A 144,179-nucleotide genomic window follows, 5' to 3' on the forward strand; every position below is an offset into this window, starting at 1 on the left:
CATCACCCTCGAACCTCAAACCTCGACTCACCTCAGAACCTCAGAGTGCCCGCAGTAGAACATCTGCATTCTTCCATTACCCGAGCCTTCAAAAAGGCAACCACGCATTTACAACAAGCCAAGAGAAAATAGGAGAATGCTGACCTACATCGGAGTGAAGCACCTCCGTATCAGATTGGGGATCAAGTGTGGTTAGCTACCAGACATTTACCGCTCAAAGGGCCCCGAACTTTTAACCCAAAATATCTGGGACCTTATTGTATTACGGCACTAATTAACCCAGTAGCGGTTAAACTTGGTTTACCAGCTAATATGCAAATTCACCCTGTTTTTCATGTGTCACTTCTGAAACCAGTGGTACCCGGACTACTCAAACCTCCAGAACCTATTCAAATAGATGGGGAACCCGAATTCGAAGTGAGGAACATTTTAGATTCAAAAATGTTTAGGTCAAAGCTTTTCTACCTAATTGATTGGAAGGGGTACAGACCTCAGGAGAGGTCGTGGGAACCCAGCGACCATGTGCATGCACCTCGATTAGTCAGGAAATTCCACCGACTCTTCCCAGACAAACCAAAACCCCCGGAGGGAACAACCTTGGGAGGGGCCTTGGGGGGGAGTGCTGTCACGATGCCCGCTCCCGGGGACCCGGCTCAGGCCCTGCGTCCCCGAAAGCAGACATCAAGTCCCCGGGGAAGGTCCCAGCAACCCCTTATAGGGGCCCTTTGGACAGCGTCCTGGCGCCTTTGGCGCCAGGCTCATAGAAAACGTCAGTCCTGGCGCCATAGGCGCCAGGCTCATTATGAAAGTGTTTGGGTGCACTTACCTGATGCAGACCATGCTGCAGAACCCCGGCCTCCTTGAGGCCTGAAAGGAACTACTTTACCTGTGGGACTCATTTACCACCCGGGCGTGGTCGGGGAAGGATACATATCTGATTGGAGGAAGGACACATTCTAGGAACTTCTTCCAAGGCTATTTAAACCACACCCGAACAGCCACACGTGCTTCGCGTTGTTCTGCATCTAGCAGCTGGACGCCCACCGTGTCTGCTCCTGCATCCTGACTTCTGCCACGCCTGCCAGCATCCTGAATCACCTGCAAAGGAAGGGAACAAGAGAACAGAAGAAGGAAAAGGCCTTACCTGCTAAATCTGCATCCCAGAGACATTTCGCCGACGATCCTGAAAAGGAAGACATTATTTTTAAAAGCACATTGCATCGATCGCTGCAGCGCCTCATTCTACTCACCTTACAGGGCGCTTCCATGTTCTGCAGCGACCATCCGGATCCGCAGTCGCGCCCCAGCGCCTAGGAGAAAAAGACAATAACAAAGGTGAGAGAAAGAAGGGAAAAGGGAAGCTAAATCTCCATGTTAAGACTTACCTGCTGGGTCATTCCCTTTTCATTTCGGGTCCGCGCCGCATCCAGGCATTTTCGGACCCCGGCCCCTAAGGGGAAAAAGACATCAGCGTTAATGAGCGAATGAAAAGACATTACCAAGACGCTCATTAAAGACTTACTTGATTTCCACAAGGATTTCACTTCTCATCTCGGGTCGGTGCCTGTTCCCCGGCATTCCGTACCCCGGCCCCTATGGGGTAAAAGACACTAGCATTAGAACATTAATGCATGGACACAAGGGGAACCACTTATCAAAAACTTACCTGGAAGCCAAGCAAGTTTGGTTCTCACCAATCCGAAAATCCAGTGAAGTAACTGGATACCAACGCGCCCCCGCATCAGAAACCACCAATCTGAAAATCCAGTGAAGTAACTGGATACCAACGCGCCCCTGCATCAGAAGCAGGATGGAGAGCTCGTCCTTCCAGACCCTAAGGTGAGATGCTACGGGTAAGCACGGAAGGGTTTTGAGGAGGGTGAGAGGGGTAAGTGGGAGGCCGATTGCATTACCCCGCAGACAGTTAACCCCCTATTTTCACCTACAGAAGGATACTTCTGCGAGTCAGACAAGCCAGATTTGGGGCCCGGTCCAGTCCGTCTTCCGACCCCTGCGCATCATCTTAGACGAGGTCACAACAGCGCGAACCAGGCCAGCGCCTCCGTGGGAGTCAGGTGAGCGTTACATTAGGCTCCAATAATGTGCCCACTTCATTGACTTTTGTACCTATGTGTCGCAGCCACCCTGCAACATGGGGTTAGGCTCCATGAATGTGCCCACTTGATTGACCTTTGCACTTCTGTGTCGCAGCCGTCCTGCAACATGGGGTTAGGCTCCAAGAATGCGCCTACTTGATTGAATTTTGTACCCCTGTGTCGCAGCCACCCTGCAACACAGGGTTAGGCTCCATGAATGTGCCCACTTAATTGACTTTTGTACCTTTGTGTCACAGCTGCCCTGCAACGTGGGGTTAGGCTCCATGAATGTGCCCACTTGATAGACTTTTGCACCACTGTGTTGCAGCCGCCCTGCAACATGAGGTTAGGCTCCATGAATGCACCTACTTGATTGACTTTTGCACCTATGTGACACAGCTGCCCTGCAACACGCGGTTAGGCTGCATGAAGGTGCCCACTTGATGACTTTTGCAACTCTTTGTCACAGCTGTCCTGCAACATGGGGTTAGGCGCCATTAATGTGCTCACTCGGATCTCTCTCTGCACTTTGCCTGTGATGTAATTACATCTGTATGTTTCTTTATGATGTATTCACTTCCTGCATTTCCTCTTTGTAACCGAAACACTGTAACCAATCTCTTAAGCATAAGCGCCTAGATACCACTGGGTTTTGTGCGTTATATAAATACATTTTAAAAAAAATAGGTAATTGGCCTAAAACTAGCCGGCTTTAGGTGTCCAATCCCTGCTGCTGCAATCAGTGGAGTTTGCCTTCTGACATCAATCCCAAAGTGCTTTGTGCTACAGGAATTGGAGGGTACAGAAAGTAGAATAGTGTTAGAGAGAAACAAGATGGTACAACCTTCCTGGAGTTGTCAAGTGCTCCCTCTGCCTGCTCTAAATCCACCCCTCCCTTCTCAATTGAATGGTATGCAGCACCCTGTTTGTGAGGCGAATCCTGTGTGAATGGGTGTGGTCATTTGATCCCTCTTCCAATGCCACCTTCCTTTGGAGTGGCTCTCTCTCTCTCGAGGGCTACAGTCTTTTCTGCTGGTGTAGAGACAGCCCTGTCTGGAGACAATAAACATAGTCCTTCACAGATGAGCTAAGTTTGCAGGGCCGACCCATGTGTGATATCAGATTTCTGTGTTTTGTAATAATCATATAGCTAGCATCTACCATACCATAACTCATGTATGGCTTACATTTAAATAATTCTCTGACACTGGGAGGGTAGACTCATAATTACAGGGTTTTGTTACAGGGAAGGATAACTTAATTGCCCATAGTCGTGGCTGTCACCTCAACTGTCAAATGGGCTAATGTGACTTCTGAACCTGCTCTGTGCCACTCGTAGAGCAGGCGCTACAGATCATGATACTGATGCAACAGTGCACCGGTACACACAATGCTTTTGGCATGGATCATATGAAGGGGAATCTGACTAGCATTGCCCTTTCAGAGATGGAATTATAAGCATCATCTTAATAATTAATAAAAAGCAAAAAAAGCCAGGGCTTCTATGCCCTTCCCAGATGATAATTCCTTGTAATGGCTGTCTAATCCATTTTCAAAGTTTACCCCCTTGATTAAGTAAAGTCACTTTCTGCTACTTTAGTCAGACACCAAGTAATTTACTATGCAAGTTGCCTTCTCTATGGCAGAGCTAGACGATGTGAAGGTCAGATTATTTGAGAGGGGACCAATTCTGTATATTTTTAAGGCATTTGGGTAGGCTCAACGATGAATGGGGTTGTATAATGAATACCATTTGTTTATCTCTGGAAGACCTGCTCCTAGGAGAAAAGGTCCGGAAGAGTCACAGATTTTCTAGTTGAGTTTCAAAGCCATTCTTTACACCTTTCTCATGGGAATGGATCTATCATGTAGCTTGTTGAGGGATGTTTGCAATTGCACCTTCTAGGCCCACAGCTGCTGTTTGATTTAGAAATGCAGTCGTCCATTCCTTTCGACACTGCACTTGTCAGCTTAAATAGAATAACATTATAACATCTATGCACTCACTCCTATCAACATTTATGTATTTAATATTGTTGTATGTTTGTTCATATAAAGATAATTCTCAGTCTTGTAAAGGATAACATACACAATACAGTGTAAAATAGGGTTCAGTGGGTGGGATACAGAGGGTGGGATACAGAGGGTGGGATTCAGAGGGTGGGATACAGAGGGTGGGATTCAGAGGGTGGGATTCATCTGATGTAATACATGGAATTCTCCTCCACCTGGATACCCGAGAAACAGTCCACATGGATTTGTTCACCTTGGGTTACCCTCGCCTCAAACCTGCCTTTGTCCCTCACTTCCTCTGCTTCCACTCTTGCACTTCACCTATCATGGCCACATCCTGAGCACAGTTGGCCATACCACCTAACTGCACTTACAAAATGTCCAATGTTCATTGTCCTTTATCTATGTATATCCACATATGTATTGTCCCGGTGACTGTTCCATTTACTCCCCTCCAGGACCTGGTCAGAATTTCCTCAAACTCATCCTATTGTAAGAAGCTCACTGCTTCCCGTCAAATCTGATTTCTTATCTATCGTATGTTCTTTTGAGATCAAAAGAGCATTGTTGCTCCTGTATATAAATAAATAAAAACAAATACAAAATAAATTAAAAAAGAATACAAGGTAGCGTGCTTTGGATGAACCACATAGATCTGCTCAAATGGGTAAGGCCAATGTATACCAGAGCATTTGTTGGAATGTTGTGAGCACATTGGCAATTGATCACTGTCTTTTGCAGTGACATAGGTATATGTGCATTTGATGGAAATACCTAGGAAATCAGGTGGGCATCAAGGACCTTTACAGCAAACCCTGACAATGGCATAATGTTATGAGTACCAGGCTGTTTAAAGGCAGTCCCTGGCAAGTGTATAATCACCCAGGATATGACAGCAGTAGATAGTAAATGATAGCAATGACTATATTTACCATTGCACATTATGTTGATATCTGGATAAAGATGGTTATACCTGGTCATCTGGTAACAAAAGCCAGCAGATGATGAATACCTGGAAAATTGTAATAAACAGCACACCCATGGACCACACCTATTGGTTAAGTCAATGATAGCTACCAGTGTGCTCCTTCTCTCTTAATCAGCCTTCTGCCAACGCTCCTGACACTATATTAGGTATGTTTCAGTGTGTATGACACTGCTGCCAAGTGCTGCTTCCCTCAGCAGTCACCCTACCTTGCTTCCCTTTGCTGAATACATGTGTTCCTGTTTCTTTGTTTTTTTGCCCTGCACTCTGTTGATACCATCTGTCCACCTGAATGCTTACCAGCACTGCATCAATGAGTCAACTCAAGGCTCTTGCCTTTTCATTCATTTCACACAGACACATTTTGCAAGTTCAGACTCTCATTCACCCTCCATACAAATGTTTAACTACTTCTGGTTAAAATCTGTACCTGCTTCAATTTTAGACTGTATGCCTGTTTAATTACGTCGTAAATGAAGATATAATCACAATACAAAAAAATAGGTTTCATCTGAATGATCACATTAATGTGTTTTCAGGAGGAGAAATTAGAATGAACAAAATGTTAACAGACAAGTTGATACATCTAGGCCATGTTCATAAATTCAAGAGCACATTGAGTGGCAGAGGATGTGGGATGTTTTTACCCATGCATCCGAGCCCTACCTCAAAACTGTGCAGTACTGACATGGAAAACATCATGATGGCCAGAGCTTCCCAGAAAATGCACAGGGAAATGCATGAAGAATAGGCTGCCACTCATTTTTGCCGATGTTATGGGCACAGAAGGACACTGCCTAAAACCACCATTGGACTACCCACACAGTAGTCTGAAACCATTGGGAATGGCAATGCTGATTGCCAAAAGCAAACCCATAACTGTTGGGAATTCATTTTTTTTTTCTTAAATCCCAAAAAGGGGTGCAGTACCAGTACTCACCACTATCAGAAAGCCGGCGTTTTAAAACAACACCAGATTTTACTTTTTTGTAGAAAACTGAATAAATGAACCCAAAGCAAGCCAAAGAAAGACTTACTGAGAGGTGGATCCAATGTAAAGTTATATTCTGAAGTGACTTGAAGGTTTATAACAAGACTGGCTGAGCTGTGGATTTCAGCAGTTTAAGTAAATTTGGACTGAAAGACACTAAAAATCTAAATGTTTAAAAGAAATGAGTGACCTACTTTGAGTGTCACATAGGTTGCAATTGTTTAAATGTCATAGTTTTAAACTTAGAATCAGCATTCTAGCTGCATATGTAAACATTGTCTTGACTTAAACTGGGTAACAAAAAGTGACATTTTATCTGAAACCTGGCTTAAGGAACTGAATTCTGCCCACCAACTACCCCCATCAGGAGTGAGACTTGAGTCACAGCTGTGTTCCCAGGCCTATCTGCCTTTTGCTGGCCACACTAAGGATATGCCATCTCTCTGATAATTGAATTAAGGGGAGCCCCCACGCAGAATACAGGAGCTCTGAACAAAGCCCTGTCCTGACTCAGGCAAATGTTTTATTGGCGGGAGTCGTAAATGGAGCTTCCTCCTGGAAGGACAGGGGAGGAGCACTGCCTGTGAGAGCAAGCTGGCTTGGCAGAACTGGAAAAACCAGAAATTCAACCTTGTGCTGGGGGGAAACCACACCCCTTTGGGGCCAGAACATAACTCTAAAAAGATGGATCATTCATAGAGCGGACATGTGAAATTTATTTAAATGATACCATAATTCTTGTGATTTTTCTGCCCACATTTTAAGACGTGTTAGGACCCGGTGGTATGTTCAGGGGGGTTTTAGCGGAAAAGAGGATATTACTCAAAATGTATGCATGTGAAAAATCTGACACTTCATCAATTAATGTCCATACTCCTTGCGCACACGCGTGTAAATTTGGGTTAATGTCCGACATTGCAAAATCAGTTAAAAAGTGAAATATGTGCCATTTCTGAATGCAAGCCCCCAGGAAGAGCAGAGTTTGAACAGGGGATACCTCCTGTGATATGTGAGGGGTGCATGTAATTTTAAACAAATGTGTACCTGTGCAAATATGTTTTTTGAGCAAATATAGATTGTGTGTAAAGTTGACAGGGGTGGGTTCTCTGTATCATAAACAGACCTCATCATGATGACACTTCATTTCATTCCCCCAATCAGGGGAGAAATGAAAGCTTGGCCAATGACAAGTGGAGAGGGGTAGAGTCTAGTGATGCTGCACACACACCCATTTTAAAAACAGATAAAAGCAGACAGACAGGACAGATAGGGACATTCATTTCCATCTGCTGCGGGACGCGCTGCCGGAAAATCCATACTTTACCTCCATCAACCTCCAGAGAGCTAACATAGAGACTTCAATCTATCCACCTTCAGAGACCCAGACCAGACCAGCAGAGTAGAGCTGACCCAGACCGCTGTTAGCAGAATCAGAGGGCTGAACCGGAGTCCAGTCCAAAACCTGACCAGATCTGTGGCGAGGCCCATTTAATTCAAGAATATAGTGTGAGTACCTAGCAAGACTGTGCAGAACCAATCTCTTAGTTAAAATAATATAATTCAATCTATTTTAATCTAAGTAGAACTGCCTCCTAACTGTCACCTGTCATTTTCTAGTTGCAAGCTGCACTTGTCTTTTTGAACTTTAAAATTTCAAATCTGAAAAACGACCTTTACCAAATCGCTCATATCTCCGCGACCGTTTGTCTTAGAGACTTGCAGTAACTTTCATCTGGAAGCTGAGATCCTAGGCTTTCCTAGGACCCCAAAACGATATTGCTAGCCCTTGTAGTTCCTCTGTAATCGCCGCGATTTGACATTTTACCGCGATTGGCAAATTTCTCCACGTGTGAAAACAGCAGTTTCATTGCTAAAAATTCGTTTGCCTCTTAAGAACCATCCCTGAATCATTGCTAGTGTGAGCCTGGACTAATATTAACTAGATACCACTCACCCTGAACCTCTAGAGGGAATTAAAAGCATTTTAGCATATGTTTCACTTCATTGCCAGCACATATAAAAGCATTTTGGGGCCTGTGTTTTCAACTTCTGTAGTCTAAGCTGCTGGGGTGAACTGAATCACATTTGATTGCATTTCTGAGAACTGTGTGCCTTCCTTCCATTTCCTTGCATTGCATAAAAGGGGGGGGTGAATTGTCCAAGAAAGTGATTACATTGTCTTTTGCTGAAATCCTATCAAGTTATTTTTTGTACTGCATTTCATTCCACATTGCATCCATTTGAAACCATAAAGTATTGTTGCTATCTTATCCATCCTATAACCACTCATCATTGATTATAAAGAAGTGTGCTAGTGCCAGACTATCCATTATTGATTACTGATCAGATTAAGTGTGATATTCAATTATTAATTTATTATAAAGTGTGATATATATATCTATATTGTTTAAATTCTCAAATAAACCTTTTAACTTGCAAAACAGAACTACTTCTTGGCTCAGTGGGGTCAGGGGGATTCCAAGGGATTCCAAGGGAGGGGTGTTATATAGGGGTAGTCATCCAGAATGCATGAACTGGACATAAAGATATATCAATAAGGGTTTCTATTCAGTATCCCAGACTAGGCATTGACTTAGCTGTAGTGTTGAATTGAATCCTCTTACAAATTGGGGGCTCGTGCCGGACGTTTGGGTTAGATCTACCATTTGTGCAGATTAATACAGCGTGCCAGCTGACCAGATACACATATCCGGTCGGATCACCACGCTGTGTTACGCTGTAAAGCACTCCTCAAAGGAACGCTCTAAGAAAAAGGTCTGTTTTGCAAAAATAAAATACTAATTTCTGTAAGTCAGGACAGAGACCAATCTCTAGAATGACGACCTTAGTAGACATGAAAATAGCCAGAGAGCACTTCTTACATAAGTTATTTGTGAGAGGTGAGTGGACTCACCAGGACCGCATGGTCTGGTTGCAGGCCATCACGCAACAGGTCACGGAAACAGGGTCAGATACATGGAGAGATCAGGGTCCCTTACATGTGGCCCTGAGTGAACTATACATGGCTCCTAAAGCTAAGGATGAACAAGACAAGATGGTTAGGATAGCGGCATACCTGTACCTATATATGGGAGACATGCAGGATAAATGTACTGAAAGCCAAGATCTGGCGAATAAGCGACAGATGGCGTTAGAGAAGGTCTAATCTGACCTGGTCTCTTCTGAGCAGAGGCTGCAGGGGAGCCAGGAGTCAGAAAATGAGAGTAGACAGCACATCATTAAAATAAAGAAGGATATGGACATCCTGCAACAGGAAAAGGCTGACCAGGATACCAGAATTCTGGCTTTGCAGAAGGAACACCAAGACAGTTTGGACTCCCTACTGCAGAGCCAGAAAAAGCTGGAGCAACAGATCAATTTCAACAGGGCATGCACAGAGCAGGTAGCCACCCTGCAAATCCAACTAGACAGAGAGAAAGAGGAGAGCAATAAACTGATCCTGAAAGACCTGGATACCCAGGCAGAGTTTGATCAGGAGCGCCAGAAAGCTGGTGCCTTCCAAAGGCAAAGGGACGACCTGGCGTCACAAATTCAAGCTCTTGGTCAGGAAAGGGACACCTTAGGCCAGGAAGTCTGCCACTTCAGAAGAAAAATGGAAGAAAATCACCTGGCCCACCAGGGACTAGGTGACCTCCAAAAAGAACACCAGGACTTGCTAGAACACACCAGGAGGGTGGAGGAGGCTCTGGCAAGAAAGGAGCAGGCCAATAGGGACACAGCTCAGGAGGTAACCCACCTGCAGCAAAGACTGGCCCAGTGCTCCAGGACCAATCAGGAGGCACAGAGAGAGAATGAGGCTCTCTGCCAGCACAATGAAAGGCTCCAGCAACAGGTAGCGATGCAGGAGAGACTGATAGAGTCGAGTAAGGCCTTAACTGAGGAACTGAAAGCGCAGGCTCTTGCATTGCAACAGGGAGCAGGGGCGGATAGAGACCAGGTTCGCTGGGAGAGGGAGACTCATGAGCATAACCTCAGGAGCCCTAGTACCAGAGGCCCTCATACCTCTCAGTCCCTGGACTCTGCCACCCCCATGTTCCCTGGCGCACATGAGCACCGGGCCACAGGGATGGCAGACTACTATCCAGACAAAAGTATGGGGCTCATAGGCCAGTACCACCCAGGTATGGAGGGGCGGGCATCCGGGTATGGGCACCCAAGCACAGTGCAATTTAGTGGGGAACCCCAGGAGAGTAGGCCCATTAAGGGCATTCTGAAAACCTCTGCCCAGTTAGGTCAGTGGGGGGGGGTAGCCAGCAAATCCTGGCCGCAAGGAGGGATCTGAAGACTCCTCCGAGCACCACAGGAAACAGGAGACCAGGTCCCCACATTCTGCCAGCCATTCCCAGGCTCGCAGAATCCGGGAAAACCTGGAAGATCTGACGGGAACCTCTGGGAGCAGTGCCTCTGAGTCAGAAGATGAATGGACCAGGGTTACCCGAACCAAAAGGGCCAGTAAGGCAAAAAGGGCCTTGCTTAAGGACCCCTTAAAGCAGATTAAGGCGATCAGGAGCGTCATCACGCCTTACCATAAGAACGCTAAGTATTCTGTTTGGGAGCACTTAGAGTTGTTTGAGCAAATGATGGAGACTTTCCATTTGAAGGACAGCCAAAGCTGTATTCAATATGTAAAGTGGACCTTCTCCCCGGAATACTCCAGTTTCTTTGCGGGGCTGGAGGACCAAAATTATTTAAGATGGTCCACCTATAAGGCGGCCATCTTGAAACATTTTTCTGTTCACAGAAATCCTCAAGAGGCTCGCAAGGCAGCCTACAATTTGCAATGTGGGGAGGATCAGGCCCCACAAGAATTTGTGCAAGAACTAAAACGTGCTTTTGCGCAGACCACCAGAAGGGTGCGCACGGATAGCAGAGAATTTATTAATACGTTTTTCCATGCCTTGCCCAAATACATAATGACCCAGCTCGTGAGGGATTTTCACGAGAAAAGATCTTTAGACTGGGTCATTGAACAGGCTACCCAGATCTATGAGGTGCAGAAACCGGTAGATAGCAAAAGTAATGCCCAGAAAAACCCCAAAGCCAACAGCACCCCTGCTGCTGCCAACGTGGCAGAGGTAAAGGTCACCCCCGTTTTGGATTTGGAGATGGGGGGGCCTAAAAACCTACCTGCACCTAATAATCCTAAGCCCAGAAATCCCTCGGGACAGTCACAGGCAGGGAGTGAAAGAGGTAGTCCCCCCAATGGGGTCCCTCGCTCTCCTGACTATGTAAGTCCTCGCTACAAAGGTAACAGTCCAATCCTGGGTTATGTGTGGACTCCCCCAGCCCAAGGGGGGGGATCCAACCGAGCACCGAACCCAGGGAACTTCCCTCCAAACTTCCCACAGGAGGGCAGAAATTTACCAAACCCTGGGCAGAACTTTTTCCCCAGATATCCACCCGACTTCCAACCCCAAAATCATCGTTCCTTCTTTCCCCAATTCCCTGAGCCCAGACAACCTAATCCGGGAGAGGGGAGGCCAAGGGTGGAGGGGTACCCAAATCTTCCCAACCAGGGGTACTACCAAAGAAGGGATAGCTACCCTTCCCGGGATCAGCCCAGGGGAGAAAACAGGGCCCCGTATCAGCCTGAGCGGGTCTCCCAGTTAGAGCGCCAGGTTCAAAACATGGCGCGGGATCTGGGTCACGTACTGAGGGCTCAGCAGAACCCTCAGATCGGCATGCCGGCGCAGAACGCACCCAACTCTGGACCTGGTGCTCCAGAACAATGACGGGGGCAGCACCCCGATAACTCACCGGTTCCCAGGGAGGAGGCACAAGGGGAAGGGGGGTGTAAAGCCTTGGAGGAAGCTTCCTTCCTCACTTGTAAACAGCCCCTGGAAACCCAGGAACCGGAAACAAAATCTCTTGCCCCTGAAAGTCTGCCTCCTAAGGAGCAGAGGGGGGGTAGGAGAAACAAAAGACCCAAACAGACTCAGTTTGAGGAGGAGGTACAGATCTTCCAATTTGAGGGAGAGGGATCCTCAGAGGATCCTGGGAAAAGGACCTTCTCCTTCAGAGAGGGGGGAACTCCTCCCAAAGAAAAATGGGTCCCTAGGGATGCAAATCCAGACTGGGGAGATGTGGAGACTGAGCTACCGCCGCCCACCATCTCATCCCAGAACCAACAGCAAGAAATCTCCCGGTTCAAACCCATCCTGGTGACTGCCTCCAAAAAGGGGGGGGCGGCCCAGAACCGGAACCAGGGGAACCCACAATGGCTCTGATCTCCAGTTGCCAACTTTTTCTTTCAGATTCCCAAGGCTCTCCACAGAATTCTGCCCAAATCTCTTCGCTAGCGATGTCCAAAACCAGAAAGTTAGCCCACCAGTTGTCCAAAAATGTGCATTATCTGTGCCCCCTTGAGGAGAAGGAGGGAAGATATTATGCCCTGGTACAAGTACAGGGGCAGGGTACAATTTTGGCACTGGTGGACACTGGATCTCAAGCTACCCTTCTGTCCAGAAGGGCCTTTGACAAACTGAATGCAGGAAGGGGAGAGAATTACCAAATTCCTCTCACCTCTCTTCCTGGACAACTGCAGAACTTTGACGGGAAGGAAATTTCCATTGAGGGGACTGCAGATTTGGACATAAAAATTGGGCGACATAAGTTGAAACACCCGGTCATAGTTGTGACCCCAGAGGGCACCCCATGTTTACTAGGGAATGACCTCCTGAGAAGGTTGTCACCCCTAATAGATTGCGTAAACAAGGTCCTCTGGACCCAGACTAGCCGACCAATAAAATTAAAAAAGAGTGTCAACCATGTTAGTTTAAACGGCACCTGCCACATGGTTGAACAAAAATCTAACCAAGTAGAATTTCACTTCCAGAACAACCAAATTCCAGACGTGACAGTAATAGCAGTAGGACAACAGACTGGTGATGGAGGGTCCTCTCTATTTCTGAAAATCAACCTTCCTTCCAGTCTAAAGTGGTACTCCACGCTGGAAGGAAACACTCTGAGATTCTAAACTAATCCACAATCAGAAACTCCCACTCCTATAGTCCAGAAAGATGTGAAATCAGCTCAGAGCCTGGCTGATATTCAGCAAATTGGAGAGCAGTTGTTCATCCCTGTCCAACTAAATGATGGGAAGGACTCTGTTCTCGCTCGAGTGTGTGTGAACAACGGTAAGAGCTTCATCAGCGAAGCCATGTTTCGCCAACTCCCAAAAGATCCAGCCATTCCCAGCTTCAAACTGATAGACAAATGGGAAATGGACCTGGAAGCACCTAATTCCAAACATCTCCTGCCAAGCAGGTGTATGCTCAAAATCTCCATTGGCAACAAGAGCATAGTCCACAATTGTTGGGTCGTGCGAGACGTCCCTGCCGCCTTTTACTTAGGCAGTGACATTCTCAATCGCTTTGCCATTAGTTTGGACCTAATAAACTTCAAAGCTTGGTCCCGATTAGCGGATAATCCCATGGGCTTTGATGATCCAGAAAAAGCATTTAGGTCGGCTCAATTGCTACCTTATGCAGTTGAAATTCAGATCAAAGAGGAGGTCACCATCCCAGAAAGGACCCGACAATTCTCCCTGGAAGTGAAAGCTAAAAGAGGACAACATTTGAAAAACCCTGATGCTTACATACATCTAAATGCTTCTCTCCAACAGCAAGGGTTAGGGGTAAACCCAACACCATTAGTCAACATAGAACATGACACCATTCTAATAGAGGTGGATAACAGCGACTTAAAGAGTATTACTCTAGCCGCAGGCACCATTATTGGAATGGCCGTTGATGACCGACATTTTTCCGTAGATTTAGGTAATGAACTGTTAGGGCCAATCCCCAAGGACTGCTTTGACAGTGACAGTGATAACACTACAGCACCAGACAGGATTTTTACCCGGCATGGGGGGAACTTCCTGGTGTACACTTCTTGTCCTTATGGTAAGGAAGATTTGACTTTTGACTTCAGGAGGGATGAGGTGATTTTCCAGGTCCATGAGGGCTGCCTTTCCCACCTGAAGCCTCCAGTCCAAATCAGCACTCTGACCAGGGACTTCTCCACCCAGCTGGAGGAGGCCGCGGAGATAGCCAAACCAGAAGTCTTTCCAGGCTTCAGGCAGATGGTGGAAGAGAGAGTCAACCTAGCTGATGCCTGTGTGACTCTGGAACAAAAGCAAGAGTTGAAACAAGTTTTCTTGGATTTCCAAGATCTCTTTGCGGTAGACTCATATGACTGTGGTCGCACCGACATCCACACAACAACAATCCCCACGGACCCTTGCATGACTCCAGTGTTTGTGAAGCAATATCGCTTGCCTCTCGCATCAATGGAGTCCCTTACTGAAATAATTAAGAACCTTGAGTCCAGGGGAATAATCCGTCCCGTCCACAGCACCTTCAATAATCCGGTGCTAGGAATATTAAAGCCAAACGGCCAGTGGAGACTCTGCGCCGACCTCAGGGAGCTCAACAAATGGGTCCATACTTCCCGATGGCCTCTTCCCTACATTGACCAAGGGCTGGCCCAGATTCAGGGGTCACAGGTATTCACTGCAATAGACCTGACCAACGGATACTGGACCATGCCGGTCAGTAGGGAGGACCAATACAAGCTGGCTTTTACCTTTGGGGGCCAGCAGTATACATGGACCCGGACTCCCTTCGGATACCTTAACTCCGGTAATGAGTTCAACATTTTCCTACATAAGGCCATGCCCGACCTGGGTGCGAGGGGTAACCTGGCTTATGTAGATGATGTCCTCATCAAAAGTTCATCTGTGGAGGAACACATAGCGGAGATCCGTTATGTTCTGACGCAGTTGAGGGCCGCCGGAGCAAAACTTTCCTTTCAGAAAGCACACTGGTGTAGAACCCGTGTTAATTTCTTGGGGCATGAGATTACTACTCAGGGTCTCTGTCCCCAGGAAAAGAAAGTGGAAGCACTTCAAAAACTGAAAGACCCCACAACTCTGCGGGAACTAAGGAGCCTCCTTGGACTGACTAATTACAGCAGAAAGTTCATTGAGGGCTACGCAGAGATCACCAGACCCCTGATTCATCTCTTGAAGGGGGGGGTCAAGTGGGAATGGGGTCCAGAACAATCCGAGGCAGTAAGAAAACTCAAAAGAAGCCTCTCACAAGCGCCCTGCCTAGCTTACCCTGTCAGAAACAAGGAGTTCTTCCTGGAGACGGGGTTCTCTAATACATGCTTGACGGCAGTATTATACCAAAAGTATGACAAGGTCAATAAAGTAATCTCCTATGCGAGCAAAACTTTATCCTCTGTGGAGGAAAAATTCAACGATTGTGAGAAGGCACTCCTGGCAACGGTGTGGGCATTGAAGAATTACCGCCCGTTTATCCAGGGGGAACACATCATAGTGGAGACTCCACACCAGCCTCTGCAATATCTCCAAAGTGACAGAATCCGGGCCGGAAATGTGAGTAATTCCCGAATTACTTCCTGGATTCTGTCAATGCAAGGCTTTCCTGTGGAGGTCCGATATGGCCAAAACAAGAAGAGTCCCCTCGCGCAAGGTCTGGCTGACTTGCATGATTGTGCCAGAGAAAACTGTCTCGAGGACGAAAGTCTGAAAATCAAGGACAACATGGAGGCATACCTTAATTCCCCACACAAGAAGACAAGTGTGAGGGAATGCCCACTGTGTATGTGGATGGATGCTCTTACCATGTTGACAACAACGGGGAGAAAGAACTGGTGGCCGGCGTAGGGAATGCATGGGTGAATGAGTCCCCAGAACCCTCCGCTGGATACAAAATTGGTCCCCGAAGTAGTCAGGTGGCAGAATTAATGGCTGTGCATCAGGCCATCCTCACTGCTGTCCAGCATCAACTCCACGAACTGGTCATAATCACAGATTCGGATTATGTACGGAACGGGTTCGTGGAGCACCTGGTTAATTGGAAAACCAGAGGCATGTCATGTGCTAACAACAAACCCTTGAAACATGGGAAGTTGATCCAAAACATTGATGATCTGGTCGCCTCGAATGAGATGACTATCTATTGGAAAAAGATCAAGGGTCATTCCAAAGTAGAGGGACCAGACAAAACTGGAAACGACTTAGCTGATCAGCTGGCCAAAACTGGGGCCATCCAAGGGGATCTAATTGAGATTGAGTCCCTGTTGGGGGAAATCCAGGTCACTGCTATCAGTAGGTCCCAGACAAATGCTCACAATGATCTTTCAATTGCACAATGGAGTAAGGAGACCCCTGATGCTGATTTGATTACCGCTCAGAAGGGGGATCCATTTATTGGTAAATTTTACCAGCACATTGAGGACCCTGAGAACTTTCCCCTGACGGATACCGATTACACTGGGAAAGAGGACCTAAGAGTGTTGATGAAATGTCCAAAAATGTTCCGGATCCAAGACGGTTTGCTGATGTTAAGTCACGCCCATGATGCGGCCACCGCCGGTCATAGGGGGTTTCACACAACATTGGAAATCTTAAGAGAGGTTGCATACTGGCCACACATGGGGCAGGACCTCGACCAATACTTGAAGGGGTGTCTTGTGTGTGCACAATTTCAGCCATCATCCCTCACACACCGTGCGCCTCTCCAAAAGAGGGGGATGACACTGCCATGGTCAGATTTGCAAATCGACTTTGTAGGCCCCGTGATTCGCTCTGCTAGGGGGAATAAGTACATGTTGACTGTGACATGCTTGTTTACCAAGTGGGTGGAATGTCTCCCAGCCCCAAATTGCAAAGCAGAAACCGCAGCCGCCTTGATGATTAACCACATCTTTTCCCGTTTTGGTCTACCTCAAAGGATTGAGTCAGACAGAGGTAGCCACTTCACCAGTGAAGTGATGACAAAGATGTGGGAGATACTGGGGGTCAAAAGGAAGTTGCATATTGCTTACAGGCCAGCTTCTTCTGGGGCAGTAGAGAGATATAACCGAACCATTGTGAGCATATTAAAGAAGTTTGTGGCAGATTCTGGGCTAAGTTGGGATATCCGATTACCTCTGGTCCTAATGGCCATCAGATCTACCCCTTCATCTGCAACCAAAATGTCACCATTCGAGTTGATGACTGGACGCAAGATGGTGCTTCCTCAGCATTTGCTCTACAGGACCCAAGAGCAGACACTGATAAATGCCTCCACAACTCATGAGTATGTGGAGAATTTAAGGAAACACCTTCAACATGCTTTTGCTTATGCTCAGCGGAATCTAGAAAGATCAGCTGATAGCATGAAGACCCACTATGACCTGAAAACTTCCAGGAAGGAATATCAGGTGGGGGACCGGGTCTATCTATACAACTTCCAAAGAAACCAGGCAAAACAGCGTAAATTCTTGCCTACATGGAAGGGACCCTTTGAGATCATCGACAAGATCTCCCCTGTGGCCTACAAAATCCACATCCCCAAAGGCGGTTTGGCAGAGGGGGAAGACAAGTGGGTCCACATTAACCAGTTGAAATGTTGCCATCCCAGGCACACTCTGCAACAACTGGAGGAATCCTCTGGAATCCTAGCGGGTACTGTCTCAGACTAATTCAGTTCCAACCATAAAACATACCACATCTAGTCTCTAAAATATTGTGATTTGCATGAAACTGTCTCTTAGTTATACTGTTTTTTTTTCAAAATAAGAATGTAATGTTTCGTTATGATGAAATTTATATGCCACCCCACTATATCAATGGTGGGGAAGAAATGTCCATGAATAGGTATTGCCGCTCTTCCTTTGTCGTCCTAGGAGAAAGAAAACCGGGAGACGGGCCAAGGAGGACGATCCGGAGACCGGGAGCAGAGACGCAACGGGCCCGGTGTACCGCCCAATATTCCCATCAGGACCGGCGAGGAGAACCGATCGATCAGTACCGGATGGAGGAAAAGATGCTGAACTGTGCCATCTATTGGAAGAAGATGAGGAAACATCCCAGGTCTTGCGAGTCCCATCAGGAAACAGAATGGCCATCGCAAGAGGGGGGCTTGTGGGATGTTTTTACCCATGCATCCGAGCCCTACCTCAAAACTGTGCAGTACTGACATGGAAGACATCATGATGGCCAGAGCTTCCCAGAAAATGCACAGGGAAATGCATGAAGAATAGGCTGCCACTCATTTTTGCCGATGTTATGGGCACAGAAGGACACTGCCTAAAACCACCATTGGACTACCCACACAGTAGTCTGAAACCATTGGGAATGGCAATGCTGATTGCCAAAAGCAAACCCATAACTGTTGGGAATTCATTTTTTTTTCTTAAATCCCAAAAAGGGGTGCAGTACCAGTACTCACCACTATCAGAAAGCCGGCGTTTTAAAACAACACCAGATTTTACTTTTTTGTAGAAAACTGAATAAATGAACCCAAAGCAAGCCAAAGAAAGACTTACTGAGAGGTGGATCCAATGTAAAGTTATATTCTGAAGTGACTTGAAGGTTTATAACAAGACTGGCTGAGCTGTGGATTTCAGCAGTTTAAGTAAATTTGGACTGAAAGACACTAAAAATCTAAATGTTTAAAAGAAATGAGTGACCTACTTTGAGTGTCACATAGGTTGCAATTGTTTAAATGTCATAGTTTTAAACTTAGAATCAGCATTCTAGCTGCTTATGTAAACATTGTCTTGACTTAAACTGGGTAACAAAAAGTGACATTTTATCTGAAACCTGGCTTAAGGAACTGAATTCTGCCCACCAACTACCCCCATCAGGAGTGAGACTTGAGTCACAGCTGTGTTCCCAGGCCTATCTGCCTTTTGCTGGCCACACTAAGGATATGCCATCTCTCTGATAATTGAATTAAGGGGAGCCCCCACAGAATACAGGAGCTCTGAACAAAGCCCTGTCCTGACTCAGGCAAATGTTTTATTGGCGGGAGTCGTAAATGGAGCTTCCTCCTGGAAGGACAGGGGAGGAGCACTGCCTGTGAGAGCAAGCTGGCTTGGCAGAACTGGAAAAAACAGAAATTCAACCTTGTGCTGGGGGGAAACCACACCCCTTTGGGGCCAGAACATAACTCTAAAAAGATGGATCATTCATAGAGCGGACATGTGAAATTTATTTAAATGATACCATAATTCTTGTGATTTTTCTGCCCACATTTTAAGACGTGTTAGGACCTGGTGGTATGTTCAGGGGGGTTTTAGCGGAAAAGAGGATATTACTCAAAATGTATGCATGTGAAAAATCTGACACTTCATCAATTAATGTCCATACTCCTTGCGCACACGCGTGTAAATTTGGGTTAATGTCCGACATTGCAAAATCAGTTAAAAAGTGAAATATGTGCCATTTCTGAATGCAAGCCCCCAGGAAGAGCAGAGTTTGAACAGGGGATACCTCCTGTGATATGTGAGGGGTGCATGTAATTTTAAACAAATGTGTACCTGTGCAAATATGTTTTTTGAGCAAATATAGATTGTGTGTAAAGTTGACAGGGGTGGGTTCTCTGTATCATAAACAGACCTCATCATGATGACACTTCATTTCATTCCCCCAATCAGGGGAGAAATGAAAGCTTGGCCAATGACAAGTGGAGAGGGGTAGAGTCTAGTGATGCTGCACACACACCCATTTTAAAAACAGATAAAAGCAGACAGACAGGACAGATAGGGACATTCATTTCCATCTGCTGCGGGACGCTCTGCCGGAAAATCCATACTTTACCTCCATCAACCTCCAGAGAGCTAACATAGAGACTTCAATCTATCCACCTTCAGAGACCCAGACCAGACCAGCAGAGTAGAGCTGACCCAGACCGCTGTTAGCAGAATCAGAGGGCTGAACCGGAGTCCAGTCCAAAACCTGACCAGATCTGTGGCGAGGCCCATTTAATTCAAGAATATAGTGTGAGTACCTAGCAAGACTGTGCAGAACCAATCTCTTAGTTAAAATAATATAATTCAATCTATTTTAATCTAAGTAGAACTGCCTCCTAACTGTCACCTGTCATTTTCTAGTTGCAAGCTGCACTTGTCTTTTTGAACTTTAAAATTTCAAATCTGAAAAACGACCTTTACCAAATCGCTCATATCTCCGCGACCGTTTGTCTTAGAGACTTGCAGTAACTTTCATCTGGAAGCTGAGATCCTAGGCTTTCCTAGGACCCCAAAACGATATTGCTAGCCCTTGTAGTTCCTCTGTAATCGCCACGATTTGACATTTTACCGCGATTTGCAAATTTCTCCACGTGTGAAAACAGCAGTTTCATTGCTAAAAATTCGTTTGCCTCTTAAGAACCATCCCTGAATCATTGCTAGTGTGAGCCTGGACTAATATTAACTAGATACCACTAGATAATTCTAGAGGGAATTAAAAGCATTTTAGCATATTTTTCACTTCATTGCCAGCACATATAAAAGCTTTTTGGGGCCTGTGTTTTCAACTTCTGTAGTCTAAGCTGCTGGGGTGAACTGAATCACATTTGATTGCATTTCTGAGAACTGTGTGCCTCCCTTCCATTTCCTTGCATTGCATAAAAGGAGGGGGTGAATTGTCCAAGAAAGTGATTAGATTGTCTTTTGCTGAAATCCTATCAAGTTATTTTCTGTACTGCATTTCATTCCACATTGCATCCATTTGAAACCATAAAGTATTGTTGCTATCTTATCCATCCTATAACCACTCATCATTGATTGTAAAGAAGTGTGCTAGTGCCAGACTATCCATTATTGATTACTGATCAGATTAAGTGTGATATTCAATTATTAATTTATTATAAAGTGTGATATATATATCTATATTGTTTAAATTCTCAAATAAACCTTTTAACTTGCAAAACAGAACTACTTCTTGGCTCAGTGGGGTCAGGGGGATTCCAAGGGAGGGGTGTTATATAGGAGTAGTCATCCAGAAAGCATGAACTGGACATAAAGATATATCAATAAGGGTTTCTATTCAGTATCCCAGACTAGGCATTGACTTAGCTGTAGTGTTGAATTGAATCCTCTTACAAGGAAGATACAGTTTAATCGCAGCACAGTATTCTTACAGCTGGCAAAGAATGGGCAACACAAGTCATAGCCAAATGGTACCCTGAGGACGCTAACATTGATGTACCTTGACCTGGCCCCTTTCGGGCTAGTTGTGGGGTCAGAATACTGGACACACCCTACTCCAGTGCTGAACCAGGGTGACGGAATGGTTAAAGTGGTGCACTGTGTTGGGTAACTCCGCTCCTGTGCAGGGGTCATCTTCCAACCCTCTCCAGGAGGACAGTAGCCCAGCAGAGCATTGCCCTGAATGCAAGCCTCTGTCTTCAAGGCCATGAGGAGGGGAGGTAGAACACAGGGAACTGGAGCCTGGAGAATGCTGACGCTTCTAGGTAAGTGTGGATTCATGTGAGTCTGTGTGAAAGGGCGTGGGGAAACTGTGTGTGAGAAAGAGAGCAAATGGGTATCTGTGTATGTTTATGTATGGGTGCATGCAGCCCTCCAGATAAGGTGCATACTAAGTCTTTTTACACATGAAAATCTTGTAAATACGAAAACATTATTATTTTCCTGCGTACATTTACACACAAGTTTAGAACAGAGGGCAGTGCAAAAGTCAGGTTAGTTGAAAGAAACCAGAAGTGTAACGCTCACCTGATTCCCGTAGAGGCGCCGGTCTTGACTGGGCGTATACCGTATCTTCAAAGGTGATGTGTAACACACGGCTGGCTCTTTGGGCTGGACCTCTGTGCACTGTATGTTTAACTCGAAGGGTAAGATGTCTGCAGATAGAAAATATGGGATTAAGGAACTGGGTTATTGAATGTCTCTCTCTTCTTCCCTTTCTCTTCTCCTGTAGAACCCCAAAGGTTAACGCTCTCACCTTAGGTAAGTGAACGCCGTGCTCTCCATCTGCCTCGGGGCAGGGTGCTGTAACCAGTTTCTTCACTGGATAAGGGAGCAGGCCTCTTGACTTCAGAGGACTGCTGTCCGTCGTTTACTGCACGAATGTTAAGTTTCGAGTAATTCTAATGTCTTTAAAGTCTTTAGTAATGATGTTTCTTGTTTTGCAGGGTTCCGGCGGATGACGGGCTGAAGTGAGTTGAAGATGGAACCCGTGTGATGAATAAAAGCGCCTGGAAGCACGTAAGTAAGCGCTTGTTGCCTGCTTCACGATGCGCTCTAACTGTCTTTTTATTTTGCAGGTACAAGTTCGGAGCGGCTGCAGGGTGCCGGAATACCCACTGGGTTAGATGTGGAAAGGAGTAATGGCACGTGAGTATTAAAGTTCCCCAATGTCTTTAGACGCACCTTGTTTTGTCTTTCAGGTGCGGGATGCAGCGCCGAAGGCCTCCGGAGCGTGCGAAGAGTTGGTAAGCTTTTGTCTTTCAGATGCCGGAATGCAGTGTGAAGACCTCCGGAGCACACGAAGAGTAGGTAAGCCTTTGTCTTTCAGATGCCGGAATGCAGCGCGAGGCGTTGGTGACAGCCGATGGACCAGGTAAGTGAAGAGCTGTCACTGAAGACCGTAATGCTAACCTGTTCTTTCTTGTCTTTATAGGTGTTGCTGAAGACTGGATTCAGGATGGTAAGCCTTTTTCCTTAGGCCCAGGATCAGATGCAGAAGACACGATGAGCGTTCTGCTGCAGAGGATGCAGAATAACGCAAAGCAAGATTCATCCATCGGGTGTGGTTTAAATAGTCTCCTGTAGTGCTTAGGTGTCTCCTTCCACAGCCACGCCTAGGTAAGAAAAGAGTTCCTGCTTTCCAGAAGAGTTCCAGTGTTCTGAATCTAGGGAGTGGCTCCTGCCCCACCCAACAGGAAAAGTAGTTCCAAACAGAAGAGGATCAGAGGCTCAACTGGCAGGCAAGTAAGCAGCATGGTCTGCTGCAGGTAAGTCCACCCAAGCATTATGAGCCCGGCGCTTCCAGCGCTGGGACTGGGCATATTTATGAGCCTGGTGCCACTGGCGCCAGGACTGGGTCCAAAAGGTCCCAATTGGGACTGTTTGGCACTCGGAACCTGGGTTATGGATCTGCTTCCAAGGAAGTTGGGAAAACCCTGACCTTTTGGAAGCAGAAGGCTACTTTTGATTTTTATCTGCATGGATGCAATTGCAAGCCAGGGATAAATGCCTCTGAAACAGAATGTATTTCTCTGAAGCTAGAGAAATAATGAAAGGTGTTTTCAGCCACAATGCAGAAAGCTGCCGCATCGTAATGATTTCCATACAGCCTTTGCACACGTTGGCTGTTGGCTGGATGTCACATTATTTTACTCTCTTGAAAAGAAGAAATGCCTTTTTTACTCTCTTAAAATTACATTTAGTCTCAAAGTTTAAAAATAGGGAGTAAAATACTCCCACCTCAAAATCTTATCTGGAGCACTGGGTGCGTGTGTGTAGAATATCACTTATGTCTAATGTGCTAATGCATGCATTCTTGAAAGCATGCCTGCAGACTGCATGGAGTGCAAATGAAAAGGTGCTGATCCAAAATATATGGATGTGGGAAAAATATGTATCTGCAAACTCTTTTTGTGCTCTGGCCAGTCCATGTGTGTATGGAACAAAATGCATGCAATACTGTACATCACATGAATGGACCAACATATACACTGCATAGTGGCTGTCTGGTTTTGGTGTCACGAATAGTGACCTTGAGAAAATTGTGAGCCTTATGGAAATAATAGCACAGAACATGTCAACCGCACTGGACCTCAGAGTGTGTCATTGGTGCAAAACTTGCGCACTAAGAGCAACACTGCGGAATAACTGTATCCTGAGGCTGGCATAGATGCAAAACTAGCCACTGGGCATAACGTGGGGCATAATCAACTGGACTGGTTGCAACTGGTGAATGAGAGTGAATTTGGGTAAGAACTAGTCTGAGAGCAATATTGAAGCAGGACTGAAAACTGGGAGTGATTTAGGAGTGAAATCAGGCATTGAGCGCCAGATAGTACAGAATGTGTTCACATTGAATGTGACAATGAGCCATTTGTGGACTCTAATAATGACTTTGGGGTAGACATGGGCACAAAGTACCAGGTCGGGCAGGATTTAGGCACTAAGACTTTAATGTTGGGGCAGATGTAGGCAATGAAAGTGGCATTGGGTGACAACAGGCCACTGAGAGCCACATGGTGCAGAATGTGGTAACAAGTGGCACTTGGCATAACTGAGCTCTGAGAGTGTGAGGCAGGCGTGGCATTGCAAGACAAACGAGCAAGGGTTTGAGCACTGCCGTCTACAATGTGGCAGAACTTGTGACTGTTAGGGGTTTTGTCTGAAGGCTATTACACAATTTGGATGGTATTTAGACTCCTGGTAAAATGGTGGTAAAATGGCAGTAACGTAGTAGCTTAATGTATTTAGAGTAATGCCCTATATGGTGTGACAAATCTTCCCTTTCTTCATATTTGTATTCTGTTTAGGGTTGGCTGTAATTGCAGACTATTGGACCTCACACTTACAGGGACAGAACAACACCAGCTGTTTCTCTGGTCACTTATTTATGAAACTTGACTACCGTCTTGGACGGGTCTGCTCAGCTGTCAGCATGCACAGCTGAGACACACACACACACACATGCATCATGGGTTTCCTAGCTTGTTAGCTGGTTCCCAACCTTTACCTCCCACTTTAACACATGTGGTAAATATTTTACTGCTTTTGGGTGCACTATGACACATTCTTATTATTTCTCCTCTTTTAAAAATAATCCACATAGACACATAAATGCAATCCCACTGATACAGTTTTCTTTACAAATAATTTTCTTTATACATCTTATAATGTAAAAATAGGGTTTGCAATACGCATGTTAAACAAGTGAACACTTCAACAATAGAATGAAAACATTCATTTTTTTTCTTACCAAGACCTTGAAACCTGATGTGTTTACAGAGAAAAGACATAAGGTACATAACACAAAATAAGTCAAACATTTAACCCTGACTGACAGGAAATGCACACCATCATCTGTATGCTCCTCAAAGTTTCACTATACTCACTTCTGTGTATGATTTCTGCATTGTTTATAATGAAGGAGCCCCTTCTCTGAAGCGTCTTATCTGCAAGTGGAGTGTTGCAAATTTTAAAGCTATTGGCAGCCCAGTGAAAAGCCAGCGACCTCACTTCGACCCTTCCGACTGCTACCTGGTATCATGCCCTCTCTGCACACTATGGATCCGCTCTCCATGCGCAACCCAGCTGCCGGCTGCACTTCTGATCTCTTCTCTCTGCAAAATGAGGACTGAATCTCCACCCCGTTTTATAGCTAGATTTATACCATAACCCTGTCAATCTTATTAACCCTGCCTCTTTTCCTGACATCTCCTGTCTCCCCAGCTCCCTTCTAGAATCATGGCATTTCTCTCTCTAAACCCCAGCCCTCAAGCACATTTGTATCAACCTGTTTCCTACAAGGAACAATTGCGCTTTCAAAATGAACAAGAAAGCCATTGCATTTTCTTGCACGTTTAAATTTCCACTGAAAAACAAACAGAATCTGCCATCTGAATCACCTTGCACTGCAATGTTCAAGGGTACATTAATTAATTACTGGGGAAATGTTATTTAGCAGGAAATTGTTAGTAGATTACTCTGGGTTAGCTTATTCAATGCAAACTATACAGATGGCAAATTGACTATAACATGGAACCTTTTTACACATGCTCAGTGCAGTTCAATTTTGCTTTCTTTGCATTAATTTCACTGCCTCCATTGAAAGTCCAGTTTACTTCCCCCATGAAACCAATGCATTATTTTTCCCTACATATTTCTACGTACTCCCTCCTTTTACTCCTGCAGAGATCACTTGCAACATCACTGCAGCAGGAACAACAATTAATTTTACAAGAATGCGTGCACCAAAGGGCATCTCTCTTACCCCATTGTCGTCATCTTCATGACTAACATCCTCATCTTAATGGTAAGAACAACTAGCCATCCCTCCATTAACACAATTGGGACTTCCAGAATCATCATACTCTTTCTACCGAGGCCCCCCAGTTGAATGTGTTTCCTTCCATCGAGCCCAGTGATATTGTCTTTCTTAAAATTCATTCTGACAGTATGCATCTTTTTGTGGCTCAAGAAGTCTACATCTGGATCAATAGAGAATGAATTTCTCCAGAAAAATTCAATATTCTCCACTTTCCCCTCCCACAAATCATCAGCAGCATGAAATAGAATCAATCCCCTATTGACACAATTGTATCATTTGGGACATATACGTAAAACACACTCAGGCCGATTCATGGAATAAATGTGCGCTGAAAATCCCGGCGCAGAGGGGCCAATACGTGCGCTGCGCCGAAAATTAGCGAAAAGCGCAGGGAAACCAGCGCACGTCGATTCATGGAAGTCCGTGCGCAAGAAAAGCAGAGGACGTGCGCCGAAAAAGCGCGCGGCGCAGGCCGGCGCACAGGTCAACCAACGTCGTGCGCCACGGCCACTGCGCTATCACTCCGAGCGCAGCGCACAGCTCTAAAGAAGGCGGAACACAGGGCGGGACACTCGGAATGGGGAATAAAATGGGGCACAACACTCGGAATGGGGAAGAATGTGGGCAGCACGGGGAAAGTATAGGAGGCAAGTGCGCGGAACGCCCACACGCTCGCATACAACACGTATTCATGGAATAGAATAGGGCAAAAAAGCGCACGCTCAAAGCAGCGCACAGGCACAAACAGGCACAAACACGACCGCCACAAGAAAGCAGGCGGTAGCGTCTCTGCGCCTGCAAGAAATGTGCGCTAAAAGGTGCGCCAACAAATAGCACCTATATACAGACATGATCAATGTCCAATACTGTGGCCCTCCAGGACAAATGACGTACAAAGGGGTACCCACAAACACAGACACGCGCTGAGAGAAAAAATAAACGTGTGCGTGCATACCGGGGTGCGCGGGAAGTTGCACACGCGATATGGCCGGGTACGTGGATTACAGGGGTGCGCGGGAAGTTCCACACGCGATTAGTCAGGGTACGTGGATTGCAGGGGTGCGCGGGAAGTTCCACACGCGATATGGCTGGGTACGTGGATTTCAGGGGTGCGCGGGAAGTTCCACACGCGATATGGCCGGGTACGTGGATTTCAGGGGTGCGCGGGAAGTTCCACACGCGATATGGCCGGGTACGTGGATTGCAGGGGTGCGCGGGAAGTTCCACACGCGATATGGCAGGGTACGTGGATTTCAGGGGTGCGCGGGAAGTTCCACACGCGATATGGCCGTGTACGTGGATTTCAGGGGTGCGCGGGAAGTTCCACACGCGATATGGCCGGGTACGTGGATTGCAGGGGTGCGCGGGAAGTTCCACACGCGATTAGTCAGGGTACGTGGATTTCAGGGGTGCGCGGGAAGTACCACACGCGATATGGCCGGGTACGTGGATTTCAGGGGTGCGCGGGAAGTTCCACACGCGAAATGGCCGTGTACGTGGATTTCAGGGGTGCGCGGGAAGTCCCACACGCGATATGGCCGGGTACGTGGATTTCAGGGGTGCGCGGGAAGTTCCACACGCGATATGGCCGTGTACGTGGATTTCAGGGGTGCGCGGGAAGTTCCACACGCGATATGGCCGGGTACGTGGATTGCAGGGGTGCGCGGGAAGTTCCACACGCGATATGGCAGGGTACGTGGATTTCAGGGGTGCGCGGGAAGTTCCACACGCGATATGGCCGTGTACGTGGATTTCAGGGGTGCGCGGGAAGTTCCACACGCGATATGGCCGGGTACGTGGATTGCAGGGGTGCGCGGGAAGTTCCACACGCGATATGGCAGGGTACGTGGATTTCAGGGGTGCGCGGGAAGTACCACACGCAATATGGCAGGGTACGTGGATTTCAGGGGTGCACGGGAAGTCCCACACGCGATATGGCCGGGTACGTTGATTTCAGGGGTGCGCGGAAAGTTCCACACGCGATATGGCCGGGTACGTGGATTTCAGGGGTGCGCGGGAAGTTCCACACGCGATATGGCCGTGTACGTGGATTTCAGGGGTGCGCGGGAAGTCCCACACGCGATATGGCCGGGTACATGGATTTCAGGGGTGCGCGGGAAGTTCCACACGCGATATGGCAGGGTACGTGGATTTCAGGGGTGCGCGGGAAGTTCCACACGCGATATGGCCGTGTACGTGGATTTCAGGGGTGCGCGGGAAGTTCCACACGCGATATGGCCGTGTACGTGGATTTCAGGGGTGCGCGGGAAGTTCCACACGCGATATGGCCGGGTACGTGGATTGCAGGGGTGCGCGGGAAGTTCCACACGCGATATGGCAGGGTACGTGGATTTCAGGGGTGCGCGGGAAGTTCCACACGCGATATGGCTGTGTGCTCCCAGGCATTACCTGTACACCCTCCACGGCCCCTGCAGGCAGCACACACCACAGGGAACTACCCTGCACACCTGCTCATGTCTCCCACCACCCCCACCCCCATCCACCAGGGACACCCTCCACCAGGCCCCCACCCATGTCTCCCACCACCCCCACCCCCCATCCACCAGGGACACCCTCCACCAGGCCCCCACCCATGTCTCCCACCACCCCCAGCACTGTGGGGAACCTGCCAGCAGGCCCCCACCCATGTCCAACCCATGTCTCCCACCACCCCCACCCCCAGCACTGTGGGGAACCTGCCAGCAGGCCCCCACCCATGTCCAACCCATGTCTCCCACCACCCCCACCCCCCATCCACCAGGGACACCCTCCACCAGGCCCCCACCCATGTCTCCCACCACCCCCAGCACTGTGGGGAACCTGCCAGCAGGCCCCCACCCATGTCCAACCCATGTCTCCCACCACCCCCACCCCCCATCCACCAGGGACACCCTCCACCAGGCCCCCACCCATGTCTCCCACCACCCCCAGCACTGTGGGGAACCTGCCAGCAGGCCCCCACCCATGTCCAACCCATGTCTCCCACCACCCCCACCCCCCATCCACCAGGGACACCCTCCACCAGGCCCCCACCCATGTCTCCCACCACCCCCAGCACTGTGGGGAACCTGCCAGCAGGCCCCCACCCATGTCCCCCTGGCCCCAGGTCCTGACGATACACAATCATGGCAGTAATGGCCAGCATACCCAGCACAAACACCCAGGCAAGGATTGCATGCACCCACATAGTGAATGCAATCACATGACACAACCCCAAAGGCAAGTATGCAAAAGAACACATGTCTGTCACACACACATACACAATGGGTGCAAGTGAATGTCAAAACCCATATCATGACATGTAAGAAACCAAAGAGAAAATAACACAAGTGTAAGATAATATAAAAATGTATTAAAAACACAAATCAAGTAAACCAATAAAACATACAACTATGTGGCAAAGTAAATAAAAGGTCCATGTCCGAGAACAAAAATGATAAACCAAAAAACAAAGGATTAAAAAATCAATATAATTTGTCCAAAGCAAAACCATGTAGTAGGAAATCAAAGAAAAACCATTACGTCATGGTGTAAACAATAAAAAAATTAAAAAATGTATCTCCCAAAATATAACAATATATACAGGAATGTTCCAGGGTCCATGAGCCCAACAGCACAAATGAAACCTAATACTAACTAATAAAATAAATATGTACAAAAAAGTGGCCATTGTCCGAGCGGTCCAAAATAATAAAAATAAATAAAGGAAACCTAGCACTAACTAACTAAAAAACTATATACAAAGGCAGCGGGCTAGTCCTGCGGCTCACTTGGTGATGCTGGCCAGGGCATCCTCGAACTCCATGTCAATGTCCTGGAGGCGGGACTCTGTCCTGGCCCCGAGGTCTCGCAGGGACAACCCCATGTGCTCACCAAAATCCCTGCGAGCCTCCTCGAGGCACTCAGCCCGCCTCAATGCCCGATGCATGGAGATCTCCGCCCTGGCCATGGCGAGCCGCTCCTCTTCCGCCCGCTGCCGCTCCGCACCTATCCGCTGGCCAAACTCCTCCCACACGGAACACACCGCCATGCCAGGGTTGCCCTGCCCTCCGGCCGATGCCTGCCCCTCTGATCTTGATGGCCCTGAGCCATGATGCCTCCCACGTCGAGCCCGCTGCTGCCTCCGACGCCACTGCCTCTGCCAGCACGACGGCATCCAGGCTGATGGTAACCACCGACGCCGTCGTGCACGTGCCCTGCCCGATGATGCCGGCACATCTTCCATCTGCTGGGGTCCACTTGCTGTGTCGTCCACCCCTGCTGGACCTCCGACTCCCAACTGTGGCAGGGATGGGATCCCCACCGAGCTGGCTGCATTGGTCGGGGCAGGTCCACAGGGGGCCATGGTGGCATCTGGGCCGGAAGACGGCAAGGAGAACGACCGTTGGATAGCCTGCACAGAGGAGGAGAGGGCCGTCAGATTGGCCAACACATGCAGGAACCCCCCGAACATGGCCGATCCCAATTGGGCCACGTCGGCACGGTGCACTTCGTGATGACGTGCGTGCTCCTCCCGGGAAGCACGCACGTCATCACGAATCACAGCCGTGCGCATCGCGACCCCAATCAGGACCTGCTCCACGCGGCCAGGGGTTCCCACGGCCGCAGGTGGAGGGGAGTCAGTTGACATGGACATCCCCACTACCTGCGGACGGGCCTGGGACGGGGCATCCCTGCTGGTGCATGGTGGTGCACTCACAGGGTCAGGGACAGCGACATGCACAGGCACCTCCACGGTGACCTGTGCTGCCTCCTGCCCCTGGCCCTGGACTGCACCACTTGCACCAGCAGGGATGCTCCCACCAGGCCCCATGTGTGCACCAGTGTCGGCCTCCTCCTCCTCTGTGCAAACCACCAACCTGGATGGCTCCTCACCGTCTCCCGCTGTAGCAGGCCCCTGTGGGGGCTCACCCACCCCTTCCGCTGCAGCCGTGGGGGCATCCCCGCCGCCTTGCTCCACAGCGCCGTCTCCGCCCTCTTCTTCACTAGCCGCTGCGTAGAGGGAGACAAAGGACACAAGCATCAGGCTACTGTAAAATGGTCCCCTAGACAGGAAGCAATAGCAGATGAGCACCCCTGTCAAAGTAGACTTCCATCATGTCCCTCCACAACACATGGGTCAGTCCAGGCAAAACACACACAGTAACAGGCATGGTGCATGCCATGCACATTTCCATGCATGTCCAATTGACTCTTGAAACATTCAATGATATGTGACTCACATGCATCATGGCTCATGCATATCACATGCACACACTTCACCTCAGTCACATCCATCTGGCCCCAAACACAACGAACACAGGCGAAACAAGGGTTAGTTGGGTGCGTCACAGAATCTGTGCATTGTCACACACATGTGTCATGCATCCATGGCATGCACAAGTCACAGACACGCAGGTCAGGCACACAGACATGGCTACCATATATGTACCTGGCATCAGCACCCATCCTTCACCCCCATCCATGTCCAGGTACAGAGACTGGCATGCTCTCATGTCCTAAATCTGCATAGGGCTCCCCATGCCACATTTCAACACATGTAACAACCATGTGGGTCACACATCACTGGTCGCACATGCATTACCATGATGTCCCTGCACACATACATGCATACATGGCCCATGGCACACATACAGGCAAGTATCATAGAACCAGCACACCGCAACATGCCCTGTCTCACACAGTAATGCTTGCACACTTACCGCTCAACTCCAGACGGGCCTCCCTCTCAAGGACCTGGGCGTGGAGCGCTGGGCGTACGCGTTCCAGGACCCTCTTCTGGATGGAACTCATGCGGCCCCGGCCCCCCTCCACGAGGCGCCGGGCCTTCACAAGGGTCCTGGACCTCAAGTCCTCCCAGCGCTTCTTGATCTTCTGGACGTTGCGGGTTGCCACCCCCTCCGCGTTGATGGCAACCACACAGTCGGCCCAGATCCTCTCCCGTCCTTCCTTGCTGGCGCGGGACGATCCAAAGAGGGCATCATACTGCCCCAGGACATGCTCCACCAGGACACCAACTTCGGTGGCAGTGAAGCTGGTGCCCCTCTGCCCCTCTGGCCTGGGGTTGCCACTGGTGCCAGATGTCGAAGTGCCCGACATGGCAACCCCAGAGGCAGGTGTGGGTGGGCAACTGGGTCTTGGGGCTGGGCTGTGGAGCGATGTAATCCCAGTTGGGAGTCTTCAGTTCCAGCAGGGGTGGACACAGCAACTGGACCCCTGCAGATGGCTGATGTGCAGGCACCAAATGGCAGGGCACGGTGGCAGCAGGCAGGCAGGCAGGCAGGCAGCAGCAGATAGCACGTGGGAGGCTGCTCAGGGCACTGGGGGGGCAGTAACTCGGCCTTCTGGGCAGGAGCGTGGTGTTCCGTGTGTTTTCGGGTGGCCAGCTTGATACGGAGTGATTTGGCACATGAAATTCCTGCACGTCAGCGTGAAATCCGAGGAAAGGGCCTTAGCGCGTAAGTGCATCAGCACGCATACGCGATTCTATTGGACCAGAGTCCCTCACCGCGTAAGCGCGTCTGACGTGATCCGCACGGGCGTTCCCCACTCAGCACGTGATGACGGAGCACACGTGGAAATACTGCACGTCAGAGTGTCATCGCGTGTAATTGGCCAAAAGTGCGCGTACACGCGATTGGCCAATGTACGTGTATTACATCGCGTGTAATTGGCCAAAAGTGCGCGTACACGCGATTGGCCAATGTACGTGTATTACATCGCGTGTAATTGGCCAAAAGTGCGCGTACACGCCATTGGCCTATGTACGTGTATTACAGGGGTGCGCGGGCACTTACACACGCAAGTACGTCAGCGCACCTGTATGCCTGCTGCGTGGGAATTTCCACACGCTATTGGAGTGGGAACTAGATTCCAGGGGTGCGAGGGTCACACGCTCGCCTAGAACACGCGCAAGGCATTAATTTGCGCACTTATCAATAAACAAGCCAGATGCCAGGATGAACATACCGTTCCTAGCAGCAGTGGCAGTGGGCTACCAAAGGAGGAGGAGGAGGAGAGTCAGGGCCAGAATATTCACACCCAGAACCAGCCTATTCGGGATGCCTGATGACCAGGTGTATGGGAGGTACAGGTTTCCAGCACACATCATACTGGACCTGGTCAGTGAGTGGGAGGATGACCTCACATCACCCACCCTGTGCTCCCAAGCACTCAGCCCCCTGCAGAAGGTCCTGAATGTACTGCACTTCTTGGCCACTGGATCCTTTCAGCGGACAAGTGCCATAGTGGGTGGTGTGTCACAGGCCACGCAGTCACGCTGCCTACACCAGGTCTTGAACATCATCACTGCACGGCCATCAGTCCGCAGGCACATATATCTCCCCAGGACTCATGCAGAAAGGCGGACGTGCATCCAGGAATTCTATGGTGTGGCTCAATTCCCCAAAGTGCTTGATGCAATTGACTGCACACATGTGGCTCTACGTCCACCCAGGGCAACAGAGCACATCTATAGAAACCGCAAGCACTGGCATTCCATCAACGTGCAAGTTGTATGCAATGCCAAGGGAATAATCACATCAGTATATGCCAACTATCCCGGGTCCACCCACGACAGCTTCATCTACAGAATGTCTACACTATGCCGGGACCTGGAGGCTGGCCAGCATGGAGATACATGGCTGCTTGGTGAGCATGAATGCCACTGCACATGCATGCATGTCAGATACTGGGTCATGACACAACACCACTAATGATACCCATCACCACCTCCGCAGGGGACAGTGCCTACCCTATCAGCCCCCACATGATGACCCCAATCCGGAACCCCACCACGCCACCCGAGGTAAGGTACAACACAGCCCACATTGCAACACGGGGCATAGTGGAGCGCACATTCGGAGTGCTGAAGTCACGCTTTCGCTCCCTTGACCGTTCTGGCGGGCAGCTGTTATATGCTCCCCGAATAGTGTGCAGGATCATAGTGGCAGCATGTGTCCTGCACAACGTTGCAACACGCCGGGGCCTGCCCGTGGACATGGTGGTGCCCCCACATCCACAACCACATGCACGCCCGCTGCGCATGGGAGGGGAAAGGGCACGGGGGGTGGCAGCCCGTACGCAACTGGTGGCCAACTTCTTCACCTAGGAATCACAGTGCTGGCTAGTGCACACTGCTCTGGCACATACCATCTGACAATCAATGATGACACTACCTGACAATGTCACAAAATTACTTGACAATAAACTGTCAGATACACATCGGCCTGAGATTGTTAACATGGAAGTGTCACTATGTGTGCACCCCTACCTACACATACACCAGCAATGCATCACAACGAGAAGACACAACTCCATCAATCAAATATGCATTGCCACAGGCGATTCACTACATGACAACATTGCCATGTCACCCATTCCCTTCACAGTCCCGCCACTGAGGACACCATGTCATGGTATGTGAGAGCAAACAAACTGGCCATCACAACATGACACCGGTGTCACAAATAGCAGTGCCCCAAATGGAACATAGCCGCACTTGAACAGCTAACCGCGCTGGAGCCACTACTACACACCTGTGTAAGAGTAATTTCAATCAAATTACACACCAACCCACCCTGAAGCCCACCCAAACAAGACACAATGCATGTAATCAATGGTAGTCTCATTACCTGATTCTGCTGGTATGTCCTCACCGTCCAGATGTACAGTGATGGCGCCACGCAAAAGTGTCAGTGCACATCTACCGACATGTAGTCTGACTCCAGAGAGTATGCCCGTGTGAAGAACTGTGTGAAATACCTGCAAAACATGAGCAACATATGTAAGTAGAGGCACATATCAAACCATCATGCATAGTTAGGTGCAACAACAATGTACACTATGAATGTCTACACAGTATTGACTATGGACTGACCAACAGCTCATGGGAGTCCAATGTCACCGTGTAATTTGCTGTCACTTGGGCACACCCTTTGCAAGCCCATGGAAACGGAAGCAGGAGGGGTGTGGATGTCTGCTACCCAAGCATCTAAACCAAACTCAGGACAAGCCTGCATGTGCCCAGCCACAATACAGTGTATGCCCAGGTACCCACACAAGGCAACACTCTTGGAAAAGAAAAAAGAAAATTGAGAAAAAATGGCCATGAAAGGGCCGGCGGGGGGGGGGGCACCTATGAGGTCCGAGGACAGGATGCACGCCACAATCCACCTGTGTGGATCATGGGAAACTAAAACACCCCATAGGCTCGTGGCCCACACGGCTACTCTGTTGTGGGAGATGAGTCGCTATCGCTCTGGCCAGACCCTGCAGCTGACTCAGGAGGTGGGGGAGCTGCCTCAGAAGATGGTGTGACAATGGGAGGCAGCCCACGCAAAGCACGAGTTTGCTCCTCCATGGCTGCAAGCAGGCGGGTCTGGTAGTTCTGGTTCTGGGTTATAATCATGCGGAGGTCCCCATGCAGTAACTCCCGGGATGACCTGACCTCCTCACGAGTTGCCTGCATCTCGGCCGAGAGCGTCCGTGTCAGACGCTCCAGCTGCTCCTCTGTCCTTCTATGGGATGAAGCCTCAAGCTCTAACAGGGTCGACCTGAGGTGATGGAATTCTTCCCTCAGGCCTTCCCTGTGGCGCTGGGACTCCATGGAAAGTGATTCCCGCAGAGTCGCCAGTGCCGCCCGCCTGTCCTTGTTGGACGCCAACATATCCTCCCTGTGTGCCTGGCAGATGGACTCTGTAGCCTGCTCCAGTCGCTCCATCAGCCTTTCTGGGGGGACAATGGAAGTGGCCACCCTATCCATGGCCTGTGCAATCATCTCGGATGATGCTGCCTGTTGGTTGGCCATACCGTAGATGGATTGCTCCCAAGCGGTATTGCCAGGTGGCATACGGCCACCACGTTGATGGGCACCACACCTGCCTGGGGCAAGGCGGACTGCGCCTTGCTGTGCCGGCAAGGCCTCAGGCTGCAGGACTGCATTCCCTCTCTGATCTGCAGCCCCAGGAACAGGATCAGAGATTGTGTGGTGTGGCCCTGCATCCGTAACCACCGGAGGCTGAGCTGCCGACACTGACATCCCCATTGAGGGCAATGGCCCGGCTGCAGGTGGGTCGGACAGAGGAGATTCTCTCCCAAGAACACTCACCTGCGACTGCACATAGGTGTCATCCTCCGAGTCTACACCTGAATACTGCTCGGGGGAGGAACCCCCAGAGACACCCCTCGACAGCACGACCTGCAGCACTTGTGGGTTTTCACCCACAAACACACCACGTCCCTCACATGTGGAAGGTCGGCCCGGGTTGCCCTCCTGGGACGGCTCAACCACCACATCCCCAGCATCAACAAGTGCTTCGTCCCCTGCAAAGACATGAAAGAGAAAAATGGAAACAGGCATTAGCACCATGGCATGCAACAAGGGCTGATGAACAACAGAGGCAGTAGTTCTACGACACATGTCCCACATGACTGGGAGACCTCCTATGCATTCACCATCACTGGGTCTGTAGGGGAGGCTCAGGGCATACAATGTACAGATTGGAGAGCAACGCCTGCTCACCATGCTGCCTAGCACTGCCATCACACATTGGCCGGTGATTGCCATGTCAAAGGCACATGCCATCACACACATGGCATGTGACATAGCCACCAAGTGAAGAGGGAGAGGAGGGCAACTTTTTTGGATTTCTACCACTCTGGTCCTGACATTGCATCATCACATCAATAAGTTGACATGTTGTACATGGATCTGCTAGTCCAAATTGGCCACGATGCACAGTGCCTTGTCTACATCAACAAAATGCAGTAAACAATGAGATTCCACCTCCCCATCACCTGTAAAGGAATCATATAGCATTCGTGAAGCACCGGTCCAGAAATGTATGAAGGTACAGCGGAGCACTGAGGGGTGGTGGGGCAGTAGGGGATGCCAGTCAACAATCCTACTGGTGCTGGTGTCATTCATGTCACGCAAGTGCAGGGGTGGGTGGCACAATGAAGTGCAAGGGGAAGTGGCGGCTGGAAGTGCTGTACAAGGTAAGTAGGACTTAACGTCAAGGGCAGATGGTGTTAGGCGCAGACAAGTGCTGGGGGGGGGTGGCCTATAGGGGTACAGAGACAATCATGCAGTGCTGTGGGCTCGGAGGGGACAGGGGAGGTACACACTGCATCTGGCTCGGCAAGGTCCTTGCAGATTTCTATGTGTCCTGCAGAGTTGTCACATGCCGCAGATATGTGCCCTTGGATTGGGGATCTCATCTTGGTGAAAAGGGTGAGGCGCTATTGCCTTTGGAGCATGTGGCAGGCCAGTTTGCCAGAGGATGAGCATGATGCAGGACATTCCCTCTCTGCCACCCGGCACCTGTGGTCTGGGTTCACAAGATCCGAGTCATGCCAGGACTCTGCATTGGCATGGGGCTTCAGACAGGTGGTCATGACCGTGGCAAAGACATCCAGTGTACCTGACATAGAGTGGAGCATGGAGTGGGCCCTGTCAGGATGGGAGTGAGCCTAAGGGGGAGCTGGATGGGGGGGAGATTTTGGCAGCATGAGCCTCGACTGACACACACTTCATGGGTTGGAATACCAAGAAGGTGTGTGACAGTGGTGAGGGTGGCTTTGCCTGTGGTGTGGTGAGGGTGAGCTGGGAGGAGAGGAGAATGTGATCACTCCAGGAGAGAGGAGTGCAGAGATGGACGGAGAGTGGAAAGTCAGATGAGATCAGAGCATCAAGAGTGTGCCCTGCAGAATGAGTAGGGACAGACGGGAGTCTAGAGGGTGAGAGGGATTTGCTGAGGTCACAGAAAGGTCACGTGGGGGGGTCAACAAGCATGCAGGTGGATGCGTACCGCAACAAGGAAGAGGATTTCTGTGTCTGGGGACATGAGTGAGGAGGAGAGGTGAGGACACTCAGAAAGGAAGTAGTACATTTGACCAGTTTTCCCAGACACAGTACGCACAGTTTGTGAATGTCAAGGTGTGGTAGAGAGAGACGTCACACAAGCCATTCCAGAGTGGAGTAGGTCTAAGTAGGAGTGACAGTGGCAGGAATACCCTCAGGGAAGCCAAGGGCACACCCCCCTGCACAGTAGTGGCGGGCAAAGGAGAGGGTCTCCTGAACATCAGGTAGGAGTGTGTGAAGGATGCAGACAGAGCTGGCCGTCAGACATGTTTCCATGAGACCAAGGATGTCAAGGTGCATAACCTCATGTAAGTGACAGATATCGGAGGAATGCCTGATGCAGCCGCAGTGAAAGGAGTGTAATTGTGGAGGAGGTTGACAGCCTTGGAGGACTTACGGGGAGTGCTAGAGATCAGAGGTGCAGCATGTGTAGGAGTTGGAGTGGGAGGCGGAGAAGGATCATGGGAGGGTGCAGGGAGGCAGTGCAGGATTGATGAGGAGAGAGGAGGGGGGACAGCAGGAGAAGTAAGGAAGTTGATGAGATGTGGCTAGCATTTCTCAAGGAGAATGAGGTTGGCCTAAGGGCCTTGGACTGAGATGCTCCCATTACCATGCACATCAATTGTGGCCTCTGAGGATTGGAAGGAGGCCAGGAGTACACCCCAACGGGTCCCACCATTGATGGTGGAAGAGGAGCAAGGAGAGAGGACAGGGACCATGTGAAGGGTCTATGGGACAGGCAAAGGCATGTATGAGCAGATGTCAGTGAGAGTTGGCTTTGAGTAGGCTCAGATGCACTTGTCAGCAATAGGGTGGGTCGCATTGGAGGGCAGGGTGCCCTCATTTGACTGTTAGCAAGCAGGTGTCGTGAGTAGGGCACGATGGTCTGAACTGTAGAAGTCAGGGAAGATAGACCATGAAGAGCAGCATGGAGTGTGAGGGAATGGGGCTCGAAACCAGACGGTACCAAAGCACACAGGTAGGAGGTGGATGTCAAGGCAACATCCACAGTATGACAGCATGTTGGTTGGCATTTATATACAGAGGACGCATTAGCATGTGGTATCATTGCATGTCAGGCATGTGAAGATGAAACTTGATTGGCTGGGGGAAAGTATAGGAATGGTATGTAAGACATCAGATGAATAGACAGGGGAGTATGAGCAACAATGTAGTGACAAAATGACAATTCAAGGGCAACTTCCATGGTGTAGGGCCATATGTGCACTGTTGCCAGTTGGGATAGTGCTGTGGGCAGATGGTGTTGCACTGAACATACTGGATGAGGCACATGGGTGCCACTATCTACTCTGCCACACACCCCCTTGACAGGCACCCAACATGAATGCTTCACACACACACCATGCACATGGATAATACACACATGCATTTGCACTCACCGGATGATGCCTCGTAATCAGGGAGATCTCCCACACCTTGGAGTTGTCCCTCGGTGACGTAGGATCCAGCTACGGACTCGTGTGGTGTGAGTTCTATTTCCTGTGCTGGGGACCCACCTCCAGTCACCAAGGTTGCGGCATGACTTGAGGCCAGCTTATCCTTTGCCCTGCGCTTAAGGTCATTCCAGCGCTTCTGGCAATCACTAGCTGTGCGCCTCACTACTCCAAGGGCACTTATTCTGTCAGCAATGGTCTGCCAGTGTGCCTGGCGTCTGGCATGTGTGGTCTTGGACCCTGCAACGATGACCATTTCCCTATCATGATCTGACACATACTGAACAAGTGCATTCAGTTCGGCGTCTGTGAAGCTTGGCTTCCTTGATGGGCCGGACTGTGCAGCCGTGCCTGGGGAATCAGCCTGTGCCGGACGTGCACTCTTCCTCTTGCGCTTGGAAGGGGGTGGGGATCCAGAGTGTCCTACGCCGCTGTGGACACTAGGGGCAGGAGCCGTGGTGGACTCAGTACTGGGTGTGTGGGATTGCACACTCAGCATGGGAGTAGGTGCAGGCATTGGGGGTAGTGGGATGGGGTCAGGCCTGATCTGAGGTGCATGAACTAGGACCGACACAGTCTTGGCAGGGTGTATGAGAGGTGGGGTGGATGGAGCCACACCCTGGATACGGGGGCCAGCAGATGACCTATCTGGCATAGATGCGCGTGCCCTGATGACACCAATGTGCACCGGTGCACGTGCAGTGGACCTGCTGACCTGGATGTCAGCGATGGGATCACCCTCGGACAGGTCTGCTGCCACAATGGGCTGGTCCAACAAGGGCTGATCAGGGTTGGTATCAGCCACATGACCCTCAACTGGGGGGGGGGGCATGGGTGTCCCTGACTGGTCCTCCAGACTGGGGGGGACAGGGGCACCCTGCAAGTCACAACCACGTCCCCTAGTGGATCCTCCACGGCCACCACGTGTGGCTCGGCCACCTTTGCCACCCTTACGGCTTGCACGCCTCCCAACCATGGCACTGATGTTATTGTGCGTATGGGAGTCGGTGTGCACAATTGTCCTGGGCAATTGGGTGTCAAAGGGGTTGGGTACCAGATGGTATTCGTACCCTAGTGCAGTGGCAAGGCTATATGACACCCCTGGGGAAAGATGACGGGTCACGCAACGCACAGGCACCCCAGAAAAGTTAAGGAACGTGCACAATACCCCTCCTAGACCACGTGTGCTGATGGAAAACCCTGCACTACGCTGTGGCATCCAGTAACACAATGAACGTATGCGTGTCACACGCAGCCTAGAATGACCTCTGAAGGGGTAGGCTACACACGGGGCAAGCACAGAAGTTAGATACGTGCGTGACTCACCGTCTGCCAGGTAAAAGAGCGTGAAAAATGAGCGCGTTTGGTTGGCAACACCCCCGCCAAAAGAAGATGTGTACGCTGTCTGAGGAGACAGGACAACAGTAGAAGGGGACACTGTTTGAGGGAACAGGCCCAGGTAAACCAGTACAAGAGGAAAAAGAGAAAAAGCTGTCAGCGGTAACAGGGAGTACGAACTGGAAACGCCGTGAAGTAAATCGCGTGTGAAATGACAAGAAGTACAGAATTCACCCACTCGCTCTCCACGAAAAGCACGTACAAGGAAATGGTGTTCAACACTAACTTATATACAGGCCCACACGTACAGCGTCACTTACGGCGTGTACGTGCTTGGCCCATGTTCACCAATCACACGCTTTGTCACTTCTGCGTGTGGATCCTTTTTCACCAATCACACGCTTTGACACTCCTGCGTGTAGCTCACTTTTCACCAATCACACGCTTTGTCACTCCTGCGTGTAGATCAATTTTCACCAATCACACGCTTTGTCACTCCTGCGTGTAGATCCATTTTCACCAATCACACGCTTTGACACTGCACGTGCAGGTAACTATAGACGCACATATGCTGGTGACGGGTTTTCGCGCGATTCGCTGAGTGTGGGGTTTTCACGTGCAAAATCACTCCCTATCAGGCTGTCCACGCGTCCAAACACGAAAGACCACGCTCCTGGCCAGGAGGCCAAATTACAGTCCCCCAGAGCCCTGAGCACGCTCCCACCTGCCATCTGCTGCTGCCTGACTGCCTGCTGGCCACGTGCCCCACAGTGCTGGTGGGTGGGGGTGGTGGGAGACATGGGTGGGGGCCTGGTGGAGGGTGCCCCTGGTGGATGGGGGGTGGGGGTGGTGGGAGACATGGGTGGGGGCCTGATGGCAGGTGCCCCTGCACTGCTGGGGGGTGGGGGTGGTGGGAGACATGGGTGGGGGCCTGGTGGAGGGTGCCCCTGGTGGATGGGGGTGCAGGGGGACATGATCAGGTGTGCAGGGTAGTCCCCTGTTTTGTGGGCTGCCTGCAGGGGCCGTGGAGGGTGTACAGGGTACACCTGTGAGGGCCCACCCAGCCTATTCGCGTGTGATAATTCCCACGCACCCCTGTGATACACGTACCCTGGCCAATCGCGTGTTGAACTTCCCGCTACCCCTGTAATACACGCACCCTGGCTGTTCGCGTGTGATAATTCCCGCGTACCCCTGTGATACACGTTCCCTGGCCTATCGCGTGTTCTACTTCACGCGTACCCCTGTAATACACGTTCCCTGGCCAATCGCGTGTTGAACTTCCCGCTACCCCTGTAATACACGCACCCTGGCTGTTCGCGTGTGATAATTCCCGCGTACCCCTGTAATACACGTTCCCTGGCCTATCGCGTGTTCTACTTCACGCGTACCCCTGTAATACACGTACCCTGGCCAATCGCGTGTTGAACTTCCCGCTACCCCTGTAATACACGCACCCTGGCTGTTCGCGTGTGATGATTCCCGCGTACCCCTGTAATACACGTTCCCTGGCCTATCGCGTGTTCTACTTCATGCGTACCCCTGTAATACACGTTCCCTGGCCTATCGCGTGTTCTACTTCACGCGTACCCCTGTAATACGCGTTCCCTGGCTGTTCGCATGTGATAATTCCCGCGTACCCCTGTAATTCACGTTCCCTGCCTAGTCGCGTGTAGTACTTCCCGCGTACTCCTGATTTGAAGATTGCCCGCTTTGCTTTCCTTGTTTGCCTGCCCTGTGAAGTGGTCCAGGGTTAGCGCAGCCATTAGCAATGATTTAGCGATTTTGATGGCTTTTCCTTGCGCGAGGGCGTTCTTGGGGGCGTTACTGGCGCTGCTGCAGGCTCGCTGCGATTCTCTGCGCCACGGCTGGTTTGGGAGCATGAAATCCATGAATACGCTGTGCGCGGAAATCAGTTTTAGCGCACGTGCCTGGCGCAGACTATCGCAGGCGCACGCTGTGCGCCAGCCGCGTGCGCTACTTGTGCGCTGGATTCTATGAATTACCCTGACTATGTTTCAATTGTTTCCCAATGAAAGACCCATGATTCAGATGAGTGATTGTATAGTTTTCCAAAGAAGTACTCACCAACCACCTATTTTTAATCAACCTGGCCTGGGATAGTTCCTCAATTCCAGGATTACTAATGACCACTTCATATCCCCCAAATACTCCTGGATCTGATTTCAACCCACAAATAGCATTTGCCTCATCAGGAACAAATGGGTTGCCTGGGCACGTGTAACTCTGCTCCTTAAATTCTATAAATGTATCCAAATTTGGGATCAAATAAACATCAGGTTCCCAGAATTGAAATGCCACTACCTCTGGGGTTTTAATATTGACACATTTATCATTCTGCCAAAATCCCACATTGTGCACCAATTTGGTCTGATATATCAACTCGGGAGCAACATAGGGGATGCATAATAAGAACCCAGCATAACACTCCCTATTTCAAATGCATTTTTAGCTTACACCATTTCCACTTCTCTTTGTGTGATCCTTGATATCATTTGATGGATATCAGATGACACAAAATACAACAGTATATACCCCTGAATTAATTGTGATATTGCACTTTGAACTTCTCGCAGGTATTTCATCAGTAATCTTTTAATGAGATTGATCACATTGATAATATCATCTATTAACTTATCATGATTAACCACAACATGTGTGCTTTGCTGCAATATTTCAGCCTGTTCATTTAAAACAATGACTGTTTTATTTACGTATTTTACTTGCTCATTCAGTCCGCCTCTAATTCCATCTAATGTTCAATGTATTATATCTAAATCATAGGTTAACTGCTGTGCCTTGGCACTTAGTGTTCCCACAGATATAGCATTGGCTGTAGACATTGTTGTACCCTCCACAGCTCCAATAATAATCATCACTACAGAGGCCACAAGCAAAGGTCTTCTATTTCCCAGTATGAATCCAGGTGCCTCCTCCACTGCAAATCCAGATGCCAGTCTGGGTTCTATGACGACCTGTGCTCGTGTGATTTTAACCCCCGATACGGCCAATATGAGTAGCACGATGAGCATCCAGTTCTCAGGTCGGGTCATCATCACCCTTTTCTCTGCAGACTTTGTCTTCAACCCCATTCTTCGGTCCGGGGGTCTTTCCCGGGGCCTCTGGTCCCGTGGCATCCTCCAATGGCCCAGCGCTCCAAGGATCGGGCCCTGGCAGGGCAAGGAACTAGTAACCTAAAGTTCATAGAAAAAAAACAGATTAAGTACCTAGCATAAAACAATTGTCTATCCCTCTTCTGCTGCAAGGCCTGAAAATATAAATTGAATAGTCATTCCACAAACACCAGTCTGTCACACTGGAACACCTGAAAATAAATTCATAATTACACAAAACAAAACAACATTCTACATCAGGCAGCCATAATAATTCCACAAATACACACCCCCCATAATATGTTCATATCAAAAACCCCTTACCATTTCCCATCAACTGCTTGAAACCCATGTAAAAAGACACCCCGCAACAAAATGTTAGGGGAGTCCAGTTTGGTTCAGAGCCATATTATGAAGAGAAAAGACAACTTTTAAGTGGCATGTGCGACTCTATTCGCCTTTGCTTGCCCAACAGGCTGTGTGTTTGTTTACTCATGGAATGACAATCCCTTGTATGCTCCATCATACTTGCCCTTGTATCACTGTGTTACACGTATTACAAATCATTCTCTGTTTAATGTGCATACTATCAAGAACACTATTATTATGTGTTTTCATGGTCCCATTATGTCTCCTGAAAAACAGGCGTGATCACCTTGATTTCTCTATTATCTTTATTGTTACTGCATTCATTTCCTGAGACTACGTTTGAACCTTCTACTGACTAGAGAACAACTGACAATAACCAAACAACTGCCAGTAGACCTCTTTTTCTGTCGATTTTTCCAAAACAGAAATCAGAGACCTTATACCATGTCATCATGGAGTGCCCCTTGTTGGGAAATAAAAGACAACTCCTCCTAAACATGTGGCCGAGACAATCAATCTCATTAGAACCAAAAGAGTGCTGGTCAAGCATCCTGTTAGGAACTCCTAAGGAACTGATCTATACAATCATCCTATTCTGGGAACTTATAACAACAAGTAGCACCATAGAATAAAAATGTATCGAACCTCACATTTACAGAACAGATAAACAGTGAAAACACTTTCTAATGATATGAGAACGAGTTAACTATATGTTTAATTATTCATGATCATGTTATAAAATGTTAATATGAGTGGAAAAGTTTCTAAACTGAAGCATTCAATAAAAAAATTAAAACAAATGTAAGTGTTTCCTCAATATTTCCACATATTTGTGAATTGTTGAGGCATTCAAAAGTGTTTGCTCATGCGTCCTGTATAGTAAATGTTGTAGCAACACCATCTTTCTCCCTGTCAGTATTTCGTGAGGGCTGATACCTGTTTCCTTAGCAGGAGTTGATCTAATGGCCATCAATACCAATGGCAGCCTAAGATCCAACTAGAGCCTGCCTCAGCTGCAAATTTATTTAGTATGTCTACCATAGATCTATTGTTTCTCTCAACCCCACCTGAGGAAGATGGTTGATACGAGATGTGAATCTTCCTTTTCACACGTAGTATCTGCCAAACTTTACACATCAATGAGCTAGTGAAATGACTTCCCCGGTCTGATTGTATTCTTTGAGGTAATCCAAACCCTGAAAATACATGATTTACTAGTAACGTGGCTGATGTTTGTGTACTTCAATCTGGTGCAGGAATGCACTCTACCCACTTAGACATCATACACACCACAGTCAATACATATTTATTGCCCCTAGCTAATTTTTTTTACAGGCCCAACTTAGTTGATTTGCAAATCTGACCATGGAAGGGTTAAAATTATTTTCATTAAATGGAGCCCTATGTATAGGTGAAGAAGGTTGAAATTGTGCACATACCAAACACCATCTGGTATATAGTTCAACATCTTGGGACATATGTGGCCAGTAAGCATACTCTTTTAAGATTTCCAAAGGATTTTTTGATGCAGTTATCGCGTCATGCAGATGATGTAGCATCAGTCCCTGAAATGACAGAGGCACCACCCATTAGATTTGACCTGTTACAGACTCCCTAATCATGAAACCGTCTTGTAACCTAATCCTCTTTTTGTTTTTTTAACATTACCCTCACCTCTTCTTTTCCTTTGCAATCATTTTCAGAAAGCGGATTTTGATCTGCATCTACCAAATTATTATAAAACAGGCCTAAAATTGGGTCTTCTTTTTGAGCCTTGATCAAGTCCTCATCTGGGGTATCATAACTTCATTGCACTACAGGCTGCTAAGTTTCTTTTGGAGATTTAGAGCGTGTGATCTCATATACCTCTATTTCGCCCAATAGGTGTTCAATGGGAAACAACTCTTCCATTACTGCACCAATTTTGGCCAACTGATCTGCTTTGTCAGTCCCCTATTTTTCCTCTTCTGGCACCTTTAAACGGCCACAGATTTTTCTCCAGGTTACTATTAAATCATTTTCTGTTATTTGTGAGCATACCTTTTGCCTTCCAGCTACTCTACAAAACGGTTTTGCACATAATCAGAATCCGTCACTAAAACTATCTCTTTGAGTTTATTTTCAACTGCAGTAGCAATTGCCTTATAGATGGCAGCCAGCTCTGCGACTTGGCTACTCCTAGCTCCAATTCTCATGCTCGCTCTTGGAATGTTGTCACATTTGAACCAGATATTTCCTATTCCTGCCACAAGCTGTTTTTCTTCATCATTTCCACATGATATGCGCACCCATCAACATATACTGTTGGCAAACATCTACACACCTCTTCATTGAAAGCTTTGTATGGTGATTGCTCAAATTCATTCAAATTGGGCTCTATTTCTGTTTCATCAGGCATGCATTTAGCTGTGCAATCATGAAGATCTGCAGCCCTTGAGCAACTGGGCTCTTTTAGTTTGATCATATTTTACTTCTATGTCAACGCCCAGGAGGTAATCTTGGACTGTGCCAAATTACCTTACCTAATTCTTTTACTTTGCAAAAATTGTAGGGGTTGGTGATTTGTTTCAATAATTATTTTTTCTCCTTGAATGATGGGGCGGAAGTGCTGCAATGCTCAAACAGTGGTTAGCAGTGATTTTTCACATTCACTGAATTTAGTTTCAACCTGAGATAATGCCTTGCTTGCATAGGCAATAGTTTGTGATTTAAATCATGCCTCTGAGATAACGCAGCTGACATGCATTGATCAGTGAATCCTATTTCTACAAATAATTCCTGATTATTTATAGGATAGGCCAAACATGGCACCTTCATGAGACATTCTTTCAGTTTATCCACCGCTTCACAGTGCTCTTTTTTCCCATTTCCAGGGTACACTCTGCTTCAGCATTTTGGTTAAGGGCTGTGTGATCTCTCCGTAATTCTCAATAAACATCCTGTTATATCCTGTCATACCTAATAAGCTCTTCAATCCTTTCAAGTTAGTAGGATCTTTCAACTTCTGTATTGCCTCCACCTTTTTCTTTTGTGGATTCAACCCATGCTCAGTCACCTCATGACCCAAGAAGTTCACTCTCTTTTTGCACTATTGCACTGTCTACAAAGATACTTTGTCTCCCACCTTCTGTAATTGGCCAAGCACATGTCTAATCTCATTAAAATGACACTTCAAGTTTTCATTTTTAATCAGGCCATCATCTACATAAACTATTGTCCCCCTTTCTGCTGCATCGGGGAGCACCTTCCTCAAAAATATCCCAAATTCACTCCCACTATTGAAATACCCAAAGGTTGTTTGGGAGCAGGCATATTGGGCTTTATCGAATGAAAATGCGAATACATTTTGTATATCTTCAGCCAGTGGCACACACCAGTATCCAGCTGTAAGATCCAATGTGGTGAACACCTTTGACCTGGGAACTTGTGTGAGACCAAGTGGCCACCTGGAAACAGGCACCATTTTATTTAATTCTCTTAAGTCTGCACACAAACACCATTGAGCATGTGGTTTCAACACGCCCAAAATCGGAGTGTTTGGGTGCCATGAATGGGCCTAATAATTCCTCTGGATTCTAAATGTTTAATTATCTCAGCTAATGATTCCAAACATGCTAGTGGCAACCGATATTGACACACAAACACTGGTTCCCTACCATGTCCCTCTGGTAATGTGGCAATATGTAAATCAGTTAGGCCGCAATTGTATGCATTTTTGGCAAAAACCTCTTTTAACTTCATGAATATTTTTCTCAACTCATTCCCTTTCTCTTCATTCATGCATGCCTCTGCAGCCTGAACCCGTTCCTCTACCATTTTTGAAAATTCAGGAAAAATCCTCCAATGGCGGAACCTCTGTGCTCTCCTCTAACCGTGTGGCTGTATCTCTTTGTAGAGTTGCCACCATTAAATCTTTTGGAATATCAGCTTCCATTTCAATACACTGTTTCTCTGTTTCATTTTCATTTAAATTGAATAATATGCAATTCTCTTGGTTGCAACACACCGTCTCTCTTGAATAATAAGGATACACAGACTGAATTTTGAATATTCCTTTAGGTTAGGAGTCCAGAGACTCTGGCAGCTCCCCCTGAGCATTCACATATCGCTCAGGAATGTTCCCAATCACTGCATTACTGAAATCCACAGTATAATGAGATTTTTGTATTGCCATTCCTAATGCTGAATTCTCTTCTAAATGAATATCCTGGCATCCTTTGTTATCCACCAGTACCTCAATGTGTCCATCCCCAATCGCAACCAGTGGCGCATATTCACATTCTAACCCTTGCTGCCTCATGGATTCATTTAGAAACAAAAAATTAATCAAACTTTTCATCTGCTGTCCCTTTCAGTGTTTTAATGTTATGGTAACTTGTCTGGTTAATGCAGGAATAGTAACTTCCTTCTTCACCTGTAGCTCAATTGCATATGGCACACATTGGGCACAATGATAAGCCTGTCTCTTGTCTTCAAACTCAGGTGCAGGTCCCCCTAACCTGAACCACACTTTTTGATTAAGGAAGTGCAACACCATACACATTTGCATAATGTCATTTCTCAAATAAAAGTTATTCTTTGTCCCACTCACTATCCACATATTGTGACAGATAGTTTTCGGGCCAATGGTACATTTTAGCATTCATCTTCCTACAACTCTGTTCCCTGAGTTCGAATCATCCAACCCAATATTATGTTGGATTTTTATTCTGAATTTTGGGATCTCCTCCCTGCCAATTATTCGCTGGAGTATTTTCTCATTAATGAAACTTCTTTCCTGTTCAAGTGCTAAAGTGGCCTTTATCATTTCAGAATGACCATTCACATGGATAGGGATCCATGGCTGCCGATCTCCTATTTGCATTTCATAAATGGTCGAAATGTGTTTCTCTATGTTCACCTCTGGAGTGACACATTGTTTGCACTTTTCCTTTTTTAAATAAAAGCGCAATGTGTTTTCATCTATTTCTGTTTGCCATTTTTTCTTGGTTTCCAAATAATTCTCTAGCGTCTGTTCATCACCTCGCATTTCACCCCGACACATTAGAATGACAGTGACACTAGGCACACAGCCATTCTGAAGATACACTTCCACAGCATCATCTGATTTAGCCACAGTATGGCATTCTTGTATAGTTATTTTGTGACTTCACTTTTTTAGTCCTCAATCGCTTTTTGGCTAGTGACCACAAGACCCCATTTACCCCATCAATGAGGGGCGACAATCTCTTTAGACAATCTGTCCCCATCAGAAACAGAATTTCACTAATATATGTGATCAACACTTCCTGTCTCATCCTATGTTTTCCTATCTTTATGTCAACCTCAGTAACACTTTCGATAGGTATTTCCTCACCATTAAAATTGTGCAACGGGCCTTCACTTTGTCTCACTTTGATATGACTTTGTAGGGATCTCCCTTCATTGATACTTTTCACCAACTCTTTGGACATGATCGGGGCCTGTGCACCTGTGTCAATTGTTTCATATGCATTGCACTTCTCTTCCACAATGATAGGAGCATAATATCTGTCCTCAACTTCTTGCAGCACACACAAAAAGTGTGAATTTTTACTGATTCCAGGACTCACCTCTCTCAGGCCCTTTTCACTTTTTTGCCAAACACAGGGGCAAGTGAAATGATACCTTTCCCTCCTTTTCGCCATTTCATTATGGGAATCTCTGTCTATTTTTCCATTTTCAGAACCCATTTGGAGTGTAGCCACTGTTCGCCCCTCTGTTCGCGGACCAGCAGCGTTCACACTGCATATTTTTGACTGAACACATTCACAAAAATCATGTCGTAGCTTTTCATTTTCTGGCTCAAGACACATATTTGCATCTTGTATGGTTCATGTTCTCTCGGTCTCTTGGAATATGTGTGGCTCAAAGAACTCTTCAGGTGACTGGCCTGCACCCTCCTTTTGAGCACTATTTTTTCCTGTCTGCATTTCATTAGCATTTTGACTATCAAGGGAATATATTTTAATCACTAATCCTACCTCTTTATCAGGTGTTTTGTCATGGCATATGATGTCCTTCTTAAATCTGTCTCTCTGTTCTTACTGACGTTCTTGTTCATTTTCTCTTTTCTGTCTTTCATCTGAACACACCTCAATGGCTTGATTCAACTCTAAATTGAACCACACTCCCTTTTTGTATGGGTGTGTACCACTTACTTCATTCTCATTGGTGGGTATCTTCATGTTTGAATCAGCAAGAAATTCAGGACCGTTACTCAAAACTGCTTTATGGGATTCTGTACTTATATCATTGCAGGGGCTATTAGATAGTCACTTGTTGTCAGAGCTCACAAGATCACTCCTCTGACATTCTGCACCCTCACTTTGTGGCTGTTTTTGAACTGCACCGAGTTTTCCTATTTGCTCAGACAACATTTTAACTTGGGCCTCCAGGCATTGAAATCTGTCCATTTCCCTGGATTCCTCTCTTTGTGGCCTAGGCCGGTACTGGTTAAATTCACTCTGGTTGGATATGTTCTGGTATCTCTCAGGAGATTGGTTCCTATTTGAGTTATTTCTGAATTCTTGGTTCATAGGAGGTAGAGAGCATGGTGTGACGATTCTTTGGCTGTGGTTGACTGGTGGTGGTGACTGATTATAATGGTGCGGGACATAGTTCATGTTTTGTCTTTCATTTTTGGGGAACTGTATCACATGCTGATTTCCATTTTCAATTAACCAATCCACATATCAAGGCCTGTCTTGATTTCCATACACCATAGTACTGGGGTCAAATCTGCTCTGTGCCCACAGAGTCTGGTATGGGCCATTGTGTCTTTGACCTTGATTTTGATTGTTATTCATGCTTGACATATCTGGCCGGTATCCCACCCTAGGTCGGTCGCGCAAATATCTGGGACTAATGTAATTTTCTCTATTGCTCGGGTCATGTGATTGGAACATAGGTGTTTGGGGTGACGTCCTCTGTGGTGGCGCAACCTTTTGATCATGTGTCATATTGTTCCTTGTCTCATTTTGGGCTGATTCAAGTGACAATTTGGCAGATTTTATTTCTATTACCGTTGGGGTGGAATCTTTAGATTTTTATTTTGTCTCTCTATTACTATAGATTACGTCATATAATTTAGTCCCCTTTTCAACAATCCACTCTAGCGATTTCTCCCCTTCGAATTTGCGAATTAACTGTGATATAATCTTTTTTTGCAGACCATAAAAGTATGCGGTCTTGAATTCTGCATAATTAGGATCAAAAGACACATCAAAACGGGAAAATGATCTTTTTAAATCTTGGAGAAACTGGCGTGGGTACATATCTGGCCTTGCTGACATGGTATACGCTGCTTTCTTGGCATCTTGCATTGACTGATATGGGGAGAAGTAATGTCTAACCTCCTTTTCAAAGTCTGCCCATGACAAGTTTTCTTGTTCATTAAGACGCCTGATGATGCTAGCTGTAGCCGAATCAAGAGTGATGCGAAAGTACTGTCTATACAGTTCCCTAGGTATTTGGAGGACTGTAAATCATGCACTGACTCTAAGTAATATTTTATAGAACAATTACCTCCCTTTTTAAATGGTTTAATCAAAGCTTTGATGGATTTCATTATTTTGATGGGGTTACTTGTCACAATATTCAGGGATGCATTATTCTGTCGCTCATTACTTTTCTCAGGAGGACAGGGATGATGGTAACCACCGGCGGGTGAATCAAACCCCCCAAATGAGCTATAAACAGGCCTACCCACCGGTATAGCCATCAGTACATTGTTCCCTCATGCAAAATTGGGGCTAATCTCAATCCCATTAAATGTAGTGCCTTGTGGCTTTTCTTGAGATTTAGAACTAGCTATTTGCTGCTCCAAATCTGTACATCTTTTATAAAGTCGGTCTATCTCCTGACAAAGGTTAGAGTTTGCACTATTAATCTTATTAATCACGGCTTGCATTTCATGTATTTGCACTTGGCACTGATTAAACTGCCTATCATTCTGGTTATATTTAGCCAACATTTTGGCCATTTCTTGTTCAATCGCGTGAAATCCGTTTTCTCTCTCCATGTTGTTCTTTTGGAGTGTTTGCATCTCCAAAACGGTGTCCTCTTCATCCTGTCTGATCACGTCTATGACTCCTTTTAGTTGTTTCAGTTCCTGTTCACTCTCCTCAAACTGCCTCCTTCTCTGAGACAACTGTTTATCTAATTTGCTGCATTTGGACTGCACCTCTGTGTTACGTGACTCTAATTCCAATTTTAAACTTTTTGCTTGCTCACTTGCCTCATCCAAACAAATCTGTAATTTATTTATTACTTCAACATCATTATCCTGTAGTCTTAAAGACTGATTTAAGAGGAACCAAATCTTTACGCATGGCCTTGTTAAGCAATCTTTTTAAGCATTTTTGTCTGAAGCTGTAAAAAGTCTCAAAAGGCAGACTTGGATAATGCTGCCTCATTCAAAAATGTCATTTAATGCCTCTTTTTGCACCTCCCCACTGATGCGATCTCGCCAAAGGACAGCGTTTTCAGATGACCACACCACATGGGCAAATAGATTTGCTTCCAGGTATTTCACCAGTTCATAAAGATTTGCCTCAATTTGGGACATACTGACACTGGGTGCAGCGCCACACTATCACCTCACAGAATTAGTTCCCTTTTAAATGCACCAAATGGCCATGCTGAATACACATGCCATGCCCAGTAACTGCCTTATAGTCTGTTCCCACAAGGCCAACACACCAACATATGTTAGGGGTGTTGTCTGAAGGCTTTTACATAACTTGGGTGGTATTTAGACTCATGGTAAAATGGCGGTAAAATGGTGGTAACGTGGTAGCGTAGTGTATTTAGAGTAATGACCTATATGGTGAGACAAGTCTTCCCTTTCTTTATATTTGTATTCTGTTCAGGGTTGACTGTAATTGCAGACTATTGGACTTCGCACTTACAGGCAAAGAACAGCACCAGCTGTTTCTCTTGTCACTTATTTATGAAACCGGACTACTATTTTGGACATACACATGCATCATAGGTTTCCTAGCTTGCTAGCTGGTTCCCAACCTTTACCTCTCACTTTACCACATCTGGTAAATATTTTACCACTTTTGGGGTCATGACACTTTCTTATTATTTCTCCTCTTTTAAAAATATCCACATAGACACAAAAATGCAATCCTGCTGATTCGGTTTTCTTTACAAATGAGGTAGGGAGAGTGCCATGTGTCGGTAATTGGGCAAAAGAAGCATGGAACAGTGCTAAACAGTGGTGGTGCTGGCATCTATTGTTAAGACAGACTTCATGGATTCCTCTGGGCACTTGAACACGTATTTTGCACTGCCAATGCTGGTATGCACTGTGTGTGTTGTGAACACAAATCATGGAAGTGCTTGCTTGTATTGTTGATACGAGCCTCATGATCTTATTTTGGCACAAGAAGCAGGAAAGAGGGAAGTGCTGACCTGTATACCTCAGATAGACCTCCTGGCTTTGGCCCAAACAGTAGGACAATAATAATGTATTTCTTTTATAGCGCTACACACCCAGAGTTCTCAGAGGGCCGCAATAAAAGAAGACATTATCCCACAGAGTTGTACTTAATGTATTGACCTCGTAAGGATGAGTTGACACTGCCGGGATTCGAACCTGCCACAATAGGTAGGCCCAGATCTCAGGGGTGAGTGCTCCGCTCACTGTGCTCTAACGTGTCAATTCGATCATTGCGGAGACAGAGCCACAGGATTATCTTTTGGCACAGCCAACATGAATATGTGTTGCAAAATGCCTATATGTAATGTTGGCAACCTTGTAACAATTTTCATGAATTTAGAACTGACTATAAACTCTGTCGTCTCACCGTATTTTTCTGAAATGTGTTATCTGAAATGTACCATGAAACATTATTTATAAAAAAAAATGTCTGCGTGAGGAAGACCCCACACACGTCATATGTTGGTTCAAGCCAGCTTGCTGCACTTTCATTGATTAGGCCAATTCGACACACAATTAATACATTCATTGCAATTTGGATATAATTAGAATACTCAGTGTTTGGGGGTCTACATTAGTTGGCATGGCGACATCCATCAGCGGTGTACTCGAGGGGATGATACATGTGTGCACTGTTTTCTCTCACTTGCCTTGTTGTGCACTGTGCTGCGTTTTGTGTTTGCAGAGACGAGCAGCAGAATTTCATTTGGCTGTCAGCCTTGCTCCCTGAGCTCAGGGAAGGAGATCCAGGAGTCCTAATAAAAGGCTGTTTAATGCTAGCTCCAAGATATGCCTTATATTTTTGCTGCATTCCCTTTAGGAAAGCACCGTTTTCTAACTAATTGGAGTGCACACGTTCAGACATTTTGCCATAATCAGATTGTGTTACTTTCTGAGCAAAACCTTCTGGCTGTGTCCGATGCCTGCAGGGACACAAGCTACTTACTACTTTTTTTTATTTCAGAGGTTAAAAGGAGGCCGATGGGAGTTATGCTATTATGCCATTTACGAGATGGACAACCCAGCAGAAATAATGGTTTCTGCTGCCTGCACTTTAAAAACCGATAGCAACATTATTCCAATTGGATTTACTCCCCAGAATAAATGGGTTGACGGCTATTTTGGGTCAATGCAGGGCACAGAAACCGAGCAATGGCCGCGGTCAGTCTTCAATGTGGCTTTCTGCACAACACCCTTGCCCAAAATATAGCATCGAGATTAAAGTTCCAGAGCAAAGGAATGAATTAAAACAAAGGTTGAGACACCGTTGTTTTCAATCATCTGAATACTGATTAGACAATAAAAACCCGCACTATGGGCTGCCACTGTTGGTAACAGCCCACATGCCTGAGTCGTGGTCGCTCTCAAAAACGGCCACGCAGCAACTTTACCAAAAGGGATGCACTGCCTCGCGTGTTTTTATTACGATTATAACCCACGAGTAAACAGCACACGTGCTAATGCAGTTCCTTTAAAAACATTTTTTTTAAAACGTGAACATGAGGCCACAAGGCATTCTTGCCCACTCCATCTATATATGTAAATAGTCAATTTCTAGTGCTCACTGCGAAGCAATAACGAACGCTAAACATCATAGGACAAAGTGGCAAGCAAGTTCAATGTTGTAAAACATGTTTTGGGACTCATGTATGATCGTCGCAGGTGATCATTGATATTAGCACATGGAAATCGTCATTGACCTCCTCTCAGCTAATCAGAATGTTTAGAGTACAGTTAGTAACTACTGATATTGGGCCTCATTACGACCCAGGCGGTAAGTTACCGCCTGGGCCGTGACTTTACCACCATGGCGTAAACTACGTTTACGCCATGGTGGTTGGCGGACTTACCGCCCCATTCCGACCTAGGCGGGGCGGTAAGTCCCCAATCCCCATTTACCCTTCCCCATTCCCATTTTTGCCCCATAGGGCATAATGGGAGTGGGGAAGGCGTTAATTACGCCACCGTAAATTACGGTGGCGTAATTAACTCCATGGTCCCTTAGCGCCATGGATTTTAACACCTGCTAAAAGCAGGTGTTAAAAGCACCATGGCGCTAGGGGACCTCGTAATCAGGCGGTAAGGGTCGGCGCTGTTAACGCTGCCGTAAACCCCTTACCGCCTGAGTTGTAATGAGGCCCATTGACTGCATTCTCAACATTCTGTTTTCAGTTTTCATAAGCATGCCGGGAAACAACAGTGCAATTACCAGACACTCTTTTGTTTCAAGGCACTTTCCCTGTGAGAGGACCTTTTTTATGCTGCAACATGCTAATTGCTCTCTAACAATAGGGTGTACCCAGTTTACTAATGAGGTGTAGTAATGGAACTCCAGCATACTATCTGGGAAAACAATAGAACTTGAGAAAAAACAAGAAAGGAAGGTTTACAATAGAGGGTCTAATATCACAACTATTTGTTTTGACACAAAAAAAAAATATTTATTTGTTAAGTATCCCACAAAAAATTCTCAGTATACAATATCGATAAACATACACAGATGCTGAAAAAGCACATCATCATTAATTATTTAACCTGAAAAACATAGTTTACACAAACTGAAATAATTCACAATACTTGGACCTGGTAAATTTAACAGACTATGGGCCTCATTACAACTCACCCTGTAAGGAAACAACCACCGCCACCGTTGTCTCCATAGCACGTGATCACGACTCCTGCAGGCGGAGGTGTCAATCGCGCCAGGTCTGACCATCACGAGATGGTGCCAGTGTTTCCATGATCCCCATTCCCATTGAGTCCTATGTGACTCAATGGGAATGGGGATTTACACCATTACGCCTCCGGAATTCCCGAGTCACCGGTCTTGTAATGTCCCGGTAATTCCAGGAATCATGGAGGCGGAATGGTAATACGAGTCCGGCAGTAACCAGTCGGTTTTACCACCTCGGTTACCACCGGACTCGTAATGAGGCCCTATGTGTTCCTTATTTCATACATGTTAAAAACAATCCTCATGCAAAAACATTAGCAATGCAGTGGTTTCTAACAAAACTAACCACCCCACAGCATGTATATTTACAACGAGACTTAACACACAATTCATGAATATCACCATCCAGTTCCCCCCACCCTAATATAATTACTATGATGGAGAATAGCAAACATGCCACCAATTACGCTCCATTCCCGAATGCTCAACCTTACATGTTTCTGTCATTCATCCTCTCAATGTTGGACATTCCTCAGGGGTCTGCTTAAATTCCTTTCATACTGTGGTGTGGCCCTTGGATAATTCAAGATTACGCTAGTGTATGAGCTTGGGAGTCCCATCAAAAAAGACACTGCATTTTCTTACTGCTTGTTCACTATTCTTGATGTGCTGATTTTTATGTACTGTTTAGCTGGAGGGTATGTACTTCCGCCAAAAATACATTTCTTTTTACTGTGGTAGTAATCCATTCAAAATGTGATTTCTTTAACAAACATATGGCCCTTAATAGGTATCTTGTGTACCTTCGACAGGCATAGTCTTCCTGGGATTTTCTATGTTGTGTTGGCTGTGAATTTGTCTTCTGCTTTCAGTCTCTCTTGTACTAAACGTAATTAAAATGGACATTGCTTGCCATGAGTTGTGTCGCTATCGCACAGTGACACTGCATAGCTGTTACGAGATCACCGCCGTGCTCGGGCCTGGCAAATACATGTATCTATGTCTCTATGGAGATGGTACACGTGACGTCGGCCCATTCCGAGATGGCACCCATGTCCCATGCATTGCCATGCACGGAAAGTGGCGTGTTGCAATCCTGGCTCTTTTCTGATTGCTATGGCACTCGTTTTCTCTCTCCATTCCTGGTTCTGGTTTCCTAGCTCCTCCCTGGCTCAAACCCCTTTCCTGTTTTTCTTCTACCCTGCCCTTCAGTCCAGTTTCAGTGCTTTCATGTTGGACTGTCTTACTGAATCCCTGGTTGACTACATTGCTGAAGTTCCTGCCAGAATACTCGCTCTCTGGAGGTTTTTTCCTCACAATGGGGTTTTTCCTCCACATTTGAGATTGCAACCCCTTTGGGTAGCCACTGAGCTGTGCTGTATTTTAATAACAAGCAGCGGTGTGTCTAGCAGGGGAGACAGACCTTATCTTTTCGACCAAAAGCCGCGCAAATCAACTAAGTTAAGCCTGTCGCTGACAAATTGCGATGTCAAAAAACTAAAAAATAAATGGATCAGTTACAGGAATTGGTGACTGCCATTTAGGGTCTTACTCTGGAGGTACAGCTTTTAAAAGGGAAACACGCTGTCCTAAGACAGGCGATAGCTCAAAGGGACTTTTCCCTAGATGCCTCTCGACACAGGGGTACTTCAGTGGAGACGTACCATGGGGACCCAAAAAAATGATTGAGTTTTTGGCTGCCTGTACGGTGGTTTTTGCTTTCTGTCAGAATTCATTCCTGACGGACAAAGTCGGGGTAGGTTTTGTGATTTCCCACCTGGCTGTCACTGCTCTATCTTGGGGTACTCCATTGGTGGTTGCCAATAATTTCATCCTCGATGATTACAGAGGATGTTGGTCAGCATTTAAAAGAATGTTTGACAGACCAGAACTGTTCTATATGAAGCAAGACATGGGGCCTCATTACACGGTAGGAGGTAACCATGGCGCTATTAGCGCCATAGCTACCCCTTACCGCCTTCTGGGTCCGGGTAGGCGGTATGGAGACTTACCGGGTCATTCCGACCCTGGAGGACCCGGTAAGTCCCAATGCCAATTACCATTCCCCATTCCCATTCGAGCCCCCATAGGGCTCAATGGTAATGGGGAAAGAGCTAATAACGGTACCGCTATTAGCGGTACTGTTATTTGCTCTGAAGTCCCTCAGCGGGTCCCTTTCGCTGAGGGAACTCGTAGTAGGGCGGTAGGGGATTACCGGCACTGGTGCCCTTACCGGTGCCGGTAATCCCCTACCGCCTACCGTGTAATGAGGCCCATGATCTTGGACAGTTCTTCTAGCCTATGTCCCTAAATGTAAATATTTGGCTCAGTAGACTGCCTGGCTTGTGGAAGCCTGTTTTGGCCTATCAGATGAATTGAATGAAGAATTAGCCTGAGTTCCAAGGCCTCCTTCATTTGATGAATTCGTTAAAATGGTGGTACAAATTGACTGTCACATGCAGGAACACAAGTCAGAATGCCGGCGTAATAAGCCTAGTTCCTCCAGACAATTGATGCTTATGCCGACTGTTCCCTAACATGATAATGAAGCAGGGGAACCCATGCCAATTTGGGCTCCCCAAGGACCACTGTCAGAAGAAGAAAGACAATGCCACCAAAACAAAGGTCTCTGAATGAATTGCAGCTCCTCAAATCATTTATTTAAAGCCTGTCCCTTTTCCACCCCCAACAAGGTGGGAAACGCCAGCTCCCAGTCATAGAAGGCACCCTTTCCCGGGAGACCAGCATTGGTCCTTGTATTTCTGGTAACATGAAGACGCCTGATGAGAGTTCATCTTCCTTTTTGGTGATCAAGATACATTTGGTGATGCATAATGGGGGGTTGATTGCTCTCCTCTGCAGTGGCCTCCCTCTGGAATGGCCTCACTGCCCCTCTCAAACTTGAGCAGGAGTACCAGAATTACCAGAAGTAGCTCAAGACCGTACTTCTATCCTCTTATGCTTTCTCTCTCCCCTGCTGACCTACCTGTCTGCTGCGCTGTCTGGTTATTTGGCTATCCTCATATTCTCTGTGATCAGTCGCCCCTGAACTATCTCACGCATTTAGGGGCTGAAACTGTAACCCTACAATCCCCTGCCCCTTTGCGCTTACCCCTTCTCCCTTCCCCCTAAACTTTGCATTGTGGCACTTGCCCAATCTGAGTGACACAAGGCCTAGTAAGATTGTTTGTCTTGTCCTCCCTCTACTTTCCCTCCCTTGTCTTGTCGCGCCTAGAAACACTTGTGTACAGGCGCTTCATAAATGACATATATCATATAATTTCTGGGGTCTGAAAAATATGTAGCCTCTTGTTTGACAGAAAACTCGGAAAACTCAGAAGCAGTCACTGCCCCAGTGTCAATGTCACTCTTCAGATGTAATTTGTTTCCGTTGTCCAATTTGGTACCATCCAGATAGCATGCATTAATGGATGTTTTATCTGAGGATGGGGAGAAGCAATTACTACTGCATCAGGCAGATGACTGTGCCATAGACCTAATACCTCGCTAAACCGTTCCATTCAGCAGCATGTTTATATTATCACAAACTGAAAAAACAACATTACAGGAATATTTAGATGTACATCTGAAGAACGGATTGATTATGGACTCCAAATCATCAGGAGGAGAATCCTTGTTTTTTGTTCCAAAGAAGGATACCACTGAATTAAGGCCCTGCATTGACTATAGGGGCCTGAACTTATCTTATTTATTCCACTTACCATGTACTGCACTTTCCCCTCTCCCTTCCCCCCGTGCACTTTTCCTTTCCCCCCTTCCCATGCACTTGCGCGATCTGAATGACACCTGGCTTAGTAGGATCGTTGTCTGTCCTCCCCTTGTTCTCCCCCCTTGCCTCGTTGCGCCTTGAAACACTTGTGTATAGGCGCGTTATAAATGCCATATCATATCATAGCATATCATATCATAACAGAGTCACTGTACCAGAAAAATATCCTCTTCCATCCATCCCTGATATTCTGGAGGTGGTACATTCAGCCCAGAGCCGGGGATGAGTGGAAAACTGCATTCAGAACCACTTTTGGTTACTACCAATACAGGGTTATGACATTCGGATTAGCCAATGCTCCAGCTGTATTCCAGCATTTCATGGATCACGTATTTGCAGACCTCCTTTTGCACAGTGTTGGTCGTACATCTAGATGACATTCTTGTATACCCGAAAACACCAGTAGAACATTACAAGCATGTAAGTCAAGTTCTACAACATTTACAATGTCATCAACTTAAGGCTAAACCTGAGAAGTGCATAGTTGATGCAGAAACAGTTACATATTTGGGATATATAATATCAAACCACCGAATCACCCTGGATCCCCGGAATGTGAAGGCTATTGTTCAAATTAATCCAACCCGTAATGTCAAAGAATTACAAAGGTTTCTCTGGATGACTAATTTTTATCGCAAAATTAATATGTGGATTTTGAAAGATTGTATTGCCCCCGACAAAACTTCTAAAGAAGAATGTAAACTATTTTTGGAATTCCAGCACAGAAACGGCCTTTAATACACGTAATTTACCACCACCCCACTATTACTACAACCTCTCTACAACAGAGTGTTCCTTCAGGAGACTGATGCCTCTGATTTTGCAGTAGGAGCAGTGCTAAACAACAACCACAACCGGGGCAAGACAAACACACTGTGACTTATTTCTCTAAGACATTAACACCAGATAAAAGGAAGCATTTTGTCTTAGAGATAGAATTATTGGCCATAAAACCGGCTTGCCAAGAATGGAGGCACCTCCTATTGGATTCAGCTCAGCGAATGGAAATCAGAACGGACCATCAGAAGCTACAGTTATTATGAAATTAAGACTGTCAGAATAGCAGACAAGCTTGATTGTCCCATTTCTTTTCACATTACTGCTTTCAAATTACATATATACGTGGTACTAAGAATCTAATAGTGGATAATCTATCAAACAATGTTTTGTCCATAGCAAAAAATGTCCTGTACATTGAGAGATGTTGCCTCAAGCAACAACAGCTTAAAAGAGACACAGAAGAAAATACTCCTAAAGTGTCTTTACATGATAAAATGGAACATAAGGATGGATTGTATGTGGTCAAGAAGAACATCTATATTTCTATTTATTTTTTTTTTAATTAATTTAGCTTATATGAATTAACTTTACAATATGTTATTTTTAAAAGACAAGAAAGAAAAAAGAAAAAACAAAAGAAGAATTTCTTCAAGTAAGCAGCTACATGGAAAAATGTCATAAAATAAGTTCATACATTATAAAAAAAGCAAGGTTAGAACAAAAGCAATACAACCTAACAGCTATGAAACAATGACACATGATCGTAAATAGCACATAGACAGACAAAATGCCTAAAAGCACAAGCATTCATTGTCTTCATTCATTCTAGACCGCTTGTGTTTTGCATATGCCAGAGGCCATAGATTCTACTGTGTAATATTTGCATTGCTCATGTTAAGTTAAAGTTGATACAAAAAAGCAATTTCTCTTATTCTCACTTGTGTAAAAAAACTCAGCATGAATTATTTTCCATAATGTTTCTGGAGTGAGGAGCCTATAAAGCTCCACAAGGTACATAAAATGTCTACCATGCTGGTCATTCAGAGCGACACACTCTGTCAAGAGGTGGCTAAGTATTTCTTCTTGAACATTGCTTTGACAGAAATGGCAGAAGTTGTCTGAATTTTTTATTATTTTGTGTTGGGCCTCCACTTGTCTGGTAGGCCAGCAGTTCAGTCTTAGGTGCATAAAGTCTTTTCTATGTTTTTTAGATGGTGCTTTAAACAAATAAGACTCTGGTTCGCTGTACTTTTGGATGGCAAATAATTCAGTATCAAAGTCTCGATATTGGTTGCATTTTTCTCTTGTCTCGATCCAGTCTCTCTGAAAGAGTTTGGTCTTTAGCCATCCTGGGTTTTGTATCAGGAACAATAGAGAAGCATCCGCAAGAGCGAGCGCATAAACAACCAACTTGCACCACTTGGTAATACATTTATCAGTTGACGAAAAAACATAATCAGACAGTATAACCAACAAAGTACAGGTTTTGATGGCTAATAAACATTTCCTGAACAGAGCAACTATCTGCCACATGTATCGTGCATTCAAGGGAATTAGACCCAATTTGTTCAATATCAACACTACTGGGGTAGATTGAGGAAGCTGCAAGTTGGCACGCCAGTATTTCCGCTCAAGCCAAGACCAAAGCTTCTTCAGCAGTATGAATTTCATCTCAGCGGCGTATAGAAGAATTGGAGTTACCTTCTGTAAGTAATATGCTATTGCTAGAGCAATAGTAAACTTTCCATTCTTAGCTTGAATGATTTTTGCTTGGTGAATTGAGGTCATTACCTTATCTTGAAGTATCTGTTGATACAGTTGGGTGCCCCCTCGGCTAGCAATTGTAGTGCCTAAATAGGTGTAATATTTCACAGTTTGCAATTGAGTACCCCCCAAGAGTCCAAGTGAAGGGTTTCCTAATGTGCTTTTTGGCTGGATGAAATTGTATAATCTTGGTCCACTCTAGATTTATTGACAACAGATTCTCTTCAGTATAAGTTGCTAAAGCATCCAATGCTTTTTGAAGGCCTTTTGGCGTCTTTGTGAGTAGTACTAAGATGTCAGCATATATTAGGAACAACACAGGCTTGTCGGCCAATTTGGGAGGGTCAGTAATTAGGTTCAAAAATACTCTACCCACGTCAGAAATAAAGAACTTAAAGAGAGCTGAGGCCAGGGTACACCCCTGCCTCAGCCCTCTAAATGTCTCTGTTGGTTCAGACAGTTTACCATCAGATGTTAGTCTCATTTGGATACTGTTATTAGTGTGAAGATGTTTGATAATGGCCATGATGTACAAAGGACACCCATGTTCAAGCAATTTCTGAAGTAATAATTCTCTAGAAATTGAATCGAATGCTGCTCTTAAGTCGACGAAAGTCAGATATAATGATTGGTTGAGGAAGCGATGATGTTCTATGATTGCGGTGATGGGGAATAAGTTTACACTGGTGCCCAGACGTGGAAAAAATTCAGTCTGAAATGGCTCTCTCGTGTAATGGTGTAGATTCGATTTGTTGAAGTCCCTCAAAATAAACTTGGAGAACATCTTACCAGGCACGTCCAAAAGCGCAATTGGTCTATAATTGCCTGGACATGCCCAATCACCTTTCTTAAAGATGGGTACTATCACAGACGAGCGCCATGACTGAGGCAGTACATTAGTTGTTATTATTTGATTGAATACACTATACAGAATCTTCGACCAGAGGATTGGGTTCTGTTTTAACATTAGATTACATAGCCCATCCGAGCCAGGAGCCCAAGAGTTATTTAATCTTTTAATAAAAAATGTAATATCTTTCTCTAGGATCTGTAAAACCTAGTAGTTAGATGCCTCAGTGAGAATTTCGTCTTTATAACATGGTGCTCTCATGTATAGATTTGTAAAATAATTCACCCAATATTTCTCATTCACCTCATTCAAGTGGACCGGTTTATGAGCTTCACCATTTGCAATAATAATGAGAGACCATATTTGAGCAGTGTTTTTTTGAGAAACACTGTGCAGCATGGACTCCCCATCAGATTGCATCATGATCATTTGATGTGAGCGAAGCCAATTTTTATATTGGCATTGGAGTGATTTTATCATTTCGCTCTTATTCGGGCTATTTCAGGTGGCAACAAGCTGCTTCTGCTTACGCAGAATAGATTTCTTACTCTGAACCAGTGGATCAAATTCATGTCTTGGTTTGTGATATATAATAGATTTCATTTGAACTTACGTGTGATACAAATGAAGATAAGATGTATAGTCTCTCTTTTTAGCAATGCCATTGCGATAACTGCTCTCTACATTGTTGTTGAAAGAGGTTAAAGCGTGAATATTACATGTAAACAGTCATTGTTCGTGGAAAGGTTTTAGAGACTAAATCTGCCAACACATGCTTTTCATTCCAAATTAAATTCAACATATCATGGTCACTTTGAAGCTTTTAAGCGAATCAAATGTACATGGATCAACATATACATAATCAATCAAAGATTTGCTGCTCCATCGTTGCCAAGTGACCTGGGCATGGCTATCCCCATGTAACGGCCTATTACAGATTAACAACCCTCTATCTTGTAATAGTTATGTCCATCTCAGACAAGGGAGGTTGAATTTGGGATTGTCAGGAGGCAGCAATTGCAAGTTAAAATCATCAGTCAGGATAATGCAGGTTATTTCTGATGACTCAACGATGATGTTCACCACATTTTCTAAATCTGCGAAAAATGCATCATCAGTAATCCCCCTCGGCTTCCGATACATATTAACAATGGCAATCTCGCCCCTAGGATAAGACATTTTTGCCATAGGTAAATAAGGGTTGGGAGATGCCCAATAAGATAAGTGCCAATTCTTGTGATTTTTTATAGCAATTACCAATCCAGAGGAGGTTCGACCATGAGCAGACGACTTGGCTGCATGAAGAATAATAGTATCCTCCCATAAAGGTTTTTTAAGTAGCCAAGTCTCTTGCAAAACTATGATATCATAGGCTACAAGAAGATATGCATTTGTCCCCAACAAATGGGAGAAACCACGGGTGTTCCAACTAATTAAAGAAATTGCATGTATACCATTCTTTGCTATTGGTCATAGGTTGGAACCATGCGCCCTCCCAAAACGGCTCAGTGCATGTGCCTTGGTTCATGTTACTTGATTTCACTTGAGATGTATATACGTTTAGTTTTTCAGATGTAGTTGAGTTGTGCATACTTCCTAATCTTTGTACACCATTATTATCCATCATAACAGGATCTTGTGCCAGCACGAACCCAATGGTGAAGATTTCCATGCGTGCCTGCCAAAGAGCAATCCTGACTAGATTAGAATGTAACCATATTCTTACAATTGATACGTCATTTTCATTGATGAATGCAACCCGTTCTATGTCCGATGATGTAATCTCCTGTAAAGAGCTCACATCTTCACATATAGCCAAAATGCTAGTCCTATTCATAACATATGATGGAAGAGGACCTGGACGGCATTTTGAAATGAGACAATCAAATTTGTCCCAGTGCCTTTTCTTAATATTAGGTTGAGTCAATCCTTCTGCCCACCCACTGCTGTTGTGTGCACTCTCAACATTGCCCCCGTGCCAATTTTTCATGGATGTGGCTTCCAGGCCACTTGGGATCCCCTTCACATATTTGCAGGAGTCAGGAATGCTAGCATCTTTAAGACTAGGCTTGGTGACACCGTTCATTTTTAAGTAGTTCTCCACAGCCTTGGCAATCTGTGCTTCGCCAACAAGTCTACACGGTAACAGTGTATTTTAGTATTTCTCATAGAGTCTTCTCAAACATTAATACAATGTAGCTAAACAAGTGTTCTTAGTTCATTGTTTGGATACATTGTTCTTAACATATGCTCGCGGATTAGCTTCATTGCCGACTCTCAGAGTCGGCAGCTAAAAACAGGTCATCAACGTACTGAAGCAGTGTACAAGTAGAGGGCAATTCAAGAGTATCAAGCTGTTCTTTCAAAGCCCTACTATAAATGCTAGGACTCTCCGTGTAACCTTGCGGTGCACGGGTGAATGTGAACGAGCGTCCCCCTAAGGTAAACGAGAACAAATATCTACTAATCTTGTGTATAGGAATACTAAAGAAAGCATTCTTCAGATCCACAACACTAAAGTAAGTAGCTGTAGCTGGAATCATAGTTAACATTGTCGTCACATCAGGCACAATTGGAAATTGCAGCACGACGGCTTTATTAATGGCACGCAAATCAATTATGAAATGGAATGGAATTGCATTATCGCCTTTTTTGTACACAGGTAAAATCGGACTATTGCACAAACTACCTGCTAATTTCCTCAATCACCCAGCGATTCACAAAACGGAAACAATGCATTTGAAAGCTTGCTCGCCTTCAACTGAAATCTTATACTGTGGAATGCGTGGCAGCTTTATCCCATGTTTCAAGCCTATTTTAACAGGCTCGATCTGTAAAACACAGACATCACTTTGTCAATTGCCCATAAACACTCTGGTACATCACTGAATTCCAGCGGCAAAGGTCTGGTTAGGAATTAAGAGACAGAAAGTTGCTGTGGTGAAATCGTCAAACGCACTCCATCAGAAGAACAATGAATTACCGCATTCAGGGGATGATTCATGGAATTATTTGTGCCAAAAAACGGGGATTTGTGCGCCAAACTGCCCGCAAATCCCTGTTTAACAAATGGGGAGTTGCGGGCAGGATGGCGCACAAATCCCTGTTTTTCAGCGCAAATGCTTCCATGAATCAGCCCCTTAATTCCTTCAACAGAATCAACCCCAGCAAATTCTCTCCACAATTCGAAGTTAACAGGAATGGACAGTGGTCCGTAAAGGGACCCAAACAGATAGGTACTGGTGAAGAAACTGGACAGAAAACTGGTGTACCAGAAAACACTACGGAAACATTGGTTTGCCCTGACAGTGGAATGTTTGGAATCCGAGAATGATCAATGGAACACTTCTGTGCTGCAGTGTCTATCAAGAACAGATGTTTCCCATTTCCCACTACCATTTCAACACAGGGACCTTTCTGGTTAACGGGAATAGGTGTAGGTTCCAAACCCTGCTTCGGGCAATCCTAACGAAACAGAATATCATCAAAAGGAAGTTCTTCAGATAAATATGCACCACTAGGATGATCAAATATGTTTCTAATATCCACAGTCGAAGTCTGATTATCCTGCGAAAAAGGTTGCTGGGGATCCTGTGCAAACTGACCTCTACCAGGGCCCCCTTCACCCGGGCGCCCTCTGGATCATCTGCCCATATTACCAAATGTGTTATTCGACCTTTGTTGAAGGACGGGGCATTGTGCACGCCAATGACCCTCTTGTCGACAATAGGCACACTGGTTAATGTTCACAGGACCCAAAGGCACATTCCCTTGTGGAACATACTGACCTCTAATCTGTGAACTACCCCCTCTGGGGCCTCTAACAATTTGCAGTAATAATACTTTAGTCATTAAATCACCTTTTCTCTTCTCGACTCTATCTTTTTCATTATTGACATGATTCTCGTAGTACTGAGACATGTGCAGTACTTCTGATTGAGACTTCGCTTGCCAACCGCTCTCAGAGGACATAATTTGTGACTGGATGTCAGGCAGCAATCCACGCACAAATTTGTCCACAAATAATCTTTTCCCAGACTCTGTGCCTAAGTCTTGTCCGCTGAAATCCGAGAAAACCTGTTCGAACCGATTAAAGAACTCGGTAGCGCCCTCAGATTTTCCTTGGACACAGGCCATAAGCTTGTCCCAGAAAATTCTTTTTTCGGGAACTATGGTTTTCAATTTTGCAATGATTCTATCAGGCAAAGTTAGTATCACCTGAGGCAGTCTCTCACCAGCTGGCCTTTCTCCGTCGAGTCTGATTATGTTAGCCCATGTATCTCCCAACCCTGGCATGTCATCTATAGTCCTAACTTGTTTCCATAAATCTACGGGCAGGAGTACAGGAAATACCAGATCAATATCACTTAAGGTGAATACTGAGGACTGTAGGACAGACTCTATTTCTTTATAGAACCCTGTCGGATGTTTCCATATGTCAGGAATAGATTGTCTAACGCTGTTCACCTCCTGTCTGGAAAACGGGACGTGAACAAACTGCGATACATAATGTGCAGGAATATCCACAGCAGGTGCACCCATTGCAACATTAGCCGGAATCTCAACTTTTGGGACAAATGTCGGAGGAACCTCTCTCATAGGCAACTGAGAGATAGGAAACTCCGAGCGCTTACTAAGCAACAGAGCCAAATCGAGCGCTAAAGCAGCCGAGGAAGTGTCAAATGAAAAAGCTCTCTTGTAAATACCCAATAACTCTGTGGGACAACAAATCTTTCTTTTTACGCACTCATGCTGCAGGTACTCTATCATTACCTGTATCACTTTCCTCTGCATTTCTGGCGTATACTGACTGTATGTGTCATATACCTCAACTGGAGTTATCGACATATCTGAGATCCATCTAAGCGCGTCTTTCGTACACATTCGTACTTCCTGAGATGTCGATTTTCGACACGGAAGGAACCGTTTCTGTTCATACATACTTTCCTTATCATCATCCTCATTATGTAACCTTTCCAACTCCTTTCGTTACTCGAATACCCTCTCAACATGCTCTTGTACTTTATCCACAGAGTCTCTAGAGAATGCTAAGGTGTTCAGATCCCTCAATCCTTGTGGGAGATCTGTATTATTTAATCTGTTCCACATTACACATAAATGAATTCCTAGTGCTTCAATAAAAACATTTTTCTCAGGAAAATTGTCCATATTAGAAAGTGTGGCAAAAACATTAGCTCGATCATCCCCCTCCATACAATGCTTAGCCCATGCGATCAAGTCACGTTTCTTCTCTGGAGGTACAGTATTGCGAGTGACAACCCTTGACCCTGCACCCTGATCGGCAAGCGGTGCAGGACTACTTGGGAGAGGGGGAGCATGTGGAGGAAGAACAACTGGAGGAAAAGGAACAGCAGGAGGAATAGGAACAACAGGCGGGCAGGAATAGCAGGAATAACAACAGGAAGATGCAAAACAGCAGAAAGAGGAACATACAGAGGTGGCGCAGTGGCACCAGGCCTTCGCTCATTTAACAATTTGTCAATAAATTAATCGGAAACATGAAGGTTTTTAGAAGGATAGATTTTCTGAATACCAAGTGAGAAAGCCCTATCCATATTCCTAACTGACTCAGACTGTTTATCTTGGTCATATAACAACACTCTTTCGGTGTTCGTTTTATGACGGCGCGCAAGTTTTTCTCTACTCTTAAATTGCTGCAACGCTTCTTTTTTCCAATTCTGCAAAACATCGAATGCTGCAGGTCTAGCCCTTTTCTTTAACAAAATTGACTCTAAATACTCAATACGAGGAATTTCAAAACTACCATTGATTGGCCACTGAAGTTCTGAAGCATGTCTGGTTTGTCTGTGCCAAATTTCATTAAACACTATACTACCAATGCCCTGCATACAGTACATAGTACATGCCGGCGACCCCTCCGGTGGTGCCGGATGGCTAAATTCCAAAGATTGTCTAACGCTGCGGAATGATGCCCTAAAGCAGGTAGACAATTTCCCAGGCATATAAAAATATTGGTGTTACCTGGTCAATAATTGAGTCTGCAGATACAATACGACCAAAATCAAATTATCAGGATACTTAAGAATCGGATCACGAGTCACCTGATCAATCCTAAGGAGGTCCGATCGGATTTCAAATTATTTTTCTAACAAATACTACCTTGCGTTTGGAGATTTTGGCAAAACTGCCAGCTCGATAAGTGGACCCTCGTCAAGATGCCGTCTCGGACTACAGGCTAATCGTCCAGGGATCGGGTCGTGCAGCGCTGCTGAGGTGTCGTGTCTCGTTCAGATGGGGCCCCTTTACACCGTCCGATCCCTGTCCGATAGCGTGTGTCAACCTTCGATAATCCGGCATCAATCTTGAGGGTCCCTATTCGGGTGCCAACTGTGAAAACAAAGAGAAAATATCGAGGCTGAGTACCCCAAAAGGAAATACACCGAACACAGGTTACAAAGGAACATACAAAGATCTTTATTTTATACTGAACAGTTTCAAAGGACAAAGCAACGGATAGCTATCGGCCCTCAGTACAAAACAGCGAACTCCAGCATGGTTCGGTGTGCTCAGTGAGTGGGGCTGTACATTAGAATTAGTCTCATTTGCGAACATGATGTCCAACCCTACTGTGGGTTAATATTCCACTAATACATTACTGATCTAGGGTTCATGCCGAGTTCACACATCTATATGCTTAGGGTTTTTCCTTTAATACATTCGTTAACAAGTCTACACGGTAACAGTGAATTTTCGGATTTCTCATAGAGTCTTCTAAAACATGAAAACAATGTAGTTAAACAAGTGTTCTTAGTTCAGTATTTGGATACATTGTTCTTAACATATGCTCGTGGATTAGCATCATTGGCATGAGTAATCCTTTACACACAGGTCAACGAAGGACAAGGTCTCAGTTCATGACCCTAACAAGTGGCCTGCAGGCAAGTTACATATTACTCGTACACAGAGGTCAAGACGGCCATGTTGTATTTCGGAATGACATCGTCCACCTTTTTAACACACAGGGTGACTTTGCAGAGAGAACCTAAAATGGCGGATTGACCTAAAATGTCGGTTTACATTGATTCTAAGGTCGGGACCTTGCAACACAGATTTCTTCGCAAGTGGCTTACAAGCAGCTTGGCATAGACCAATATACATGTATTCATCACAATAGGAGGCACAATATAATTTCCCGTTCGACAACTTCTGTGTCCAAGTTGTCATGCCCATCAGCTTTTTGTATTTCAACCCGGCCCTGGGAAGATGAACCTGTGTAGCAAATTGGAGATTTTGTGCCAGTATCAATGTTTTGTGACTGCAATTTATACTGAGGTATTGGAGAATCTGGGCTAGATCGCTGAAAGGCAGCATATTGTTTTATCGATCTTTCGATTTGCACATGAATATCATCCAAAGCAGACAATTTGCTCTTATCCTGTTCATCACATGCAAAAGTCACCTGTCGAGCCAAATTGCCTGGCAGGAGAATTCCTACAGCACATGCTGGCGAGAGAACAATGACCTCCTTTGGCTCTTTGGCTAGAGAAATAGAGGTAATGAGGTAATTCATAGGAGGATAATCCTCCACCTTAGTTGTCTTAAAACTGCTATCATGACTTACTTTTTTCCTTTTGGCCGTGGCCAGCCGTCCTCCAACAGCCGGTTTTTCTGTCGGCGCTAGTCTCTTAATTATCTGTTTGATGTTGGTGCGAACTCTCTCTGACAAACCCTTTAGATTTTTAGGTTTTTTTGTCAGTCGAGAAACAACTACATTTTTTTTTCCTTTCTAACTTTGAAATTGAACAAGTTGTACGCAGCCTTGTGTTCAATGTGATCATCTATCACAATCTAGGCATGGTCTGAACTGATGGAAGGTCTAGCTGAGAGCACTCCTATATTCAGTATTTGCTCCGCCTCTCTAATTGGTGGTGGAGAAAGGAGAATACCAGCTCTTTTAGAACAATCATTCTCACAGCTAGATATAACCGACTGATTCAGTTCACCCAAATGATCCTTCACAACCGCATCAATTATATGACCAATTTCAGGCACAATGGTTTTAATAGATTCTAGAGGCCTTGGCCAATTTGTTTTATTATTAAAAGATGCTGCCAAATCAAACCCATTCATCTGGTTGCTTAATGCCACACCACCCATCTTTTCACTCATCAAATCCCAAATCCAGGCGACAAGTTGATCAATTTGTCTTGCTTGTTCTGTTATTTTGAAATCCAATGTTTCAAACAATTTAGTGAAGGTTACTATAGTCATTATCATCGCATTAAGTGTTATTTCAAGTGAAACAGATTTAGGTTGTGCTGTTGGTAGAAGGTTCACAAAACTAACTTCACAATATTTGGAAGAACTTGGAGAAGGTGAGTGACTAGACTGAACAGAGTTAACAAACAAACTCGGTGACTGATAGAGACTATTCGCCTCAGAGGATATTAACGAGGATGAGGCAATAAAAGATATATTTCCAACAGTATTGGTACTGTCGTTGATTCGCTGTATAGAATGAACTGATGTCATATGTGGATTTGAACAGTGTGACTCCCCCTGAGAAGTAGACAAAGAGGGGACAGAAAATGATGGTCCATAGGATACTATAGTATCTGATGGTATTTCAGTGGCCGGGATTATTTTTTGGCAACAGCAACGTCTCAGCTGACAACAATTGAGTATCAGTAAGAGAAACATTATGGGGCTTTGTATTTGTTCTCCAGTTAATAATGCACAATTCAGCAATTGAGTAGTTCCATCCCCAATGATAGTACAGCTAGTCATTGGGGGTATACAGTGCTCACGAATATCACCAGCACACATTTTTTTTCATAATTAAAAAGTGTTGGATTACACATTTTGCGTTTCAACACAATTGCTGAGGATGGTCTAGCCATCATAGACTTTAAGACTAAGGAGGTACTCCATGTTTTAAGATTATTAGGCATGCCTGATTTCAACAAATAACTTGAGAAGAACATGGGATCTCAGCACACATTATGGGCCACCAACATGAACAATGTCAACACTTAAAGCAGCAATGAATTAATAGAGACCTCAGCATTAATGGAAGTCACTGTATTGCAAGGTAAAACAAATGACAGTTCAAAAGGTTTTACTCCACAGTTGAAATCGCATCATGGCGTTTCAAATTAACACAGCCAATGTCAGTGAGGGAGGATAGCTCAGCGGCAGCGTGCGCGTCTTGGAAGCAAGACGACACGAAGGAACAACGGGTTCGATCCCCGGGTCCGCGCTTAGAAACCTCTGGGTGTTTAAGCGCGTTATAAATACGTAACTAAGACAAAAAAAACACAATTACGCAACTAAGAAAAACAAACAATTCCTGTAACAGCGCCTCGATGCCTGCGGGCTGTGTGAGCGCTTTATAAATGTTAAATAAATAAAATATAAATAAATAAATAAATGGACGGCTGCTCAAAGGGTCAAGCCCCGCAGTTGCAGTCGCTCCAAGTATGAACTGTTCAATTGGAACACATGTGAGCTTAAGTTATTACCCAAAAATAGGTAGTTAGTCAACGGCTGCTCAAAGGGTCATAACCTGCTGTTGCATTGCATTCGCTCGTGGGGAAAGACTTCAAATAGAGCACACCCAAGGCAATTACAAATCCAAGAACAATTGCACAAAAAGGATAGATGCGGCAGCTGCTCAAAGTGTAGACTCTTCAATTGAACGCACCAAGAACCGGTGCAAGTACACAGCAATTGCTCAAAGTGTCGTGCTCAGCATTTTGTTAATTGCAAATGGGCAAATCCATTGACCTCGGTGCGTCGAAGCAAGTAATATCACTAAGGCATGTCACGTTTAATGCCGTGAGTGCAAGTAAGTTCTAAACAATCAATTCCAAATCCAACTTTCTGACATTTAATGCAGATGCCTGGTTGGTAACAGTAAAGGATATACAAATGGAATGTTCCTGAGACATATGCAGCAGTGCACACAATCTGAGGTTAGGGCGAGTGATCAAAGCTTACCCGCTTGTAAAGAATCGCCCATACGCCACTCACAGGTTACAGGACACAAGACACACTGCGAGCACACCGCGCAGCGCTCCGCGCATGCACAGTGTATATGAAGACCCTCTTGATGTTTCCAGGTGAAGTAAAAAGAGGACTGTGCGGTGACCAATGAAAGAATACTGAGGTCGACGTATTAACAAAGCAAAATCAAGCAGAACTTCTCCAAAACTCACCACAAGACACACTGCGAGCACACCGCACAGAACTCCGCGCATGCGCGCTGTATATGAAGGCGGTCTTGATGTTTCCAGTGACGTAAAAAGAGGACTGTGTGGATCCAATGAAAGAATATTGAGGTCCACATATTCACACAGCAAAATGAAGCAGGACTTCTCCCCAACTCGCCACAAGACACACTGCGAGCACACCGCACAGGGCTCTGTGCATGGGTGGTGTATATGAAGGCAGTCTTATTGTTTCCAGTGAAGTAAAAATAGGATGGTGCAGATCCAATGAAAGAATATTGAGGTCCGCATATTCATGGAGCAAAATGAAGCCGGACTTCTTCCCAACTCGCCACAAGACACACTGCAAGCACACCACTGCCGAACATCTATATACCAACAAGGGAGCTGTACCAAAAGGTTCACATCTGTCTGATGACTCTGTAGTAGCTGGACACCATGAAGTTCACAACACAGTGGAATTATTCATGAGGTATTTCTAGGATAAGGATGTGAAAAGACATGTGGATGAGTGTACTATTTGTGCACAGAGCCCCTGTATGAAAACTCACCCAAGCATCACTTCCTAGCAAACTGTGACAGAAAATCTTGACAGATCTCATCACCGATCTACTAGAATCACAAGGCTTCAATACCATTATGGTCACCATTGACTCATTTACCAAACTGCCACATTTTACACTGTTACCCACAATACCTACATCCTTCGAGATGAGCCACTTATTTGTTAGAGACATTTTTTGGTTGCATGGTCTTCCTGAGATCATGATTTCAGACAGAGCGAGTTAATATACTTCCTATTTCTGGTCAGCTCTGTGCAAGCATCTAGGTATTGAAAAGGCATTGTCCTCTGGTTACCACCCAAAGACCAATGGACAGACAGAGAGATTGAACCAGACCTTAGAACAATATATTCACTGCTATAGCAATATTGCAAAAAACAACTGGTCCTCTCTCTTGGCTCCAGCTTAGTTCTCCTACAAGAATGCTCAGCATTCTGCGACAGGAAAGGGTCCTTTTTACTGTTCTTATGGTTAACACCTTGACTGGCAAACAAATATACCTGCAGTCGTGTCTAAGGTTCCTGTAGTAGAGGAACTAATCTAAGAAATAAAACAGGTGCATCAACAAACTAGCCAAGCCCTTTTTACATTCTCAAAGGACCAGTACATTCTATGCAGACAAGAAGAGGTGCAACACCCCTCTTTACAAGAAAGGAGATTTCATATGGCTATCTGCTAAGATTCTACCATGAAGACTTACACCTGGGCAATGTGCAGCAAGATATGTTGGACCTTTTCTGATATTGAAGGAGATTAATCCACTTACCTTTAACATTAAATGATCTCCAACTTGGCTTTGTATTCATCCGGTATTCAATGCCTCTCTGTTGAAACCTTTATGGACACTACCCGCAAAGGCATTCACCCTCTAATTCAGAGCACAGATTCACAGGAATACGAGGTGGCTCATACTTGTGATTCCCGATTTTACTGAGGTGTACTCCAATACTTAATTCATTGGAAAGGATATACTACTGCAGGACATTCTTGAGACTCATATTCCAATGTGAACACCCCCCTCCTTCAAAGGCGTTTGCATCTACGATACCCTTGGAAACCGGATGGTACAAGTCCTGGAAGGGGGCATGATGTTACGAGAAATCACTGCCACACCCGGCCCAGGCAAATATAAGCAACTACGTCTCTATGGATACGGTACATGAGACGTCAGCCCCTTCCAAGATGGTGCCCCCGTCGCGTGATGTCACAGTGTCAGGATGGCTTTCCACTTCGGAGCCTCTACAAACAGAACAAAGACACAGTAAGCAGCACGTCACAATCCTGCCTCTTTTCTGATTGCTAGGGTGCTCATTTTCCCTCTGCATTCCTGGTTCTTTCTTCCTAGCTATTCGCTGGCTCAAGCCCTTTTCCTGTTATTCTTCTACTCTGCTTTCAGTCCTGTTTCAGTGCTTTAATTTTGGATGATCTTTGGATTCCTGGTGGACTACATTGCTGAAGTTACTGCCAGAATACTCCCTCTCCAGGGTTTTTTTCCCCACAAAGGGGTTTTTCCTCCGAATTTGAGACTGCCACCCCTATGGGTAGCCTCTGGGCTGTGCTGTATTTTAATATCAAGCAGCGGTGTGGCTACCAGGGGAGACAGGCCTTACCTATTTGACCCAAAGCCATGAAAACCCACTAAGGAAAGGCCTGTCGCTGATAATAGTGAGCAGTAACAAAAGATGCCACCTCAGACATAGGTGTAGTGTAAATAGATTTCTTGATTACTATGGATTTTGATAACCTTCCTATGATATGTTGTGGCTTGCCGATGAAGAGGATGTGTCTGTGTTGATTTTGGTTCTCATCTGTCTGCAGACTTCAACATTATGGCGCATTTCATATAACTTTCTAATTATTGTTCACTGGCCATGGTTCCAAGCCATCCCCAGAGAGTTTCTAACCCTTTATTAAGTTTTCTAAGCAGTTCATTAGCTGAGGTGTCCTCTAGTTCAATCCCACCTCGTCCTCCATTTTGTGGAAAATGTATTTTAAACCCTTTCCCTGCCTCACCTGCATGCATATGTTTATTTTAGTGGCATAGGAGCTACTAACCAGTACATCATAGGCAATGACTGACCTAGACACTTGAGTGTGCTTTGTTTAATGGGTATAGCTGGTCTGATTCCGAGCAATTTGTGCATCTAAAATACATTATTTAGGCCCCTTTCTGTCTGTTTTTCACTTTCCTGTTCAATGAAATGTGAAAGCTTTGGGTCTGGCGTATAAATCTAACCTCATCTTTGAGGACCAGATTTGCTCAGTTATTAATGTTTCAAACTTCAAGCCGATATCACCCAAGACACCGTTTTTTACACGCACACAGAGTACAGCTTGATGGATATTTGTACCCATATTAATGTGTTGTTTGGTTGTGTCACGTCACTTTTGATGAGAAAAGTAAAATATTTCACTGAAAAGAAACAAACAAAAAAGCAAAAGTCATTCAATTCATAAAATAATGATGTGTTATTTATATAGTGCCTTAATCCAAAGCGCTTTACATAGCACCTATTTACATAGAACAGCACCCAACCAAATTGGTGCTCATTTATCGACCTCAAAAGAATGAAGCACTGAGTTGGCCTTGCCAAGATTCGAACCTGAGACCTGCAGATCACAAGAGCGCGCAATAAACCTGCTGAGCTATCTTACCAGCCTAACTTCTTAAACCTCACACTCACCTATTACATGGACCCTAAGGGAACAATAACGTTACTTTGTTGGAGATAAAACATCATTTATTTTTAGATACCTCAGCAACATTAATGAGCATTTGTGATGATCATTGACATTGCATTAAAATCTAGTTCAGATGGCAGGATTGAGTCATCAGCAAACTTTGTATTCAAAAGGGCCCCACTGCAGGACCATATTTGAGATAATACCAAAGACAAGGTGTGAGGTGCACCACAGTGTGTAAAGTTGAATATTCAATATGTATACACATTCTTAAATACTTATGTGAATTTCAGGTGCAGCTCGGTGCCATTCTCCGGCCAAGGACAACGCAAAAATAACATCAAAAAAAGAATAACCTACTGTCGCCAGTCAGTAACCACAAATGCACTCCAATGGAGATAACTCTCCCACGTTTGTATAACTTGCAAAATAAAAGTCAAAATAGATGCGTATCATTACGTTCAACATATGATATTTATCTTTTACTAAGCAAAATACCTTAAAACAGAACGTTTTTGAGTAAATACATACAGAATACTCCAGAAAACAAATTACAAAATTCAGTGAACTTAATGTCCTCAAGTGTTTCGCAATACCCCGATTGGGCTTTTATTCTGTTGCCGAACAGAAAACAATTCATTGATAGGAGTGAGTCTTTAGGTGTAATTAGTATCTCCCAGCAGCATCTTGCCAAAGCCTTTCTGATTATTCGAAATCCATCCCCAGGGCTAGTTTGCTGTTCTGACAATAATTCCTCAATTTTACCTACAAAACATTCATCGGGTTACTTATGTTTGTCCCTCCACTTTATTTCACTGTAATCAAAATAAGAAATAAATTAGCACTAACCTTTAGCAGAAGTACAATGCTCTTATAATTGTGCACCTATGAACAAAACAGAATGTACGTATGGATATTTGCTTTATGTATATAACAGCAGTTATTACATTTCTTGTTATTTTCTTTTGTATTTTTCTCCACATCACTGCACACTGAAAATGTGGTATGTACCATTTTGTCTTGTTTATTTCACATGGCATCCATTGCATATATTCATACTTTACATGTATATAATTGTGTTGAATTTGCATATGATTATTCGATGATTGATTGCAATTACATGTAGGGCTCAGCCCTGACGAAGGAGTGTGTACTCCGAAATGCATTGGCACATAAGCCCTTGACACGCAGAGGTGACAGCTGGCCTTCCTTTCTGTTAAAAATAACAATTGCTTATTTGATTGCGTATAATCAATATTTTGGTTTGGAATCCTGATTTCACCTCATGCATGGAGCTTGTCATAAACTATTTGGAATTATTGCCTACAACTTTGAACTTTTCTGCAAGCTTGTGGTAACCCCCTATGGGGTACAGTTTGTGAGCGACTGACTAGCTGGTTTCCATTCAGTTTTACCTGCTGCAGTTTCTGGGACCAGGTGTCTCTGGACCTTTTCTCAGTGAGCCCCTTTGAATTTGAATTATTTTGGTAGTAGAGACGCACAACATTTCTACTATTCAGTTTATCTAGTAGTGCCCACCTTTCTGTTTTGAGACCTCACTGGGTTTGCGCACGCCATATCCATTGAGAGGAATTTCCATCTGGCAAGTGTGTGAAATCCCTTGCTATTTGATTTGTATTCATTAGTACAATAATGTGGGTAATTCCCTGTCTAAAAGGGTCATCTACTGATCAAATGCCCCTTTCTTAATCTACATGCCAAACGCATAGTGTGTATCTGTTCAGTGCTGCATTCATGCCTCATATGCAGCATCTGTTTTTCGAGAGGTACAGAGAAGGATCAAAGGCCACATTTGCCCATTTGACAACTGCTGTGACAGACAATTCTCTGCAATGCAGGGGCTACATTTAAGATATGGCACCTGTACCGAAACTATGATGATGCTAAGTACTCCAGACTGGTGGCATTGTAAACTCCAAAGATAAGCTATGCCTGAGTTAAGGCATGGTGCATCACACTATTTATGATCATTGCAGAGACATCCAATTTGATATCACACATGTGTCAGCCCATGTGGAAGGTGATGTGTATTCTGGCCAGACAGGCTGAGCATGGCAAGTGACAGGACAGAACCTGAATGGCCAAGCCTGTTTTTTTATCTCTTTGTGAGGATAAGTAAAGTCCTCTTCCAGAGACAGCTGCCCCACAGGCAGCTATTCTAGTCCCAGGCATCAAAGAAGAATACCCATTCAAATAGAGTAGCCTCACACTAGACTGTTGCATTTCTGAAGGGCTTTGATCATAGTGGGAAGACAAGGGGGTGGGGTTAGGGTAGACAGGCGGGCTCTGTACAGTTGAGGAAGATTTCCACCATCTTGTTTATCTCTGCATCTCTCTCATTCCTATTCCCTCTACTTCCTCAATGGGTGTAATGCCAGAATATCAAGAACACGCATGGAATCACTAAAGCAGGCTAGCTCTAATCCAATCACCTGTGAATTGTTACCTTTGAAATAAGGGGTTTCCTACCACTTCTTGTGTTCACTCTGGAGCAACACCTGAGATGGATTCATTGGAACTCTTTGGGAGAGTTGCACTTTCCAAAGCCTGCAGCCACTGAGGAAAAGAAGGAGCAGTGCATGCCAGAGGAAAGGTCTGTTTATTACCCACTCCCAGGGCACTTTGGGCTCACACTTGTTAACCAGAACCTGACATTCTGAACCAGAATCTCCCAGGGCTGGGAGAGCAGACCCTTAAAGAACTCACACTGGCCTTGGGCCCTGGATTTGGGTCTCCCAGCATCGAGAGGGCCAGTTTTGCTAAGGATCCCTGTTCTGCCACCTTGAAACTGGTCAGACTGCCAATGGAGTCAAATGTATACCATTGACACAGAGGAATCCTGCTGGTGCTACTTTCTGGTGCACCACCGATCCTTCAATCAATTGCTTTATTTTAAGCCTGCTCGATGCTGCATTGTGCCCTTTTTGAGCCCTTCACCTGCTAGGCTTCAATTGACCGCTCCCACTAGAACCTGATATGAACAGCTGGAGAGTCATTTGCTGACTCAGATTAGGGGTTATGCCATGACTCGATCTGACGCCCCCCTCGAAACTGCTGCTCTGCCGAACTGCATACCGAAGCAACAGGATCTCCATTTTGACCACAACCACCCACTGGCTCACACTGCTGAAGCGTCACACATCGACCCTTCCTTGCAGTTACAGCCTGACTCAACCTCGAAGAGATTATGATGAGATGCGCAGAGCTACCGCATTTGAACCTGCTTGACACCTGCTTGCTGCTTGGGCCCACACTCTCCACCATTTCCAAACTTAGTTCAATCCGTAAGCATCACTGTTTGGAGCCGGGTTTGCTGCCCTCAACCTGCCAAAGACTCAAAACGTGATACTATCAATCATGTACTGCCCCATTTGTCCATTTGGCCCTAGAGACTGGATAGGTCATTTTTGTAACTTTTCACCCAAACACATATCTTATTGTGGTTAATAATTGTCTTCTCACCGCTGTATTTATACTCGGAGTGCTACATTCTTCCATCTATTGTATCTTCTCTCTTCCTTGCACAGGTGTGGGTTTTGTACAGTTTGTCCTAGTTAGTTTTCTTGCAGATGGTGTGTTTGATTAAAGTGTATATGTTTTTATAGAACATTGATAAAATCATTCTCTTTGTTTTGGATTATGTTACTTTTTGGGACACTACTGGATCACATTCACACCCCTCTTAAGAGCATAGCTTAACCTCAGCCCACATTACCACAAAAGACAAAGGAGGTATATTTCTTAACTGTGCATGTTTAACCTTTATGATTGTGTTGTCTCTTGGTTTGTTTTAGTGTGAGGGCGGAGTGGGCATTTTCACCCCTAATCATCATCAGAGCAGAATCCAATTTGTTACACCCGCCTCTTAAGAATAACCTCTGTCTGTGCACCACACTTTCTCACATGGAGATGCTGTGCTACAATTTACTCATGCAGTACTTTCAAGTTTCTCTTTTTTCTCCTGTCACTAACATTGTGGAAAATGTCTGTAGAATAAATTGAACTGTAACTTTAGATTTGTCATTTGCTTCTAGAATTACTACTTGCTGAAAAATGATTTTACTAAGAGTCTTACAGCGTCAAAAAATATTTGCCATTTTCGATTATCATTCATTTTCTCTCCAAACCTCAATTGCCATGGTCACAGTGATCTGGGTGTTCCTTAGACAGCCCTTTAAGATGAGTAGCAATACCTTGGAGATGGGTGGGGATTCAGATTTTATTCATACATTAATAATCAAGATGACACAAATAGCTTGTCAAAGTTTGTTTGTTTTAATGTCAAGTATCTAAAACAGGGAGTACAATGAACATCAGCAATCACTCGATACTCTGACTCTATTTACTTCATAAAAAAATTGGGCTTTTGTACCCAAAATTGGTCATCACTGATGGTTTGACCTGCGTCATTACCAACGTCATCCTACGTGGCAAACTACAAAAACCTAACGGGAGGTGGGATTGGTTCTAAGTCAATAACTAAGCATAGTTTTCATATCTGTATATGGTAATGGAGAGAGGTAATTGGATCGTTATCATGTGGAGTAACTAAACCCTCCCCTCAAAATGGCCACTATGAACGTCACTAAAAGTACAACGTCCCATTGGCTTTTTTTTTTTTAATTAACTAAGGGGTGCCTGGTCAGAATCCCTAGTAACTATGAGAACAAACAAAAATGGACCAGTAGGATAGGGAATGGCGCATCTTATACATTTATCTTTTTAAATATAATCAATAAATATCACTCTGTAAATTCAAAATAGTTTTATTTTCATGCACAAATATAAAATATCAAATAGTAAAACATATATCAAAATATTTCTCAAAATTCAACTTACATACATTCAATCCTACCATCCATTCAGTATCACTTTCTTAAAAAATATACATGTCACACTTTTCTACTTGACCACTTGGTCACTGTGAAATGCCCTCCACCTGACTCTCAGATGGTTCTATCTGTGTATAATCACTTGCACAGATGTAAATGTCTACATATGTTTCGGTTGTCTGTTTGGACTTACACGCATTCGTCCACTTGGTAGTGCAACCTTCATCAGGACCACAATAGGGAATTCAATCATTCCCGTTTAACCGAGTAGGGTGAGTTACACCACTCAAAAACAAAGCAAAACAACAGACTCGATATCCAGAGAGACAGAAGACTGAGAATACAGTCTTTGCCCAACTAAAGGGAGACCATAGCGGCGTAGTGATACGGAAGAAACGTCCTGAAAGTACACATCCTATCTGGCACACTTCTAAATAGATGGACCCATGAGGAGGAATGTGGATGATACTAACGAGGACAGGATGAGATGATGTACCCATAGATCGGTGCTAAGATTGCTGATAGTTAATTGAATTGTGAAGAACCCTTCTCAACGAATTAAGGATACGTCCTAATTACCAGACATTGATATCAGAAACATTGTACTTCACGTTTTTGAGTGGTGTAACTCACCCTACTCGGTTAAACAATAATCTACTGCGCCGTACACTATTCCTCTGTTATGGAGAGGACTCTCCATCCTCTTTAAAAAGAGGGTCTATATTCAAGCCCGCATTTTCACGGTCTGTAACAACACAGCCAAACTATTCAGAATCTGCAAGGAACTGGCCAATCCTATTGCAGTATCTTCCTCTTCTACTCCCACCCAGGCCTTCTGCTTGGCCCTAGTCTCCCATTTCACCACAAAAACCCAGGATATCCTGTACTTACTCTCATCTGCTCCCCTCACACCCTCTCCCTCTATCAAGCCTTCCTTGGCCGCACCCTCTACTCTCCTTCTTTCCTCCCTCTTTCCTGTCACACCTGATGAGGTTTCCAGACAAGTCTGGTCTATTTTGCCCTTCCAGAACCGTTAAGGACACCATTGATTCTCTCGCTCTAGCCTTGGCCAATCTCTGCAACCACGTTTTTGCGTTTCCCCTCAAGCACTCCCTTGTGCACCTCCTTATAAAAAAGCCTTCAGTCGACTCCCCATTTTGGCAAACTATCACCCGATATCTATCAATCCTTTCCTAGGCAAACTCCTGGCGAAGATGGCTGTCTCCCAGCTAACGCTCCACACCAAAGCTATTAGTTATCTCCATGACCATCAGTTTGGCTTCAGAGCAGCCAGAGGCACAGAAACTGCTCTCCTGAAAACTTGTGAAGATCTGCTCTTAAACCTTGACTGTAACTCTCCCTCTGTCCTCATTCTCCTTGACCTTTCCTCTGCTTTTGACATGTGAACCACAACATCCTCATCACTCGTCTCTGAGATACCTTAGGCATCACAGATCAGGATCTTGCGTGGCTGTCCTCTTTCCTCCTGGACCAATCTTCCCAGGTTGAACTTGGGTCCTTCCTTTCCTCCACCACCCTCTCCATATGTGGTATCCCCCAGGGCTCTATCTTCTCCCCCTGATTTTTCAATGTCTGTCTGGCCCCGCTGGCCCTCCTGATGTCTACCTTCTCCTCTAACTTTCAGTGTTATGCGGAGGACACACAGCTTTCCTTCAGGCTACCCTCAGCTTCCTCAGCCTCCTTGCTCATCCCTGGCTGTCCATCTTCTATTCAGGCATGGTGCACCTCTAATGATCTCTGTCTTAATGCAAATAAGACAGAGATCTTTCTCATTGGGACCCCTGCTCCTGTTTTTCCCCTCTCACTCTGGATGGCCTCCATTGCCCCTGCGCCCTCACCCACTTGTTAGGCAAAAAACCTTGGGGTCATCTTCGACTCCACTCTCTCCTTCTCTCCACACATAATGGGCATTGGCAGAAAGTTCGATTTCCAACTGCACCTACATAGAGGTATTCTTCCTTTTCTCACCTTCCTCCTGGAGCTCACTGTCTCCAGAGCCCTGGTTCGCTCTAGGCTGGGCTACTGCAACCACTGCTTTCTCAATCTACCTAATTCTACCCTTTGCCCTATTCAGCTCATCCAGAACAGGAGTGCAAGACTTATCCTTGGCCTCAAGCCCAGGGACCACATCTCTCCAGCTCGGAAATCCCTTCACTGGTGGCTGCAAGTATCAAGTTCAAGACCCTCTGCATCCTCCACAAGGCTTTCTGGGGCCATGGCCCGTACTATCTACAACACTCTCCCCCTAAGAACCTTCTTACTAGAGCCCCCTGCTTGTCTACTTCCAATTCTCTACAAGTGAGACACTTCACCAAGCAGAGACTGGCAGGAAGATCTCTCTCCTCTGCAGGTGCCTCCCTCTGGAACGGTGGACCTGCCGCTCTCCGCCTTGAGCCGGAATTCCTTAAGTTCTGGAAGCTCCTCAAGACCTTGCTTTCTCCTCTTCCTTCCTTCTTCCTCTCCTCTGCTAACCTCTCCCATCCTAATTCTCTCTGTTTCTCCTCTGATATCCCTCCACTATGCCCGCATCATTATGCTGACTGGCTGCTTGGTGTTCCTCTAAGAAATACAGGACTCCAGTCCCCCTGTACATTCCCTCGCACTTGCCTGCTTGCCTTACTGCACTGCCGCCTGGCCTACCATGCACTACCTGGTGTGGTTCCCAGGGGAGGCCCAGCCCTCCTTGCATTGAACTCAGGGCCCTGCCGCTCTGGGTGCACTTTTCCCCTTCCCTCTCCCCTGCACTTCTTGTCTGCGTACTTGCACGATCTAAAAGGCACTGGGCCTAGTAAGACCGTTTGTCTTGGCCCACCCTTAATTCCCCCCCCCCCTTGCCTGGTTACTCCTTGAAACACTTTTGTATAGACTCATTATAAATAACTTATCAATCCATCAATCAATGCCTGACTGCGTGACAGCGACATGCTTTGCACATCGCTGGCATGACACTGTTGTGTTGCTTCAGTGTCCTGGCCTCCATTAAAATGCTGGAGTGGCGGTACAAAGGGGGACTCGAACGGCCCTGCAGTTGCTACGAAAATGCTGATCTTTGTAGTCCTGACGAGGCCGTAAATGCAATAATGCTCACAGTTTAATATCCATAGTCACGTCAGCGTCCCGGTCTCTACCTGTAGGCTGCAGTTCCGATACAAAGAGTGACTCGTACAGCCCTGCAGTTGTGCAAAAATGATGGAATCTGTAGTCCCGAAGAGCCGGTAAATGCAATAATACTCTGAGTACTATTTTCAGAAGCTGTATTGTTATTAGAGCAAAACAAGAATCAATTCCAATCCACAGAAGCAGGTAGATTCAACAATGCTCTGAGTTTGATTTCCGACAGCGCCTTCCGTGAACACCGAACCCGGGCACCGGGGTCAGCGTCTCAAAGCGCTAAGCACCCACTCATTAGTGTGCATGGTCAGCTAAAGCTTCATGTTTGATGTTTGATGTTCTAGTCATCTACATCAAATGCCAAATATCAATACATTATATCCTATGTTCCCTGGTGATGTCAATCAATGAGGAAGATGGATGAAAATGCCAATAAGGATGTGAAACTAACATGAAAAGGTGCATGAGGATGACAAACAGAGACCATAACAAGGAAGAAGTGGGATTAGGATGAGCAATGGGTAACATGGATGAAGAAGAGGGAATAGGATGTGAAAGAGTGATGAACATGAGGCACCTTGATGAGAGACTAGGGCAAAGAAAATGCATTAGGATGATGACCAGGGACTAGGACAAGGAAGAGTAAGTCGGACAAGGTTAAGTAATGGGTATGAATCAGGAAGAGGGATTCGGATGAGCATGAAGGAATGGGACTAAGATGAGGAAAACAGACTAGGATGAAGAAGAACGACTACAATGGCGAAGAGTAAGAGAAACAGAAGAAAGACTAGGATGATGGATTGGAATTAGGCATAGGGGTGAGAACGAGGGACAGAATAAGTGACTAGGATAATGAAGAACGGTGAGGACGACGACAAGCAATGTTTGTCATAGTGCTAATACTATTCAAAATTGCACTTGCAGCAGTGCAACATTTCAGTAATATGATGAAATAATGACAAAATTACTCTTTTACTGATTTGAAAAGTTAGCACATAATGTATGATGCATAATTACGCGTTGTTTTTCTGACGGTCATTCATTTATAGCTAATGGAATTGGGCAGTCTTTTCATTCCTACAAATTACATTTTACAGGTCGATAGTTTTTGTCTCCGTTATTTCAAAATGTTTTGTCCAACAAAGCTTCAAAACAATGTGTAATGATCGTATTGCACTCCCAACGAATGACTTTAACATCGTATATTTTGTCATCTTTTAACCATAAACCCCCTGTGTTTTTCCATTCTATTATGTGAAAGCTGAACAGAGAAGTGAGTCGTTGCTTATTCAAAGTCTGCCAAACAGTATGTGATTTCTATGAATAGGAAATTATAGCCAGAGCCTCACCGCAATTACACTCAGCAGTGGGGAAGCAATTTCATACTGCCATTTTCTGAACATCTAATCGAAATAAACATTATTCTATGCAAACCCGTCCCCGATTATGACCTAAATTATGTGCAGTCATTCACACAGCCAGGTGCAAGACTCTCCGTGCGATACATCACTAACATGTCTTGTAGTCAGCAATTAAGGATTTATTAATATGACGAATGATTTGGTAAGTTTGGTTCAGGATTATTGTATTTGTTTTATGTTTCTTATCGTTGATGAAGCGTTCTTCCAATATGTGTTTGTCGTGAAATATTGAAAATAAGAGTTTCAAATGTATTTTGTATTTGTATTTGTATTTTATTGAATTTATATAAATATGTACTTTGTTTGTATTTTGTTATATTGTTTGTTATTAACAAGATTTATTTTCTTGAATGCTGTCGCTTTTTATCAAATTATTATGTAAGGTATTATCAGAATGAAAGATTTTGATTCACAGTATGCATACAAAACATTACATCATTAAGACATTCCCAGGTGCACATTAACAATGTATACAGTGATCAGGACATATTTAACCCCTTACTTCCTTACACTGTATTTGCTCAAATATTCCTTGTACTCTCCCTTCTGCAAGCTCCGGCTACCCTTTCAATAGTAAGTGTGGTATGGCCTCAATCTCTCTATCACCAACACTCTTGATACTCTTGCCCCTGTCATGAGAGTCTGACTGAATCCTTCCAAAAAGTGCAACTCTTGGTGCAACTCTGATCTGGCTGCCCTTAAACTCAAGTGTAGGGCATCTGAGCTGAAAAAGAATTTGTCGGGCAGACCATATGACAAACTGGCCTGCCACTCCCTTCAGCAACAATATCGACTCTGCATCCGTTCCAAGAAAAGAGTCTTTATTTAAGCCTGCATCTCCGCGGCATCAAGCAACAGAGCCGAACCTTTCAATGTCTGTAAGGAACTGGCCAATCCTGCAGCAGCCTCATCTTCTGTCAAACCCACCCAGGACCTTTGCACAGCCCTGGCTGCACACTTCATCACAAAAACCCAAGACATTATTTCCTCCCTCTCTTCCACACCACAGCATACACCAACACCAGAGCCCCCCTTGGCCCCTTCTCCACTTCCCCTTCTCTCTCACCAGTCACACCTGATGAGGTCACCAGACAAGTCCGGTCCATGAAGGCCTCATCCAAACAGGTTCACCCCGCCCTCCAAAACCATTAACAACAACATTGATTTCCTTGCCCCTGCCTTGGCTGATCTCTGCAATCTCTCCTTTCCCACTGGAATTTTCCAAACTGCTCTTAAGCACTCCTGTGTGCACCCTCTACTTAAGAAACCCTCTGCCAACCCCTCCATTTCGGCAAAGAACCGCCCTATTTCTATTACTCCCTTCCTGGGCAAACTCTGGGAGAAGTTGGCTATCTCTCAGCTGACCCAAAACACTGAATCTGTTGGTTGGCTCCATGACCATCAGTCTGGCTTTAGAGCATCCAGAGGCATGAACATTGTTCTTCTGAACAACTGTGAAGACCTGCTCTCAAACCTTGACACTAACACTCCCTCTGTCCTCATTCTCATTGACCTCTCCTGTGCCTTTGACATGGTTAACCACAACATCCTGATCGCACATCTCTGTGATACCCTGGGAATCACAGGTCAGGCCCTGGTGTGGTTAACCTCCTTTCCCTCCGACTGCCCATCCCATGTGTAACTCAGAGCCTTTCTCCCAACTATTGCTCTCTCATCCTGTGGTGTTCCCCAGGGATCTAACTAATCCCCCGGGTTCTTCAATGTCTATATGTCTGCCTTGGCACATGTAATTGTCACTTTCACCTCTAAATTCCAGTGTTACGCTGATGACACACAACTATCGTTCAGGCTGCCCTCAGCTGCCTCCTCCTCCTCCCTCATATCTGATTGTCTGTCTACTAGTCAGTCTTGGTGTGCTGCATACGACCTCTGCCTCAATGCCAGTAAGACTGAGATTGTTCGCATTGGGACCCCAGTGCCTGCTTTCCCACTCTCACTCTGGCCGGGCTCACTTTGCCCTGTGCCCGCGCCCACCTGCGAGGCAAAAACCCTTGGGGTCTTTTACGACTCCACCCTCTCCTTCTCTCACATTTTGGACATCTCTAAAAAGTCTAACTATCATCTATACCTCCCCAGAGGTACTCTACATTTTCTCACTTTCCACCAGTGGCTCACTGTCTCCAGAGCCCTGGTTTTTTCTAGGCTGGACTACTGCAACAGCCTCTTCCTCAACCTCCCTGCTTTTGCCCTGCACCTTCTGCAACTCATCCAGAACAGACCGCAAGACTTATTCTTGGCCTCAAGCCTAGAGACCGCATCTCTCCAGCACTGAAATCCCTTCACTGGCTCCCCGTGGCTGCAAGGATCAAGTTGAAGACCCTGTGCATTGTCCACAAGGTTTTCTAGAGCCTTCCTATCTTCAACGTTGCCTACAGAAATAATGTCCCTCACGAGCCCTCCGCTCGTCTACCTCCAACCTTCTGCGAGTGAGCCAGTTCTCCAAGCAGAAATTTGGAAGGAGATCCTTATCCTCAGCAGGTGGCTCCCTCTGGAATAGCCTGCCTGCCGCCCTCCGTCTTGAGCCTGATCTTCTTATTTTCTGGAAACTCCTAAAACCCTTCCTCTTCTATTCCTTCTCTCTCCCTCTACCCTGCTAACCTAGCTCTCTGCCCTTTCCCTCCTGCCCTCTCCTTCCCTACAGCTTGCTGACTGGCCGCTTGGTGTACCTACGAGTCTCACAAGTCCCGGACACCCCATCCAGTCCTCTTTCACCCTTGCCTCAAGGCCCTGAACCCCACCACCCACCCTCAGTGCACTTGATAAATATCCCAAGAGAGTGGCTCTCTCTGCACTTACCCCAGTTCTCCACCGACTGGGTGCACTTGGACGTTCCCCTGCCTGTGACCATCTGTGCACTTGCACGAGCATAATACACTGTGCCCGAAGATTGTCTTTCTGTTCTCCCTTGTCTCCCCCTTAATCGCACTTGGTAAACTGCAAAATCATTGTCAGGCCTATTTGCTGTGTCTCTACTGTTAAATGCATTATATGCACTTACTCTGTCTGTGCAGACTAATGTTGTCTCAGAATTTCAAGCGCTCAGAGCGACTGTTGTTTTTCCCCATGTTCCCACCCTCCTTGAGTGCTTTGAAACACTTGCCTGTGTTTAGGTGCTTTAGAAATAAACATTATCATTACCATTACCATCCTGCTCTTTCAGTCACATTACAAGCAGGGCATCCCCACTTGGCTCTTTGATTGTTTCAGTTGAGGCTTGGATGAGCAGAGCCATGTTTGATAAGCACACTTTAAACTGCCTGCCCCAGGTGACACAATAAGTGTCTGTCATATTATTAACTGCAATATCCATCATGGAAAATTCTATTTCAATGAGTGAATCTAAGAATTCCTTGCATTTTATACACGTCAATATCTCAGGACTCCGATCCAGACAAATATGCACTGTGCATTGCACTCATCCCCTTTATCCCTGTATGCCATGCCCCATTAGCACCAACACACATGAGTAACTTACACACATTCCTAGAACATATCTAGGCACATACCCTCTTGTGTAACTTTTCAAACATCCAATAACCACCATTCTGAACCGGTATTCTATTTCTCTGAAATCCAGTAGACACTTTAGTTAATGTATGTTTACGCTTTGACTAGGTATCATCTCAACCCACTTACATTACTCTATTGCATCAGCGTTCCACCCTGTTGGTATTTGCGTGCCGATAGTACTTGGCCTTTGCTACAGTAAACTCACATCTCCATAAACTGCTTCCCGACTAGCTGTCCCATTGTCCTTGCAAGGTTCTGAAACCTTTCGCTCTCCAGATGTGTTAGACAATACCATCCAGCCCTAGCCAGCATTAGCAAAGATGAGGGAGTGTGGGATTCATAGTGCAACTCATCTGGAGAGCTGCAGTTGGCAAACCACTGTTCCAAAGTAATGATTTAACAACCATCTCCTTCTTTGGTTGGTTTGATGTAACCCAATGAATGCCTCATCAGAAAATCTCTTTCATCCAAACTGTTTTCTTTGCATCTCCTTAGAGGACATCACTATCCCTCCTTCAGGCAGGGCTGCTGGGGTGAGGTGTCAATGTCTCGTTTCTTCCACTCCTTCCACCAAATGCTATCGTTCAAATCTGGTGATACCGCAGTCTGTCAGCTCCTGCCCTATAAATCCTAGCATATCAAAATCTGTGTCCATTCATCAGACTTAGAGGATTGAATTATACCCTTTTGTGTTCTTCGGGCTAGGAGACACCAGAATGTCAGACAGAGTGGTAGTTTGGCCCGAGCATCAAGCTTTATTAATGAACATTGACAAGACGTGCTTCATCCACTACTTATGTTTCATTCTGATTCTTGGTTGTATGACCTCCCTATATGAATGTACAAGAAACTGCTTCAACTGTACAGCTCATTCTGTATGAAAAAACAGGAATTATTTAGCTATGGCATGGCAATCATGCAGGTCAAATCTCTGTTCACCAAATCTGATAGAGGCAATTTGCTCCATCTATTTAGTTCGTTCCCTATGTGTACCATGAGTTAGGTAATTGTGCTGGGAGTACTGTGTTGGTAGTGCTATCATTGGATCTGTTGTATCAATAAAGTCATTTTGATTGTGTATTCCAATATGCTCCCACTAAACGTTTCAGGCGTGCCTTCTTAAGGTGTTCTCCATATAGCGTCAGCCATTTTTCTTCTGTTGCCTTATTTTCATGTAATTCTGCTCCGCGTGTGCCTACAGATGTGGTGACAGCAGTGTCTTTGTCTCCTGCACCTTACCATCAGTTGGACTAAGGTTCATTCACAAGCTCTGCTGATGTGAGGTACTCATATAGGGCTCCAATCCATTTGAAACATTCCACACATCCATTCCTGCAGTAAGTTCTGCTTCCCACCTATCGAATGAAATCATATATGTGCCAAAGGGGAGCTTCTGGCAATGTACCTTGCCTCACCCATGTGCACCTCCAATCTTGCCATCCTCCTCACACACTCTGCAAAATATGAGTAAGTATGTTCAGGCACGGGTCCAAGAGAGAGATGTACTTGTAAATAGATTACACTTTCGTTTGAAATAATTTTGGAAAAGTACCCCCCTCAACGCTTTATAGAACCATGACAATAAACGATCCATTCCAAAGGCCTTTCTTCTTTTATTGTTTTGATTGTGTTTCTATGTCTACAGAAATGCGTGTCATCACCCTTCAGCATCTCACAATGGTACCTTTGGGATCTCAAGGGTAAACATCCTCAACAGTGATGCAGCTAGTCATGCTAAAAAGTACGCAATTAAAAATAACAACAAATATTTCTCTAACGACATGTATGACATTACAGTTTTCCTTTAATATGTCTGACCTTTCTTCTAATTTGTTTTCACCTACTCTAAATATTACTGCTTTCAATTTGCAAATACGATATTCAATTCTGTATTTGCAACAGTTTATTTCATTAGTCAATGTCCAATTTTCTCTGCCTCATGCCATGTTTTATATCTCTCCACAGTTCTTCTTGTTTAGCCTGATCAAATTCTTTAAATTGGGAACAGTGAGTGATGAGGTGTCCCAACCATATCGCCTTACCCAGTCCCAAAATGTCCTCATAGAGACAACCTCCTTCATGATTTTGTTGAAATAGTTACTGCTAGATCAAGCCAGGACAACTGATAAAACTTGGCATATGTGAGTATAACATTTGATAAAATATATACCATTCCTGCATTGCCATCTTCCCTCAAACTCCATCTCATTTCCATACAATTTAACAAATAACCACACACACCTCATGACCACACCTTTCGTCTCACCTTCCTCACTGCAAATACTGTAAATATCTGTAAGTACTCTACCATACCAACACCATTAGTTTGGGATGTCCGCAGTCAATGCCCTTATTGTAGCTTTGTATTTAAAGCACATTGGAAAGTGATTGTGCCTCCTGGGTGGCAGTTGAGTCATTTGTTGCAGTTGTTGCATAGCAGTAAGGGGAGCACAGGGTACAGCGTCATTGGGTGCAGGGGGTTTTTACCTGCTCTGACCTTGCATTTCCCTTTATTCTGCGGCATTCTGCAAGAGGAGACAGTTGCTGCTGAGCAAGGACGCTGGGCTTTGGAATGCCTGCAAGCCACAACTCAGGCAGTATAGGCTAGTTTCAGCACATCCAGAGAAGTACATTGCTACAAAACTACGGATAGCTGGAGCAAGCTCTCAGGGGCAAAAGCTGCCATGTGACAAGGGGAAGTTTTCTTGGGCAAAACTTGCATGTTTCTCTGTCTGTGTGGCTCTTCATATGGAGATGTGCTTTATGAGCTGTATTATTGGTGGAGAATGGAGTAGCCATTCCACCTGTGTTAGGGTAAGACAAGCCTAGAGTGGGCATAGCAGTCCTCCCAGGCACTGGTTCCTGCTTACATTAAATGCTGGGTCTTTTAACTTCAGGTTTCCAGTGTCTTCTTGGGTGTCTGAGTGCACAATTATTAGTGGGGAGCAGGACTAACTGGTAACATAATGTATTGAATGTGTTGTGTGGTTTGATGTCAATGACAAGGATACTGTTGTTTCTACCTGTTATGACTGTGTCAGTGATTTGTGCACATTTGATGGATATGGACACACACAGTTTGCTTCTTCCAGTTGTACATTCTCATGGTGTTGATGTGAACAAGGTGGATGAGCCCATTTCATCCTTGAAGGGCATCATGGATGTGGATTGACTGGGTGTGCACCACAGGTGCTGCAATTCAGGTGAAGTATATTTGCATGAACTGATTATGTGTCTCCTGATTATGTGTCAGGACATAATGCAAAATGAGCTTGCATTAATGGTGAGTAGAGCGGTGGAGGAGGCACTAAGGATCAAACTTAAGTGTGAGCCTTCACTGAGAGTACCTTCATCGGACAAAGCCACCGTGGGTAAAATACAGGAGAAACGGGACAAACAAAAGCAAAATTGGGAAGGACGAGAGGTCGCGATTGAGGTACAAGATGACGATGCCTTGGCAGAAACAGCTAAAGGGGACGGATATTCCCCACAAGCGAGGGCCGTTAGTCTTGCTCGATCCTCCCAGTTACGGCAGCCGCAACAAGGGGAGGTTCCTTTATGCCCAGTGGGTGCTGCACAGGAACAGGCTGTCCATTCGACTACCCATGAGGGAGGAGGAGATCTGAGAGCGCCAAAACACTATTTGGAAACGGATTTGAGGGATGTGGTTTGGAGGAAACCCTGTCATCTGGATTTTCCAAGTATTCTTTTGTATCCTTTGTTTGACTGTGGTAAACAACCTGCACTGAACAGAAATTGAATCCTAACCCTAATTAATGATATTCCATCGTTAGCAGATTTATCCTGCTCTGATATCAAAAGGGTTGATTTTATTCACCCGTATTGTTACGATCACGTTCAGGTAGTTTTCCACTCACAACTCGTCTTAAATAAACTCTTATCTGAATCGGATCTATTGAATAGAAGGGGCTATGATGTACTGATTTTCACTGATGGGTCAAAGATCTCCCCTGAAAATGAAATAAATGACAACTCTAGGCCTCTCTATCCGGGTGGGTCTTTTCAAACAAGGGCTCCAGATCACGTGCCAGAACAGGAAACAAGTTGGAGATGGTTGGCATTAAGCCTAAGAGACTCGATCTCCAAACTCCAATCACTAAAACAAAATCTTTAGGAATACAGACACATCTCTCTTTAGTATGCTGGAATTCGAGAGGGCATTCTTATTTATCATCTTCGAATGAACTATGTTGTAAACTAAAATCAAAACACATAATATGTATCCAAGAATCATGGATGATGAATAGGGAACAAATGGACGGATTTGAATGTGTACATTTATTGGCTACTATAGGCCCTATTGGCCGCACGTCTGGAGGTATTATTACAGCAATAAAGCTCAAATGTGGGATTTTGATCAAACAGACATATAGAGAGTGTCCGCATGCTCTGGGAACTCTATTGGAAATCTGTGATTCCCCTTTATTGTCAACACTGGTGGACTGTGCACCATGGCTGCCTCCAAACTGGGGGCTCCATTACCTGGTTCCTTCAATGAGGAATAACCGGGTCATTCCAACATTGGAAGACCCGGTAATTCCTCCTTGAAGGAACCATTCCCCATTCCCATTTGAGCCCCCATAGGGCTCAATGGGAATGGGGAGGGAGGTAATAATGGGTACATTACGAATGGCCCGTTATTACCTCCCTCTTCCCATCACGGGACCCGGAAAAGACGTCTGGTTTTATGCAAAGGGAACCTCGTAATCGGTGCTACCGTAATGCAGGGTTCCTGGTTCCGTACCGGCACTCTTCATTACGGGAGCCCCACCCTTGTAATGAGGCTCACAGTCTTTGGAAGATGAGGTAATCAGTCTGATGATGATAGAAAGTTGGAAGCCATCAATAATTACAAAATGAAAGTCACATATATGAATCAGTTAGTAGTTAAACTGGGAAAAGGGAGTTCTGCATTTTATGAGGAAACACAAGAATTAAACACGCAGCTTGGAGAGATAAACAGCCAAAATGTGGGTGTCGGAAGCACAGAGCTGTTCTTGAATTCCAGCGGGCAGCAGTCCGGAGATGCCCCACTGCAGCCTGCTCTGTGTGCATGTACGAAGAGGCGTGGGAGTGCCCCTTGCACATATAGATGTGCAATTCCCCAGCCAGCATTTCAAATGAGCCCTGCGAGGCTGGGCAAGCAGACGCCCCTAGCTTTGCATGGCTCATTGAACTTGCGTGACTGGGGAAATGTAACGGTGAAAGGGAAATTAAGTTTTCCTTTCACAGTTAAGAGCACTACCTCAGCTGAAAAAAACAGCTGTGGGAGTGCTCATATTTTACTAGGCTGGTTCCTCCATAATGTGTGAGATGGGGACAAGACCTGGTGGGTCAACGCCCCCTCGCACATTATGGACGAACCGCCCCTGACAGACATTCTTGGGATATTCCTATATACCTCCCACCTCGAAGCTGTCATTTCAGATGAAAGTCAGCACAGCCATTTCAGTAAGAGTTGAGAAATCCATTCCACTCTACCACTCAAAAGCCTATAGACAGAAGGGGCTATATGGTCCTGCTCACTCAAGCGAGCAAGAGTGTCCTTCAAATATAAATCAGCAAGTGCTCCAGTTGGAATAGCTGATCTAAGACATCTGTATTCCCCACATGAACAATCTGTAGATCATAAATATCTTTAAGTCTTTTAAAGGGAAGCCAGGTTCCATCCTGGCACAGGTGTCCGATCCATCGTATACCTTCCAGATACCAATTAGGCCAGCACAACATTTTGTTATTAACTCTGATGGAAGTGTTCAGCCAAATTGATGCCCCTTTTGCCAGCATAGTCTGTTGCTTCAAAGGTTTTGACAAGTCATGCCAGCATTTACGCAAGTAGTCGGTAGAAGCAGACCAGCCCCTCCTGTTGCCACTCCTAGTTGTCAATAAGGCGGCAAGTTCCAGTCGCCGGCTCATATTTGTCTCTGATGTTTACCACTCAAAGTGCTGATCCTTCATAAAGGGCTGTATATGACGAGTCATGAATGCAAGGTGATATTTAGGGAAATCTGACACATCCAGGCCCCCTTTGTTGCTTGGTAGCTTCAGTTTTCAGAGCTTCATCCTGGGGGGATTATGATCCCACAAACATACCTGAATTAGCTTATCCAATTTCTTCATAAGGGGCTTCGGTGTTGGCAAAGGTATCATGTTGAGCACATAATTGATCCACGAGGCCGCCGTCATCTTTAGGGCCTTGACCTTGCCTCCCGGCGATAACCTGAGTTTTTCACACTTCAACAGATGCAGTGGAAATTTGTCCACTGCTTTTTTAAAATTCACCTCTATCATCACAGTCGAAACTGTTTAGCCACACACCTAAATACAGCATTCACTTGGGGCACTATTTGAAACCGTAAATTGAGAAATCTGTCCTCATACAGGATGGAGAGCAGGGCATGTCCTCCAATTTGAGCCAATTTATCTTGTAACCTGAGAAGTTTATCTTCTCCATCAGCAAAGGTAAAGACATAAGAACGTCCTTTAACGCCAGCAATAGATCACCTTCATACAACCAACTTTTCTGCATTGTTCCATGGTACTGAACACCTTATTTTCACCCCTCCTCTCTGATCACAATGGCCAGCGTTTTTAAAGCCAAAACAAACAGAAAGGGGCAGCCTTGGCGGGTACCTTTCTTCAGTTCAAACTTAGTAGATCTTAGTAGATTGAATATCATTATTCATCACATCTGCAGATGAGCCACTGTACCCAGCCAATACATTCTGGCCCAAAGTTCATATTTTCCAGAGTCATGAAAAGAAATTCCCCATTGATGTGGTCAAAGGGTTTCTCTGCACACAGGGAATTCACTTCCACTACGCTCCCTAGCTTTCCACTTTCGGGAAATGTCAATATTAACTCCCGAATGTTCATTGTAGAATGTCTTCCTCTGATAAAGCCGGCTTCATTAGGCTTGCTTAGGATTCACCAGTTTAGGCATGAAAACTTCCAGCCTCCGTACCAGGGTTTTGGTAAGAATATTACTGTTTAGGTTGATGAAGCGCATCAGTCTGTATCTCCCCAAAGAGTTAGGTGATCTATCTTTTTTTAAGAATGACAGATATTGTTGCATGCCAAATTGTCACAGGGAGGGAACATTTGCTCTTACAAAAATTAAACACGTCTGACCAGCAAGACAAAGACATTGTCCGGCATTACCCTGTAAAACTCTGCCAGCAGGTCATCAGGGCCAGGGCATTGATCTTAATTAAGACTATAGGCTGCCTTTTTGATCTCAATAAATTCAGATCTGCATTTAATTAAAATCTTCCTGCAGCAGATACATCTAGTATAGGCAACCTATTAAGATATTGCCTTGTTTCCTCCTGAGTACTATATGGGCACCCAGAGTAAAGGGTCTCATAAAGGTTCCTAAACTCCTCATTGATTGTAACTGAATTATCGGTTTTCCCTCCTGAATACCACCCTATGGCCCATATTGCCGAGCTCCCATTAACAACTCTCAGCCGGTGTGCAAACAGACAATTGAACTTCTCCCCTCTCTTATAGTAGGCACATTTGGTCTTAAACAGGGTCTGTTCCACAGCCTCTCTTACTGGCTTATTAAGTTCATATTTCATTTTGACCAGCTCCCTGCTGTTCTAATTCGGGGGACACATCAGGTCCTTTTTTTATTCTGTAATCAATGAACCCAGTGAGATCATTTCTAGAGAATGGGACTTCCTTTTTTGGCTCGAGAGATGAATCAATACTCCTTGCATCAAACAGTAGAAGGACTCCCACACTAAGTCAACCTCCATCTCATTATTCATGTTCACCTCGAGATACTGTTCTGCCTCCCTCACCAACAAGTTTAACAACCCTTCATACTCTAGAATGGACATGTTCATTTTCCATGAGTCAGATCTCTTGTAAGTATAATCCAGAGACAGCTCCATCCTGCTTGGGGCATGATCCGAAATCAGCATACTCTCAAGCTCAATAATAGTGAAATTCTGAGTGACCACACCAGAAGACAGTATGTTATCAATCATAGAGCATCATGCACACAGGAATGGAAACTGCATTCTCTTCTGGTAGGGTGTTTAAGCCTCCAAATATCAAGTAAATTGAAATACCTCATAATAGATTGGAGCGCATCCCTGTTTTTATCCCTCCCTCCACAAATCCCTCCTTCACTTCTGGCTAAGTAGGGATCCAAGACCATGTTGAAATCGCCACCTATATTCGAATATATAGCAAAATATTTGAACATCTGGCACTCTGAGAGAACTGACCAATTTCCCAAAAAATGGTTTGCCGCCAATCATAGGGGAGTAGTTACTGCATATAACAACTGTGTAAGTTCTGGATTTTCATGATCATTGCCAAATGCCAGTGCTAATTACCACATGAGGTACTTACTGCAGGTCACTTGCATTAATGTCTTTGTGTTATTGTAAATACCACTCCTCCAATGCAGAAAGAGGGAAGGTGGAAGTTGAAACTCAGAATTTGATGAAGTTCTAAAACATGTATTATTTCAAAATATAATACTGTCTCTTTTGCTGTTATCCAGCTTAGATTAGTATACCCTTTAACAAAATGTCAACCTGTCCAACTGTTTGACCACTTAGTGGAGAGCAGGCACTCAAATCTACAGGGTGAGGCAGGGCTGGGGTGGCAGGGTGTGGGGGGATTGCATTGGGGCATGTGGTGGGGCATAGGCTCCCAATGTGGGGAGGGGGAAAGGGTGGTCGGTGGTAGTGCAGCACATAGGTAGTTGAGTCCGGATGGAGTGATTAGGGGATAGGAAAGAGTCTCCAGGGAACAATAACCCCTGAAAGGATGTGAACTGAGAAGATATTTAGTAACAGTAAAATGGTAGAAGGGGGAGTTAAGGGACACGTTTTTGGGAGCGTGAATGAGCAATTGCATATGTCGACCACTTAGGTTTGAGCAATGTACAACTGTTCCTACTATATAACAGAACATGAACAATTACAGTGCTCGAGCAGTTGGGATCGAAAAAAAGACACCTCAACCACTTGGATGTTTTACCAATATCACCAAACTTGTAATGAGACCCTACAGTGTTACCAAATCATCTGACCTAGTAAGCATGAGATTACAACACACGCACATGATTACCTTTGTGGATTTGAAGGATCTCTTTAATCTTGATCACAGTATTTATTGTAGTGTACTTTTCGAACAGCAGATCTATTTTCAGTAAAATTAAAATAAAATGCATTTAATAAATCTCAGGGCATAATTATGTTGACACAAATTGCATCAGTAGTAGCTTCAAATTACGTAAAATCCATTCCCTGGAAATATACCACAAAAGGCTTTCTTTATGTTTTATAAGTGGAATTAATTCAAACTTACTTAAAGCGGAGGAATGTTCATTAATTATAAATAAGGTGGCTCTGAATGCATCAGATGAGCTGAAACGTGCTAATGCTATAGATTATCCTTTTTCTAGATATTTATATTTTACTGAAGAAAATACCTACGTAAGTAGTGTGACAACGGTGTTATTTTTATACTTTTGCTCTGCGTCACTAGTCAGCACTCAATTAGACCTTTAAAAGGGAAGCTTAACTACACAATTATGTAGTTCCATATGTTTATGAACAGACAAAGCATCTTACTCACCCATTCCCAGTCGCGTTCCTCACATTTTGTAACATATTTGGTTTTGAAGATGGTCACTTCCTCTTTACTGTTGCATTCGAGGAGCATTCTTTTTCTGGGGCTTGACATCCAGAGCCCCCCTCCACACCAGAATGTTAAAATAAACTCTCAAGGCAGTTATGCAGTCAGAAAATCTAGGGTCTAGATGCCAGATTAGGAAAATCCTTTACCCTGCGCCAAGAATATTGTACACAATTCTCAAGGGGCATCTGAATGATGTGCACATCATAATTGTGCACATTTAAATGCCCCTATTCCCCCAGTTTGCACTCTTGTGCAAATCATGCAACGCTTCTGCCCATTTCAACGCACTTTCCAAATTCACCAACGGGATGCACCTTCAAATGTGTAGCAAATATACGCATTTTCCTGTCACTGTTTCAAACACACCGCAACCAAAAAGGCTAAACAGGGACAGTTAAGCGATATGCTTCATTTTTCCTTTTGTGGTAACATGGGCTGCAGGAAGGCTATGCTCTCAATGAGGGTTTGAGGGTGAACCAGTGGAGTCCCAAACAACACAGTACCACAGTCTAAAATAAAGGGAATGTCCAATCAAGGTTCTATAAAAATATAAACAATTTAATTAAACACACCTTCAGCACGTAGAATGAAAAGAAATTACTACTCAAGCAACCACACAAAAGGTAGACGAGACGATGCAACACACTGGAGAAAGTAGCACTCTGAGCGTAGTTTCAGGGTTGGTAGACATGGTACTATCATAAAAAGGATAGAACACAGGAGCAATTGTGAGCTAACCATTCTCTAGGGTTCAAGATGACCGAAGGGGCAGTTCAGAGTCAACAATACCCGCATTCAGTTTTTAGTGGGCTGATGCAGTGAGACCCGGGGTCGAACATCGATGTAAGCTGATCAGGCTCAGTTCAGGCATGTAGGACCATGGAGAGGCTGGCAACAAGCAGACATCGAGAAGCGGCAAATGCAGGTGTTCTGTGCGGTAGAACGGTGGCTCTTCAAGGATGCAGTTTGGGGTGGCCCCAGGAATGCTTCACAGATGGCTAGGCTGATTCAGGCTTTAGCCACTCTGAGGGGTTGATGCGTGCTGCACCAGCGGTTCGATTCGGCAGGAGACCGTCGTCTATGTGATGATCTTGGGTGCATTGATGTGTGATCAATAAGGCAGCACTTCCCAGACTAGCTGGGCTGAGCTGTAATTGTAACCCCCGGTTAGAGTCGATGAGTGACTCTCCTGTGATTTGGTTTGGTCCCGACAGAAGAACTGGTTGAGTGCAGTGAACAGGGAGCTTTGGCTGGTCTGATCCTCTGGGTCCTGAGATGCTCTTTCAGGGTGGCTCAGGGATAGGATGATTTCTGTTGAGGGTCTACTCTCCCAGTTTAGGAAATTCTGGTTCAGCATGGTAGATCCTCATTCACAGCAGAGCTTACTCCGAATGTGCTCTGGGAGAAATAGGGGAGATATCTTGCTTCTGCTTTGGATAATCCTTCTTCACCTCAGGCTGAAGGCTTTGGGGAGTGCAACTCCCAGTGAGTTCCTCAGAATGACACTGAGCGTTTACAGGATCCAAGAAGAACCTAGTAAGCCTGCTGAATTGTTGGAAGACCCCTTCTTTTAAGGGAAAGCGTTCTCAGATGATTGGCCTAAAGTTAGACTGCCTTAGTGGTCCAATCGCTTCCTTGTTGATGTCACACCAAGAGTGCTTTGCCCCAGAGGAAGTGGAATGGACAGGAAAGAAAGAGAGAGAGCCAGCAAATTCCTTGACCAGTTCATTCCTGCCTATCATGATCCCACCCATGTCCCTTCTCACTGAGAACAAAGGTCCTTAGACTTGCAGCACCGTGGTGTGAGACATCTCCTTTTGAATGGGTGTGCTCCCTTGATGCCCATGCCCAGGACAGCTGCCTGCTGTGGGGCTATCTCGGGTGGAGGGTTTTACCAGCCCTCACATGACCTCGTTCTGCCATTTGGGCTACACCCAGCTGACCAGAATACACATCTAGGTCCATAGATGAGCTGGCTAACAGGGCCTGGCACAAGTGCAAAAATAATTGGAATGTGGTGGGTGTGATCATAAGTAGTGCCATGCACTAAGCTATGCCTAAACGTAGGCATAGTTGTTTATTTTGAATGATGCACAATTTGGGGGCTGACTGGACTATTGGCATGCTTAGAACTGTTTTTAAATAAACTGCAATCTGCAGTATTTAAAGAGCAAATAGACAACAGTCTAACCATCGGGAGCAGAGAGTCTCTCCCTTGTCTCAACAAAATGACTATGTAAACTAATTGCTGTCAAGTCTATGGCACTAGTCAAAATATCAATTATAAAATAATCTCTATGTACATTGCAAATTGTGCATATGATGGTTCTTAATTCAATGTGCTTGCTATGCTGACAAGTGTTTCGACCTTCGGTCGTTCTCCAGGCTACAGTTGCGCTTACATATTCACAATCTTAATACATGTTACATCACATTCATTATTGAATAACCCAAAAATACATTGTCATCAAAAAACCATTAATGATCATACATATGAAAAGGGGGTTAAGATTATACCCATTGTTCAAATTATACATGAGGAATGAGTTTTGAGGAACAGTTGGAGATATGCGTAGTAATTTCTAGAGTTTACCCTGCTGCCAGCATAGACCTATCTTAAATGCTGCCTCTGCACCACAGTGACTTGGAAGTCTCTGCAGGTGACAAGTGGGCATCTTGTGACCTTGGAACCTGATCTGTGCCATGAGGATCAGGCTACTGATGTGGCAGGGTATGAGTGCACACTGCTTTTGGCATGGAGTCAACAGAGAGGGGTAATCTGATTGGCAGATTGCCCCGTCTGTAGATGGAATTGCTCTCATCATTCTATTTATTAATAAACATAATAAAATAAGGGTGTTGACCCTTGGCAGATGGCAATTTCTCACAGATGCACAATGCCTGCAAGGGTATTTTCTGACCATGTCATGCATTCTCTTCAAGTAGGGCAGCAGCACTATGAACTACTGCTGTTCTGCTTAGATATATGTTCCCCAAAATAGGATAAATGCTTGGGTGATGGGGACTGGTCATACATTAGTTTCATAAGCATGTGCCCAACAGTATGCAAGGTGTAATCTACTCCGGCACTTAGCCCACCAGAAATCTGAAGGTCATCTTTGTAAGTAAGGTGACATTATTATTATTATTATTATTATTATTATTATTATTATTATTATTATTATTATTATTGTATTTATTGATCACAGACCTATATTTGAGAAGCAACAGAGCACTTTATAGAGGTATACAACAATAGAGACACATAACTGAGCGCTTTACAGAGGTATTCAGCAGTACAGATGCAAAACAGAGTGCTTTTCAGAGGTAACAACCAAATTGATATACAGCAGGGGTAGAATACAGAGGAGGGGTACAGCTGTACCGGGTGGCAGGGAGGAGAGGGCAGGTGGCCTCTGGTGAGTCAGGTGGAGCGAGGGATGACGTGATGCCCTAGGTTTTCAAGAGCAGAGACTCCTTGAAGAGGTGGGCGAGTTCTTTTCTTAATTTTAGAAGCATGGGGCAAGTCTGATGCTGTCAGAGAGGTGTTCCATAGTCTTGGGGTGTGGGCAGAGAAGGTTTGTTTCATGGACCTTTCCTTTTTGCAGCTGCAGATTTCAAGACTGTACGTGTCCTGGCTTCTGGTGTTGCACTGTCCGAAAGAGATGCTGAGTTTGTCAGAGGGTGGCTGGATGACATGAGGGCGACTGCCGTATAGACGATGCAGAAAGACTTGAAGGTGATTTGTGTGTGCAGTGGGAGCCAGTGAAGGTCGAAAAGGCCTGAGGTGATGTGCTCGTATCTGCATAGACCCTTGATTAGGCATGCAGCCGCATGTGGGACACTTCTCAGGGGAACAAGGGAGGACAACGGGAGGCCATCGAGGATTGCATTACCCCTGTCCAGGTGGGATAGGACCAGTGCTTGAACAATGGATCTAAAGCTGTCCGGTGGGAGGTAGGGCTTGACTTTCCACAGGAGGGAGAGCTGATATATCAGATGTTTGAGTTTTCTTAGCTATGTGTGTCTCGAAGGAGAAGTATGACATGGACGTTTCTTCAAATCATACAGGTAAGAAAACATTCTCTGAAATGTTCCCAAGGTGCAAGAAAATTAAATAGGCCCACTACCCCATTATTGAGGGCAAGACCCAAACATGCAAAAAAGGGGTAGAGTTATATTCTCAAAGACATGGGGGGGATTACCTATTAGCAGGGACTGTGGTAGTGACGGGCGTAAAGTTATCAAGTGTGTTTCCTCATCACTAAATGATCCATAGAAATGTGAAATTGCCCTATCAAGATCTAGACTGGGAGGCCCAATCTTTAAAGAGAGCGTAACTGAATAACGCAATTATTGTTAAGACCAGCAAGTCATCGCTCCACTGTACCACACTTATTTATTATATGTATTTATTACATGTGCTAGACTGCCCAAGACCCAAAGGTATCATGGCGTACAATACTTGTGCTTGAAGCTATGTTCAAGCCTCAGGCAAAATAAAATAAATAATACGCTAAAAGCATGCTGCTACTCCCCAGCAGTGTCAACAAACCGCTGCATATTAGAAAAAGGCAATCACTGCAATTCACTTTCAGAAGGCATTAATAGGTGAGCAAGTGGTCCCTTGCTAATGCATTGAGGATGCTCCTTACAGTGGGAAAGGGTTGCCTTTCTTCTACTAATGTAGCAAGGCTGTTGATAGTGCTGAGCAAGTTATTTTTTGTTCGCATTGTATAAGCGTTTTTACTGTGGGACACCAACAGCAGCCTGTACTGGAGAGCCCCCTAGTTTTGAACACCACATCATGGCAGTGTTCTACAACTGAAATAAAAAGTGAACCCTAAACTGAAAAAGGGAACGCACTGGATGACAATAATGTATAGTTCTTTTGATACTCCTATAATTCGTTCCCTCCTGCTTATCGCCTCATTGGTAAATAAATAAAATAAAGACCGCCATTGCAATCATTTCTATGGGGTAAACTGAAATGGGAAAAATGTGTTTGATCATCAAAGTGGCAGCATTCTTAGAATAACAATTTGGAGATCTAAATAGACAGATAATTGTATAGAGGTAACGGGAACATTGATTTTACTGTGTGTGCATTCATTTTCTTTAGCACAGTTTATGACTATATCAGCCTGAACATTAGACCCGGGTAAAATCATTCTTATTTTGTGGGAGTGTAGAAGAACTTGATTGGAACTTTGTACGCAACGAGGTGTGAGTGGTGCCTTAAATCTCCTCTCGCATCTTAGCCCCTGCGTGGCAGCCTCATGTTTTTTTTTTCGCCAAAGTCTTTAGGAATCTCTATGGCTACTTATGAAGTCATCATGGTTGTGGCTCAATGTTAACCTAGAAATGATGTATACATGTTGGCCTTTAACTATGTGCTCTGTGTGAGAGTAGTGTGAGGCTGTTGGATTCTCTGGCAAACACTGTCTGATTTCCCAACGGCCTTTGCCCCAATGGGCAAAAGTCTCAACTGGTCACTGAAAACAGCACCCGAACAACAAGTGAGAGTGAGGGTTGAGACAGGTAGTCTGCCAACCTGCGTACCAGGGGTTCTCATATCTCAGGCAGCTGTTTTTCTGAACCAAATATTTTTGCCTCTCATAACCAATGACCCATAGTGCATTGCATATGGTAATGAGTGCAGTCTCTAGACTTCCCCCTTCCCACATCTGTCAATTCCCAGAATCTAATCAATTTGTGAAAACGTGGAATTGAACCTGTTTGCAAGAGTCCAGTGGCAGGAGCATGACGAGGAAACCAGGTTGCAAGGCATTTCCCACGTGTTTCTATGGCTTCTAATGCTTGGTGATAACTTTCCTGCCTTGTATGCAAGTATTGCTATTCATGCTATGATCTGCTATATGTAGTTTCAGCTTTGCCTGCCCATCAAGCTCTCTGATTGCCCCTGGTGCTAACCCGCTCAAACTCTACGCACCAAAACACATTACTCATACCAACCATCCACACATGGCAATTGACGGCTTCTCCCAACAGACGTTCACCATTTGCCCATTACATCACAACAACCAACTTACATACCACACACTGGATCAATGAATTATACTACCACGGAAACACAAGGCTCTTCATAGGACACTAATGCATCTATCCTCCCTATCCAGAACACCTACTAACTGCCCCGTACGCAGAGCTTTGGGTAATTACAGTCTGCGTCCATCAAGAGAAGAGCAAAGCTATTGGGCCTCATTACAACCCAGGCAGTAAGTTCCCTACTTTACCACCATGGTGTAAACTCTGTTTACACCATGGCGGATTTACCGCCCCATTCCAAGGTGAGTCGGGCGGTAAATCCCCATTCCCCATTTACCCTTCCCCATTCCCATTTTTGCCCCATAGGGCATAATGGGAGTGGGGAAGGTGCTAATTACGGCACCGTAAATTACGGTGGTGTAATTAGCACCAAGGCGGGTTAGCGCCTTGCATTTTAACACCTGCTAAAAGCAGGCGTTAAAATGGTAATCAGGCGTTAAGGGTTAACGGCACCGACGGCGCCGTTAAACCCTTAATGCCTGGGTTGTAATGAGGCCCATTGTGTATGTTCACCTCTCTACCTAAGAACATCAGCCAGCCACGTCTCTTGCAAATCCACCAGAGCTTCTAGAGACTATGCAAATGGCAGGAGAGTGTGGTGTAAAGTCTAATAACATAATATAACATAAACCTACTAATTTATCATATCCTGATTTCAATTTTCTGGCCAATGCCCCTTCCTAAAAGTGAAAAATACTTTGGAATGTGAGTAGCACTCTAGGACCTTCCATCACATGACAGCCTTCCTCATTGAGGTCAAAGCTCACAGGTCTTGTTGGTGACAGGACTGTTACAAACAAGCTGCAAAATAGAAAAGAAAAGCAGAAGTCCAGACTGAACTGCTTGGTCACATCCTGTTTGCACAAGAATACACACGACCTTGGACATGTTTCGACATCATTGGGCATAATCAGTGAGGTGTAGCTTGGGAACACACGTCTGGGCATAGCCATCTATTTTTGGGGTGGGACCAAGCCTGATTTGCATATGGCCTTTCCCCGTTTTGTAATGGCTTGGCAGGCAAAGAGCAATGGTCTGGAGGGTTGCCCAGAGCTATGCCAGATGGTCACATTAATGGTTTGCATTAGACACCATGAGTGGGACGGGTATGCCCAGACATGGGTACCCTGTCTACCGGCCTTAGGCGCACACGCTACAACTCAGTGATGACACCCAAATAAGCTGAAACATGTCTGGGTTTGCTTGTGATCTCATGAAGAAGGGGTGTAAGCGAGCAGGTTGGGCTGAAATGCCACTTTTGGGGTGGGACCAAGCCTTATTTGCATATGCCATGCTCCCTTTTGTAATAGCTTGGCAGGCAAAGAATGAAGGTCTGGAGGATTGTACAAGGCAATGCCAGAAATGCTGCTTAATTCAAAATCTTCCAGCCATCACCTCTTCAGTTTGCTTTATTCACCCTAAGTGGGACAGCATAACCAGACGTGGGGCCCATGCCTGCTGGGCCAAAAGACCCAGGCTACACCTTACTGATGCTGTCCATTGATGCCAAAGCATGTCTGGGGTTCCTTGTTGTCTCATGTAGAAGGCATGTGACCTTACTTAATTTAAATTCATCATTCAATTGCCTACTTTTTGATTCTTTAGGCAAAACCCTGGCCATTCTATTCTGCATCTCCTTGGTGGCCGTCATTCTCCACCGGTCATCACCCTCCTTAACCTGTCTTCGTACACGGGAAGTTTTCGATTTCAAAGACGCCCCATCCTCTGTACGCTCTATGACATGGTTCATTGCATTGCATCTATATAATTTGTTAAGCAATTGGCCAACCCCTGAGTGCAACCTCGGGTATAGGCTTGGGGGTAAATTTCATGCACATTGTTGTTTTTGTTGATTTCAGTCCTCCCAGTTGGTATTGGGAATCCCTTCAGTCAGCCTCCAGACTTCATCAGCCATGGTTTCCAGGCTTGGGGTTACCAAATATTTTTTATTCCCCGCTGAACAGAATTAGGATCTGTTTTGGAAAATTGTATTCTATGTTCTATCTGAATAGAAGGCCTAGATTCATTGGTCAAAATGTTGGCCGATGAAGTAGCCACAGGCCCAAAGGTTCAGGAGCATCTTTGCAACAATGTGGTAGTAAACCTCCCCATAATTCCTCAATCTTACACTTCTTTGACAGATCCAAAATGTTAAATGTGACTCCCCTCTTCACTTCTGCCTGGTGTCGCTCTCCAAACTGTCCTTCGTGAAGCCCAGTGGTGGGTACACGGTACACGATTAGTATGGCCACCCATATCCCCTTTACTCTGATCGCCAGGGAGTAGGGACTCAGTTTGGGTTGTACAATTTCTAGAGGACTGAATTTTTCTCCTTCTTAGGGCACCCTGCCGATGGCATACTCAAGTTCAGGTTAATATCCCTAATCACACTCTGTCCTGTGGATACTTCTTGAGGCAGTAAATCAGTTTGGGTGGTGACCATGAGTTGAATTATTGGAGCAATTTCACTTTCCCAACCCATTCAACACCGATTCCTCGGCCCCTAGAGGTGTCCATATAGACCACAATTGGCTTTTGCCCACCTGAATTAAAACACAACAAATCATTGTTTTGGGGCCTAAAGCCACTTACTTTCACCCCTTTTTGATTTCCCCTCAGGGTATCAGCAACTAAGGCCCTCTCCAGAGGTTTACAGAATGCTTGGACTTCCACCAGAGTATCCAGAGGCACTTTTTACCTTTAAAGTGCCATCTCTCATATTACTTAGAGCTGGTCTGCATACGACAGAATCATTAACAATCACCTTAATTGAAACGTCACTAATTAAAGTAGGATCTGAGTAAACTGTCCTCTTGGGAGAGAGGCTGTTTCCTCCCCCACAATTATTTGATGAGCCTTCAAGTTAGGGTGAGGGTTTGAGAGAATAGGAGCATTAATCCTACTTGGATTCTCAACTTTGTCACCCAAGCTCATCAACAGTTGAGTTCATGCCAGATATTTTAATACAGGTTTACAAACGAGCTCAGTACCATTTTCAGTGATGACACTGTTGGATGGTTTAAGCAAATTTGTTTGTCAACCTCGCTCAGGGTAAAGTGCATCCTCGCATCTTCCAGTGAATCTGAGCCATCAACTCTGGGAGAATGGATAACGTTTTCAACCATGGGGCCATTTTTCTCAATAACATTAGTCAAGGCCGTAGCTGAATTAGGCATAGATGCATCACATGTCTGTTGAATCACACTCATAGGCTTACCCACCGTCCCAACACCCTCTAGTCCTCCCATATCAGCAAATTCAATGACGCTTAAGTCGCAAATCTTCCTAAAATCAGCCTTACAATTTCCATTAGTCATTATAGAGTTATCGATAAATGCCATGGCTTTAGTTGGAACAATCAATTTTATCTCGGTACTAGTTCCTACAGTCTTACCAAAGTAGGAATCAATCATTCTTTTCCCCACAATCAGGGACTGGATAAATGTTTGATTTGCCATGGCTAATTTTCGAATGTAAGGGCGATTTAGAGTTTTCAGGCCAATTAGATCACCACGATAGCGACTGCATGCATAGGCCTCACAGTTACCCCCATCGGGTTGGTCATTAGATTCCAGGTTCACCTCCTTGTTGCCCTTCGTCAGGAGGATGTCTAAGAGAGTACCAGTAACCACCATGTCAACCAATGTATTACAGGGTACCCCAGGGTTCATTTTTAGCAGAAATAGTACCTTTCTAGACACCCACTCTCATTTGTACTAATCCTTATTGGGTTCCCCAAATTTAGGATATCAAACGGGATACTGGAAGGGGGATGTGCAAAAAAATGCAAGAAGTGCAATAAAATGTGCAGCGAATTTGCTGATCCTTATGGATTCCCCAAATAGGGGATTTCAAATGGAATAATGGAAGGGGGATATGCAAAGATGCAAAAGGAGCAACAATGTGCAACAAATTTCAAGTTTTAAAAACAAGTACCCAAGATAAAACAAGCAAGATATAAAAACAGGTTAAGAAGCAAACAATTTGGTATCAGATAAAGGTCACAATAAAAAAAAAAAACAGTGTTTGATAGCCCCTATAGATCAGGATTAGAAAAAAACATTATTTGATACCAGTTATGAGTAAAATTTAAAAAGGACACACACCATTTGATGTAAAACATAAAACAATATATCAAGAATAAAAACGGATAAACGGATATATCAAGAATAAAAAAAGGACGCAAATCCAAATGAAAAGGAACACACCCTATGAGAGACAAGGGAGTAATCAAAGTTAAGGAAAACACACTATTTAAAATGATCAGTTCCGCTGAGTATTCTTAAGGGGTAGAAAGACGGACAGTGCTGGCTAGAGGGCAGGCGGGCTATAGCGTCGCTTGCTACACTCCTGCTCCTGCGCCTATTGCGGAACAAGACAAATGCAAAAAATGTCACTAAAGGTAAGCAGGCTATGGCGTTGCTTTACAAAGTGATTCGCAACACCACACTCCTACACCGATTTCCAGGAATTACAGTTCCAATTCCAATGAGGAGAAGATCCAGCGATATCAGCGAAGTAGGCAGATTATGGCATTGCTAAGGGGCTAAGATTGCAACATCACACTCCCACAATAATACAAAGTGGAAAGCAGCCAGGCAATGTCAAGCAATGGCCATTCAAACAGCAAGCTATGGCATTGGTAGGAATCACAAGGCCACACTCCTGCGTTAAATGCAGGCTTTCAAAATCAAGCAGATCCAATACAGCTTTACTGTGTATACAGTGTATGGGCAATGTTATCGCCAACGATTAGTAGGAGCTAAGGCTAGCAGCCTCTAACCCGGAGCAACACCAGGAATAATCTCCTAGCCGAGCCGCCGCGACCTTGTAGACTGTGGTGACAGAGTTAACTCGGCCCCAACTACACTCCACTCTGTGGTCTGGGATGTTTTGTGGAAAATGATCCTCCTCTCTCAAAAACAGCGAAAAAGCTACTGCAGCACGCTCACTGTGGTGACTGTGTTAACTCTGCCCCAACACTGCTCCGCTCTGCAGTCTGGGGGATGTTTTGTGGAAAAAGCTCCTCCTCTCTCACAAACAGCGAAAAAGCTACTGCAGCACGCTCACTGTGGTGACTGTGTTAACTCTGCCTCAACTCCGCTCTGCGGTCTGGGGGATGTTTTGTGGAAAAAGCTCCTCCTCTCTCCCCACAAACAGTGAAAGGTTACTGCAGCACGCTCACTGTGATGACTGTGTTAACTCTGCCCCAACTCTGCCTACACCAGCCTATATGTAAATGCAATTGAATTACTGATTTGTACCTCTAAAACATCTGCATGCTCTATCAGGCCCGGCTCTAGCAGGGGGGCCAGAGGGGCCAGGCTCCCCCAAGGCCACCTTCTGCCCCCCCCTAGAAAGTAGGCCACATGCCAGTGGGACCTGAAGGAAAATGGGTGTGGGGGTGGATTCCACTCTACACATGCAGCAGCAACCTCAGATATATTCTGAGAAGTTGAACTGCAGGAGGTCAGCCAGGATGTGTTTGTATGCCCTAGACAATGATGTATGCCCCACAGCCATGAAATGATCAGGGAGATGGAGGGCCATTCACACCTATAAGTGAGGTAGCATACATATTCAAGCTAGCTCCCTACAACTATTTTCTCAAACCTAAAATCATAGTTTTGCTTTCTGTAATCTTTTTATCATGTAATTTCAAGCATGTTTATCTTTTGTGGGACTATAGCGGTTTTTCGTAATATGCTTAATGAAATGGTTAACTATATCAAACAATAAATGACAGATGATGTTGCTTGAACACAGATGTCTGCAGAAGGCACAACATCTGACTGGGGGAACCTTGCAAATTACATCCAAAGTATTTATTCTGCTGTATTAACTACTTGAGTATAAGTAAAAAGATAAGGTTGATAGTAACATAAATGTAATTTTGGAGTGTAGTAAAATAAAAAGTGATAGATGCAAGGATTTGAACTAAACATTACCACTACTGTTGCTCTGCGCAACATTCCATGTCCTAATTCTGTAGTATGTCTGTGCCATTACAGAAGGGGACCAGCCATTAGCAAATGATTCTTGGTGCTGCCACTAAAAGGTGAAGCCAATCTCAATTGCTAGGCTATGACCTCTCTGCACTGGAACACAGCAACCACATGCATGTTTAAGCCTTGTGGTCTAGCACTTTGGGTGAATGGGCCAAGGCTGATTTGCAAACAGTGGAAAAGAAGACTGGCCAGTGCAATGTCAGTGGTTATCATTGATTCCTATTGGGTTGAAGACAGAACTCATGCAGTGGAACACAGATAGGATGGAGGACATATGTAAGGGGAAACCCACATCCTATGGGTGTATTTGGTCATTTATTCTTCGGTCAAATTTGGACTTTTTGTAACACAATTAGCAAAATAAATGTTTCTTTTCCTTCTTTTTCCATTCCCAATATTGTCTTGATTGCTTTTAAGGTTTGACACAGCCACCAATTTGTTTCTCAGTGATATCTTTATTTGATACACTTTATATCTAAATCAAAAATCCTTAAAAAAACATTTTGTTGAATTATTTAACCAGCAGCCTGGATCTTATTGTTATTGATACGTTCCCCATGTTATGGTCAGGTGGTACCCTTATGGCAGTGCCTGGCAAATGCCTATCCATGCCTGATCAAAAGCACAAGCTGTTTGCTTTGTCAATGCATGTTGGTTTCAGTTTGTCTCCCAGAGTGAACATGTGTATGCCCAGATGTGAGTGCTTTGCTTGCTATGCCTAGGTAATCAAGCTGCACCTCACTGAGTTGGTCCAACAAGGCCCTACCTGACAATGATAAGGGTAGGATGGCAAGTGTGGACCAGTTTCAGATCTTCTCATGCCCACTTCACAATGGGGCTCCGACCTAAATAGAATGTATCTTTGTCTGTGTGGAAGCCTAGGCTAGTCTGCCAGAACATTTCATGATTCAAACTAAGTACTGACATCATAAGATCATACTGTTCGAGTAACTTAACAGAGTTTGCATTCCAACAGAATACATCATGTACATTGTGGGTCTTGTTTGCAAAGTAAAATGTAAATCCTGGGTGCTGGATGTTTAGGCCGTGCTGGAATACCTTAAAGAGCACCTTTAAAATAATACGAGAGAAGAGCGTTTCCTATAATGTTGCGTGCAAAGTATAAAAGGTGTACATCTTTTAAAACTAAAAAGCAGTATTTAAATATATCCTAACGGTGGATTTAACACTTGGACCTGGGACAAATCCCAATGCCAATTTTTCTTCTTCCCTTTCAGGATTCTCAAACTTAGGTGGCTTCTCACCGGTTCTAAAGTTGAGCATTCTGAGCTCTTTAACCCTGAGAGTCTGTCCTATTGCGCAACTTGATTTGCCGCTCGCTATCTTGTCTCCCACTCTCCCTCCTACTCTATGGTGCTCTCTGTCTCTCCTATCTTTTCTAACTGCTTCCCTATCGACTATCCTGCTCTCCTCACTAAATCTGGTAGGAAGAAGTTTAAAAAGCAAATCCTGGTCTCCAACCCAGGCCTCCCTATCGCTGACACCTACACCAGTGCCTCCTCCAAGGAAACTCTCACCGACATCCTCTTTGTTGTGCCTTCACCTGACTTATGGACCCTTCATATGGTCTCTGTGCTCTCTCCTTCCTCCTCTTCTCCCATTAATGGTGGCACCCACTGGGAGGTCCTCCTGGCCTCCTTCCACTCCTCTAAGGTCATCATTAATGTTTACTCTAATGGGACAGTCTTGGTCCAAGGCCCTCAGACCAACCTTCACCTCTTTGATAGACGCTTCCCGCACCTCATCAACTTCCTTTCTTTTCCAACTGTCTCTTCTCCCCTTACCTCGGCTACCTTGCCTTCCCCCTCCCTCTCTGCCCACTCTCGGGCTCCCTCTCCACCTCCGCAGGGCGTACCTCTGATCTGTACCCCTCCCAGAAGTCCTTCTAGGATGGCAACCTTCTCCACATTGCTACTCTTAACTATCTCTCTGCTGTCAAACATTCCTCTTATATCTGCCGCCTTCTTGAAGAACTTGACCTTGATGTCCTTGGTCTCACTGAGACATGGTTAACGGCCAGCTCTGTCACCAGATTTGACATGCTCCTACCTGATTGCTACAAGATCCTCTATGCGCCCAGGCCCAACAGATCCAGTGGGGGTGTAGCCCTTATCTTCCCTGAGTGGATTCCTACCTCTGTCACTCCTACGCAGACCTACTCCTCTTTTGAATGCCTCATCTGCCGGCTCTTTCTCGCCCCAAGCCATTCCCTTACTATGGCTACTATCTATTGGCCACCTGGTCTGATTTCTTCCTTCCTATCTGAGTGGGCAGACCTCTCCCCCTCACTCTTGGCCTCAGCCACTCAACTCCTCCTTCTTGGAGACTTCAACATCCACCTGGATGCCTCCTGTCCCCCCTCTGGACTCTTTTGTGTCCTCTGCGACTCTCTCTCTGGCCCTCTGGCCCAACTCATTCTGAAGGGCACACTCTCGATGTTCTGATCTCCTCTGACCTTCCCCTCTCTGTCCCTCTCTCCACTCCTCTCTCCTGGAGTGATCACTTTCTCCTGTCCTCCTACCTCTCCCTCCCTAGCCCCAGGCCAAGCCACCTCCATCACTGCCACCCACCTTCTCTGTGATCTGACCCATGAAGCGCGTGTCAGTTGAGACTTTCGCCACCGCCTTCTCACCTCCTCCTCCCACTTTGGCTGACTCTCACCCTGACACAGCCCTCTCCATGCTCCACTCTTCTATATCTGATACTCTAGATATCCTTGCCCATGTCATGAAAAGCCGCCTGAAGCCCAAAGCCAAGTGTAACTCCTGGTATGACTCAGATCACGTCACCCTAAAACGCAAGTGCAGGGTGGCTGAGAGGAAATAACGTACTTCATGTTCATTCTCTGACAAACTGGCCTGCTGCAAAGGCAATACCGGCTCCATGTCCTCACCAAGAAGTGAGCCCATATCCAATCCTGCATATCTGCAGCATCTAACAACTCGGTTGAACTCTTTAAAATTTGCAAGGAACTAGCCAATCCTGCCGCAGTCTCTACCTCTCCTGTACCTTCCCAGGCCCTCTGCAGGGCACTGGCTTCTCACTTCATTTAAAAAACTCAGGACATACAGTCCTCACTCTCCTCCTATCGCCTCCCTCACCCCATTCCCTGCTCTTCCTCTGGCCCTTTTGCAGCCACCCCCGTCCCTCCTTCTTTGCCTTTCCCCTTTCTCTGCAGACGAGTTTTCTAGACAAGTCCGATCTATAAAATTCTCATCGAAACAGGTTCACCCCTGATCCTCCAAAACCATCAAGGACCACATCGACTCCCTGGCTCCTGCCCTAGCTGATTTCTGAAATCACTCTTTCGCCACTGGAGTCTTCCCATCCCCCCTGAAGCACTCCCTTGTGCACCCTCTTCTTAACAAACCCTCTGCCGACCCCTCCAGCCCAACTAATATCACCCAATCTCCATCACTCCCTTCGTAGGCAAGCTCCTGCAGAAACTGGCCACCTCCCAGCTTAAGCTCCACACTGAATCTTAGGTTTTCTTCATGACCATCAGTCTACCTTCAGAACTGCCAGAGGCATGGAAACTGCTCTCCTGAACATCTGTGAAGACCTGCTCTCCATCCTTGACTCCAGCCCCCCCGTGTGTCCTCATCTTGCTTGATCTCTCTTCTGCCTTTGATACTGTCAACCATGCCATCCTGCTCAACCATCTCCGTGATAAACTGGGTATCACTGGTCAGGCTCTGGCATGGTTGACGTCTTTCCTCTCCGACCAACCCTCCTAGTTCCAACTTGGTTCCTCCCTCTCCAATATCCTTTTCTCTACCTGTGGTGTCCCCCAGGGATCTAACCTCTTTCCCTGGCTGTTCAGCAAATACCTGGCACTCCGAGCCCACCGCATCTCTGCGCTCTGCCCCAATTTTCAGTGCTATGCAGATGATACCCAGCTCATTTTCAGGCTACCCTCAGCCTCCTCCTCTCCTTGCCTCATCTATCACTGTCTGTCTGCTATCCAGGAGTGGTGTGCCACCAATTTCCTCTGCCTTAAGGCCAGTAAGACTGAGATTTTACTCATTGGCACACCCACTCCATCCTTCCCTGCAGCTCTCTGGCCGGCCTCTCTTGGCCCTCTTCCTGCTCCCACCTGCAAAGCTAAAAACCTCTGGGTCATCTTCGACTCCACACTCTCCTTCTCTCCTCACATCTCTGATGTCTCTAAGAAGTCACACTACCAGCTACACCTCCTCAGAGGTATTCTTCCTTTCCTCTCCTTCCCCCAGAAGCTCACCATCTCCAGAGCCCTGGTTCTCTCTAGGCAGGACTATTGTAACAGCCTCTATCTAAATCTGCCTGCCTCTAGTCTCCGCCCTCTGCAACTTATTCAGAACAGGATTGCGAGACTTGTCCATGGCCTCAAGCCCAGGGATGGTATCTCTCCAGGACTGAAATATCTGCACTGGCTCCCAGTGGCTGTGAGGATTAAGTTCAAAACCCTCTGCATTGTTCACAAGGCCTTCTGCGGTCTGGGGCCGCAATACCTTCAACTCTCTCTTCCCAAATATCTTCCTTCTCGAGCTCTTCTCTCATCCGCCTCCAACTCCCTCAGGGTCAGTCGCTTCTCCAAGCAACGAGTTGGCGGTAGATCTCTCTCTTCGGCAGGGGCCTCTCTCTGGAACAGCCTTCCTGCCTCCCTGAAACTTGAGGAGAACCATCTCCGGTTCCGGCAGCAGCTAAAAACATTCCTCTTTGCTTCTGCTTTCTCTCCACCCCTCCCCTGCTAAATACCTGGTTGAAACTGCACTGGTTACCTGGCCACCTTTTCTTATCTGAGGCCCAGGCCCTGCCACATGGCCACCTGTACTGCCTCCCTGGCAACCCCCGCACCTGGGGACTGTTATTCTGTATCCCTACAGTCCCCCCACCAGCACTTATGTCTGCTCTTACCTTGCACTTGCCACCATCTGGCCATTTTATTTATCTTATTTATCCTACTATCCCATGTACTGCACTTTCCCATCTCCCTTCCCCACTCACATTTCCCTTTCCCCCTTTCATGCACTTGCGCAATCTGAATGACACCTGGCCTAGTAAGTTTGTTGTCTGTCTTCCCTCTGTTCCCCCTCCCGTGCCTCGTTGCACCTCAAAACACTTATGTATAGGCGCGTTATATATGCCATATCATATCATATCATATCATATCATATCATATCATATCATATCATATCATGCCCCCCTGCTCTGCCTCTCTCCTCCAAATATAAACAGCCAGGGCTGCACAGGCCCTCCCACTGAGGTTATATATTTTTAATATGTCTCAGAGGCAATCTATTTACACCAGGAAGTGATTAACAAAAAGTCATTCGAGATGAGAAAAGGTAACAGGTAGTGACCATTGCTGTTGCACTTTTTTCTTTAAATTATATAGGGTGTTAACAAGCTATTTAAGACATATTGTTGGGTGTAGGATAAAGAACAATCGGTGTGAAACAATGATCTTGTCATGCATTTCATTTCACTTTGTGTCTGTATGAGATTTGTTTGTAAATTCTCCTTAATGTCTACTCTGGAGCCTATATGCTTCCATTCAGGATAGGGATAACAGAGCTACAATCATAGGGGGTCATTTTCCAAGCGAAGAGGAGTGCACAGAGTGGTGATAAATGCATTTCTCTCAAATTTGTATGACCTGCAGGATTTTGTATGATTTGGCATGTGAGGTTGGAGACTAGAGGTCCCCCTGCCAAATCGGATAGTTTTTCCACCAGCATGTATTTTTATGTTTGCAGAAAACCAATGGAATCCTCTGGGATCTGTCCGATATGTAAACCTGGTAAAAGCAGGCAGATTCCAAAGGAGTCCATTGTGGTTGGCTACCGCAATCAATAATTGTGGAAGTGATTAACACTTTCCCAGACATGTAGCGGAAATGTAAAGAGCAAAGGTGATTTTCGTCTGTGTTTTACACTTTACTTTTCCAGTACTTGGTTGAAACAATTACAATTAATGAATTACCCCTTTTCCAAAAAGTGCAAACAGGAGTGGTCTCTTCCTGTGCAATTTAGGGTTCAAAACAAAATTCTCCCTTACTCTTTTCATCAACACATTTCTAGAATGATGAATACATTGTCAGGTTGATTTGTAATTTGACTTTTGCATTTTTAAAGTAATCTGTATAAAATGAAGTATTATTGTAGGTATTAAAAACCAAACTCCAACACATATTTCTACTAAGTTGAGCTTGGAAGATGCATAGTCGGGTATCTAAATTGCAGGCTAGGATCACATTCTGGCTTTACCACTCAACCTAAGTGTGTGATCCTGTACAAATCATTTAATTTCACTATGTTGTACCTGCTAAAATTAGATGCCCCTAGAAGTGATTCATTTTGAATTATAAGCTATTCTAAATGCACCACACACACACACACACATCTTTCATTAGAAATATCAGGCTGCATTTATTGAACAAAATTGTGTTATTCAATAGCAAATCAAAGTAAACTCATCAAACAAAAAGTCATCATGGATAATTGCATATTATAACCAGTATGTGTATGTACGAAACAATGATGTGCTGTGGCAAGGCAGGGGAGCAACACCATCTCCTTCCTGCAACACCCCACCAGGAGTGATACCAGGAGGCCGAAAACCCCTCTGCATAGTCTGCCTTCTCATGCAGCTCTCCCAGCCCTAGCATTCTCTCCTACATGCTAGCACTCCCTCACACCCTCAACTCAATTAAAATGTGCTACAAAAATGCAACAGAATTTTCTAAGAAACACAATCTCATATTCCTTACTTTAATATTCTGATATTCTGGGGGCGGGAGGGTCTATCTTTCACATAAGATGGAGGGACCACAGGCACCTGCTCTGGGGCCTCTTGGGAGTAGCCACAGTGTTCAGGAAGGGATTGTTGGGCGAACACCATCATCTGAGATGGTACAAAGACTGGGGGCCTCACTGCTCAGCCCTCTCAGAGGAAGTGGAGGATGCATCACCCTTGATGTTCCCCAGCCAGGCTAAGAAAGACATGCTGTGGGCTGGTTGGAGTAGGTGGGAGTGGAGGTAAATGGGAATGGTGATTAGGGGAGCTGAAGGAATGTGACTGGGATGAAAGGTGGAGGAGGATAGGGCATAATAGAAAGAGAAGAGCAGATGGGAAGGGGAGATATTTAGATTGATTTTGCAACACTATTTTCCTTGCTTCTCCTTTTGCTCTCTACTGTTTTATTTATAGAGAGGTGCAAATGTATTTTTCCAGATCTGGGAAGAGGTTTTTGCAGGATCAGTGAAATCTGGATCGATGCAAGCACTTTCTTTCTGGTGCTCCTAGACCCAAACCCAATGGAATTTGGGCCCCCCTTATCACAAACACCCAGATGAATAGTACTGGAGCCGGGCCTGAGCTCTATGCCTTAAAATCATTCTCCACAGTGCAACCTTCTTACACTGCCCACCAGTGCGTGTCATGCCTAGTTAAGAGGGCAAGAAGGAAGCTCATCTGTTATTCCATTTACATTCTTTTGTGCTTTGTTAAGACTGACAACAAAACAAGTGCTGGTACTGTGCCATCAAAATAGAGCAGTTGTAAGAAGTACATTATAAGCACAAAAGAACAGATGAAAAGTAATGGGGCACCTTCATGAAATGTTTGGTGCTGGTCAATTTGGTCAACTTTAAGCTGACTTCCATCGTACCGATCCTGTCAGGTGTGACAAAGATCATCAAACACACGTGTGGCTGCCAAATTGGTGGATATCTCCCTACGGTCTCTTCTTCACATCTTGTGGCTGTGGGTATGACACATTTACCATGTTTCTCTTCCACCTGTCAGAAGTCGGATGTGCTCTTTTAATTCTTGGGTTTGATTTGATTCTATCACATGGATTATCATCATGGAAGGAATTTACGGGGTAACTGATGGAATCAAGCACAGAAGTGGCGCACGCGGCTGGCGCACAGAGGGAGCGTGCACCAGCTTGCGCCAGCCACGTGCGCCAAAATCCATTTTGATGCACCGCGTATTCATGGATTTAAACATTCATAACCAGCTGTGGTGCAGCGTGTGGCAGCGACCCTGCAGCAGCGCCAGTTACGCCCCCAAACCAGCCCCTTGCACCAAAAACATCCGCACAAATCCCCTAGATGGCGCAAAGGTCAGTGGACCAGCATACAGCCCCCCAACAACGAAATTGCGCTAAAAACACCACTCAGCCCTCACTTGACCCTCACTCAACAACCCAATCGCGTGTAAAACTCCTTGCGCACCCCTACGAATACCCGTACCCCGCTCGCGCCAGCCCAATTGTATGTAAAACTCCCCACACACCCCTCAGAATATGCATACCCCTGCTCGCAGCAGAACAATCGCGTGTAAAATCCCTGCGCACCCCTCAGAATACGTGTACCCTGCTCACGCCACCCCAATCGCGAGTAAAACTCCCCGTGCACCCCTTGGAGTATGCGTACCCCGCTCATGCCAGCCCAATCATGTGTTAAACTCCCTGCGCACCCCTCGGAATACACGTAGCCTGCTCGCGCCAGCCCAATCACGTGTAAAACTCCCCACACACCCCTTGGAATATGTGTACCCCGCTCGTGCCAGCCCAATCACGTGGACAAAGTCACCCCTGTGGTGTGGGCTGGCAACAGGGCATGGCCAGAGGTTTTAGGGGTGTCCCCTGTGGTGTGGGCTGCCTGCAGGGCATAGTCAGGGTGGATGGGTTGCCTGCGGGGCATGGTCATGGGTGTTGGGTGGTCCCCTGTGGTGTGGGCTGCCTGTGGGTCATGGTCATCATCACATGGGACCACCCAATACCCCTGGCCGTACCCCACAGGCATCCCCCACCATAGGGGACCACCCAACAACCCTGGCCATGCCCTGCAGGCATCCCACACCACAGGGGACCACCCAACACCACTGGCCATGACCGGCAGGCAGCCCACATGGCACCATGCACATGCAAGCATCCCCCCACCAATGATTGGCACCTTCCAGCAGGCCCCGACTCATGTCCCCCCCACCAGTGATGGGCACCTGCCAGCAAGCCCCGACCCATGTCCGCCCCACCAGTGATGGGCACCTGCCAGCAGGCCCCGACTCATGTCCATCCAACCAACTCATTGGGGGTCATTAGGAGTGCGGCGGTAAGGGGTTAAGAGCACCAGTAATATGCCGGTGCTGTTAACCTCTTACCGCCGCATTCCGAGGTCCCTTAGCGGGTCCCACTAAGGCCGGCTAAGGGACCAGGGAGCTAATAACTTGCCCGCTATTGGCGGCCCCGTTATTAGCTCCTTCCCCATTCCCATTGAGCCCTAAGGGGGGTTGAATGGGAATGGTTTACAGAATGGCGACTTTCCGGGTTCTCCAAGGTTGGAATGACCCGGTAAGTCCCCATTCTGAGAACCTGGACCCAGACACGATAGCTAATAGCGCCATTGGCTGCCTCCAAACTCGTAATGACCCCCATTGTCACAACATACATGCATGTAGCAAATGCCCACCCAAATGCCACCCCACACTGCCCCCCACAGTGCAACTCCACACCCATCCATTGTCCCTACTTCGCAGTACAGACCCCATGGCATGTCATTCACAGAAGCACACCTTCATGCACCCAAAGACATGCCCAACATGGCCACACAGCAGCGACACATGACTGAGGCAATGACGGCTGACACATGCACCAAACTAATGAGAGCAGACAACACAAATATGTGAACTGATGAAAATGTATTAAAAAATAAAATCAACCAAACAAAATCAATGATGCCAAGGAAAAATAAATGAATGTGAACATAACTGAAATGCAAAATCCACAAAAAGGGTGATCCCAAAAAAAAGCAAATCCTCAAAGTGGTCCATGTCCAGAAGCTAAAAATCTGAATCCAAAGGGTAAATAAAAAAAAAAAACATTCCATCATGGGTGTGAAAAACATAAAATACAAAAATCTGCAGTTCCAGTACCATCGACAATGAAAGTTCTTAGGGTCCATGATCCCAAAACCAAATGAAACCTAGTAAAAACCCCCAAAAAATACAACTATGTACAAAATGCCCATTGACTCCAAAATGAAAATAAAACAAAAGAAACCTAAGCCTAATTAACTATATACAATGGCGGCTGGCTACTCCTATGAGTCTTGGCCAGGGCATCATTGAAATCCGATTTTATGGGGTTCATTACGAGTTTGGAGGCAGCCATGGTGCTACTAGCACCATGGCTGCCTCAAAACCCGGGTCCGGGTCCGATGTCTCTGAATGGGGACTTACCGGGTCATTCCAACCTTGGAGGACCTGGTAAGTCCCCATTCAGAAAACCATTCCCCATTCCCATTTGAGCCCCCAAAGGGCTCAATTGGAATGGGGAGGGAGCTAATAACGGGCCCGCAAATTGCAGGCCCGTTATTAGCTCCATGGTCCCTTAACGGGTCCCGCAACGAACGGCTGGTCAGACCAGCCGTTCTTGGTGGGACCCACTAAGGGACCTCAGAATATGGTGGTATGGGGTTAACAGCACCGGCATCGTTACCAGTGCCGTTAACCCCCTACTGCCATACTCGGAATGAGGCCCTATGTCCCGGAGACTGGGCTCTGTCCTCGAGGGCTCGCAGGGACGCCAACTTGCTCGCCGCCAACTCCCTGCAAGTCTCTTCGAGAAACTGTGCCCGGCGCAATGCCCGCCCCATGATGTTCTCCGCTCTGACCATGGTGAGCCGTGCCCTCTATGCCTGCCACCGCTCAGCATCCATTTGCTGGCCCGTCCGCTGCCATATGGAAGACACACATAGGCCAGGGTCCTCCTGCCCTTCGGCTCATGCCTGCCCTGTGATGTTGTATGCCCCAAGTCCAGACGCCTCCTACGCTGAGCCTGGTGCTGCTACCTTGATTTCATCTGCCTGTGCCACCACGACTGGCTCTGGGATGCTGACAACCCCCAGGGCTGTCATGGACATGCCTGCACATCCTCCATTGCCAAGAATCCTGTTGCTTGGGTGACCACCTCTGCTGAACCTCCGACTCCCGACTGTGGTGGGGATGTGATCTCCACCAGCCTGGCCGCGGTGGATGAGGCAGGTCCACAGGGTGCCCTGGTGGCATTTGGGCCAGAAGACGGCATGGAGGATGACTGGCGCATAGTGGCTGCAGAGGAGGAGAGGGTCGCAAGAGCGGCCAGCACATGGTGGAACCCAGCTGTTTGTGATGATGTGCATTGTGCTTCCTGGAATCACGCACATCATCACGCATAACGCGTGTTCGCATCAAGACACCGACTAGGACGGGCTCAACCCTGTCACAGATTGCCTCGTCCGCAGGTAGAGGAAGGTCAGTTGATGTGGACACATCCTCTACCTGCCGACAGGCCTGGAATGAGGCAGCCCTGCTGGTGCAGAGAGATGCAGTCGCAGAATCAGGGACAGGATTACGCACAAGCACCTCTGTGGTGACCTGTGCTGCCTCCTGCCCCTGGATTGCACCATTTGCACCAGTGGAATCACCCCCACCAGGCCCCACATGTGGATCTAATGCGGCTTCCTCCTCCTCCTCACTGACCACCGACCTGGATGCCTCCGCACCATCTTCTGCATTATACTGCCCCTGTGGGAACTCACCTGCCCCTTCCGCTGCCGAGGAGCCCACTCCCAACCTTGGCCGATTGGCCCTCCCCTCGGCAGCTGGTGTCGTATTGGCAGACGCGGACCAGTCCCCTCGCTCCCAGAAGATGCCATAACCTGGGAGGGTGACTGGGCCTTGCGTCTCCGGCTGGTGGAGGCATCCCCGCCGCTCTGCTCCACAGCACCGTTTCCGCCCTCTTCTTCACTCGCCGCTGTCGAAAGGGAGACATTAAGCACAAGCATCAGGTTACTGAATGCTAGGCCACAACAGTCAAAGCACGCATCGAGATATGCATGTGTCATGCATCCATTGCGTTTCACAGTCATACACTCACCACTCAGTAACACACACATGTACACCATGCATGTCCATGGCGTGTGACATCAGCATCCATGAATCACACAACAGACATGGCCAGGTACAGACACAGACATGCAATCATGTGTGCATCGTCACATGCAGGTGCACATCATGCATAGCTACACACACACCATTGTTGTTGCACATGCTTGACCGGACTCACAATCTTCACAGTCATTTCCCTGCACACAGAAATCCATACATGGGGCATGCCAGACATACGTCCAAGGTGCATGCACCTGACACACCTCAACATGCACTATGCTGGAGATGAACACATGGACACTTACCACTCGACTCCGGACGGGTCTTCATCTCGAGGACCTGGTGGTGAATCGCTGGGTTAATGCGCTCCAGGATCCTCATATGGATGTTGGTCAGCTGGTCCCGGCCTTCCTGAGGGACCCAGACCTGAAGTCCTCCCAGTGCTTCAGGGCACTGTTTTAGTCCCGGGATACCACCCCCCTCCGTGTTGATGGCATACACAATGTCGTTCCAGATCCTCCTCTGTCCAATCCTGACGAGGCACAAACTTGAGAAGAGGGCATCATAATTCCCCGGGACTCACTCCACCAGAATGCCAACTTCATTTTCAATGAAGCTGGCAGCCCTCTGACTCTCTGACTGGAGGTTGCCACTGGTCCCAGATGGTGTAGAGTCAGTCATGGCACCCCAGAGGCAGTTGTGGGTGGGCAACTTGGTCCCGTGGCTGGGTTGTGGAAAGATGGTACACCAGTCGGGAGTCTTATGGGTCAGAAGAGGTGGTCTCAGGTACAGGATCCCTGTCTATGGCTTCTGTGCAGGCACCATATAGCAGAGCACATTGGCGGAAAGCAAGCTGGCAGCAGCAGATGGCTCATAGGAGGCTGCTCAGGGGCCTAGGGGGCAGGTAAATGGCCTTCTGGGCAGGAGCGTGGTCTTCCGTGTGTTGTCGCGTGGCCAGCTCAATGCCTTTTGGTCACATGGGATTGTTTATGTTTAAGTAGCTAGGGATGCACACAATGTCGCACTTCCGTGGAAACATTCTCAGGGTGGTAAGGTTGTGACAGTTGAATGCCCCTTTGTCATCATCGATTGTCACCTGGTATGTGCCAGGCCTGTGTGCAGTCCACAAGGGTGGCAGTTTAGGTGAAATGTGTGACCACAAGCTGGGTCCGGGATACCTTGCCACGTGCCCTTTAACCTCCCATGCGCAGAGCATGTGCGTGTGGTTGGGGATGTGGGGCCACCACCATGTCCATCGGTACGCCCCACTGTGTTGCAACATTGTGCAGGACACATGCTGCCACAATGATCCTGCACACTACTGGGGGTCAAGGGAGCGGAGGCATTACTTGAGCATTCGGAATGTGCGCTCCCCTATGGCCCGGGTTGCAATATGGGCTGCGTTGTATCTTACCTGGGGTGGTGTGGTGGATTTTCATATTGACGTCACCATGTTGGTGATGGGGAGGTGATGATGGTTGTCATTAGTTGGGTTTCTCTATTTGTCTGTGTGTGACATGCATGCATGTGCACAGACATTTCTACTCACCGATGAGCCATGTGTTGCCATGCTTCCCAGCTTCCAGGGCCGAACTCATGGCGGACATCCTGTATATGAAACTGTCATGGGTAGACAGTCAGATAGATAGTTTGCATAGACAGAGGTGATGATTCCCTGGGTATTGCATGCAAACTGTACGTTGATGGAATGCCAGTGCTTGCGGTTGTGGTTGATGTTCTCAGTGGCCCTACGTGGATGTAGGGCCACATTTGTGCAATCTATGGCACCATGCACTTTGGGGAAGTGTGCCACCCTGTAAAAGTTCTGGACCACGACCTGCCTTTCTGCAGGTGTTCTGGGCATGTATATGTGCCTGCGGACTGAGGGGCGTGCAGTCATGATGCCAACACCTGGTGTAGGCAGCATGACTGTGTGGCCTGTGAGACGCCCCCAACAATGGAAGATGTCCAATGAAATGACCCAGTGGCCGAAAAATGAAGTACATTGAGCCCCTTTTCCAAGGGGCTCAGTGCTTGGGAGCACAAGGTGGGTGATGTGAGGTCAGTGACCAGGTCTAGGATGATATGAGGTGGAAACCTATAACTGCGATAGACCTGGTCATCAGACATCCTAAAAAGGCCGGTCCTGGGCAAAATAATGCATAGCCTGGCTATTCTCCTCCTTCCGCAGTGTCCCACGATCACTGCTGCGAGAAATGGGACATTCATTGTAGCTGTATATGTGTGTTTGTTGTTTGTGCGCACTTTTATACTGCGTGGGGGCGCTTCTGCCTGCTTTTGATTGGCAGACGTTTTTACGCCTGTGCGTGTGGTTTGGTGTGTGCAGGTTTTCCATTTTTGATTCCATGAATACATGTTGTTCGCGAGCGTTGGGGCGTTCTGTGTATTTCCCAGCAGTACCTCCCCAGTTATGCCCTCATTTTCACGTGTTGTTCCCCATTCCGCGTGTTCCGCCCCCTTTTTGGTCTGTGCCCTACACGTTGTGCGCTTTCGCTGTGCGCGTTGGGATGTCGCAGTGGCGTGTGCGCCCTGTACGGTTTCAGCGCAGCTCCCAGGAAAAACACACGCACAGACTCCCATGGATCGCTTGCGTGCGATTCTCATGCATGCGCTGGATTTTTCTCGCTTGTGCCACCGATTCCGGCGCACACTTATTCCATGAATCGCTCCCCTAGTCTGCTTGGCCCAGGGAGGCCGGGTTCCGCTGGATCTACTCATACTGCCCACATAGGCCTCTTAGCTGCTAGGAATAATGTCCTGCTCCAGGGAGCTGCGATCAGTAGTGTTTTAGGCAGAGCTGGACTGGGAACTAAAAGAGGCCCTGGAAATAATTACTGGGGACCAAAAGAGGCCCTGGAAATAAAGTTCAAAGTGGCCCTATATGACACATTTTCAGCATGCCCAATACTTTTCCTATGAGAAAATTTGGAAATACCACAGAAAAGGCCTTCAAGGTTACACTTCCAGTGTTTAATTTTAGATTTCTCCTTTACCTTCTTATGTGTGTCCTCCTCGTTGTCATTGGCACTTGTCTCGTGAGTTTAATGATCACTGGAACTTTCAGCTGGTCCATTCAATATAGAATGTGTCTTTTAAATGTAATCACTCTCCCTACTGAGAAGTGCTCTACAAAACTATACAACTATTAGATGATACTAAGCACTCTGAAAAACAAAATAGCAATACTAAAAATCAAATTAAAGCAGCTTTTTGGGGAAGTGTTGGTATTGTCCTACTGATCTGCTGGGAAGGTGAATGGTATTTTAGTTGAACTGGAACTTGAATCTGTAGCCTTTAGGTTAAGCACATATTTATTTGTAGCAAGCACATTTCCCCATATGGCTAGGTATCCAGTATTGAAACATGGGACCTTTACGTTACATGTCTCTGTACAAGTGCATTAACTAAGTGAGCTATATTTCATAGGAGATTGGTGCTGCTTGGAGAATTGTAGAGCTGGGGCAGTGTTAGTCGCATATGTACGAACTATAATGACGTCCATAAAGACCATCCAATGTGAAAAATGGGATATTTATAAACAGGCCAATGCCCAGGAAAGGCAGATGAGGCTGGACAAGGTTTTGGTACTTGGAAGGCATAATGGACTGACAAAGGCCAGGTTAAGTGCCCAATTGATGACAATACAGCCTGGAGTTTTTAGAACAATGGCAGCTTGCTGCGCTCTATGACCATGTGCATCATATTGGCTCAGGAGTGTACAACACACAGTGCTTCGGCTCACTGGTGCCATCAAAGCACCTCAGAGAAGGTACTGGCTCGCTAAAAAGGTATAGCAGCATAGCTGAGAAATGCAGACACTGTGCTATCAAATGAATTGCAGCTGCCATGAAAGTGCATGTACTGCTGAACTATTTAAAGTATAATTGCTTGCTGAGAAGGGTCAGTGGGTCCCAATTGTACAGTGTAGTTTTTCTTCTGAACATGTGGGTATTGTGTGATTAGAATTATGGAGCCATGTTAGAAATGGTAATAACTCATAAAATGTATATTTGCAATGCTCGGAAACGATGCTAGCCTCTTACATGGTCTGCCCGTGTGCATTGTGCCTCGTTCATCGTGCCTTTTATGGACAAGGAGCAGAACACCTCCAGGTGAAATCTTGTCCATGTGTCCCTGAGCAAGCTCTTCGCTCAGCTAACACTCCTCTTTTCCCTATCCCTAAGTTTAAACTTATTAGAGTTTGCGGACGTTCCTTTTCAGTCGCAGGAGCCACTTTGTGGAACTCCCTTCCCCGTCTGCTGCAGGCTATTGCCACCCACCTTTGGTTTCGTCATGCATTGAAAATGTACCTTTTTTAGGCATTCTCTTTCTCTTCTTCAAGAGTAGCACCAAGGTGCCGTGGGGTGAATGCTGTGCTTTAGAAGTTACTTTAACATAACATAGCATAACATCACATAACAGTATGAAATGGTAGAGATCGAATGCACACTGAAGCCTTTTTATTTATTTATTTATATATGCTTCTATAGCGCCATAAGCCCACAGGCATCAGGGCGCTGTGACACACAATGAGTGCAGGGTAAATTAGACATCCAGATCTCTGGCTCAGGTGGGTATCAAGAGAACTATTTAAATAGGTGGGTTTTCAGGAGTTTTCGAAATTCGAGGTGATTTTCTTGGCCTTGACCACTTTTCTGAAAACAGTGTGTTTACCCGTTCAAGCCTGCAATCATTTACAGCCAAACAATCCCAGTAGGAGCACAACACATTTTAATATTCAACATATAAAAGCCTTGCAATGTAAAACATATATAAAACAGCACAAGGCACAATGCAGGAACTACAATACTTCCATCTCTGTATCAACTAATGCAATCCACATTTAATATTCACACTTGATCCAGATAAAGAGAGCATACACTTCCTAGACTTACTAATTATGTCCAACAATGGACGTCTGTTTTCTAAGGTCTATAAAAAACAGACTGACAGAAATTCACTACTTACCTACTCGAGTTATCCATTGAGAGATATCGTTGACTGTGTACTAAGACTGAATATTTTGTAACACAAGCCAAAACAATGAAATCTCAGTTGGTTAACCAGGGCTACCCTAAAAAGATCATTAACACTACATGTAAGCGGGCAGGCAACAGCCCGAAACAGATCACTTTGCAGTAACACCCAAAAGCTCCCATGCAAGATAATATCACAGCAGTCATCAGCTATTCGCCACTCGTCAATAGGATTAAAAATGAGATTAACAGACTCTAGCCCCATTTTAAACACAGGAGAACATCCTCTTCCGGATCCCTCAATTGCCTTGAAACGCAGACCAAATTTGAGGGAAAAACTGGTTAAAACATTGCCTGATTAGAAACAGAGCTCAGACAAAATACAACCCACACTATGGAATAGGAGCCTCATACAGGATGCACCATGTGGTCAATGTTCTATGTGTTCACAAACAAGACAAAGTACCCATATAGACATTGGTTTAAAAACACTGTGGGTGCAGAGAACGTTTACGAATTATAACACCTCAGGAGTCATCTATTTAACCACTTGCCCTTGTAATTTACGATATGTGGGCATGGCAATCAGGGCAGTGAGAAGAAGATTGATTAAGCACAAATCATGCCTGAGAACGCAGAAATTGACAGCCCCACTTGTGACACACTCTATAACAGCAGGACATGGTCCGGACGACTTGCACTGGAACCTCATAGAAAAAATACATCTACCAAGAAGGGGTGGTAACTTCCATAATGTACTACTTAGGAGGAAACAGAACATCACTAAGCTGGGTTGCATGCATACTCTCCCATCCCATGGATGAGACATTTTACCCTTGTTGCATGGAATCCATTGAACCAGACACCTTGGATATCCCTCCTCTCATGTCTTTTCTGTGAGAACCACAAAAGGACTAACAAGAGATTTGCAAGCTACTATTTTACCATGTCTGGTCATGATTTATGACATCATACAAGATTTTGACATCATTAGAGTAAAGAAATTCCAGGGATTTTTTCCGCCCACGTACTTTCTTCACTCGAGAAATCAAACGCAATACATGTGGGCACACATTTCTTTTTGACAACACTCCCTTTGATGGATGTTACCATTCAACATCACAGTGAGCAACTCAAGTGATTTCTCGTGTTTACCTGGCCAGTGCTTGCATCATGTTGGTATACCATTCCAAGATGGCTGGACACCACTCTGACAACACATGTCACAACACTGCAGCCAACCGCGGCGCACACAGCGGCGGCCGATGTAATTGACTAACGGACAAACGCTGAGGTAATGTGAAACCCAGAGCGAGTACGAACGTTCGCTAAATGCATCCGCAGAGCAGGTACCACATTCAGGGAAAAGAATACGCGAACACTATAGTGTTCTACTGTGCAGCATATTTTCTCAGCTATTATATGCAAAATGCTCATGAAATCATTCTGTTTCTTCTAGAGCAAACCCATTGAATGGATACTGGCAGTATTCCGAACAGCAACGAGAGGTGAAAACTGGCAACCCATGGTATCAAAATTAACACAAAGCAGTTAGCCTCAATAGAGGTAAGCAGAAAGCTTCCCCTTTTCCCTAACCATCATGCACATTCGATAGATGATGCATTATTTTGATACTGCGTCCTGTACAGACAGATGCCTTGATATTCATGCACTGCGACTAGACAGAGACCTGCATGCTGGATTTGTCGCTCTATAAATCCTGACTGAGCAAGAAATCGCGTTTATGATTGGGTAGGTGTCTTTTTAATAGACACAATCTCTTGCATGCCCCTCAGGATACAACAGAGGTGACCTGATTTACCTGCAAAGATGGATGATATTGTATCCTTGGTTTGGGCTAATCACGGGTTGTCCCCCCCCCCTTTCACAACAACCACTCCCTCTTTCTCTTTGCTTTTACTTTGGTGTTTGAAAGAGGACAATTAGTCAATTCTTCCACAAAAACACTGCAATAGTTGGCTGATTGATATTTAACAAACAAATGCATAACACTTAGTTACCACTGTGTAAGAGTGCACAACAGGGGCAATTACATCCCTCTGTTCACCTTATGTCTCCCTCTAGGGAACGGAGGTGCCGCCTGGACTATGATTGATGGTCCACAGAAAGATTGAAGCCCAACATAAAAGAAATCTAGGTCCTGAGAAGATGACCCAAATAATTGTGGTTATCGAAACCGGTTGACCAATATGCCCATGAGTTTTATCATGAGCACAACAATGTTGATCTAATTGAGTTTGAACACGTTATAACCACTTCCTGTACTTGGTAGGTTTTCCGCCACTAGGTGTTCCCCCCTCTCTGAGGGTTTTTTGTTTTTGCAATTCAGAACAAAGTCTGATGTGACAGGGGCCACTGCGCAATTGGTGATTAAAACAAATATAGAAATTCCAGGCAGTTGGAGTCCCTCGTCTCACACGGATGAGACAAGATCTAATGCACACTGTCTCGCTACACACTTATATACATGTGTCTGGTCTCTTTTAACTTATATTAAAGGTATATGTGTATACTTGCTGCTGAAGGAGAGTTTTCTCGCTATCCCTATTAGATAGGTGGCGCACCACTGGGGACCTAGGGAGAGTTACTCTGCATAGGGCCAGGGTGTTCTTCTCAGAGGGGACAGTCTGTATGTGTGTTCTTGTTAGCAAGACGTGAGCCTTGTATTTTTGTAAATGCTTCTCCTAGAACCATTCTTTTGTGATAAAACGATTTGCCTTAATGACAGGAATGCAATATTAACCGCTACCCTTTACAGGTAAGCCCTAGGTGTTTTTGTAATCAATGGAGCTCACTCATTAAACAGGTGTAGCCTCACAGCTTTTTGCCGCATCTCTAAATACCTTTTTTCATTAGTGGGAAGGCAAGGGGGCAGGATAAGAGTAGGATGGAGAGCTATGTTCATGGGAAGGAGCCTCCCACCATTTTGTTTCCTTCTACTTCCCTCTCTCCTTCCTGTCCCATCCACTTCCTCTAGAGCAAAGCATCTTGGGCATCTTGGGTGTGATGTCAGAAGGGCAGGTATCTTACCACTATGGCAGGCTAGCTTTAGTCCATTCACCTGTGGACTTCTACTTTTGAAAGAGGTGAAGAAGGAGCAATCCAAGGCAGTAGAGAGATCTGCCCCCTACCCACTCACAGGTCACATTGGGGGTGAACTTTTGCTGTGGACCAGGACGAGCAGACCCTGAATGGAACCCTTCTGTCCAAGTATCCCTCAGAGTGGGCCTCAAAGCAGCCGGAAGAGCATACCAGCTGAAGCTCTCTGTTCCGCTGCACCAAACAGGTGGCTTTATTTTCACTGCACCTTGCATGAGAGGGAAGCTTCAGATGCTGGCTTTTCTACTCACCCACCAATCCAAACTATTACTTGCACTTTGAACCAGTTCAGTACAGCATTATGCCCTTGCAGAACCAGTCACTTGCTACGCCGCTGTCGAGTCATACACTGGAGAGTCAGGTGCTTGAGACTTACATGCTGATTATGGTCAGTGCTTGCACCCAGGACTTGACCGGCTAGCCCTCGTACAACTGCCTCACCGTCCCACACATTGATGCCCCCAAGACCATTTTGACGACCATCGCCCGTGACCTCAAACCACTGGAGCATAACACATCAACTCCTCCGAGCAACTAAAGCCTGACTTGGCCTGGCCTAACTGAAAAGAGATCCTGAGAGCACCCATCCTGCATCGCTGAGTGAGTGCCCCCTATTGACTGCAGAGAGCAGCCTCATTTGCCCCGACTCGAACTTCTGCTTGCTGCATTGGTCCACACAATTCAACACGTCCAGACTGAGCTTCATCTGCTCACATAAACTGGGCTCGACATTGTCAGTGTACCAAAGAACCAAACCTACGTACTGTTGACCACAAACTGTCCCATCGATCCACTGGTACCCTAGAGACTGGTTATGTCATCTGAGCACCTACTTTCACCAAGACATATCCTTTTCGTAGTCCGTATTTGCCTATCACCCCTGCACTCATGCTCAGAGGGCAACCTTCTGCAGCCTGTTGCTTCCTCAGTGGTGGGTTTTTGTACAGTGTTTTCTATTTTGTTCTACTGCAGATGGTGTGTTAATTAAAGCATATATATTTTTATAGAACCTTGATTAAACATTCCCTTTACTTTGGACTATGTTGATATGATATGATATTTATTTCTATCACGCTCATACACCGAAACTGTGTTGTTTGGGACACTACTGTGTTACATTCACACCTATTCCCTCGGCACATGTTACCAAAAAAGGCAAAGGAACTATATCTCTTAACGGCCCCTGTTTTACCTTTATGATTGTGTTAGGTTTTTGTTTGAAGAAGTGTGAGGGCTGAGTGGGCCACTTTAACCCTACTCATCCTTGTTCTCCTGCAGAGCAGAATCCAATTCATTACAATAACACTATGCAATTTTTGTCTGTGAACATACAAATAATAGGAGGAATTAAATACTTCAAATCCAGCATTTTTTCTGTGCTCTCCTTCTGACCTTTCTCCTACAACACCCCAGCCACCCATAGATTCAGCACCACTGCAAGGCAGAGGCAAACTCTGCTCCCTAATTTAACCATCCCCAGGAAACTTTGGGTGAAAAGTTTCTAGAGTAAGACCTACCTCTCTGCCAAATACATCAGTATCCAGGACTTCACTGAGGCTAGGGAACCTTGCAGGTGTTTACAAGCCTCCCGCAGGCCTGGGAGAATGAGAACAAGGACCTATGGTGTCCCTGAGCCCCTGTATTGGGACTCACAGCAACTGAAGAAGCTAAGCAGCTAGTCAGATGCATTTTAACAGTTTTCAAATGCATTCAAATCAACATAAACTGTGTTGCTGCCTTTGACATTTCTTCAAACTCTTCAGACCACTGTTGCTGCATCCGCAAACTGGTTTTCTGACACACCAACCCAACTGAATGTGTCTTTGCCACGGCTTGGACCAGATGCTCAGAGCTGTGGCCCCCTCATGCCTCACTGCAAACCCGACACCATGCCTGCTTCGCCTCTGGATCACTGGGACTCGCTACATACAAATCCTATTTGAACTGCTTGCACAGTGCAGAGAATACTGTCTTGATGCTGTCAAACCACCAAGAACAGCAAAAATGTATTATTGACTACCAACTCCCCCCCCTTGTCTTTCTTTGGGCCCTAGAAACTGGTTAGGCCACCTGCAATCCCCATGACAACGAAGAACATATCCTTTTACAAACATTGTGGTTATTGAATCCCCTTGCACACCGGTTTCCTTACCCTGTGTGCATCTGTATTTATCTTGCACTAGCTGTGGTACCAGATATTGCCCGTGTCCTGATCAAGTGGTGCCTCATGTGCCCTGGAGGATATTGCTCTTGTTTTCTAAATAAGGGAAGCCTATAATACCAAGGATCCTTTAGGCTCAATATCAATAAACAACTGAAGAATTGATCCTTGGCATATGAAATCAGAACATTTTTATTGACAACACCAATTTATGGCAAAAAAATAAATTTATTTAAATGAATACTTTTTCAAATTTGTATACAATTCTCGACATCCACATACACACAACACCATTCATTCCATCATTCATAACACCATCTCACACAGTACTTTGTTTTTTCACACGAGAATATGCACTAATCAATCCTCATTCAGATTATTACATATATTACAACATCCCTTTGTATTTTCAGTGAGTGTTAATACAAAACAGCAAATAGCATCAGGCTTATTTCATTTCACTCGATATATGTTTCGGTCGACAAGGGATAGGCTCTCAATTTTGGCCAATCAATGTAGGCAACCTTATTCAGGAGACGGATGGTTCTATTGTGACCTGTAAGTGATTTCAACCCGGCACTTCACCTAAGTCAATGCCTAGCATGGGATGCACAATTGAAACCCTTAATCATTTATTTATGTCTGTAAGTTATTTTATTTCTGAATGATGTACGCTTAAATCACGTCCCTTTCTTTGAATCCCGCCCGTCACACTGAACAGGGAAGCAGACTGTTTTGCAAAGTTAAAAATATGTATTTTATGGATTTCACTACTTTAATGGTTATACAATGATCACCAACGGGTGATATCACAATAAATCTCTTTAATCACATGGAGTAATGATAGGAAAAATAATGCAGCCTAGAATAATACTTTGGTGTGGGTTCAATCAAAATGCAATGTGATTACTCTTTCCTCCTGCACACTACTCAATCCCCCCCCAATATGCAATATAAAGAGATGGAAGGAGAGAAAACAGGTTTCAGGAATACAGAATTCAACAAAATAGTATCAGACCCAATTTCCCCCCAGCAAACACAAAGAGAGAAACAGGAATGATTGCAAACTGATCAAGAATGGTTTTGAATGTGTCATGAGATTGGGATGATCAGTTTCTTTTCTTTCTGGTCCAAATGACAAAATTCATCAGCTTCTCCCATCAGTGGTGGATCGACCGGTTCTCCTCGCCGATTCCTGATGAGAGTATGGAGCGATACCCCGGGCCCCTTGGATCTTTCCTTCTGGTCCCTGGGTGGTCCTCCTTGGTTTTAGTCTCCATGGTTTCCAATTTACCAATTCTAGGATGACAAAGCAAAGCATATTTGTAGACATTTCCACACCACTATTCATGTAGTGGGGCAGATACATACATTTTGACATATAAGGACAATGTTTCTATTTGCAATTTATTGATTATACGGATGGAATATTTTTAGAGTTGAAAATCTAGGAAGATGGAGTGATCCCCTCTGGGGTTCCAGAAGAATCATCTAGTTGCTGCTGAGTGTGCCTTGGATGGCAACACTTCAGTTGGTTGATATGGACCCACTTATCTTCCCCTTCTGCCAAACTGCCTTTGGGGATACGGATTTTGTAGGCGACTAGTGAGATTTTATCTACAATTTCAAAAGGACCCCTCCAGCTAGGCAAAAGTGTGCGCTGTTTGGACTGGTTCCTTTGGAAATTGAATTAGTAGACCCGGTCTCCTACATTGTATTCTTTTCTAGTAGTCTTTAAGTCATAGTGGGTCATCATGCTGTTTGCAGATCTTTCTAGATTTCGCTGAGCATAGGCAAAAGCATGTTGGAGGTGTTTTCTCAGATTTTCAACATACTCATGAATTGTGGAGGCATTGATCAATGTCTGCTCTTGGGTTCTGTAGAGCACATGCTGGGGAAGTACCATCCTGTGTCCAGTCATCAACTCAAACGGTGACATTTTTGTTGCAGAAGAAGGGGTAGATCTGATGGCCATCAGGACAAGAGGTAATCGAATATCCCAACTTGGCCCATAATCTGCCACAAACTTTTTTAATATGCTCACAATTGTCGTGTTATGTCTCTCCACTGCACCACTAGAGGCTCGCCAGTTGGCAATGTGTAATTTCCTTTTTACCCCAAGTATCTCCCACATCGTTGTCATTACTTCGCTAGTGAAGTGGCCACCTCCGTCTGACTCGATCCTTTGGGTAGTCAAAAACGTGAGACGATGTGGTTGATCATCAGGGCAGCTGCTGTTTCTGCCTTGCAATTTGGGTCCGGGAGACATTCCATCCATTTAGTAAACAAGCATGTCACGGTCAACATGTACTTGTTCCCCCTAGAGGAGCGAATTACGGGCCCGATAAAATTGACTTGTAAATCTGACCAAGGCAGTGTCATCCCCCTCTTTTGGAGAGGTGCACGGTGTGGGAGGGATGTTGGCTGAAATTGTGCCCCTTCAAGTATTGGTCGAGGTCCTGGCACATGTGTGGCCAGTATGCAACCTCTCTGAAGATTTCAAGTGTTGTATGAAATCCCCTATGACCGGCTGTGGCCGCATCATGGGTGTGACTTAACATCAAGCTTTGGAATGATGTAGGGACCACCCACTGATCTTGGCCAGCTAGGGATCTCGTTACCAACAAACCGTCTGGGATTCGGAACATTTTTGGACATTTCATCAACACTCTGAGGTCCTCTTTCCCTATGTAATTGGTATCCGTCAGGGGAAAGTTCTCAGGGTCCTCAATGTGTTGATAAAACTTATCAATTATTGGATCCCCTTTTTGAGCCATAATGAAATCAGCATCTGGGATCTCCTTACTCCATTGTGCAGTTGAGAGTTCAGTGTGAGCATTTGTCTGGGACCTAGTGATAGCAGTGACCTGGATTTCCCCCAACCGGGACTCAATCTTAAGTAGATCCCCTTGGATGGCTCTGGTTTTGGCCAGCTGATCCGCTAGGTCATTTCCAATTTGTCTGGTCCCTCTACCTTAGAATTACTCTTGATCTTTTTCCAGTAGATGGTCATCTCATTCGAGGTGACCAGATCATCAATATTTTGGATTAATTTTCCGTGTTTCAATGGTTTGTTATTAGCACATGGCATGCCTCTGGTTTTCAGTTGACCAGGTGCTCCACAAACCCGTTCCGTACATAATCTGAGTCTGTGATTATGACCGGTTCGTGGAGTTGGTGTTGGACAGCAGTGAGGATGGCTTGATGCACAGCCTTCAACTCTGCCACTTGACTACTTTGGGGACCGATTTTGTACCCAGCGGAGGGTTAAGGGGCATCATTCACCCATGCATTCCCTACGCCAGCCACAAGTGCTGTTGTTGTCAACATGGTAGGAGCATCCATCCACATAGACAGTGGGCATTCCAGACACTTGTCTTCTTCAAAGATTTTATGTGGGGAATGAAGGTATGCCTCTATGTTGTCCTTGATTTTAAGACTTTTGTCCTCGAGACAGTTTTCTCTGGCACAATCATGCAAGTCACCCAGACCTTGCGTGAGGGGGCTCTTCTTGTTTTGGCCATATCTGAACTCACAGGAAAGCCTTGCATTGACAGAATCCAGGAAGTAATTCAGGAATTACTCACATTTCCGGCCCGGATTCTGTCACTTTGGAGACATTGCAGAGGCTCGTGTGGAGTCTCCACTATGATGTGTTCCCCCTGGATAAACGGGCGGTAATTTTTCAATGCCCACACCGTTGCCAGGAGTGCCTTCTCACAATCGTTGAATTTTTCCTCCACAGAGGATAAAGTTCTACTCGCATAGGAGATTACTTTATTGACCTTGTCATGCTTTTGATACAATACTGCGGTCAAGCATGTATTTCAGAACCCTGTCCCCAAGAAGAACTCCTTGTTTTTGATAGGGTAAGCTAGGCAAGGTGCTTGTGAGAGGCTTCTTTTGAGTTGTCTTACTGCCTCGGCTTGTTCTGGACCCCACTCCCACCTGACCCCCCTTCAAAATATGGATCAGGGGTCTTGTGATCTCTTTGTAATTCTCAATGAACTTTCTGCTGTAATTAGTTAGTCCAAGGAGGCTCCTTAGTTCCCGCAGAGTTGTGGGGTCTTTTAATTTCTGAAGTGCTTCCACTTTCTTTTCCTGGGGGCAGAGGCCCTGAGGTGTAATCTCATGCACCAAGAAATTGACACGGGTTCTACACCACTGTGCCTTTTGAAAAGAGAGTTTTGCTCCAGCAGCCCTGAACTGTGTCAGAACATAACGGATCTCCGCTATGTGTTCCTCCACAGTTGAGATTTTGACTAAAACATCATCTACATAGGCCAGGTTAACCCTTTCACCCAGGTCGGTCATGGCCTTGTGTAGAAAAATGTTACATTAATTGCCGGAGTTGATGTATCCGAAGGGAGTCCGGGTCCATGTGTACCGCTGCCCCCCGAAGGTGAAAGCCAGCTTATATTGGTCCTCCCTACTGACAGGTACAGTCCAGTACCCATTGGTAAGGTCTATTGCAGTGAATACCTGTGACCCCTGGATCTGAGCCAGCCCTTGGTCAATGTAGGGAAGAGGCCATCTGGAAGGATGGACCCGTTTGTTGAGCTCCCTTAGGTCGGCACAGAATCTACACTGGCCGTTTGGCTTCAAAATCCACAGCACCGGATTATTGAAGGTGCTGTGAACTGGACGGATTATCCCATGGGACTCCAGGTTCTTAATCATTTCAGTAAGGGACTCCATTGATGCGACAGGCAAGCAATATTGCTTCACAAACACTGGAGTCATGCCAGGGTCTGTGGGAATTGTTGTGTGGATGTCGGTGAGACCACAGTCATATGAGTCCACCGCAAAGAGAACCTGAGAATCTAAGAAAACTTGTTTCAATGTTTGCCTTTGCTCCAGAGTCTCACAGGCATCAGCTAGTTTGACTCTCTCTTCAACCATCTGCCTGAAGCCTGGAAATACTTCCGGTTTTGCTATCTCAGCGGCCTCCTCCAGCTGGGTGGAGAAGTCCCTGGTCAAAGTGCTGATTTGGGCTGGTGGCTTCAGATGCTGGAAGCAGCCCTCATGGACTTGGAATATCACCTCATCCCTCATGAAGTCACAGGTCACATCTTCCTTACCATAAGGGCAGGAACTGTACACCAGGAAATTCCCCCATGCCAGGTGAAGATCTTGTCTGGTGTTGTGTCATCATATGGTATTTGTAACGCGCCTTGAAACACTTGTGTATAGGCGCGTTACAAATACCATATCATATCATATCATATCACTATCACTGTCAAAACAGACCTTGGGGATTGGTCCTAACAGTTAATTGCCTAAATGTATGGAAAAATGTTGGTCATCAACCGCCATTCCAATAATGGTGCCTGCGGCTAGAGTGATACTCTTTAAGTCGCTGTTATCCACCTCTATTGGAATGTTGTCATGTTCTATGTTGACTGGTGGTGTTGGGTTTACCCCCAACCCTTGCTGTTGGAAATAGGCATCGAGATGAATATAGGCGTCAGGGTTTTTCAGTTTCTGTCCTCTTTTAACTTTCACTTTCAGTGAGAATTGTCGGGTCCTTTCTGGGATGGTGATTTCCTCTCCAATCTGAATTTCAACTGCATAAGGCAGCAGTTGAGCTGACCTAAATGCTTTCTCTGGGTCATCAAAGCCCATGGGATTACCCGCTAATCTGGACCAAGCTTTGATGTTTATTAGGTCCAAACTAATGCAAAGCGATTGAGAATGTCACTGGCTAAGTTAAATGCTTGTTGCCTATTGAAATTTTGAGCACACACCTGCTAGGCAGGAGATGTTTGAGTTGGGTGTTTCCAGAGCCATTTCACATTTGTCTATCAGTCTAAATGTGGGAATGGCTGGATCTTTTGAGAGTTTCCGGAACATGGTTTAGCTGATGAAGCTCTTACCGTTGATCACACAGACTCGGGCGAGAACAGTGTCCTTCCCTTCATTTAACTGAATAGGGAGGAACAACTGCTCTCAAATTTTCTGAATATCAGCCAGGCCTTTGGCTGATTTCTAATCTTTCTGGACTATAGTAGTGGGATTTTCTGTATGTGAATTTGTAAAGAATTTCAGAGTGTTTCCTTCCAGTGTGGAATGCCACCTTAGACTGGAAGGAAGGTTGATTTTCAGAAATAGAGAAGAGCCCCCATCACCAGTTTGTTGTCCTACTGCAATTACAGTCACGTCTGGGATTTGGTTGATCTGGAAGTAAAATTCTACTTGGTCAGATTTTTGTTCAACCATGTGGCATGTGCCGTTTAAACTAACATGGTTGACACTCTGTTTCAATTTTATTGGTCGGTTAGTCTGGGTCCATAGGACCTTGTTTACATAGTCTATGAGGGGTGACAACCTGCGGAGGATTTAATTCCCTAGTAAACAAGGGGTGCCCTCTGGAGTTACAACTATGACCGGGTGCTTCACCTTGTGTCGCCCAATTTTAATATCCAAATCCGCAGTCCCCTCAATGGGAATTTCCTTCCTGTTGAAGTTCTGAAGTTGTCCAGGAAGAGGGGTGAGAGGAATTTGGTATTACTCCCCCCTTCCCGAATTCAGTTGGTCAAAGGCCCCTTTGACAGAAGGGTAGCTTGGGATCCAGTGTCCACCAGTGCCAAAATTGTACACTGCCCCTGTATTTGGACTGGGGCATAGAATCTTCCCTCCTTCTCCTCAAGGGGGCACATCTAATGTACATTTTTGACAACTGGTGGGTCAGATTCTTGGTTTTGGACACTGATAGAGAAGAGATTTGGGCAGAATTCTGTTTGGAGTCTTGGGAATCTGAAAGAAAAAGGTGACAGCTAGATATGGGAGATGTTTGGGGTTCCCCTGGTTCTGGTTCTGGGCTGCCCCCCCCCCTTTTGGAGGCAGTCACCAGGATGGGTTTGAACCAGGGGATTTTCATGTTGTTGATTCTGTGGTTGGATGATGGGCGGTGCCAACTCAGTCCCCACATCTACCCAGTCTGGATTTGGATCCTTTGGGACACATTCTTCTTTGGGAGGAGTTCCCCCATCTCTGAAGGAAAATATCCTTTTCCCAGGATCCTCTGAGGATCCCTCTCCTTCAAACTGGAAGATGTGTACCTCCTCCTCCAAATGGGTCTTTTTGGGCTCTTTATTTCTCCTACCCCATCTCTGCTCCTTGTGTGGCAGACTTTCAGGGGCAGGAGATTTTGGTTCCAGTTTCTGGGTTTCCAGGGGCTTTTTACAAGTGGGGAAGGAAGCTTCCTCCAAGGCTTTACAACCCCCTTCCCCTTGTGCCCCCTCCATGGGCACCGGTGGATTGTCAGGGTTCTTCCCCGTCATTTCTCTGGAGTACCAGGTCCTGGGTTTGAGGAATTCTGCACCGCTATGCTCATCTGAGGGTTCTGTTGAGCCCTCAGCATGCGACCCAGATCCTGTGCCTTGTTTTGTACCTAGCGCTCTAGTTGTGACACCCGCTCAGGCTGATATGGGGTTCTCATTTCTCCCCTGGGCTGATCCCAGGAAGGGTAGCTATCCCTTCTCCCAAAATACCCTGAATTAGTGAAATTTGGGTACCCCTCCACCCTTGGCCTCCCCTCTCCCGGATTGGGTTGCCTGGGCTCAGGAAATTGGGGAAAGAAGGATGGATTGTTTTGGGGTTGAATGTTTTGCGGGTACCTCAGGAAGAAATTCTGTCCAGTATTTGGGGGATTACTGCCCGCCTGGGGAAGTGAGGAGGGAAGTTCCCTGGGTTAGCTGCTGTCTGGTTGGATCCCCCCCCTTGGGCTGGGCGAGTTCACACATAACCCAGGATGGGTCGATTCCCCTTGTAGCGGGGACTGATGTAGTCAGGGGAGTTGGGGGTCCCATTTGTGGGGTTGCCTCCCTGGCTCCCTGTTTATGATTGGCCTGAGGGCCTCCTGGGCTTGGGGTTGCTTTGATTCTGTGAAGGCAGGTTTTTAGGCCCCCCATCTCCAAATCTAAAATGGGGCAACCTTCACCTCTGCCACTTTAGCAGCAGCAGGGGTGTTGGTTGTTTTGGGGCTTTTTGGATTATTGTTGTTTTCCACAGGCTTTTGCACCTCATAAATGCGGGTGGCTTGTTCGATGACCCAGTCTAGTGATCTTTTCTCTTGAAAGTCTCTCACTAGCTGGGTCATGATGTACTTGGGGAGAGCGTGGACGAAAGTATTCACAAACTCTTTGCTGTCAGTGTGCACACTTCTGAGGGTCTGCGCAAAGGCACGCTTTAATTCTTGAACACATTCTTGTGGGACCTGATCCTCCCCACATTGCAAGTTGTAGGCTACCTTGCGAGCCTCCTGAGGATTCCTGTGCACAGAAAAATGTTTCAAGATGGCCGTCCTATAGTTGGACCATCTAGAATGATTCTGGTACTCCAGCCCTGCAAAGAAGCTGGAGTACTCGGGAGAGAAGGTCCATTTCACATATTGAATACAGCTTTGGCTGTCCTTCAAATGGAAAGTTTCCATCATTTGTTCAAAGAGCTCAAGGTGCTCCCAAACTGAATATTTCACGTTCTTATGATAGGGCGTGATGACACTCCTAATGGCCTTTATTTGTTTTAAGGGATCCTTGGGCAAAGCCCTCTTGATCTTGTTGGCTTTCTTGGTTCGGGCGACCCTGGTCCACTCATCCTCTGACTCAGAGGCACTGCTACCAGAGGTGCCCGTCTGGTCTTCTAGGCTCTCCCGGATTCTGCGAGCTTGGGAATGACTGGCAGAATTTGACGGCCTAGTTTCTTGAGTCCTGTGGCGCTCAGAGGAGTCTTCTGATTCCTCCTTCCTCCCAGGATTTGCTGAGTACCCCCGCCCACTGTCATAGCTGGGCAGAGGTTTTCAGGATGCCCTTAGTGGGCCTACTCTCATAGAATTCCCCATTAAACTTCCCAGTGCTTGGGAACCCATACCCAGATGCCCGCCCATCCATTCCTGGGAGGTGCTGATCTATGAGCCCCATATTCCTTATTGGATTGAAGTCTGCCATCCCCGTGGCCTTTGGCTCATGTGTGCCAGTGGATATGGGGCTGGCAGAGTCCAGGGATTGGAAGAGATGAAGGCCTCCGGTACTAGGGTTCCTGAGGTTATGCTCAGGTATTTCCCTTTCCCAGCGGACCTCATCTCTCTCAGCCCCTGCTCCCTGTTGCCATGCAAGAACTTGCATGCTTTCTGTTCCTCTACCAAGGCCTTGCTCGTCTCTATCAATTGTTCTTGCATCGCTACCTGTCTGTGGAGCCTGTCATTTTTCTCACAGAGAGCCTCATTGTCTCTCTGTGCTTCCTGTGTCATTTTAGGGTACTGGGCCCGTTTTGCTGCAGGAGGGTTACCTCCTGAGTCCTGTCCTTACTGGCCTGGTCCTTCCTTGCTAGAGCATCTTCCACCCTCCTGGTGTGCTCTAACAGTTTTTCATGGTCTTTTTGGAGGCCACACAGTCCCTGAAGGGCCAGGTGATTTTCTTCCATCTTCTCTTTTAAATAACTGGCCTCCTGGCCCAAGGTGTCCTTTTCCTGAATAAGTGTATGCCTCCGTGCAGCTAGGCCGTCTCTTTGTTTTTGGAGTGCACCAGCTTTCTGGCGCTCCTCATCAAATTCTGCCTGGGTGTCCAGGTCTTTGAGAATTAATTTATTATTCCGTTATTTTTATTTATGTATTTATTTATCCATTCGGATTTGTAGAGCGCACGTTAGCCCGGGGGCATCGTGGCGCTTGTTACAGACATATCTTAGTTGCATATACACAAGTAATACATAATTTACAGGAGCAGGTATGACATTTGTACAAATTTACAGTGCAGTATATTTACATAGGTTAGCGAGTCTCACATATTATAGTGCAAGGAAGGAGGTCTTAAGTTTCCTATGAAAAATTGGGAGTGAGTTCTCCGCTCTAATGTCTGCAGGTAGAGCGTTCCAAGACTTGGCAGCAATGTAGGGGAAGCTTGGCTTTTTTGATGCCTGGGATATGGAGTAAGTTGGTGTATTGCGTCCTGGTGGGACGTGAGGAGGAGGGTTTTGGAGATGGTCTCTGATAGGTAGGACGGGCGGAAAGAGAGAGGCATTTGTGTGTGAGGGTGAGGATTTTGAGTGTAATCCGCTCTTTAACCGGGAGCCATTGGGCTGAGTGTCTGGCCTGGGAGATATGCTCTCTTCTTGGGATGCTAAGAGCGGCCGGGAGAGCATTGTTCTGTGTGACTTGTAGTCTGTTAAGGTGTTTTGCCGATGTGCCTGCTAGGAGGGCATTGAAATAGTCCAGTTTGGCTCCGATGGTTGCTCTGGCTATTGAAAGGCAGTTAGATTTTGAGAGGTATGGCTTGATGGTGTTTATAAGTTTGATGGTATGCTCAGATGAGGAAGTGATTGCGCTGACTTGTCTGGTCATTGATAGTGAGGAGTCTCGGTATACTCCTAGTGTCTTGACAGCT

This window comes from Ambystoma mexicanum, chromosome 6q (genome assembly GCF_040938575.1).
Source record: "Ambystoma mexicanum isolate Mex_15411 chromosome 6q, UKY_AmexF1_1, whole genome shotgun sequence".
In the NCBI taxonomy this organism is placed as follows: domain Eukaryota; kingdom Metazoa; phylum Chordata; class Amphibia; order Caudata; family Ambystomatidae; genus Ambystoma; species Ambystoma mexicanum.